This window comes from Schistocerca americana, unplaced genomic scaffold (genome assembly GCF_021461395.2).
Source record: "Schistocerca americana isolate TAMUIC-IGC-003095 unplaced genomic scaffold, iqSchAmer2.1 HiC_scaffold_29, whole genome shotgun sequence".
Classification (NCBI taxonomy): domain Eukaryota; kingdom Metazoa; phylum Arthropoda; class Insecta; order Orthoptera; family Acrididae; genus Schistocerca; species Schistocerca americana.
In genome coordinates, this window is record NW_025726005.1 from 1,628,583 (window position 1) to 1,772,761 (window position 144,179).

Genomic DNA, 144,179 nt, shown 5'->3' on the forward strand with positions numbered 1-144,179 from the left:
AGCTCCAAGGGATACAGTAAACCTGAAGTGGAGCATCGGAATCTAAAACTGGACTCACAGGAGAGGTTCAAATCAAAGAAATTTAGAGTGTCGGTCCTCTTGTACTTAAGTCAGCATTGTGCCTTTTGAATTTAATTCCGAAGCAATATGTGTGCTTCTTCGTCAATAAGAAGGTCCAAGGAATACCTTAAACCAGAAGTGAAGCATCCGAATCTAAAACTGGGCTCACAAAAGAGGTACAAATCATAGAAAGTTTGAGAGTAAGTCCTCTAGTACTTAAGTCGGCATTGTGCCTTTTGAATTTAATTCCAATGCAATTTCTGTGTTTCATCGTCAATTAGAAGGTCCAAGGTATACAGGAAACCTAAAGAGAAGCATCGGAATCTAAAACTGGACTCACTGGAGAGGTTAAAATCATAGAAAGTGAGAGTGTCAGTCCTCTTTTACTTAAGTCGGCATTGTGCCTTTTGAATTTAATTCTGATGCAATTTCTGTCTTTTATCGTCAATAAGAAGGTGCAAGTGATATAGTAGAAATGAAGTGAAGCATCGGAATATAAAACTTGACTCACAGGAGATGTTCAAATCATAGAAAGTGAGAGTGTCAGTCCTCTTGTACTTAAGTCGGCATTGTGCCTTTTGAATTTAATTACGATGCAATTTTATGTATTTCATCGTCAATAAGAAGGTCCAAGGTATACAATGAACCTGAAGTGAAGCATCGGAATGTAAAACTGGACTCACAGTGGAGGTTCAAATCATAGAAAGTTAGAGTGTCAGTTCTCTACTACATAAACGGCATTGTGCCTTTTGAATTTAATTCCGAAGCAATTTCTGTGTTTCATCGTCAATAAGAAGGTCCAAGGTGTACAGTAAACCTGAAGTGAAGCATCCGAATCTAAAACTAGACTCACAGGAGAGGTTCAAATCATAGAAAGTTAGAGTGTCAGTCCTCTTCTACTTAAGTCGGCATTGTGCCTTTTGAAATTAATTATGATGCAATTTCTGTGTTTCATCGTCAATAAGAAGGTCCAAGGTATACAGTGATCCTGAGGTGAAGCATTGGAATCTAAAACTGGACTCACAGGAGAAGTTCAAATCACAGAAAGTTAGAGAGTCCGTCCCTTTGTACTTAAGTCGTCATTGTGCCTTTTTTATTAAATTCGGATGCAATTTCGGTGTTTCATCGTCAATAAGAAGTTCCAAGGGATACAGTAAACCAGAAGTGAAGCATCGGAATCTAAATCTGGACTCACAGGAGAGGTTAAAATCAAAGAAATTTAGAGTGTCGGTCCTCTTGTACCTAAGTCGGTATTGTGCCTTTTGAATTTAATTCCGAAGCAATTTCTGTGCTTCTTCGTCAATAAGAAGGTCCAAGTTATACAGTAAACCTGAAGTGAAGCATCCGAATCTAAAACTGGGCTCACAAAAGAGGTACAAATCATAGAAAGTTAGAGAGTCGGTCCTCTAGTACTTAAGTCGGCATTGTGCCTTTTGAATTTAATTCCGATGCAATTTCTGTGTTTCATCGTCAATAAGAAGGTCCAAGGTATACAGGCAACCTGAAGTGAAGCATCGGAATCTAAAACTGGACTCACGGGAGATGTTCAAATCATAGAAAGTGAGAGTGTCCGTCCTCTTGTACATAAGTCGGCATTGTGCCTCTTGTATTAAATTCGGATGCAATTTCTGTGTTTCATCGTCAATATGAACGTCCAAGGAATACACGAAACCTGAAGTCAAGGATCGGAATCTAAAAGTGGACTAACAGGAGAGGTTCAAATCATAGAAAGTTAGAGAGTCAGTCCTCTTGTACTTAAGTCGGCATTGCGCTTTTTGAATTTAATTCGGATGCAATTTCCGTGTTTCATCGTCAATAAGATGGTCCAAGGTATACAGGAAACCTGAAGTGATGCATCGGAATCTAAAACTGGACTCACAGTGGAGGTTCAAATCATAGAAAGTTAGAGTGTCAGTTCTCTGCTACTTAAGTCGGCATTGTGCGTTTTGAATTTAATTCCGAAGCAATTTCTGTGCTTCATCGTCAATAAGAAGGTCCAAGGTGTACAGTAAACCTGAAGTGAAGCATCCGAATCTAAAACTAGAGACACAGGAGAGGTTCAAATCATTGAAAGTTAAAGTGTCAGTCCTCTTGTACTTAAGTCGGCATTGTGCCTTATGAATTTAATTCCGATGCAATTTCTGTGTTTCATCGTCAATAAGAAGGTCCAAGGTATACAGTGAACCTGAAGTGTAGCATCGGAATCTAAAACTGGACTCACAGGAGAGGTTCAAATCACAGAAAGTTAGCGTGTCAGTCCCTTTGTACTTAAGTCGGCATTTGTGCCTTTTGAATTTAATTCCGAAGCAATTACTGTGCTTCTCCGTCAATAAGAAGGTCCACGGTATACAGTAAACCCGAAGTGAAGCATCCGAAACTAAAACTGGGCTCAAAGGAGAGGTACAAATTATAGAAAGTTAGAGTGTTAGTCCTCTTGTACTTAAGTCGGCATTGTGCCTTTGAATTTAAATCCGATGCAATTTCTGTGTTACATCGTCAATAAGCAGGTCCAAGGTGTACAGTAAACCTGAAGTGAAGCATCGGAATCTAAAAGTGAACTCACAGGAGGGGTTCAAATCATTGAAAGTTAGAGTGTCTGTCCTCTTGTACTTAAGTCAGCATTGTGCCTTTTGTATTAAATTCGGATGCAATTTCTGTGCTTCGTCGTCAATAAGAAGGTGCAAGTGATATAGTAGACCTGAAGTGAAGCATCGGAATCTAAAACTTGACTCACAGGCGATGTTCAAATCATAGAAAGTGAGAGTGTCAGTCCTCTTGTACTTAAGTCGGCATTGTGCCTTTTGTATTAAATTCGGATGCAATTTCTGTGTTTCAACGTCTATAAGAACGTCCAAGGTATACACGAAACCTGAAGTCAAGCATCGGAATCTAAAACTGGACTCACATTAGAGGTTCAAATCGTAGAAAGTGAGAGTGTCAGTCCTCTTGTACTTAAGTCGGCATTGTGCTTTTGTATTAAATTCGGAAGCAATTTCTGTGTTTCATCGTCAATAAGAAAGTCCAAGAGATACAGTAAACCTGAAGTGAATCATCGGAATCTAAAACTGGACTCACAGAGGTGGTTCAAATCATAGAAAGTTAGAGAGTCAGTCCTCTTGTACTTAAGTCGGCATTGTGCCTTTTAAATTTAATTCCGATGCAATTTCTGTCTTTCATCGTCAATAAGAAGGTCCAAGGTATACAGGAAACTTGAAGAGAAGCATCGGAATCTAAAACTGGACTCACAGGAGAGGTTAAAATCATAGAAAGTGAGAGTGTCAGTCCTCATTTACTTAAATCGGCATTGTGCCTTTTGTATTAAATTCGGATGCAATTTCTGTGTTTCGTCGTCAATAAGAAGGTCCAACGTATACAGGAAACCTGTAGTGAAGCATCGGAATCTAAAACTGGTCTCACAGGAGAGGTTCAAATCATAGAAAGTTAGCGTGTCAGTCCCTTTGTACTTAAGTCGTCATTGTGCATTTTGGATTACATTCGGAGGCAATTTTTGTGTTTCATCGTCAATAAGAGAGTCCAAGGAATACAATAAACCTGAAGTGAAGCATCTGAATCTAAAACTGGTCTCACAGGAGCGGTACAAATCATAAAAATTTAGAGAGTCAGTCCTCTAGTACTTAAGTCGGCATTGTGCCTTTTGAATTTAATTCCGATGCAATTTCTGTGTTTCATCGTCAATAAGAAGGTTCAAGGGATACAGCAAACCTGAAGTGAAGCATCGGAATCTAAACCTGGACCCACAGGAGAGGTTCAAATCTTAGAAAGTGAGAGTGTCAGTCCTCTTGTACTTAAGTCGGCATTGTGCCTTTTGGATTAAATTCGGATGCAATTTTTGTGTTTCACCGTCAATAAGAGAGTCCAAGGAATACAGTAAACCTTAAGTGAAGCATCCGAATCTAAAACTGGGCTCACAGGAGAGGTACAAATAATAGGAAGTTAGAGAGTCAGTCCTCTATTACTTAAGTCGGCATTGTGCCTTTTGAATTTCATTCCGATGCAATTTCTGTGTTTCATCGTCAATAAGAAGGTCCAAGGTATACACTGAACCTGAAGTGAAGCATCGGAATCCAATACTGGACTCACGGGGGAGGCTCAAATCACAGAAAGTTAGCGTGTCAGTCCCTTTGTACTTAAGTCGTCATTGTGCATTTTGTATTAAATTCGGATGCAATTTTTGTGTTTCATCGTCAATAAGAGAGTCCAAGGAATACAGTAAACCTGAAGTGAAGCATCAGAATCCCAAACTGATCTCACAGGAGAGGTACAAATAATAGGAAGTTAGAGAATCAGTCCTCTAGTACTTAAGTCGGCATTGTGCCTTTTGAATTTAATTCCGATGCAATTTCCGTGTTTCATCGTCAGTAAGAAGGTCTAAGGTATACAGTGAACCTGAAGTGAAGCATCGGAATCTAAAACTGAACTCACAGGAGAGGTATAAATCATAGAAAGTTAGAGTGTCTGTCCTCTTGTACTTAAGTCAGCACTGTGCCTTTTGTATTAAATTCGGATGCAATTTCTGTGCTTCATCGTCAATAAGAAGGTGCAAGTGATATAGAAGACCTGAAGTGAAGAATCGGAATCTAAAACTTGACTCACAGAAGTTGTTCAAATCATAGAAAGTGAGAGTGTCAGTCCTCTTGTACTTAAGTCGGCTTTGTGCTTTTTGTATTAAATTCGGATGCAATTTCTGTGTTTCATCATCAATAAGAATGTCCAAGGGATACTGTAAACCTGAAATGAATCATTGGAATCTAAAACTGGACTATCAGGAGAGGTTCAAATCATAGAAAGTTAGAGAGTCAGTCCTCTTGTACTTAAGTCGGCATTGTGCCTTTTGAATTTAATTCGGATGCAATTTCTGTGTTTCATCGTCAATAAGAAGGTCCAAGGTATACAGGAAACCTGAAGTGAAGCATCGGAATCTAAAACTGGACTCACAGGAGAAGTTGAATTCATAGAAAGTGAGAGTGTCAGTCCTCTTGTGCTTAAGTCGGCATTGTGCCTTTTGTATTAAATTCGGATGCATGTTCTGTGTTTCATCATCAATAAGAAGGTCCAAGGGATACAGTGAACCTGAAGTGAAGCATCGGAATCTAAAACTGGGCTCACAGGAGAGGTTCAAATCATACAAAGTTAGAGTGTCAGTCCTCTTGTACTTAAGTCGGCATTGTGCCTTTTGAATTTAACTCGGATGAAATTTCTGTGTTTCATCGTCAATAAGAAGGTCCAAGGGATACAGTAAACCTGCAGTGAAGCATCGGAATCTAAAACTGGACTCACAGGAGATGTTCAAATCATAGAACGTGAGAGTGTCTCTCCTCTTGTACTTAAGTCGGCATTGTGTCCTTTGTACTAAATTCCGATGCAATTTCTGTGTTTCATCATCAATAAGAATGTCCAACCGATACTGTAAACCTGATATGAATCATCGGAATCTAAAACTGGAGTAACAGGAGAGGTTCAAATCATAGAAAGTTAGAGAGTCAGTCCTCTTGTACTTAAGTCGGCATTGTGCCTTTTTAATTTAATTCGGATGCAATTTCCGTGTTTCATCGTCAATAAGAAGTTCCAAGGGATACAGTAAACCAGAAGTGAAGCATCGGAATCTAAAACTGGACTCACAGGAGAAGTTAAAATCAAAGAAATTTAGAGTGTCGGTCCTCTTGTACCTAAGTCGGTATTGTGCCTTTTGAATTTAATTCCGAAGCAATTTCTGTGCTTCTTCGTCAATAAGAAGGTCCAAGTTATACAGTAAACCTGAAGTGAAGCATCCGAATCTAAAACTTGGCTCACAAAAGAGGTACAAATCATAGAAAGTTAGAGAGTCGGTCCTCTAGTACTTAAGTCGGTATTGTGCCTTTTGAATTTAATTCCGATGCAATTTCTGTGTTTCATCGTCAATAAGAAGGTCCAAGGTATACAGGCAACCTGAAGTGAAGCATCGGAATCTAAAACTGGACTCACGGGAGATGTTCAAATCATAGAAAGTGAGAGTGTCCGTCCTCTTGTACTTAAGTCGGCATTGTGCCTCTTGTATTAAGTTCGGATGCAATTTCTGTGTTTCATCGTCAATATGAACGTCCAAGGAATACACGAAACCTGAAGTCAAGGATCGGAATCTAAAAGTGGACTAACAGGAGAGGTTCAAATCATAGAAAGTTAGAGAGTCAGTCCTTTTGTACTTAAGTCGGCATTGCGCTTTTTGAATTTAATTCGGATGCAATTTCCGTGTTTCATCGTCAATAAGATGGTCCAAGGTATACAGGAAACCTGAAGTGATGCATCGGAATCTAAAACTGGACTCACAGTGGAGGTTCAAATCATAGAAAGTTAGAGTGTCAGTTCTCTGCTACTTAAGTCGGCATTGTGCGTTTTGAATTTAATTCCGAAGCAATTTCTGTGCTTCATCGTCAATAAGAAGGTCCAAGGTGTACAGTAAACCTGAAGTGAAGCATCCGAATCTAAAACTAGAGACACAGGAGAGGTTCAAATCATTGAAAGTTAAAGTGTCAGTCCTCTTGTACTTAAGTCGGCATTGTGCCTTATGAATTTAATTCCGATGCAATTTCTGTGTTTCATCGTCAATAAGAAGGTCCAAGGTATACAGTGAACCTGAAGTGTAGCATCGGAATCTAAAACTGGACTCACAGGAGAGGTTCAAATCACAGAAAGTTAGCGTGTCAGTCCCTTTGTACTTAAGTCGGCATTTGTGCCTTTTGAATTTAATTCCGAAGCAATTACTGTGCTTCTCCGTCAATAAGAAGGTCCACGGTATACAGTAAACCCGAAGTGAAGCATCCGAAACTAAAACTGGGCTCAAAGGAGAGGTACAAATTATAGAAAGTTAGAGTGTTAGTCCTCTTGTACTTAAGTCGGCATTGTGCCTTTGAATTTAAATCCGATGCAATTTCTGTGTTACATCGTCAATAAGCAGGTCCAAGGTGTACAGTAAACCTGAAGTGAAGCATCGGAATCTAAAAGTGAACTCACAGGAGGGGTTCAAATCATTGAAAGTTAGAGTGTCTGTCCTCTTGTACTTAAGTCAGCATTGTGCCTTTTGTATTAAATTCGGATGCAATTTCTGTGCTTCGTCGTCAATAAGAAGGTGCAAGTGATATAGTAGACCTGAAGTGAAGCATCGGAATCTAAAACTTGACTCACAGGCGATGTTCAAATCATAGAAAGTGAGAGTGTCAGTCCTCTTGTACTTAAGTCGGCATTGTGCCTTTTGTATTAAATTCGGATGCAATTTCTGTGTTTCAACGTCTATAAGAACGTCCAAGGTATACACGAAACCTGAAGTCAAGCATCGGAATCTAAAACTGGACTCACATTAGAGGTTCAAATCGTAGAAAGTGAGAGTGTCAGTCCTCTTGTACTTAAGTCGGCATTGTGCTTTTGTATTAAATTCGGAAGCAATTTCTGTGTTTCATCGTCAATAAGAAAGTCCAAGAGATACAGTAAACCTGAAGTGAATCATCGGAATCTAAAACTGGACTCACAGAAGTGGTTCAAATCATAGAAAGTTAGAGAGTCAGTCCTCTTGTACTTAAGTCGGCATTGTGCCTTTTAAATTTAATTCCGATGCAATTTCTGTCTTTCATCGTCAATAAGAAGGTCCAAGGTATACAGGAAACTTGAAGAGAAGCATCGGAATCTAAAACTGGACTCACAGGAGAGGTTAAAATCATAGAAAGTGAGAGTGTCAGTCCTCATTTACTTAAATCGGCATTGTGCCTTTTGTATTAAATTCGGATGCAATTTCTGTGTTTCGTCGTCAATAAGAAGGTCCAACGTATACAGGAAACCTGTAGTGAAGCATCGGAATCTAAAACTGGTCTCACAGGAGAGGTTCAAATCATAGAAAGTTAGCGTGTCAGTCCCTTTGTACTTAAGTCGTCATTGTGCATTTTGGATTACATTCGGAGGCAATTTTTGTGTTTCATCGTCAATAAGAGAGTCCAAGGAATACAATAAACCTGAAGTGAAGCATCTGAATCTAAAACTGGTCTCACAGGAGCGGTACAAATCATAAAAATTTAGAGAGTCAGTCCTCTAGTACTTAAGTCGGCATTGTGCCTTTTGAATTTAATTCCGATGCAATTTCTGTGTTTCATCGTCAATAAGAAGGTTCAAGGGATACAGCAAACCTGAAGTGAAGCATCGGAATCTAAACCTGGACCCACAGGAGAGGTTCAAATCTTAGAAAGTGAGAGTGTCAGTCCTCTTGTACTTAAGTCGGCATTGTGCCTTTTGGATTAAATTCGGATGCAATTTTTGTGTTTCATCGTCAATAAGAGAGTCCAAGGAATACAGTAAACCTTAAGTGAAGCATCCGAATCTAAAACTGGGCTCACAGGAGAGGTACAAATAATAGGAAGTTAGAGAGTCAGTCCTCTATTACTTAAGTCGGCATTGTGCCTTTTGAATTTCATTCCGATGCAATTTCTGTGTTTCATCGTCAATAAGAAGGTCCAAGGTATACACTGAACCTGAAGTGAAGCATCGGAATCCAATACTGGACTCACGGGGGAGGCTCAAATCACAGAAAGTTAGCGTGTCAGTCCCTTTGTACTTAAGTCGTCATTGTGCATTTTGTATTAAATTCGGATGCAATTTTTGTGTTTCATCGTCAATAAGAGAGTCCAAGGAATACAGTAAACCTGAAGTGAAGCATCAGAATCCAAAACTGGGCTCACAGGAGAGGTACAAATAATAGGAAGTTAGAGAATCAGTCCTCTAGTACTTAAGTCGGCATTGTGCCTTTTGAATTTAATTCCGATGCAATTTCTGTGTTTCATCGTCAGTAAGAAGGTCTAAGGTATACAGTGAACCTGAAGTGAAGCATCGGAATCTAAAACTGAACTCACAGGAGAGGTATAAATCATAGAAAGTTAGAGTGTCTGTCCTCTTGTACTTAAGTCAGCACTGTGCCTTTTGTATTAAATTCGGATGCAATTTCTGTGCTTCATCGTCAATAAGAAGGTGCAAGTGATATAGAAGACCTGAAGTGAAGAATCGGAATCTAAAACTTGACTCACAGAAGTTGTTCAAATCATAGAAAGTGAGAGTGTCAGTCCTCTTGTACTTAAGTCGGCTTTGTGCTTTTTGTATTAAATTCGGATGCAATTTCTGTGTTTCATCATCAATAAGAATGTCCAAGGGATACTGTAAACCTGAAATGAATCATTGGAATCTAAAACTGGACTATCAGGAGAGGTTCAAATCATAGAAAGTTAGAGAGTCAGTCCTCTTGTACTTAAGTCGGCATTGTGCCTTTTGAATTTAATTCGGATGCAATTTCTGTGTTTCATCGTCAATAAGAAGGTCCAAGGTATACAGGAAACCTGAAGTGAAGCATCGGAATCTAAAACTGGACTCACAGGAGAAGTTGAATTCATAGAAAGTGAGAGTGTCAGTCCTCTTGTGCTTAAGTCGGCATTGTGCCTTTTGTATTAAATTCGGATGCATGTTCTGTGTTTCATCATCAATAAGAAGGTCCAAGGGATACAGTGAACCTGAAGTGAAGCATCGGAATCTAAAACTGGGCTCACAGGAGAGGTTCAAATCATACAAAGTTAGAGTGTCAGTCCTCTTGTACTTAAGTCGGCATTGTGCCTTTTGAATTTAACTCGGATGAAATTTCTGTGTTTCATCGTCAATAAGAAGGTCCAAGGGATACAGTAAACCTGCAGTGAAGCATCGGAATCTAAAACTGGACTCACAGGAGATGTTCAAATCATAGAACGTGAGAGTGTCTCTCCTCTTGTACTTAAGTCGGCATTGTGTCCTTTGTACTAAATTCCGATGCAATTTCTGTGTTTCATCATCAACAAGAATGTCCAACCGATACTGTAAACCTGATATGAATCATCGGAATCTAAAACTGGAGTAACAGGAGAGGTTCAAATCATAGAAAGTTAGAGAGTCAGTCCTCTTGTACTTAAGTCGGCATTGTGCCTTTTTAATTTAATTCGGATGCAATTTCCGTGTTTCATCGTCAATAAGAAGTTCCAAGGGATACAGTAAACCAGAAGTGAAGCATCGGAATCTAAAACTGGACTCACTGGAGAAGTTAAAATCAAAGAAATTTAGAGTGTCGGTCCTCTTGTACCTAAGTCGGTATTGTGCCTTTTGAATTTAATTCCGAAGCAATTTCTGTGCTTCTTCGTCAATAAGAAGGTCCAAGTTATACAGTAAACCTGAAGTGAAGCATCCGAATCTAAAACTTGGCTCACAAAAGAGGTACAAATCATAGAAAGTTAGAGAGTCGGTCCTCTAGTACTTAAGTCGGTATTGTGCCTTTTGAATTTAATTCCGATGCAATTTCTGTGTTTCATCGTCAATAAGAAGGTCCAAGGTATACAGGCAACCTGAAGTGAAGCATCGGAATCTAAAACTGGACTCACAGGAGATGTTCAAATCATAGAAAGTGAGAGTGTCCGTCCTCTTGTACTTAAGTCGGCATTGTGCCTCTTGTATTAAATTCGGATGCAATTTCTGTGTTTCATCGTCAATATGAACGTCCAGGGAATACACGAAACCTGAAGTCAAGCATCGGAATCTAAAAGTGGACTAACAGGAGAGGTTCAAATCATAGAAAGTTAGAGAGTCAGTCCGCTTGTACTTAAGTCGGCATTGCGCTTTTTGAATTTAATTCGGATGCAATTTCCGTGTTTCATCGTCAATAAGAAGGTCCAAGGTATACAGGAAACCTGAAGTGATGCATCGGAATCTAAAACTGGACTCACAGTGGAGGTTCAAATCATAGAAAGTTCGAGTGTCAGTTCTCTGCTACTTAAGTCGGCATTGTGCGTTTTGAATTTAATTCCGAAGCAATTTCTGTGCTTCATCGTCAATAAGAAGGTCCAAGGTGTACAGTAAACCTGAAGTGAAGCATCCGAATCTAAAACTAGAGTCACAGAAGAGGTTCAAATCATAGAAAGTTAAAGTGTCAGTCCTCTTGTACTTAAGTCGGCATTGTGCCTTATGAATTTAATTCCGATGCAATTTCTGTGTTTCATCGTCAATAAGAAGGTCCAAGGTATACAGTGAACCTGAAGTGTAGCATCGGAATCTAAAACTGGACTCACAGGAGAGGTTCAAATCACAGAAAGTTAGCGTGTCAGTCCCTTTGTACTTAAGTCGGCATTTGTGCCTTTTGAATTTAATTCCGAAGCAATTACTGTGCTTCTCCGTCAATAAGAAGGTCCACGGTATACAGTAAACCCGAAGTGAAGCATCCGAAACTAAAACTGGGCTCAAAGGAGAGGTACAAATTATAGAAAGTTAGAGTGTTAGTCCTCTTGTACTTAAGTCGGCATTGTGCTTTTGAATTTAAATCCAATGCAATTTCTGTGTTTCATCGTCAATAAGCAGGTCCAAGGTGTACAGTAAACCTGAAGTGAAGCATCGGAATCTAAAAGTGAACTCACAGTAGAGGTTCAAATCATTGAATGTTAGAGTGTCTGTCCTCTTGTACTTAAGTCAGCATTGTGCCTTTTGTATTAAATTCGGATGCAATTTCTGTGCTTCGTCGTCAATAGGAAGGTGCAAGTGATATAGTAGACCTGAAGTGAAGCATCGGAATCTAAAACTTGACTCACAGGCGATGTTCAAATCATAGAAAGTGAGAGTGTCAGTCCTCTTGTACTTAAGTCGGCATTGTGCATTTTGTATTAAATTCGGATGCAATTTCTGTGTTTCATCGTCTATAAGAACGTCCAAGGTATACACGAAACCTGAAGTCAAGCATCGGAATCTAAAACTGGACTCACATTAGAGGTTCAAATCGTAGAAAGTGAGAGTGTCAGTCCTCTTGTACTTAAGTCGGCATTGTGCTTTTGTATTAAATTCGGAAGCAATTTCTGTGTTTCATCGTCAATAAGAAAGTCCTAGAGATACAGTAAACCTGAAGTGAATCATCGGAATCTAAAACTGGACTCACAGAAGTGGTTCAAATCATAGAAAGTTAGAGAGTCCGTCCTCTTGTACTTAAGTCGGCATTGTGCCTTTTAAATTTAATTCCGATGCAATTTCTGTCTTTCATCGTCAATAAGAAGGTCCAAGGTATACAGGAAACCTGAAGTGAAGCATCGGAATCTAAAACTGTACTCACAGGAGAGGTTCAAATCATAGAAAGTGAGAGTGTCAGTCCTCTTGTACTTAAGTCGGCATTGTGCCTTTTGTATTAAATTCGGTTGCAATTTCTGTGTTTCATCGTCAATAAGGAGGTCCAAACTATACAGTGAACCTGAAGTGAAGCATCGGAATCTAAAACTGGACTCACAGGAGAGGATAAAATCAAGGAAAGTTAGAGTGTTGGTCCTCTTGTACTTAAGTCGGCATTGTGCCTTTTGTATTAAATTCGGATGCAATTTCTGTGTTTCGTCGTCAATAAGAAGGTCCAACGTATACAGGAAACCTGAAGTGAAGCATCGGAATCTAAAACTGGTCTCACAGGAGAGGTTCAAATCATAGAATGTGAGAGTGTCAGTCCTCTTGTACTTAAGTCGGCATTGTGCCTTTTGTATTAAATTCGGTTGCAATTTCTGTGTTTCATCGTCAATAAGGAGGTCCAAACTATACAGTGAACCTGAAGTGAAGCATCGGAATCTAAAACTGGACTCACAGGAAAGGATAAAATCAAGGAAAGTTAGAGTGTTGGTCCTCTTGTACTTAAGTCGGCATTGTGCCTTTTGAATTTAATTCCGAAGCAATTTCTGTGCTTCTTCGTTAATAAGAAGGACCAAGGTATACAGTAAACCTGAAGTGAAGCATCCGAATCTAAAACTGGGTTCACAGGAGAGGTACAAATCATAGAAAGTGAGAGTGTCAGTCCTCTTGTACTTAAGTCGGCATTGTGCCTTTTGTATTAAATTCAGATGCAATTTCTGTGTTTCATCGTCAGTAAGAAGGTCCAAGGTATACACTGAACCTGAAGTGAAGCATCGGAATCTAATACTGGACTCACGGGAGAGGCTCAAATCACAGAAAGTTAGCGTGTCAGTCCCTTTGTACTTAAGTCGTCATTGTGCATTTTGGATTACATTCGGAGGCAATTTTTGTGTTTCATCGTCGATAAGAGAGTCCAAGGAATACAATAAACCTGAAGTGAAGCATCCGATTCTAAAACTGGGCTCGCAGGAGAGGTACAAATCATAGAAATTTAGAGAGTCAGTCCTCTAGTACTTAAGTCGGCATTGTGCCTTTTGAATTTAATTCCGATGCAATTTCTGTGTTTCATCGTCAGTAAGAAGGTCTAAGGTATACAGTGAACCTGAAGTGAAGCATCGGAATCTAAAACTGAACTCACAGGAGAGATTCAAATCATGGAAAGTTAGAGTGTCTGTCCTCTTGTACTTAAGTCAGCACTGTGCCTTTTGTATTAAATTCGGATGCAATTTCTGTGCTTCATCGTCAATAAGAAGGTGCAAGTGATATAGAAGACCTGAAGTGAAGAATCGGAATCTAAAACTTGACTCACAGGAGATGTTCAAATCATAGAAAATGAGAGTGTCAGTCCTCTTGTACTTAAGTCGGCTTTGTGCCTTTTGTATTTAATTCGGATGCAATTTCTGTGTTTCATCATCAATAAGAATGTCCAAGGGATACTGTAAACCTGAAATGAATCATTGGAATCTAAAACTGGACTATCAGGAGAGGTTCAAATCATAGAAAGTTAGAGAGTCAGTCCTCTTGTACTTAAGTCGGCATTGTGCCTTTTGAATTTAATTCGGATGCAATTTCTGTGTTTCATCGTCAATAAGAACGTCCAAGGTATACAGGACACCTGAAGTGATGCATCGGAATCTAAAACTGGACTCACAGGAGAGGTTGAATTCATAGAAAGTGAGTGTGTCAGTCCTCTTGTACTTAAGTCGGCATTGTGCCTTTTGTATTAAATTCGGATGCATGTTCTGTGTTTCATCATCAATAAGAAGGTCCAAGGGATACAGTGAACCTGAAGTGAAGCATCGGAATCTAAAACTGGGCTCACAGGAGAGGTTCAAATCATAGAAAGTTAGAGTGTCAGTCCTCTTGTACTTAAGTCGGCATTGTGCCTTTTGAATTTAACTCGGATGAAATTTCTGTGTTTCATCGTCAATAAGAAGGTCCAAGGGATACAGTAAACCTGAAGTGAAGCATCGGAATCTAAAACTGGACTCACAGTGGAGGTTCAAATCATAGAAAGTTAGAGCGTCAGTTCTCTCGTACTTAAGTCGGCATTGTGCCTTTTGAATTTAATTCGGATGCAATTTCTGTGTTTCATCGTCAATAAGAAGGTCCAAGGTATACAGGAAACCTGAAGTGATGCATCGGAATCTAAAACTGGACTCACAGGAGAGGTTGAATTCATAGAAAGTGAGAGTGTCAGTCCTCTTGTACTTAAGTCGGCATTGTGCCTTTTGTATTAAATTCGGATGCATGTTCTGTGTTTCATCATCAATAAGAAGGTCCAAGGGATACAGTGAACCTGAAGTGAAGCATCGGAATCTAAAACTGGGCTCACAGGAAAGGTTCAAATCATACAAAGTTAGAGTGTCAGTCCTCTTGTACTTAAGTCGGCATTGTGCCTTTTGAATTTAACTCGGATGAAATTTCTGAGTTTCGTCGTCAATAAGAAGGTCCAAGGGATACAGTCAACCTGCAGTGAAGCATCGGAATCTAAAACTGGACTCACAGGAGATGTTCAAATCATAGGAAGTGAGAGTGTCTCTCCTCTTGTACTTAAGTCGGCATTGTGTCCTTTGTATTAAATTCGGATGCAATTTCTGTGTTTCATCATCAATAAGAATGTCCAAGGGATACTGTAAACCTGATATGAATCATCGGAATCTAAAACTGGACTAACAGGAGAGGTTCAAATCATAGAAAGTTAGAGAGTCAGTCCTCTTGTTCTTAAGTCGGCATTGTGCCTTTTGAATTTAATTCGGATGCAATTTCCGTGTTTCATCGTCAATAACAAGGTCCAAGGTATACAGGAAACCTGAAGTGAAGCATCAGAATCTAAAACTGGAACCACAGGAGAGGTTGAATTCATAGAAAGTGAGAGTGTCAGTCCTCTTGTACTTAAGTCGGCATTGTGCATTTTGTATTAAATTCGGATGCAAGTTCTGTGTTTCATCATCAATAAGAAGGTCCAAGGGATACATTGAACCTGAAGTGAATCATCGGAATCTAAAACTGGGCTCACAGGATAGGTTCAAATCATTGAAAGTTAGAGTGTCAGTCTTCTTGTACTTAAGTCGGCATTGTGCTTTTTGAATTTAAATCAAATGAAATTACTGTGTTTCATCGTCAATAAGAAGGTCCAAGGGAAACAGTAAAGTCGAAGTGAAGCATCGGAATCTAAAACTGGACTCACAGTGGAGGTTCAAATCATAAAAAGTTAGAGTGTCAGTTCTCTTGTACCTAAGTCGGCATTGTGCCTTTTGAATTCAATTCCGATGCAATTTCTGTGTTTCATCGTCAATAAGAAGGTCCAAGGTATACAGTGAACCCGAAGTGAAGCATCGGAATCTAAAATTGAACTCACAGGAGAGGTTCAAATCATGGAAAGTAAGAGTGTCTGTCCTCTTGTACTTAAGTCAGCACTGTGCCTTTTGTATTAAATTCGGATGCAATTTCTGTGCTTCATCGTCAATAAGAAGGTGCAAGTGATATAGAAGACCTGAAGTGAAGAATCGGAATCTAAAACTTGACTCACAGGAGTTGTTCAAATCATAGAGAGTGAGAGTGTCAGTCCTCTTGTACTTAAGTAGGCATTGTGCTTTTTGTATTAAATTCGGATGCAAATTCTGTGTTTCATCATCAATAAGAATGTCCAAGGGATACTGTAAACCTGAAATGAATCATTGGAATCTAAAACTGGACTATCAGGAGAGGTTCAAATCATAGAAATTTAGAGAGACAGTCCTCTTGTACTTAAGTCGGCATTATGCCTTTTGTATTAAATTCGGATGCATGTTCTGTGTTTCATCATCAATAAGAAGGTACAAGGGATACTGTGAACCTGAAGTGCAACATCGGAATCTAATACTGGGCTCACAGGAGAGGTTCAAATCATAGAGAGTTAGAGTGTCAGTCCTCTTCTACTTAAGTCGGCATTGTGCCTTTTGAATTTAACTCGGATGAAATTTCTGTGTTTCATCGTCAATAAGAAGGTCCAAGGGATACAGTAAACCTGAAGTGAAGCATCGGAATCTAAAACTGGACTCACAGGAGATGTTCAAATCATAGAAAGTGAGAGTGTCAGTCCTCTTGTACTTAATTCGGCATTGTGCCTTTTGTATTAAATTCGGATGCAATTTCTGTGTTTCATCATCAATAAGAATGTCCAAGGGATACTGTAAACCTGATATGAATCATCGGAATCTAAAACAGGACTCACAGGAGAGGTTGAATTCATAGAAAGTGAGAGTGTCAGTCCTCTTGTACTTAAGCCGGCATTGTGCATTTTGTGTTAAATTCGGATGCAAGTTCTGTGTTTCATCATCAATAAGAAGGTCCAAGGGATACAGTGAACCTGAAGTGAAGCATCGGAATCTAAAACTGGGCACACAGGAGAGGTTCAAATCATTGAAAGTTAGAGTGTCAGTCCTATTGTACTTAAGTCGGCATTGTGCCTTTTGAATTTAATTCGGATGAAATTTCTGTGTTTCATCGTCAATAAGAAGGTCCAAGGGAAACAGTAAAGTCGAAGTGAAGCATCGGAATCTAATACTGGACTCACAGTGGAGGTTCAAATCATAGAAAGTTAGAGCGTCAGTTCTCTCGTACTTAAGTCGGCATTGTGCCTTTTGAATTTAATTCCGATGCAATTTCTGTGTTTCATCGTCAATAAGAAGGTCCAAGGTATACACTGAACCTGAAGTGAAGCATCGGAATCCAATACTGGACTCACGGGGGAGGCTCAAATCACAGAAAGTTAGCGTGTCAGTCCCTTTGTACTTAAGTCGTCATTGTGCATTTTGTATTAAATTCGGATGCAATTATTGTGTTTCATCGTCAATAAGAGAGTCCAAGGAATTCAGTAAACCTGAAGTGAAGCATCCGAATCTAAAACTGGGCTCACAGGAGAGGTACAAATAATAGGAAGTTAGAGGGTCAGTCCTCTAGTACTTAAGTCGGCATTGTGCCTTTTGAATTTAATTCCGATGCAATTTCTGTGTTTCATCGTCAGTAAGAAGGTCTAAGGTATACAGTGAACCTGAAGTGAAGCATCGGAATCTAAAACTCAACTCACAGGAGAGGTTCAAATCATAGAAAGTTAGAGTGTATGTCCTCTTGTACTTAAGTCAGCACTGTGCCTTTTGTATTAAATTTGGACGCAATTTCTGTGCTTCATCGTCAATAAGAAGGTGCAAGTGATATAGAAGACCTGAAGTGAAGAATCGGAATCTAAAACTTGACTCACAGGAGATGTTCAAATCATAGAAAGTGAGAGTGTCAGTCCTCTTGTACTTAAGTCGGCTTTGTGCATTTTGTATTATATTCGGATGCAATTTCTGTGTTTCATCATCAATAAGAATGTCCAAGGGATACTGTAAACCTGAAATGAATCATTGGAATCTAATACTGGACTATCAGGAGAGGTTCAAATCATAGAAAGTTAGAGAGTCAGTCCTCTTGTACTTAAGTCGGCATTGTGCCTTTTGAATTTAATTCGGATGCAATTTCTGTGTTTCATCGTCAATAAGAAGGTCCAAGGTATACAGGAAACCTGAAGTGAAGCATCGGAATCTAAAACTGGACTCACAGGAGAGGTTGAATTCATAGAAAGTGAGAGTGTCAGTCCTCTTCTACTTAAGTCGTCATTGTGCCTTTTGTATTAAATTCGGATGCATGTTCTGTGTTTCATCATCAATAAGAAGGTCCAAGGGATACAGTGAACCTGAAGTGAAGCATCGGAATCTAAAACTGGGCTCACAGGAGAGGTTCAAATCATACAAAGTTAGAGTGTCAGTCCTCCTGTACTTAAGTCGGCATTGTGCCTTTTGAATTTAACTCGGATGAAATTTCTGAGTTTCATCGTCAATAAGAAGGTCCAAGGGATACAGTAAACCTGCAGTGAAGCATCGGAATCTAAAACTAGACTCCCAGGAGATGTTCAAATCATAGAAAGTGAGAGTGTCTCTCCTCTTGTACTTAAGTCGGCATTGTGTCCTTTGTATTAAATTCGGATGCAATTTCTGTGTTTCATCATCAATAAGAATGTCCAAGGGATACTGTAAACCTGATATAAATCATCGGAATCTTAAACTGGACTAACAGGAGAGGTTCAAATCATAGAATGTTAGAGAGTCAGTCCTCTTGTACTAAAGTCGGCATTGTGCCTTTAGAATTTAATTCGGATGCAATTTCCGTGTTTCATCGTCAATAAGAAGTTCCAAGGTATACAGGAAACCTGAAGTGAAGCATCGGAATCTAAAACTGGAACCACAGGAGAGGTTGAATTCAAGAAAGTGAGAGTGTCAGTCCTCTTGTACTTAAGTCGGCATTGTGCCTTTTGTATTAAATTCGGATGCAAGTTCTGTGTTTCATCATCAATAAGAAGGTCCAAGGGATACAGTGAACCTGAAGTGAATCATCGTAATCTAAAACTGGGCTCACAGGATAGGTTCAAATCATTGAAAGTTAGAGTGTCAGTCTTCTTGTACTTAAGTCGGCATTGTGCATTTTGAATTTAATTCGGATGAAATTTCTGTGTTTCATCGTCAATAAGAAGGTCCAAGGGAAACAGTAAAGTCGAAGTGAAGCATCGGAATCTAAAACTGGACTCACAGTGGAGGTTCAAATCATAGAAAGTTAGAGTGACAGTTCTCTTGTACTTAAGTCGGCATTGTGCCTTTTGAATTTAATTCCGATGAAATTTCTGTGTTTCATCGTCAATAAGAAGGTCCAAGGTATACACTGAACCTGAAGTGAAGCATCGGAATCTAATACTGGACTCACGGGAGAGGCTCAAATCACAGAAAGTTAGCGTGTCAGTCCCTTTGTACTTAAGTCGTCATTGTGCCTTTTGTATTAAATTCGGATGCAATTTCTGTGTTTCATCGTCAATAAGAGAGTCCAAGGAATACCGTAAACCTGAAGTGAAGCATCCGAATCTAAAACTGGGCTCACAGGAGAGGTACAAATCATAGAGAGTTAGAGAGTCAGTCCTCTAGTACTTAAGTCGGCATTGTGCCTTTTGAATTTAATTCTGATGCAATTTCTGTGTTTCATCGTCAATAAGAAGGTCCAAGGTATACAGTGAACCCGAAGTGAAGCATCGGAATCTGAAATTGAACTCACAGGAGAGGTTCAAATCATAGAAAGTTAGAGTGTCTGTCCTCTTGTACTTAAGTCAGCACTGTGCCTTTTGTATTAAATTCGGATGCAATTTCTGTGCTTCATCGTCAATAAGAAGGTGCAAGTGATATAGAAGACCTGAAGTGAAGAATCGGAATCTAAAACTTGACTCACAGGAGTTGTTCAAATCATAGAGAGTGAGAGTGTCAGTCCTCTTGTACTTAAGTAGGCATTGTGCTTTTTGTATTAATTTCGGATGCAAATTCTGTGTTTCATCATCAATAAGAATGTCCAAGGGATACTGTAAACCTGAAATGAATCATTGGAATCTAAAACTGGACTATCAGGAGAGGTTCAAATCACAGAAATTTAGAGAGACAGTCCTCTTGTACTTAAGTCGGCATTATGCCTTTTGTATTAAATTCGGATGCATGTTCTGTGTTTCATCATCAATATGAAGGTCCAAGGGATACTGTGAACCTGAAGTGCAGCATCGGAATCTAAAACTGGGCTCACAGAAAAGGTTCAAATCATAGAGAGTTAGAGTGTCAGTCCTCTTCTACTTAAGTCGGCATTGTGCCTTTTGAATTTAACACGGATGAAATTTCTGTGTTTCATCGTCAATAAGAAGGTCCAAGGGATACAGTAAACCTGAAGTGAAGCATCGTAATCTAAAACTGGACTCACAGGAGATGTTCAAATCATAGAAAGTGAGAGTGTCAGTCCTCTTGTACTTAAGTCGGCATTGTGCCTTTTGAATTTAATTCGGATGCAATTTCCGTGTTTCATCGTCAATAAGAAGATCCAAGGTATACAGGAAACCTGAAGTGAAGCATCGGAATCTAAAACAGGACTCACAGGAGAGGTTGAATTCATAGAAAGTGAGAGTGTCAGTCCTCTTGTACTTAAGTCGGCATTGTGTTTTTTGAATTTAATTCGGATGAAATTTCTGTGTTTCATCGTCAATAAGAACGTCCAAGGGAAACAGTAAAGCTGAAGTGAAGAATCGGAATCTAAAACTGGACTCACAGTGGAGGTTCAAATCATAGAAAGTTAGAGTGTCAGTTCTCTGCTACTTAAGTCGGCATTGTGCCTTTTGAATTTAATTCCGAAGCAATTTCTGTGCTTCATCGTCAATAAGACGGTCAAGGTGTACAGTAAACCTGAAGTGAGGCATCCGAATCTAAAACTAGACTCACATGAGAGAATCAAATCATAGAAAGTTAGAGTGTCAGTTCTCTTGTACATAAGTAAGCATTGTGCCTTTTGAATTTAATTCCGATGCAATTTCTGTGTTTCATCGTCAATAAGAAGGTCCAAGTTATACAGTGAACCTGAAGTGAAGCATCGGAATCTAAAACTAGACTCACAGGAGAGGTTCAAATCATAGAAAGTTAGAGTGTCAGTCCCCTTGTACTTAAGTCAGCATTGTGCATTTTATATTAAATTCGGATGCAATTTCTGTGTTTCATCGTCAATAAGAAGGTCCAAGGGATACAGTAAACCTGAAGTGAAGCATCGGAATCTAAAACTGGACTCACAGTAGAGGTTGAAATCATAGAAAGTTAGAGTATCCGTTCTCTGCTACTTAAACGGCATTGTGCCTTTTGAATTTAATTCCGAAGCAATTTCTGTGCTTCATCGTCAATAAGAAGGTCCAAGGTGTACAGTAAGCCTGAAGTGAAGCATCCGAATCTAAAACTAGACTCACATGAGAGAATCAAATCATAGAAAGTTAGAGTGTCAGTTCTCTTGTACTTAAGTAAGCATTGTGCCTTTTGAATTTAATTCCGATGCAATTTCTGTGTTTCTTCGTCAATACGAAGGTCCAAGGTATTCAGTGAACCTGAAGTGAAGCATCGGAATCTAAAACTAGACTCACAGGAGAGGTTAAAATCATAGAAAGTTAGAGCGTCAGTCCTCTTGTACTTAAGTCGGCATTGTGCCTTTTGAATTTAATTCCGATGCAATTTCTGTGTTTCATCGTCAATAAGAAGGTCCAAGGTATACAGTGAACCTGAAGTGAAGCATTGGAATCGGACTCACAGGAGAGGTTCAAATCACAGAAAGTTAGAGTGTCAGTCCCTTTCAACTTATGTCGTCATTGTGCCGTTTGTATTAAATTCGGATGCAATTTCTGTGTTTCATCGTCAATAAGAAGTTCAAAGGGATACAGTAAACCTGAAGTGTAGCATCGGAATCTAAAACTGGACTCACAGGAGAGGTTCAAATCATAGAAAGTGAGAGTGTCAGTCCTCTTTTACTTAAGTCGGCATTGTGCCTTTTGTATTAAATTCGGTTGCAATTTCTGTGTTTCATCGTCAATCAGGAGGTCCAAGGTATACACGAAACCTGATGTCGTGCATCGGAATCTAAAACTGGACTCACAGGAGTGGTTCAAATCATAGAAAGTGAGAGTGTCGATCCTCTTGTACTTAAGTCGGCATTGTGACCTTTGTATTAAATTCGGATGCAATTTCTGTGTTTCATCGTCAATACGAAGGTCCAAGGGATACAGTAGACCTGAAGTGGGACATCGGAATCTAAAACTGGACTCACAGGAGAGGTTATAATCATAGAAAGTGAGAGTGTCAGTCCTCTTGTACTTAAGGCGCCATTGTGCCATTTGTATAAAATTCGAATGCAATTTCTGTGTTTCATCGTCAATAAGAAGTTCCAAGGTATACAGTGAACCTGAAGTGAAGCATCGGAATCTAAAACTGGACTCACTGGAGAGGTTTAAATCACGGAAAGTTAGAGTGTCAGTCCTTTTGTACGTAAGTCGTCATTGTGCCTTTTGTATTAAATTCGGATCTAATTTCTGTGTTTCATCGTCAATAAGAAGTTCCAAGGTATACAGTAAACCTGAAGTGAAGCATCGGAATCTAAAACTGGACTCACAGTAGAGGTTCAAATCATAGAGAGTTAGAGTGTCGGTCCTTTTGTACTTATGTCGGCATTGTGCCTTTTGAAATAAATTCCGAAGCAATATCTGTGCTTCTTCGTCAATAAGAAGGTCCAAGGTATACAGTAAACCTGAAGTGAAGCAACCGAATCTAAAACTGGGCTCACAGGAGAGGTACAAATCATAGAAAGTCAGATTGTCAGTCCTCTTGTACTTAAGTCGGCATTGTGCCTTTTGTATTAAAATCGGATGCAATTTCTGTGTTTCGTCGTCAATAAGAACGTCCAAGGTATACAGGAAACCTGAAGTGAAGCATCGGAATCTAAAACTGGACTCACAGGAGAGGTTCAAATCATAGAAAGTGAGAGTGTCAGTCCTCTTGTACTTAAGTCGGCATTGTGCATTTTGTATTAAATTCGGTTGCAATTTCTGAGTTTCATCGTCAATAAGGAGGTCCAAAGTATACACGAAACCTGAAGTCAAGCATCGGAATCTAAAACTGGACTCACAGGAGAGGTTCAAATCATAAAAAGTGAGAGTGTCAGTCCTCTTGTACTTAAGTCGGCATTGTGCCCTTTGTATTACATTCGGATGTAATTTCTGTGTTTCATCGTCAATAAGACGGTCCAAGGGATACAGTAGACCTGAAGTGAAGCATCGGAATCTAAAACTGGACTCACAGGAGAGGTTCAAATCATAGAATGTGAGAGTGTCAGTCCTCTTGTACTTAAGTCGGCATTGTGCCTTTTGAATTTAATTCCGATGCAATTTCTGTGTTTCATTGTCATTAAGAAGGTCCAAGGTATACAGTAAACCTGAAGTGAAGCATTCCAATCTAAAACTGGGCTCACGGGAGAGGTACAAATCATAGAAAGTTGGAGTGTCAGTCCTCTTGTACTTAGGTCGGCGTTGTGCCTTTTGAATTTAATTCCGATGCAATTTCTGTGTTTCATCGTCATTAAGAAGGTCCAAGGTATACAGTGAACCTGAAGTGAAGCATCGGAATCTAAAACTGGACTCACAGGAGAGGTTCAAATCATAGAAAGTTAGAGTGTCTGCCCTCTTGTACTTAAGTCAGCATTGTGCCTTTTGTATTAAATTCGGATGCAATTTCTGTGCTTCAACGTCAATAAGAAGGTGCAAGTGATACAGTGGACCTAAAGTGAAGCATCGGAATCTAAAACTTGTCTCACAGGAGTTGTTCAAATCATAGAAAGTGAGAGTGCCAGTCCTCTTGTACTTAAGTCAGCATTGTGCCTTTTGTATTAAACTCGGATGCAATTTCTGTGTTTCATCGTCAATAAGAACGTAAAACGTATACACGAAACCTGAAGTCAAGCATCGGAATCTAAAACTGGACTCACAGGAGAGCTTCAAATCATAGAAAGTGAGAGTGTCAGTCCTCTTGTACTTAAGTCTTCTTTGTGCCTTTTGTATTATATTCGAATGCAATTTCTGTGTTTCATCGACAATAAGAAAGTCCAAGGTATACAGTAAACCTGAAGTGAATAATCGGAATCTAAAACTGGACTCACAGAAGAGGTTCAAATCATAGAAAGTTAGAGAGTCAGTCCTCATGTACTTATGTCGGCATTGTGCCTTTTGAATTTAATTCGGATACAATTTCTGTGTTTCATCGTCAATAAGAAGGTGCAAGGTATACATGAAACCTGAAGTGAAGCATCGGAATCTAAAACTGGACTCACAGGAGAGGTTTAAATCATAGAAAGTGAGAGTGTCAGTCCTCTTTTCCTTATGTCGGCATTGTGCCTTTTGTATTAAATTCGGATGCAATTTCTGTGTTTCGTCGTCAATAAGAACGTCCAAGGTATACAGGAAACCTGAAGTGAAGCATCGGAATCTAAAACTGGACTCACAGCAGAGGTTCAAATCATAGAAAGTGAGAGTGTCAGTCCTCTTGTACTTAAGTCGGCATTGTGCCTTTTGTATTAAATTCGGTTGCAATTTCTGAGTTTCATCGTCAATAAGGAGGTCCAAAGTACACACGAAACCTGAAGTCAAGCAACGGAATCTAAAACTGGACAGACAGGAGAGGTTCAAATCATAGAAAGTGAGAGTGTCAGTCCTCTTGTACTTAAGTCGGCATTGTGCCTTTTGTATTACATTCGGATGCAATTTCTGTGTTTCATCGTCAATAAGACGGTCCAAGGGATACAGTAGACCTGAAGAGAAGCATCGGAATCTAAAACTGGACTCACAGGAGAGGTTCAAATCATAGAAAGTGAGAGTGTCAGTCCGCTTGTACTTATGTCGGCATTGTGCCTTTTGAATTTAATTCCGAAGCAATATCTGTGCTTTTTCGTCAATAAGAAGGTCCAAGGTATACAGTAAACCTGAAGTGAACCATTCGAATCTAAAACTGGGCTCACAGGGGAGGTACAAATCATAGAAAGTTAGAGTGTCAGTCCTCATGTACTCAAGTCGGCATTGTGCCTTTTGAATTTAATTCCGATGCAATTTCTGTGTTTCATCGTCATTAAGAAGGTCCAAGGTATACAGTGAACCTGAAGTGAAGCATCGGAATCTAAAACTGGACTTACAGGAGAGGTTCAAATCATAGAAAGTTAGAGTGTCTGCCCTCTTGTACTTAACTCAGCATTGTGCCTTTCGTATTAAATTCGGATGCAATTTCTGTGCTTCATCGTCAATAAGAAGGTGCAAGTGATACAGTAGACCTGAAGTGAAGCATCGGAATCTAAAACTTGACTCACAGGAGTTGTTCAAATCATAGAAACTGAGAGTTTCAGTCCTCTTGTACTTAAGTCAGCTTTGTGCCTTTTGTATTAAACTCGGATGCAATTTCTGTGTTTCATCGTCAATTAAAACGTCCAAGGTATACACGAAACCTGAAGTCAAGCATCGGAATCTAAAACTGGACTCACAGGAGAGGTTCAAATCATAGAAAGTGAGAGTGTCAGTCCTCTTGTGCTTAAGTCGGCCTTGTGCGTTTTGTATTAAATTCGGATGCAATTTCTGTGTGTCATCGACAATAAGAAAGTCCAACGGATACAGTAAACCTGAAGTGAAGCATCGGAATCTAAAACTGGACTCACAGGAGAGGTTCAAATCATAGAAAGTGAGAGTGTCAGTCCTCTTTTCCTTGTGTCGGCATTGTGCCTTTTGTATTAAATTCGGATGCTATTTCTGTGTTTCATCGTCAATAAAAACGTCCAAGGTATACACGAAACCTGAAGTCAAGCATCGGAATCTAAAACTGGACTCACAGGAGAGGTTCAAATCATAGAAAGTGAGAATGTCAGTCCTCTTGTACTTAAGTCGGCATTGTGCCTTTTGTATTACATTCGGATGCAATTTCTGTGTTTCATCGTCAATAAGAAGGTCCAAGGGATACAGTAGACCTGAAATGAAGCATCGGAATCTAAAACTGGACTCACAGGAGAGGTTCAAATCATAGAAAGTGAGAGTGTCAGTCCTCTTGTACTTAAGTCGCCATTGTGTCTTTTGTATAAAATTCGAATGCAATTTCTGTGTTTCATCGTCAATAAGAAGATCCACGGTATACAGTGAACCTGAAGTGAAGCATCGGAATCTAAAACTGGACTCACTGGAGAGGTTCAAGTCACAGAAAGTCAGAGTGTCAGTCCTTTTGTACTTAAGTCGTCATTGTGCCTTTTGTATTAAATTCGGATGCAATTTCTCTGTTTCATCGTCAATAAGATGTTGCAAGGGATACAGTAAACCTGAAGTGAAGCATCGGAATCTAAAACAGTACTCACAGGAGAGGTTCAAATCATAGAAAGTTAGAGTGTCGGTCCTCTTGTACTTATGTCGGCATTGTGATTTTTGAATTTAATTACGAAGCAATATCTGTGCTTCTTCGTCAATAAGAAGGTCCAAGGTATACAGTAAACCTGAAGTGAAGCATTCGAATCTATAACTGGGCTCACAGGAGAGGTTCAAATCATAGAAAGTTAGAGTGTCTGCACTCTTGTACTTAAGTCAGCATTGTGCCTTTCGTATTAAATTCGGATGCAATTTCGGTGCTTCATCGTCAATAAGAAGGTGCAAGTTATACAGTAGACCTGAAGTGAAGCATCGGAATCTAAAACTTGACTCACAGGAGTTGTTCAAATCATAGAAAGTGAGAGTGTCAGTCCTCTTGTACTTAAGTCAGCATTGTGCCTTTTGTATTAAACTCGGATGCAATTTCTGTGTTTCATCGTCAATAAGAACGTCCAAGGTATACCCGAAACCTGAAGTCAAGCATCGGAATCTAAAACTGGACTCACAAGAGGTTCAAATCATAGAATGTGAGTGTGTCAGTCCTCTTGTGCTTAAGTCGGCCTTGTGCGTTTTGTATTAAATTCGGATGCAATTTCTGTGTTTCATCGACAATAAGAAAGTCCAACGGATACAGTAAACCTGAAGTGAAATATCGGCATCTGAAACTGGACTCACAGAAGAGGTTCAAATCATAGAAAGTTAGAGAGTCAGTCCTCTTGTACTTTTGTCGGCATTGTGCCTTTTGAATTTAATTCGGATACAATTTCTTTGTTTCATCGTCAATAAGAAGGTGCAAGGTATACAGGAAACCTGAAGTGAAGCATCGGAATCTAAAACTGGACTCACAGGAGGGGTTCAAATCATAGAAAATGAGAGTGTCCGTCCTCTTGTACTTAAGTCGGCATTGTGCCTTTTGTATTAAATTCGGATGCAATTTCAGTGTTTCATCGTCAATAAGAAGGTACAAGGTATACAGGAAACCTGAAATGAAGCATCGGAATCTAAAACTGGACTCACAGGAGAGGTTCAAATCATAGAAAGTGAGAGTGTCAGTCCTCTTGTACTTAAGTCGGCGTTGTGCCTTTTGTATTAATTTCGGATGCAATTTCTGTGTTTCATCGTCAATAAGAAGGTCCAAAGCATATACGAAACCTGAAGTGAAGCATCGGAATCTAAAACTGGACTCACAGGAGAGGTTCAAATCATAGAAAGTGAGAGTGTCAGTCCTGTTGTACTTAAGTCGGCATTGTGCCTTTTGTATTACATTCGGATGCAATTTCTGTGTTTCATCGTCAATAAGACGGTCCAAGGGATACAGTAGACCTGAAGTGAAGCATCGGACTCTAAAACTGGACTCACAGGAGAGGTTCAAATCATAGAAAGTGAGAGTGTCAGTCCTCTTGTACTTATGTCGGCATTGTGCCTTTTGAATTTAATTCAGAAGCAATATCTGTGCTTCTTCGTCAATAAGAAGGTCCAAGGAATACAGTAAACCTGAAGTGAACCATTCGAATCTAAAACTGGGCTCACAGGAGAGGTACAAATCATAGAAAGTTAGAGTGTCAGTCCTCATGTACTTAAGTCGGCATTGTGCCTTTTGAATTTAATTCCGATGCAATTTCTGTGTTTCATCGTCATTAAGAAGGTCCAAGGTATACAGTGAACCTGAAGTGAAGCATCGGAATCTAAAACTGGACTTACAGGAGAGGTTCAAATCATAGAAAATTAGAGTGTCTGCCCTCTTGTACCTAAGTCAGCATTGTGCCTTTTGTATTAAACTCGGATGCAATTTCTGTGTTTCATCGTCAATAAGACAGTAAAACGTATACACGAAACCTGAAGTCAAGCATCGGAATCTAAAACTGGACTCACAGGAGAGGTTCAAATCATAGAAAGTGAGAGTGTCAGTCCTCTTTTCCTTATGTCGGCATTGTGCCGTTTGTATTAAATTCGGATGCAATTTCTGTGTTTTATCGTCAATAAAAACGTCCAAGGTATACACGAAACCTGAAGTCACGCATCGGAATCTAAAACTGGACTCACAGGAGAGGTTCAAATCATAGAAAGTGGGAATGTCAGTCCTCTTGTACTTAAGTCGGCGTTGTGCCTTTTGTATTAAATTCGGATGCAATTTCTGTGTTTCATCGTCAATAAGATGTCCAAAGTATACACGAAACCTGAAGTCAAGCATCGGAAACTAAAACTGGACTCACAGGAGAGGTTCAAATCATTGAAAGTGAGAGTGTCAGTCCTCTTGAACTTAAGTCGGCATTGTGCCTTTTGTATTAAATTCGGATGCAATTTCCGTGTTTCATCGTCAATAAGAAGGTTCAAGGGATACAGTAAACCTGAAGTGAAGCATCGGAATCTAAAACTGGTCTCACAGGAGGGGTTCAAATCATAGAAAATGAGAGTGTCCGTCCTCTTGTACTTAAGTCGGCATTGTGCCTTTTGTATTAAATTCGGATGCAATATCTGTGTTTCATCGTCAATAAGAAGGTCCAAGGGATACAGTAAACCTGAAGTGAAGCATCGGAATCTAAAACTGGACTCACAGGAGAGGTTCAAATCATTGAAAGTTAGAGTGTCAGTCCTCTTGTACTTAAGTTGGCATTGTTCCTTTTGATTTTAATTCCGTAGCAATTTCTGTGCTTCATCGTCAATAAGAAGGTCCAAGGTATACAGTAAACCTGAAGTGAAGCATCCGAATCTAAAACTGGACTCACAGGAGAGGTTCAAATCATAGAAAGTTAGAGTGTCAGTCCTCTTGAACTTAAGTCGGCATTGTGGCTTTTGAAATTAATTCTGATGCAATTTCTGTGTTTCATCGTCAGTAAGAAGGTCCAAGGGATACAGTAGACATGAAGAGAAGCATCGTAATCTAAGACTGGTCTTACAGGAGAGGTTCAAATCATAGAAAGTGAGAGTGTCAATCCTCTTGTACTTATGACGGCATTGTGCCTTTTGTATTAAATTCGGATGCAATTTCTGTGTTTCATCGTCAATGAGAAGGTCCAAGGGATGCAGTAAACCTGAAATGAGTCATCGGAACCTAAAACTGGACTAACAGGAGAGGTTCAAAACATAGAAAGTTAGAGAGTCGGTCCCCTTGTACTCAAGTCGGCATTGTGCCTTTTCAATTTAATTCGGATGCAATTTCTGTGTTTCATCGTCAATAAGAAGGTCCAAGGTATACAGGAAACCTGAAGTGAAGCATCGGAATCTAAAACTGGACTCACAGGAGAGGTTGAATTCATAGAAAGTGAGAGTGTCAGTCCTCTTGTACTTAAGTCGGCATTGTGCCTTTTGTATTAAATTTGGATGCAAGTTCTGTGTTTCATCATCAATAAGAAGGTCCAAGGGATGCAGTGAACCTGAAGTGAAGCATCGGAATCTAAACCTGGACTCACAGTGGAGGTTCAAATCATAGAAAGTTAGAGTGTCAGTTCTCTGCTACTTAAGTCGGCATTGTGCCTTTTGAATTTAATTCCGAAGCAATTTCTGTGCTTCATCGTCAATAAGAAGATCCAAGGTGTACAGTAAACCTGAAGTGAAGCACCCGAATCTAAAAGTAGACCTACAGGAGAGGTTCAAATCATAGAAAGTTTGAGTGTCAGTCCTCTTGTACTTAAGTCGGCAATGTGCCTTTTGAATTTAATTCCGAAGCAATATCTGTGCTTCTTCGTCAATAAGAAGGTCCAAGGATACAGTAAACCTAAAATGAAGCATCCGAATCTAAAACTGGGCTCACAAAAGTGGTACAAATCATAGAAAGTTAGAGAGTCAGTCCTCTAGTACTTAAGTCGGCATTGTGCCTTTTGAACTTAATTCCGATGCAATTTCTGTGTTTCATCGTCAATAAGAAGGTCCAAGGTATACAGGAAACCTGAATTGAAGCATCGGAATCTAAAACTGGACTCACAGGAGAGGTTCAAATCATAGAAAGTGAGAGTGTCAGTCCTCTTGTACTTAAGTCGGCATTGTGCCTTTTGTATTATATTCGGATGCAATTTCTGTGTTTCATCGTCAACATGAACGTCCAAGGTATACACGAAACCTGAAGGCAAGCATCAGAATCTAAAACTGGAGTCACAGGAGATGTTCAAATCATAGAAAGTGAGAGTCTCAGTCGTCTTCTACTTAAGTCAACATTGTGCTTTTGTATTAAATTCGGATGCAATTTCTGTGTATCATCGTCAATAAGAAAGTCCAAGGGATACAGTAAACCTGAAGTGAATCATCGGAATCTAAACCTGGACTCACAGAAGCGGTTCAAATCATAGAAAGCTAGAGAGTCAGTCCTCTTGTACTTAAGTCGGCATTGTGCTTTTTGAATTTAATTCCATTGCAATTTCTGTGTTTCATCGTCAATAAGAAGGTCCAAGGTATACAGTAAACCTGAAGTGAAGCATCCGAATCTAAAACTAGACTCACACTAGAGGTTCAAATCATAGAAAGTTAGAGTGTCAGTCCTCTTCTACTTAAGTCGGCATTGTGCCTTTTGTATTTAATTATGATGCAATTTCTGTGGTTCATCGTCAATAAGAAGGTCCAAGGTATACAGTGAACCTGAGGTGAAGCATCGGAATATAAAACTGGACTCACAGGAGAAGTTCAAATCACAGAAAGTTAGAGTGTCAGTCCCATTCCACTTAAGTCGTCATTTTGCCTTTTGTATTAAATTCGGATGCAATTTCGGTGTTTCATCGTCAATAAGAAGTTCCAAGGGATACAGTAAACCTGAAGTGAAGCATCGGAATCTAAAACTGGGCTCATAAAAGAGGACAAATCATAGAAAGTTAGAGAGTCGGTCCTCTAGTACTTAAGTCGGCATTGTGCCTTTTGAATTTAATTCCAAGGTATACAGGAAACCTGAAGTGAAGCATCGGAATCTAAAACTGGACTCACAGGAGAGGTTAAAATCATAGAAAGTGAGAGTGTCAGTCCTCTTTTACTTAAGTCGGCATTGTGCCTTCTGAATTTAATTCCGATGCAATTTCTGTGTTTCATCGTCAATAAGAAGGTGCAAGTGATATAGTAGACCTGAAGTGAAGCATCGGAATCTAAAACTTGACTCACAGGAGATGTTCAAATCGTAGAAAGTGAGAGTGTCCGTTCTCTTGTACTTAAATCGGCATTGTGCCTTTGGTATTAAATTCGGATGCAATTCCTGTGTTTCATCGTCAATATGAACGTCCAAAGAATACACGAAACCTGAAGTGAAGCATCGGAATGTAAAACTGGACTCACAGGAGAGGTTAAAATCATAGAAAGTGAGAGTGTCAGTCCTCTTGTACTTAAGTCGGCATTGTGCCTTTTGAATTTAATTCCATTGCAATTTCCGTGTTTCATCGCCACTAGAAGGTCCTAGGTATACAGTAAACCTGAAGTGAAGCATCGGAATCTAAAACTGGACTCACAGGAGAGGTTAAAATGATAGAAAGTGAGAGTGTCAGTCCTCTTTTACTTATGTCGGCATTGTGCCTTTTGAATTTAATTCCGATGTAATTTCTGTGTTTCATCGTCAATAAGAAGGTCCAAGGTATACAGCGAACTTGAAGTGAAGCATCGGAATCTGAAACTGGACTCACAGTGGAGGTTCAAATCTTAGAAAGTTAGAGTGTCAGTTCTCTGCTACTTAAACGGCATTGTGCCTTTTGAATGTAATTCTGAAGCAATTTCTGTGTTTCATCGTCAATAAGAAGGTCCAAGGTATACAGTAAACCTGTAGTGAAGCATCAGAATCTAAAACTGGACTCACAGGAGAGTTTCAAATCATAGATAGTTAGAGTGTCAGTCCTCTTGTACTTAAGTCGGAATTGTGCCTTTTGAATTTTCATTCCGATGCAATTACTGTGTTTCATCGTCAATAAGAAGGTCTTAGGTATACAGGAAACCTGAAGTGAAGCATCAGAATCTAAAACTGGACTCACAGGAGAGGTTCAAATCATATAAAGCGAGAGTGTCAGTCCTCTTGTACTTAAGTCGGCATTGTGCCTTTTGTATTAAATTCGGATGCAATTTCTGTGTTTCATCATCAATAAGACGGTACAAGGGATACAGTAAACATGAAGTGAAGCATGGCAATCTAAAACTGGACTCACCGGAGAGGTTCAAATCATAGAAAGTTAGAATGTCAGTCCTCTTGTACTGAAGTCAGCATTGTGCCTTTTGAATTTAATTCCGATGCAATTTCTGTGTTCCATCGTCAATAAGAAGGTCCTAGATTTACAGGAACCCTGAAGTGAAGCATCGGAATCCAAAACTGGACTCACAGGAGGGATTCAAATCATAGAAAGTTAGAGTGTCTGTCCTTTTGTACTTAAGTCGTCATTGTGCCTATTGTATTGAATTCGGATGCAATTTCTGTGTTTCATCGACAATAAGAAGGTCCAATGAATACTGTAAACCTGAAGTGAAGCATCGGAATCTAAAACTGGACTCACAGTGGAGGTTCAAATCATACAAAGTTAGAGTGTCAGTCCTCTGCTACATAAGTCGGCATTGTGCCTTTTGAATTTAATTTAGAAGCAATTTCTGTGCTTCATCGTCAATACGAAGGTCCAAGGTATACAGTAAACCTGAAGTGAAGCATCGGAATCTAAAACTGGACTCACAGGAGAGGTTCAAATCATAGAAAGTTAGAGTGTCAGTCCTCATGTACTTAAGTCAGCATTGTGCCTTTTGAATATAATTCCGATGGAATTTCTGTGTTTCATCGTCAATACGAAGGTAAAAGGGATACAGTAAACCTGAAGTGAAGCCACGGAATCTAAAACTGGACTCACAGGAGAGGTTCAAATCATAAAAAGTTAGAGTGTCAGTCCTCTTGTACTTAAGTCGGCATTGTGACTTTTGAATTTCATTCCGATGCAATTTCTGTGTTTCATCGTCAATAAGAAGGTCCATGGGATACAGTAAACCCGAAGTGAAGAATCGGAATCTAAAACTGGACTCACAGGAGAGGTTCAAATCATAGAAAGTTAGAGTGTCAGTCCTCTTGTACTTAAGTCGGAATTGTGCCTTTTGAATTATTATTCCGATGCAATTACTGTGTTTCATCGTCAATTAGAAGTTCCAAGGTATACAGTAAACCTGTAGTGAAGCATCGGAATCTAAAACTTAACTCACAGGAGAGTTTCTAATCATAGATAGTTAGAGTGTCAGTCCTCTTGTACTTAAGTCGGCATTGTGCCTTTTGTATTAAATTCGGATGCAATTTCTGTGTTTCATCATCAATAAGAAGGTCCAAGGGATACAGTAAACCTGAAGTGAAGCATCGGAATCTAAAACTGGACTCACAGGAGAGGTTCAAATCATTGAAAATTAGAGCGTCAGTCATCTTGTACTTATGTCGGCATTGTGAGTTTTATATTTCATTCCGATGCAATTTCTGTGCTTCGTCGTCAATAAGGAGGTCCATGATATACAGTAAACCTGAAGTGTAGCATCGGAATCTGAAACTGGACTCAAAGGAGAGGTTCGAATCATAGAAAGTTAGAGTGTCAGTCCTCTTGTACTGAAGTCAGCATTGTGCCTTTTGAATTTAATTCCGATGCAATTTCTGTGTTTCATCGTCAATAAGAAGGGCCTAGATATACAGGAAACCTGAAGTGAAGCATCGGAATCCAAAACTGGACTCACAGCAGGGATTCAAATCATAGAAAGTTGGAGTGTCTGTCCTTTTGTACTTAAGTCGTCATTGTGCCTATTGTATTGAATTCGGATGCAATTTCTGTGTTTCATCGACAATAAGAAGGTCCAATGAATACTGTAAACCTGAAGTGAAGCATCAGAATCTAAAACTGGATTCACAGTGGAGGTTCAAATCATACAAAGTTAGAGTGTCAGTCCTCTGCTACATTAGTCGGCATTGTGCCTTTTGAATTTAATTTAGGAGCAATTTCTGTGCTTCATCGTTAGTACGAAGGTCCAAGGTATACAATAAACCTGAAGTGAAGCATCGGAATCTAAAACTGGACTCACAGGAGAGGTTCAAATCATAGAAAGTTAGAGTGTCAGTCCTCATGTACTTAAGTCAGCATTGTGCCTTTTGAATATAATTCCGATGGAATTTCTGTGTTTCATCGTCAATACGAAGGTAAAAGGGATACAGAAAACCTGAAGTAAAGCTACGGAATCTAAAACTGGACTCACAGGAGAGGTTCAAATTATAGAAAGTTAGAGTGTCAGTCCTCTTGTACTTAAGTCGGCATTGTGACTTTTGAATTTAATTCCGATGCAATTTCTGTGTTTCATCGTCAATAAGAAAGTCCATGGGATACAGTAAACCCGAAGTGAAGAATCGGAATCTAAAACTGGACTCACAGGAGAGGTTCAAATCATAGAAAGTTGGAGTGTCAGTCCTCTTGCACTTAAGTCGGCATTGTGCCTTTTGAATTTACTTTGGATGCAATTTCTGTGTTTCATCGTCAATAAGATAGTCCTAGATATACAGGAAACCTGAAGTGAAGCATCGGAATCTAAAACTGGGCTCACAAGACAGGTTCAAATCATAGAAAGTGAGAGTGTCAATCCTCTTGTCCTTAAGTCGGCATTGTGACATTTGTATTAAGTTCGGATGCAATTTCTGTGTTTTCTCGTCAATAAGAAGGTCCAAGGGTTACAGTAAACCAGAAGTGAAGCATCGGAATCTAAAACTGGACTCACAGGAGAGGTTCAAATCATAGAAAATTAGAGTGCCAGTCCTCATGTACTTAAGTCAGCATTGTGCCTTTTGAATATAATTCCGATGGAATTTCTGTGTTTCATCGTCAATACGAAGGTAAAAGGGATACAGTAAACCTGAAGTAAAGCTACGGAATCTAAAACTGGACTCACAGGAGAGGTTCAAATTATAGAAAGTTAGAGTGTCAGTCCTCTTGTACTTAAGTCGTCATTGTGCCTTTTGTATTAAATTCGGATGCAAGTTCTGTGTTTCATCATCAATAAGAAGGTCCAAGGGATACAGTGAAGCTGAAGTGAAGCATCGGAATCTAAAACTGGGCTCACAAGAGAGGTTCAAATCATAGAAAGTTAGAGTGTCAGTCCTCATGTACTTAAGTCGGCATTATGGCTTTTGAATTTAATTCGGATGAAATTTCTGTGTTTCGTCGTCAATAAGAAGGTCCAAGGTATACAGGAAACCTGAAGTGAAGCATCGGAATCTAACACTGGACTCACAGGAGGGGTTCAAATCACAGAAAGTGAGAGTGTCAGTCCTCTTGTACTGATGTCGGCATTGTGCCTTTTGAATTAAATTCGGATGCAATTTCTGTGTTTCATCGTCAATTACAATTTCCAAGGTATACAGGAAACCGGAAGTGAGGCATTGGAATCTAAAACTGGACTCACAGGAGAGGTTCAAATCATAGAAAGTGAGAGTGACAGTCCTCTTGTACTTAAGTCGGCATTGTGCCTTTTGTATTAAATTCGGATGCAATTTCTGTGTTCCATCGTCAATAAGAGAGTCCGACGTATATTCGAAACCTGAAGTGAAGCATCTGAATCTAAAACTGGACTCACAGGAAAGGTTCAAATCATAGGAAGTGAGAGTGTCAGTCCTCTTGCACTTAAGTCGGCATTGTGCCTTTTGTATTAAATTCGGATGCAATTTATGTGTTTCACCATCAATAAGAAAGTCCAAGGGATACAGTACACCTAAAGTGAAGCTTCGGAATCTGAAACTGGACTCACAGGACAGGTTCGATTCACAGAAAGTAAGAGTGTCAGTCCTCTTGTACTTAAGTCGGCATTGTGCCTTTTGTATTGGATTCGGATGCAATTTCTGTGTTACATCGTCAATAAGAAGGTCCAAGGCATACGGTAATCCCGAAGTGAAGCATCGGAATCTAAAACTGGACTCACAGGAGAGATTCAAATCATAGAAAGTTAGGGTATCACTCCACTTGTACTTAAGTCGGCATTGTGCCTTTTGAATTTAATTCCGAGGCAAATTCTGTGTTTCATCGTCAATAAGAAGGTCCAAGGTATACAGTAAACTTGAAGTGAAGCATCGGAGTCTAAAAGTGGACTCACAGGAGAGATTCAAATCATAGAAAGTTAGAGTGTCAGTCCTTTTGTACTTAAGTCGTCATTGTGCCTTTTGTAATAAATTCGGATGCAATTTCTGTGTTTCATCGTCAATAAGAAGGTCCAAGTCAAACATTAAACCTGAAGTGAAGCATCGCAATCTAAAACTGGACTCACAGGAGAGATTCAAATCATAGAAAGTTAGAGTGTCAGTCCACTGCTACTTAAGTCCTCATTGTGCCTTTTGAATTTAATTCCGAAACAATTTCTGTGCTTCATCATCAATAAGATGGTCCAAGGTATACAGTGAACCTGAAGTGAAGCATCCGAATCTAAAACTGGACTCACAAGAGAGGTTCAAATCATAGACAGTTAGAGTGTCAGTCCGCTTGTACTTGAGTCGGCATTGTGCCTTTTGAATTTGATTCCGATGCAATTTCTGTGTTTCATCGTCAATAAGAAGGTCCAAGGTATACAGTGAACCTGAAGGGAGGCATCGGAATCCAAAACTGGACTCACAGGAAAGGTTCAAATCACAGAAAATTAGAGTGTCTGTCCTTTTGTACTTAAGTCGTCATTGTGCCTTTTGCATTAAATTCGGATGCAATATCTGTGTTTCATCGTCAATACGAAGGTCCAAGGGATACAGTAAACCTGAAGTGAAGCATCGGAATCTAAAACTGGACTCACAGGAGAGGTTCAAATCATTGAAAGTTAGAGTGTCAGTCCTCTTGTACTTAAGTTGGCATGGTTCCTTTTGATTTTAATTCCGTAGCTATTTCTGTGCTTCATCGTCAATAAGAAGGTCCAAGGTATACAGTAAACCTGAAGTGAAGCATCCGAATCTAAAACTGGACTCACAGGAGAGGTTCAAATCATAGAAAGTTAGAGTGTCAGTCCTCTTGAACTTAAGTCGGCATTGTGGCTTTTGAATTTAATTCCGATGCAATTTCTGTGTTTCATCGTCAATAAGAAGGCCCAAGGGATACAGTAGACCTGAAGTGAAGCATCGTAATCTAAGACTGGACTCACAGGAGAGGTTCAAATCATAGAAAGTGAGAGTGTCAGTCCTCTTGTACTTATGTCGGCATTGTGCCTCTTGTATTAAATTCGGATGCAATTCCTGTGTTTCATCGTCAATGAGAAGGTCCAAGGGATACAGTAAACCTGAAATGAATCATCGGAATCTAAAACTGGACTAACAGGAGAGGTTCAAAACATAGAAAATTGGAGAGTCAGTCCCCTTGTACTTAAGTCCGCATTGTGCCTTTTCAATTTAATTCGGATGCAATTTCTGTGTTTCATCGTCAATAAGAAGGTCCAAGGTATACAGGAAACCTGAAGTGAAGCATCGGAATCTAAAACTGGACTCACAGGAGAGGTTGCATTCATAGAAAGTGAGAGTGTCAGTCCTCTTGTACTTAAGTCGTTATTGTGCCTTTTGTATTAAATTTGGATGCAAGTTCTGTGTTTCATCATCAATAAGAAGGTCCAAGGGATGCAGTGAACCTGAAGTGAAGCATCGGAATCTAAAACTGGGCTTACAGGAGAGGTTCAAATCATAGAAAGTTAGAGTGTCAGTCCTCTTGTACTTATGTCGGCACTGTGCCTTTTGAATTTAATTCGGATGAAATTTCTGTGTTTCATCGTCAATAAGATGGTCCAAGGGATACAGTAAACCTGAAGTGAAGCATCGGAATGTAAACCTGGACTCACAGTGGAGGTTCAATTCATAGAAATTTAGAGTGTCAGTTCTCTGCTACTTAAGTCGGCATTGTGCCTTTTGAATTTAATTCCGAAGCAATTTCTGTGCTTCATCGTCAATAAGAAGATCCAAGGTGTACAGTAAACCTGAAGTGAAGCATCCGAATCTAAAAGTAGACTCACAGGAGAGGTTCAAATCATAGAAAGTTTGAGTGTCAGTCCTCTTGTACTTAAGTCGGCATTGTGCCTCATGAATTTATTTCCGAAGCAATATCTGTGCTTCTTCGTCAATAAGAAGGTCCAAGGATACAGTAAACCTACAATGAAGCATCCGAATCTAAAACTGGGCCCACAAAAGAGGTACAAATCATAGAAAGTTAAAGAGTCAGTCCTCTAGTACTTAAGTCGGCATTGTGCCTTTTGAACTTAATTCCGATGCAATTTCTGTGTTTCATCGTCAATAATAAGGTCCAAGGTATACAGGAAACCTGAAGTGAATCATCGGAATCTAAAACTGGACTCACAGGAGAGGTTCAAATCACAGACAGTGAGAGTGTCAGTCCTCTTTTACTTAAGTCGGCATTGTGCCTTCTGAATGTAATTCCGATGCAATTTCTGTGTTTCATCGTCAATAAGAAGGTGCAAGTGATATAGTAGACCTGAAGTGAAGCATCGGAATCTAAAACTTGACTCACAGGAGATGTTCAAATCATAGGAAGTGAGAGTGTCCGTTCACTTGTACTTAAGTCGGCATTGTGCCTTTTGTATTAAATTCGGATGCAATTTCTGTGTTTCATCGTCAATATGAACGTCCAAGGAACACGCAAAACCTGAAGTGAAGCATCGGAATGTAAAACTGGACTCACAGGAGAGGTTAAAATCATAGAAAGTGAGAGGGTCAGTCCTCTTGTACTTAAGTCGGCATTGTGCTTTTGAATTAAATTCGGATGCAATTTCTGTGTATCATCGTCAATAAGAAAGTCCAAGGGATACAGTAAACCTGTAGCGAATCATCGGAAACTAAAACTGGACTCACAGAAGAGGTTCAAATCATAGAAAGTTAGAGAGTCAGTCCTCTTGTACTTAAGTCGGCATTGTGCCTTTTGAATTTAATTCCATTGCAATTTCCGTGTTTCATCGCCACTAGAAGGTCCTAGGTATACAGGAAACCTGAAGTGAAGCATCGGAATCTAAAACTGGACTCACAGGAGAGGTTAAAATCATAGAAAGTGAGAGTGTCAGTCCTCTTTTACTTATGTCGGCATTGTGCCTTTTGAATTTAAATCCGATGCAATTTCTGTGTTTCATCGTGAATAAGAAGGTCCAAGGTATACAGCGAACCTGAAGTGAAGCATCGGAATCTAAAACTGGACTCACAGTGGAGGTTCAAATCATAGAAAGTTAGAGTGTCAGTTCTCTGCTACTTAAACGGCATTGTGCCTTGTGAATGTAATTCTGAAGCAATTTCTGTGTTTCATCATCAATAAGAAGGTCCAAGGTATACAGTAAACCTGAAGTGAAGCATCCGAATCTAAAACTAGACTCACAGGAGAGGTTCAAAACATAGAAAGTTAGAGTGTCAGTCCTCTTCTACTTAAGTCGGCATTGTGCCTTTTGAATTTAATTATGATGCAATTTCTGTGTTTCATCGTCAATAAGAAGGTCCAAGGTATACAGTGAACCTGAGGTGAAGCATCGGAATCAAAAACTGGACTCACAGGAGAAGTTCAAATCACAGAAAGTTAGAGTGTCAATCCCTTTGTACTTAAGTCGTCATTTTGCCTTTTGTATTAAATTCGGATGCAATTTCGGTGTTTCATCGTCAATAAGAAGTTCCAAGGGATACAGTAAACCTGAAGTGAAGCATCGGAATCTAAAACTGGACTCACAGGAGAGGTTAAAATCAAAGAAATTTAGAGTGTCGGTCCTCTTGTACCTAAGTCGGTATTGTGCCTTTTGAAATTAATTCCGAAGCAATTTCTGTGCTTCTTCGTCAATATGAAGGTCCAAGGTATACAGTAAACCTGAAATAAGGCATCCGAATCTAAAACTGGGCTCATAAAAGAGGACAAATCACCGAAAGTTAGAGAGTCGGTCCTCTAGTACTTAAGTCGGCATTGTGCCTTTTGAATTTAATTCCGATGCAATTTCTGTGTTTCGTCGTCAATAAGGAGGTCCAAGGTATACAGGAAACCTGATGTGAAGCATCGGAATCTAAAACTGGACTCACAGGAGAGGATAAAATCATAGAAAGTGAGAGTGTCAGTCCTCTTTTACTTAAGTCGGCATTGTGCCTTTTGAATTTAATTCCGATGCAATTTCTGTGTTTCATCGTCAATAAGAAGGTGCAAGTGATATAGTAGACCTGAAGTGAAGAATCGGAATCTAAAACTTGACTCACAGGAGATGTTCAAGTCATAGAAAGTGAGAGTGTCAGTACTCTTGTACTTAAGTCGGCATTGTGCCTTTTGTATTATATTCGGATGCAATTTCTGTGTTTCATCGTCAACATGAACGTCCAAGGTATACACGAAACCTGAAGGCAAGCATCAGAATCTAAAACTGGAGTCACAGGAGAGGTTCAAATCATAGAAAGTGAGAGTCTCAGTCCTCTTCTACTTAAGTCGACATTGTGCTTTTGTATTAAATTCGGATGCAATTTCTGTGTATCATCGTCAATAAGAAAGTCCAAGAGATACAGTAAACCTGAAGTGAATCATCGGAATCTAAACCTGGACTCACAGAAGAGGTTCAAATCATAGAAAGTTAGAGAGTGAGACCTCTTGTACTTAAGTCGGCATTGTGCTTATTGAATTTAATTCCATTGCAATTTCTGTGTTTCATCGCCACTAGAAGGTCCTAGGTATACAGGAAACCTGAAGTGAAGCATCGGAATCTAAAACTGGACTCACAGGAGAGGTTAAAGTCATAGAAAGTGAGAGTGTCAGTCCTCCTTTACTTATGTCGGCATTGTGCCTTTTGAATTTAATTCCGATGCAATTTCTGTGTTTCATCGTCAATAAGAAGGTCCAAGGTATACAGTGAACCTGAAGTGAAGCATCGGAATCTAAAACTGGACTCACAGTGGACATTCAAATCATAGAATGTTAGAGTGTCAGTTCTCTGCTACTTACACGGCATTGTGCCTTTTGAATTTAATTCCGAAGCAATTTCTGTGTTTCATCGTCAATAAGAAGGTCCAAGGTATACAGTAAACCTGAAGTGAAGCATCCGAATCTAAAACTAGACTCACAGGAGAGGTTCAAATCATAGAAAGTTAGAGTGTCAGTCCTCTTCTACTTAAGTCGGCATTGTGCCTTTTGAATTTAATTATGATGCAATTTCTGTGTTTCATCGTCAATAAGAAGGTCCAAGGTATACAGTGAACCTGAGGTGAAGCATCGGAATCTAAAACTGGACACACAGGAGAAGTTCAAATCACAGTAAGTTAGAGTGTCAGTCCCATTGTACTTAAGTCGTCATTTGGCCTTGTGTATTAAATTCGGATGCAATTTCGGTGTTTCATCGTCAATAAGAAGCTCCAAGGGATACAGTAAACCTGAAGTGAAGCATCGGAATCTAAAACTGGACTCACAGGAGAGGTTAAAATCAAAGAAATTTAGAGTGTCGGTCCTCTTGTACCTAAGTTGGTATTGTGCCTTTTGAATTTAATTCCGAAGCAATTTCTGTGCTTCTTCGTCAATATGAAGGTCCAAGGTATACAGTAAACCTGAAGTAAAGCATCCGAATCTAAAACTGGGCTCATAAAAGAGGACAAATCATAGAAAGTTAGAGAGTCGGTCCTCTAGTACTTAAGTCGGCATTGTGCCTTTTGAATTTAATTCCGATGCAATTTCTGTGTTTCATCGTCAATAAGAAGGTCCAAGGTATACAGGAAACCTGAAGTGAAGCATCGGATTCTAAAACTGGACTCACAGGAGAGGTTAAAATCATAGAAAGTGAGAGTGTCAGTCCTCTTTTACTTAAGTCGGCATTGTGCCTTCTGAATGTAATTCCGATGCAATTTCTGTGTTTCATCGTCAATAAGAAGGTGCAAGTGATATAGTAGACCTGAAGTGGAGCATCGGAATCTAAAACTTGACTCACAGGAGATGTTCAAATCATAGAAAGTGAGAGTGTCCGTTCTCTTGTACTTCAGTCGGCATTGTGCCTTTTGTATTAAATTCGGATGCAATTCCTGTGTTTCATCGTCAATATGAACGTCCAAGGAATACACGAAACCTGAAGTGAAGCATCGGAATGTAAAACTGGACTCACAGGAGGGGTTAAAATCATAGAAAGTGAGAGGGTCAGACCTCTTGTACTTAAGTCGGCATTGTGCTTTTGAATTAAATTCGGATGCAATTTCTGTTTATCATCGTCAATAAGAAAGTCCAAGGGATACAGTAAACCGGAAGTGATTCATCGGAATCTAAAACTGGACTCACAGAAGAGGTTCAAATCATAGAAGGTTAGAGAGTCAGTCCTCTTGTACTGAAGTCGGCATTGTGCCTTTTGAATTCAATTCCTTTGCAATTTCTGTGTTTCATCGCCACTAGAAGGTCCTAGGTATACAGGAAACCTGAAGTGAAGCATCGGAATCTAAAACTGGACTCACAGGAGAGGTTAAAATCATAGAAAGTGAGAGTGTCAGTCCTCTTTTACTTATGTCGGCATTGTGCCTTCTGAATTTAATTCCGATGCAATTTCTGTGTTTCATCGTCAACAAGAAGGTCCAAGGTATACAGTGAACCTGAAGTGAAGCATCGGAATCTAAAACTGGACTCACAGTGGAGATTCAAATCATAGAAAGTTAGAGTGTCAGGTCTCTGCTACTTAAACGGCATTGTGCCTTTTGAATGTAATTCCGAAGCAATTTCTGTGTTTCATCGTCAATAAGAAGGTCCAAGGTATACAGTAAACCTGAAGTGGAGCATCCGAATCTAAAACTAGACTCACAGGAGAGGTTCAAATCATAGAAAGTTAGAGTGTCAGTCCTCTTCTACTTAAGTCGGCATTGTGCCTTTTGAATGTAATTATGATGCAATTTCTGTGTTTCATCGTCAATAAGAAGGTCCAAGGTATACAGTGAACCTGAGGTGAAGCATCGGAATCTAAAACTTGACTCACAGGAGAAGTTCAAATCACAGAAAGTTAGAGTGTCAGTCCCCTTGTACTTAAGTCGTCATTTTGCCTCTTGTATTAAATTCGGATGCAATTTCGGTGTTTCATCGTCAATAAGAAGTTCCAAGGGATACAGTAAACCTGAAGTGAAGCATCGGAATCTAAAACTGGACTCACAGGTGAGGTTAAAATCAAAGAAATTTAGAGTGTCGGTCCTCTTGTACTTAAGTCGGCAATGTGCCTTATGAATTTAATTCCGAAGCAATTTTTGTGCTGCTTCGTCAATAAGAAGGTCCAAGGTATACAGTAAACCTGAAGTGAAGCATCCGAATCTAAAACTGGGTTCACAGGAGAAGTACAAATCATAGATAGTTAGAGTGTCTGTCCTCTTGTACCTAAGTCGGCATTGTGCCTTTTGTATTAAATTCGGATGCAATTTCTGTGCTTCATCGTCAATAAGAAGGTGCAAGTGATATAGTAGACCTGAAGTGAAGCATCGGAATCTAAAACTTGACTCACAGGAGATGTTCAAATCATAGAAAGTGAGTGTGTCAGTCCTCTTGCACTTAAGTCGGCATTGTGCCTTTTGGATTAAATTCGGACGCAATTTCTGTGTTTCAACATCAATAAGAATGTCCAAGTGATACTGTAAACCTAAAATGAATTATCGGAATCTAAAACTGGACTAACAGCAGAGGTTCAAATCATAGAAAGCTAGAGAGTCAGTCCTCTTGTACTTAAGTCGGACCTGCGCCTTATGAATTTAATTCGGTTGCAATTTCCGTGTTTCATCGTCAATAAGAATGTCCAAGGTATACAGGAAACCTGAAGGGATGCATCGGAATCTAAAACTGGACTCACAGTGGAGGTTCCAATCATAGAAAGTTAGAGTGTCAGTTCTCTGCTACTGAAGTCGGCATTGTGCATTTTGAATTTAATTCCGAAGCAATTTCTGTGCTACATCGTCAATAAGAAGGTCCAAGGTGTACAGTAAACCTGAAGTGAAGCATCCGAATCTAAAACTAGACTCACAGGAGAGGCTCATATCATAGAAAGTTAGAGTATCAGTCACCTTGTACTTAAGTCGGCATTGTGCCTTATGAATTTAATTCCGATGCAATTTCTGTGTTTCATCGTCAATAAGAAGGTCCAAGGTATACAGGAAACCTGAAGTGAAGCTTCGGAATCTAAAACTGGACTCACAGGAGAGGTTAATATCATAGAAAGTGAGAGTGTCAGTCCTCTTTTACTTAAGTCGGCATTGTGTCTTTTGAATTTAATTTCGATGCAATTTCTGTGTTTCATCGTCAATAAGAAGGTGCAAGTGATATAGTAGACCTGAAGTGAAGCATCGGAATCTAAAACTTGACTCACAGGAGATGTTCAAATCATAGAAAGTGAGAGTGTCAGTACTCTTGTACTTAAGTCTGCATTGTGCCTTTTGTATTAAATTCGGATGCAATTTCTGTGTTTCATCGTCTATAAGAACGTCCAAGGTATACACGAAACCTGAAGTCAAGCATCGGAACCTAAAACTGGACTCACAGGAGAGGTTCTAATCATAGAAAGTGAGAGTGCCAGTCCTCTTGTACTTAAGTCAACATTGTGCTTTTGTATTAAATTCGGAAGCAATTTCTGTGTTTCATCGTCAATAAGAGAGTCCAAGAGATACAGTAAACCTGAAGTGAATCATCGGAATCTAAAACTGGACTCACAGAAGAATTTCAAATCATAGAAAGTTAGAGAGTCAGTCCTCTTGTACTTAAGTCGGCATTGTGCCTTTTGAATTTAATTCCGATGCAATTTCTGTGTTTCATCGTCAATAAGAAGGTCCAAGGTATACAGGAAACCTGAAATGAAGCATCGGAATCTAAAACTGGACTCACAGGAGAGGTTCAAATCATAGAAAGTGAGAGTGTCAGTCCTCTTTTACTTAAGTCGGCATTGTGCCTTTTGTATTTAATTCGGATGCAATTTCTGTGTTTCGTCGTCAATTAGAAGGTCCAACGTATACAGGAAACCTCAAGTGAAGCATCGGAATCTAAAACTAGACTCACAGGAGAGGTTCAAATCATAGAAAGTAAGAGTGTCAGGCCTCTTGTACTTAAGTCGGCATTGTGACTTTTGTATTAAATTCGGTTGCAATTTCTGTGTTTCATCGTCAATAAGGAGGTCCAAAGTACACAGTGAATCTGAAGTGAAGCATCGGAATCTAAAACTGGGTTCACAGGAGAGGTACAAATCATAGAAAGTTAAAGTGTTAGTCCTCTTGTACTTACGTCGGCATTGTGCCTTTTGAATTTAATTCCGATGCAATTTCTGTGTTTCATCGTCAATAAGAAGGTCCAAGGTATACAGTGAACCTGAAGTGTAGCATCGGAATCTAAAACTGAACACACAGGAGAGGTTCAATTCATAGAAAGTTAGAGTGTCTGTCCTCTTGTACTTAAGTCAGCACTGTGCCTTTTGTATTAAATTTGGATGCAATTTCTGTGCTCCATCGTCAATAATAAGGTGCAAGTGATATAGAAGACCTGAAGTGAAGAATCGGAATCTAAAACTTGACTCACAGGAGATGTTCAAATCATAGAAAGTGAGAGTGTCAGTCCTCTTGTACTTAAGTCGGCATTGTGCCTTTTGTATTAAATTCGGATGCAATTTCTGTGTTTCATCATCAATAAGAATGTCCAAGGGATACTGTAAACTTGATATGAATCATCGGAATCTAAAACTGGACTAACAGGAGAGGTTCAAATCATAGAAAGTTAGAGAGTCAGTCCTCTTGTACTTAAGTCAGCATTGTGCCTTTTGAATTTAATTCGGATGCAATTTCCGTGTTTCATCGTCAATAAGAAGGTCCAAGGTATACATGAAACCTAAAGTGAAGCATCGGAATCTAAAACTGGACTCACAGGAGAGGTTGAATTCATAGAAAGTGAGAGTGTCAGTCCTCTTGTACTTAAATCGGCATTGTGCCTTTTGTATTAAATTCGGATGCAAGTTCTGTGTTTCATCATCAATAAGAAGGTCCAAGGGATACAGTGAACCTGAAGTGAAGCATCGGAATCTAAAACTGGGCTCACTGGAGAGGTTCAAATCATTGAAAGTTAGAGTGTCAGTCCTCTTGTACCTAAGTCGGCTGTGTGCTTTTGACTTTAATTCGGATGAAATTTCTGTGTATCATCGTCAATACGAAGGTCCAAGGGAAACCGTAATCCTGAAGTGAAGCATCGGAATCTAAAACTGGACTCACAGTGGAGGTTGAAATCAAAGAAAGTTAGAGTGTCAGTTCTCTGCTACTTAAGTCGGCATTGTGCCTTAGGAATTTAATTCCGAAGAAATTTCTGTGCTTCATCGTCAATAAGAAGGTCCAAGGTGTGCAGTATACCTGAAGTGAAGCATCCGAATCTAAAACTAGACTCACAGGAGAGGTTCAAATCATAGAAAGTTAGAGTGTCAGTTCTCTTGTACTTAAGTCGGCATTGTGCCTTTTGAATTTAATTTTGATGCAATTTCTGTGTGTCATCGTCAATAAGAAGGTCCAAGGTATACACTGAACCTGAAGTGAAGCATCGGAATCTAATACTGGACTCACGGGAGAGGCTCAAATCACAGAAAGTTAGCGTGTCAGTCCCTTTGTACTTAAGTCGTCATTCTGCCTTTTGTATTAAATTCGGATGCAATTTCTGTGTTTCATCGTCAATAAGAAAGTCCAAGGAATACAGTAAACCTGAAGTGAAGCATCCGAATCTAAAACTGGACTAGCTGGAGAGGATCAAATCATAGAAAGTTAGAGAGTCAGTCCTCTTGTACTTAAGTCGGCATTGTGCCTTTTGAATTTAATTCGGATGCAAATTCCGTGTTTCATCGTCAATAAGAAGGTCCAAGGTATACAGGAAACCTGAAGTGAAGCATCGGAATCTAAAACTGGACTGACAGGAGAGGTTGAATTCATAGAAAGTGAGAGTGTCAGTCCTCTTGTACTTAAGTCGGCATTGTGCCTTTTGTATTCAATTCGGATGCAAGTTCTGTGTTTCATCATCAATAAGAAGGTCCAAGGGATACAGTGAACCTGAAGTGAAGCATCGGAATCTAAAACTGGGCTCACAGGAGAGGTTCAAATCATTGAAAGTTAGAGTGTCAGTCTTCTTGTACTTAAGTCGGCATTGTGCCTTTTGAATTTAATTCCCAAGCAATTTCTGTGCTTCATCGTCAATAAGAAGTTCCAAGGTTACAGTAAACCTGAAGTGAAGCATCGGAATGTAAAACTGGACTCACAGGAGAGGTTAAAATCATAGAAATTGAGAGTGTCATTCCTCTTTTACTTAAGTCGGCATTGTGCATTTTGAATTTAATTCCGATGCAATTTCTGTGTTTAATCGACAATACGAATGTGCAAGTGATATAGTAGACCTGAAGTGAAGCATCGGAATCTAAAACTTGACTCACAGGAGATTTTCAAATCATAGGAAGTGAGAGTGTCAGTCCTCTTGTACTTAAGTCGGCATTGTGCCTTTTGTATTAAATTCGGATGCAATTTCTGTGTTTCATCGTCTATAAGAACGTCCAAGGTATACACGAAACCTGAAGTCAAGCATCGGAAACTAAAACTGGAATCACAGGAGAGGTTCAAATCATAGAAAGTGAGAGTGTCAGTCCTCTTGTACTTAAGTCGGCATTGTGCTTTTGTATTAAATTCGGATGCAATTACTGTGTTTCATCGTCAATATGAAAGTCCAAGGGATACAGTAAACCTGAAGTGAATCATCGGAATCTAAAACTGGACTCACAGGAGAGGTTAATATCACTGAAAGTGAGAGTGTCAGTCCTCTTTCACTTATGTCGGCATTGTGCCTTTTGAATTTAATTCCGATGCAATTTCTGTGTTTTATCGTCAATAAGAAGGTCCAGGGTATACAGTGAACCTGACGTGAAGCATCGGAATCAAAAACTAGACTCACAGGAGAGGTTCAAATCATTGAAAGTTAGAGTGTCAGTATGCTTGCACTTAAGTCAGCATTGTGCATTTTGTATTATATTCGGATGCAATTTCTGTGTTTCATCGTCAATAAGAAGGTCCAAGGTATACAGTAAACCTGAAGTGAAGCATCGGAATCTAAAACTGGACTCACAGTGGAGGTTGAAATCATAGAAAGTTAGAGTATCAGTTCTCTGCTACTTAAACGGCATTGTGCCATTTGATTTTAATTGCGAAGCAATTTCGGTGCTTCATCGTCAATAAGAAGGTCCAAGGTGTACAGTAAACCTGAAGTGAAGCATCCGAATATAAAACTAGATTCACAGGAGAGGTTCAAATCATAGTAAGTTAGAGTGTCAGTCCTCTTGTACTTAAGCCTGCATTGTGCCTTTTGAATTTAATTCCGATGCAATTTCTGTAACTCATCGTCAATAAGAAGGTCCAAGGTATACAGTGAACCTGAAGTGAAGCATCGGAATCTAAAACTGGACTCACAGGAGAGGTTCAAATCACAGTAAGTTAGAGTGTCAGTCCCTTTCTACTTAAGTCGTCATTTTGCCTTTTGTATTAAATTCGGATGAAATTTCTGTGTTTTATCGTCAATAAGAAGTTCCAAGGGATACAGTAAACCTGAAGTGAAGCATCGGAATCTAAAACTGTACTCACAGGAGAGGTTAAAATCAAAGAAAATTAGAGAGTCGGTCCTCTTGTACTTAAGTCGGCATTGTGCCTTTTGTATTAAATTCGGATGCAATTTCTGTGCTTCATCGTCAATAAGATGGTGCAAGTTATATAGTAGACCTGAAGTGAAGCATCGGAATCTAAAACTTGACTCACAGGAGATGTTCAAATCATAGAAAGTGAGAGTGTCAGACCTCTTGTACTTAAGTCGGCAATGTGCCTTTTGTATTAAATTCGGATGCAATTTTTGTGTTTCATCGTCTATAAGAACGTCCAAGGTATACACGAAACCTGAAGTCAAGCATCGGAATCTAAAACTGGACTCACAGGAGAGGTTCAAATCATAGAAAGTGAGAGTGTCAGTCCTCTTGTACTTAAGTCCGCATTGTGCTTTTGCATTAATTTCGGAAGCAATTTCTGTGTTTCATCGTCAATAAGAAAGTCCAAGAGATACAGTAAACCTGAAGTGAATCATCGGAATCTAAAACTGGACTCACAGAAGAGGTTCTAATCATAGAAAGTTAGAGAGTCAGTCCTCTTGTACTTAAGTCGGCATTGTGCCTTTTGAATTTAATTCCGATGCAATTTCTGTGTTTCATCGTCAATAAGAAGGTCCAAGGTATACAGGAAACCTGAAGTGAAGCATCGGAATCTAAAACTGGACTCACAGGAGAGGTTAAAATCATAGAAAGTGAGAGTGTCAGTCCTCATTTACTTAAGTCGGCATTGTGCCTTTTGTATTAAATTCGGATGCAATTTCTTTGTTTCGTCGTCAATTAGAAGGTCCAACGTATACAGGAAACCTGAAGTGAAGCATCGGAATCTTAAACTGGACTCACAGGAGAGGTTCAAATCATAGAAAGTGAGAGTGTCAGGCCTCTTGTACTTATGTCGGCATTGTGACTTTTGTATTAAATTCGGTTGCAATTTCTGTGTTTCATCGTCAATAAGGAGGTCGAAAGTATACAGTGAATCTGAAGTGAAGCATCGGAATCTAAAACTGGACTCACAGGAGAGGTTAAAATCAAAGAATGTTTGAGTGTTGGTCCTCTTGTACTTAAGTCGGCATTGTGCCTTTTGAATTTAATTCCGAAGCAAATTCTGTGCTTCTTCGTCAATAAGAAGGGCCAAGGTTTACAGTAAACCTGAAGTGAAGCATCCGAATCTAAAACTGGGTTCACAGGAGAGGTACAAATAATAGAAAGTTTGAGTGTTAGTCCTCTTGTATTTATGTCGCCATTGTGCCTTTTGAATTTAGTTCCGATGCAATTTCTGTGTTTCATCGTCAATAAGAAGGTCCAAGGTATACAGTGAACCTGAAGTGTTGCATTGGAATCTACAACTGGACTCACAGGAGAGGTTCAAATCATAGAAATTTGGAGAGTCAGTCCTCTTGTACTGAAGTCGGCATTGTGCCTTTTGAATTTAATTCGCATGCAATTTCTGTGTTTCATCGTCAATAAGAAGGTCCAAGGGATACAGTAAACCTGAAGTGAAGCATCGGAATCTAAAACTGGATTCACAGGAGATGTTCAAATCATAGAAAGTGAGAGTGTCAGTCCCCTTGTACTTAAGTCGGCATTGTGCCTTTTGTATTAAATTCGGATGCAATTTCTGTGTTTCATCATCAATAAGAATGTCCAAGGGATACTGTAAACCTGATATGAATCATCGGAATGTAAAACTGGACTAACAGGAGAGGTTCAAATCATAGAAAGTTAGACAGTCAGTCCTCTTGTACTTAAGTCGGCATTGTGCCTTTTGAATTTAATTCGGATGCAAATTCCGTGTTTCATCGTCAATAAGAAGGTCCAAGGTATACAGGAAACCTGAAGTGAAGCATCGGAATCTAAAACTAGACTCACAGGAGAGGTTGAATTCATAGAAAGTGAGAGTGTCAGTCCTCTTGTACTTAAGTCGGCAATGTGCCTTTTGTATTCAATTCGGATGCAAGTTCTGTGTTTCATCATCAATAAGAAGGTCCAAGGGATACAGTGAACCTGAATTGAAGCATCGGAATCTAAAACTGGGCTCACATTAGAGGTTAAAATCATTGAAAGTTAGAGTGTCAGTCCTCTTGTACTTAAGTCGGCATTGTGCCTTTTGAATTTAATTCGGATGAAATTTCTGTGTTTCATCGTCAATAAGAAGGTCCAAGGGAAACAGTAAAGCTGAAGTGAAGCATCGGAATCTAAAACTGGACTCACAGTGGAGGTTCAAATCATAGAAAGTTAGAGTGTCGGTTCTCTGCTACTTAAGTCGGCATTGTGTCTTTTGAATTTAATTCCCTAGCAATTTCTGTGCTTCATCGTCAATAAGAAGGTCCAAGGTGTACAGTAAACTTGAAGTGAAGCATCCGAATCTGAAACTAGACTCACAGGAGAGGTTCAAATCATAGAAAGTTAGAGTGTCAGTTCTCTTGTACTTAAGTAAGCATTGTGCCTTTTGAATTTAATTCCGATGCAATTTCTGTGTTTCATCGTCAATAAGAAGGTCCAAGGTATACACTGAACCTGAAGTGAAGCATCGGAATCTAAAACTGGACTCACGGGAGAGGCTCAAATCACAGAAAGTTAGCGTGTCAGTCCCTTTGTACTTAAGTCGTCATTGTGCCTTTTGTATTAAATTCGCATGCAATTTCTGTGTTTCATCGTCAATAAGAAAGTACAAGGAATACAGTAAACCTGAAGTGAAGCATCCGAATCTAAAACTGGGCTCACAGGAGAGGTACAAATCATAGAAAGTTAGAGAGTCAGTCCTCTAGTACTTAAGTCGGCATTGTGCCTTTTGAATTTAATTCCGATGCAATTTCTGTGTTTCATCGTCAATAAGAGGGTCCAAGGTATACAGGAAACCTGAAGTGAAGCATCGGAATCTAAAACTGGACACACAGGAGAGGTTAAAATCTTAGAAATTGAGAGTGTAAGTCCTCTTTTTCTTAAGTCGGCTTTGTGCCTTTTGAATTTATTCCGATGCAATTTCTGTGTTTAATCGACATTAAGAAGGTGCAAGTGATATAGTAGACCTGAAGTGAAGCATCGGAATCTAAAACTTGACTCACAGGAGATGTTCAAATCATAGAAAGTGAGAGTGTCAGTTCTCTTGTACTTAAGTCGGCATTGTGCCTTTTGTATTAAATTCGGATGCAATTTCTGTGTTTCATCGTCAATAAGAACGTCCAAGGTATACAAGAAACCTGAAGTCAAGCATCGGAAACTAAAACTGGAATCACAGGAGAGGTTCAAATCATATAGAGTGAGAGTGTCAGTCCTCTTGTACTTAAGTCGGCATTGTGCTTTTGTATTAAATTCGGATGCAATTACTGTGTTTCATCGTCAATATGAAAGTCCAAGGGATACAGTAAACCTGAAGTGAATCATCGGAATCTAAAACTGGACTCACAGGAGAGGTTAATATAATAGAAAGTGAGAGTGTCCGTCCTCTTTTACTTATGTCGGCATTGTGCCTTTTGAATTTAATTCCGAAGCAATTTCTGTGTTTTATCGTCAGTAAGAAGGTCCAGGGTATACAGTGAACCTGAAGTGAAGCATCAGAATCTAAAACTAGACTCGCAGGAGAGGTTCAAATCATAGAAAGTTAGAGTGTCAGTCCGCTTGTACTTATGTCAGCTTTGTGCATTTTGTATTAAATTCGGATGCAATTTCTGTGTTTCATCGTCAATAAGAGGGTCCAAGGGATACAGTAAACCTGAAGTGAAGCATCGGGATCTAAAACTGGACTCACAGTGGAGGTTGAAATCATAGAAAGTTAGAGTATCAGTTCTCTGATTCTTAAACGGCATTGTGCCATTTGATTTTAATTGCGAAGCAATTTCTGTGCTTCATCGTCAATAAGAAGGTCCAAGGTGTACAGTATACCTGAAGTGAAGCATCCGAATCTAAAACTAGACTCACAGGAGAGGTTCAAATCATAGTAAGTTAGAGTGTCAGTCCTCTTGTACTTAAGTCTGCATTGTGCCTTTTGAATTTAATTCCGATGCAATTTCTGTGTATCATCGTCAATAAGAAGGTCCAAGGTATACAGTGAACCTGAAGTGAAGCATTGGAATCTAAAACTGGACACACAGGACAGGTTCAAATCACAGTAAGTTAGAGTGTCAGTCCCTTCCTACTTAAGTCGTCATTTTGCCTTTTGTATTAAATTCGGATGCAATTTCTGTGTTTCATCGTCAATAAGAATTTCCAAGGGATAGAGTAAACCTGAAGTGAAGCATCGGAATCTAAAACTGGACTCACAGGAGAGGTTAAAATCAAAGAAAGTTAGAGAGTCGGTCCTCTTGTACTTAAGTCGGCATTGTGCTTTTTGAATTTAATTCCGAAGCAGTTTCTGTGCTTCTTCGTCAATAAGAAGGTCCAAGGTATACAGTAAACCCGAAGTGAGGCATCCGAAACTAAAACTGGGGTCACATGAGAGGTACATATTATAGAAAGTTAGAGCGTTAGTCCTCTTGTACTTAAGTCGGCATAGTGCCTTTTGAATTTAAATCCCATGCAATTTCTATGTTTCATCGTCAATAAGAAGGTCCAAGGTATACAGTGAACCTGAAGTGAAGCATCGGAATCTAAAACTGGACTCACAGGAGAGGTTAAAATCAAAGAAAGTTAGAGAGTCGTTCCTCTTGTACTTAAGTCGGCATTGTGCCTTTTGAATTTAATTCCGAAGCAGTTTCTGTGCTTCTTCGTCAATAAGAAGGTCCAAGGTATACAGTAAACTCGAAGTGAGGCATCCGAAACTAAAACTGGGGTCACAGGAGAGGTACATATTATAGAAAGTTAGAGCGTTAGTCCTCTTGTACTTAAGTCGGCATTGTGCCTTTTGAATTTTAATCCCATGCAATTTCTGTGTTTCAGCGTCAATAAGAAGGTCCAAGGTATACAGGAAACCTGAAGTGAAGCATGGGAATCTAAAACTGGACTCACAGTAGAGGTTGAATTCATAGAAAGTGAGAGTGTCAGTCCTCTTGTACTTAAGTCGGCATTGTGTTTTTTGTATTCAATTCGGATGTAAGTTCTGTGTTTCATCATCAATAAGAAGGTCCAAGGGATACAGTGAACCTGAATTGAAGCATCGGAATCTAAAACTGGGCTCACATTAGAGGTTAAAATCATTGAAAGTTAGAGTGTCAGTCCTCTTGTACTTAAGTCGGCATTGTGCCTTTTGAATTTAATTCGGATGAAATTTCTGTGTTTCATCGTCAATAAGAAGGTCCAAGGGAAACAGTAAAGCTGAAGTGAAGCATCGGAATCTAAAACTGGACTCACAGTGGAGGTTCAAATCATAGAAAGTTAGAGTGTCGGTTCTCTGCTACTTAAGTCGGCATTGTGTCTTTTGAATTTAATTCCCAAGCAATTTCTGTGCTTCATCGTCAATAAGAAGGTCCAAGGTGTACAGTAAACTTGAAGTGAAGCATCCGAATCTGAAACTAGACTCACAGGAGAGGTTCAAATCATAGAAAGTTAGAGTGTCAGTTCTCTTGTACTTAAGTAAGCATTGTGCCTTTTGAATTTAATTCCGATGCAATTTCTGTGTTTCATCGTCAATAAGAGGGTCCAAGGTATACACTGAACCTGAAGTGAAGCATCGGAATCTAAAACTGGACTCACGGGAGAGGCTCAAATCACAGAAAGTTAGCGTGTCAGTCCCTTTGTACTTAAGTCGTCATTGTGCCTTTTGTATTAAATTCGCATGCAATTTCTGTGTTTCATCGTCAATAAGAAAGTACAAGGAATACAGTAAACCTGAAGTGAAGCATCCGAATCTAAAACTGGGCTCACAGGAGAGGTACAAATCATAGAAAGTTAGAGAGTCAGTCCTCTAGTACTTAAGTCGGCATTGTGCCTTTTGAATTTAATTCCGATGCAATTTCTGTGTTTCATCGTCAATAAGAGGGTCCAAGGTATACAGGAAACCTGAAGTGAAGCATCGGAATCTAAAACTGGACTCACAGGAGAGGTTAAAATCATAGAAATTGAGAGTGTAAGTCCTCTTTTACTTAAGTCGGCTTTGTGCCTTTTGAATTTATTCCGATGCAATTTCTGTGTTTAATCGACATTAAGAAGGTGCAAGTGATATAGTAGACCTGAAGTGAAGCATCGGAATCTAAAACTTGACTCACAGGTGATGTTCAAATCATAGAAAGTGAGAGTGTCAGTTCTCTTGTACTTAAGTCGGCATTGTGCCTTTTGTATTAAATTCGGATGCAATTTCTGTGTTTCATCGTCAATAAGAACGTCCAAGGTATACAAGAAACCTGAAGTCAAGCTTCGGAAACTAAAACTGGAATCACAGGAGAGGTTCAAATCATAGAAAGTGAGAGTGTCAGTCCTCTTGTACTTAAGTCGGCATTGTGCTTTTGTATTAAATTCGGATGCAATTACTGTGTTTCATCGTCAATATGAAAGTCCAAGGGATACAGTAAACCTGAAGTGAATCATCGGAATCTAAAACTGGACTCACAGGAGAGGTTAATATAATAGAAAGTGAGAGTGTCCGTCCTCTTTTACTTATGTCGGCATTGTGCCTTTTGAATTTAATTCCGAAGCAATTTCTGTGTTTTATCGTCAGTAAGAAGGTCCAGGGTATACAGTGAACCTGAAGTGAAGCATCGGAATCTAAAACTAGACTCACAGGAGAGGTTCAAATCATAGAAAGTTCGAGTGTCAGTCCGCTTGTACTTATGTCAGCTTTGTGCATTTTGTATTAAATTCGGATGCAATTTCTGTGTTTCATCGTCAATAAGAGGGTCCAAGGGATACAGTAAACCTGAAGTGAAGCATCGGGATCTAAAACTGGACTCACAGTGGAGGTTGAAAACATAGAAAGTTAGAGTATCAGTTCTCTGATTCTTAAACGGCATTGTGCCATTTGATTTTAATTGCGAAGCAATTTCTGTGCTTCATCGTCAATAGGAAGGTCCAAGGGGTACAGTATACCTGAAGTGAAGCATCCGAATCTAAAACTAGACTCACAGGAGAGGTTCAAATCATAGTAAGTTAAAGTGTCAGTCCTCTTGTACTTAAGTCTGCATTGTGCCTTTTGAATTTAATTCCGATGCAATTTCTGTGTATCATCGTCAATAAGAAGGTCCAAGGTATACAGTGAACCTGAAGTGAAGCATCGGAATCTAAAACTGGACACACAGGACAGGTTCAAATCACAGTGAGTTAGAGTGTCAGTCCCTTTCTACTTAAGTCGTCATTTTGCCTTTTGTATTAAATTCGGATGCAATTTCTGTGTTTCATCGTCAATAAGAAGTTCCAAGGGATAGAGTAAACCTGAAGTGAAGCATCGGAATCTAAAACTGGACTCACAGGAGAGGTTAAAATCAAAGAAAGTTAGAGAGTCGGTCCTCTTGTACTTAAGTCGGCATTGTGCCTTTTGAATTTAATTCCGAAGCAGTTTCTGTGCTTCTTCGTCAATAAGAAGATCCAAGGTATACAGTAAACCCGAAGTGAGGCATCCGAAACTAAAACTGGGGTCACAGGAGAGGTACATATTATAGAAAGTTAGAGCGTTAGTCCTCTTGTACTTAAGTCGGCATTGTGCCTTTTGAATTTAAATCCCATGCAATTTCTGTGTTTCATCGTCAATAAGAAGGTCCAAGGTATACAGTGAACCTGAAGTGAAGCATCGGAATCTAAAACTGGACTGACAGGAGAGGTTAAAATCATAGAAAGTGAGAGTGTCAGTCCTCTTTTACTTAAGTCGGCATTGCGCCCTTTGTATTAAATTCGGATGCAATTTCTGTGCTTCATCGTCAATAAGAAGGTCCAAGGGATACAGCTGAACTGAAGTAAAGCATCGGAATCTAAAACTGGACTCACAGGAGAGGTTCAAATCATAGAAAGTGAGAGTGTCAGTCCACTTTTACTTAAGTCGGCATTGTTCTTTTTGTATTAAATTCGGTTGCAATTTCTGTGTTTCATCGTCAATCAGGAGGTCAAAAGTATACACGAAACCGAAGTCATGCATCGGAATCTAAAACTGGACTCACAGGAGTGGTTCAAATCATAGAAAGTGAGAGTGTCGGTCCTCTTGTACTTAAGTCGGCATTGTGCCCTTTGTATTAAATTCGGATGCAATTTCTGTGTTTCATCGTCAATAATAAGGTCCAAGGGATACAGTTGAACTGAAGTAAAGCATCGGAATCTAAAACTGGACTCACAGTAGAGGTTCAAATCATAGAAAGTTTGAGAGTCAGTCCTCTTGTACTTATATCGGCATTGTGCCTTTTGAATTTATTTCGGATGCAATTTCCGTGTTTCATCGTCAATAAGAAGGTCCAAGGTATACAGGAAACCCGAAGTGAAGCATCGGAATCTAAAGCTGGACTCACAGGAGAGGTTAAAATCATAGAAAGTGAGAGTGTCAGTCCTCTTTTACTTAAGTCAACATTGTACCTTTTGTATTAAATTCGGATGCAATTTCTGTGTTTCGTCGTCAATAAGAACGTCCAAGGTATACAGGAAACCTGAAGTGAAGCATCGGAATCTAAAAGTGGACTCACAGGAGAGGTTCAAATCATAGAAAGTGAGAGTGTCAGTCCTCTTGTACTTAAGTCGGCATTGTGCCTTTTGTACCAAATTCGGTTGCAATTTCTGCGTTTCATCGTCAATAAGGAGGTCCAAAGTATACACGAAACCTGAAGTCAAGCATCGGAATCTAAAACTGGACTCACAGGAGAGGGTCAAATCATAGAAAGTGGGAGTGTCAGTCCTCTTGTACTTAAGTCGGCATTGTGCCTTTTGTATTACATTAGGATGCAATTTCTGTGTTTCATCGTCAATAAGAAGGTCCAAAGGATACAGTAGACCTGAAGTGAAGCATCGGAATCTAAAACTGGACTCACAGGAGAGGTTCAAATCATAGAAGGTGAGAGTGTCAGTCCTCTTGTACTTAGCTCGCCATTGTGCCTTTTGTATAAAATTCGAATGCAATTTCTGTGTTTCATCGTCAATAGGAAGATCCAAGGTATACAGTGAACCTGAAGTGAAGCATCGGAATCTAAAACTGGACTCACTGGAGAGGTTTAAGTCACAGAAAGTTAGAGTGTCAGTCCTCTTGTACTTAAGTCGGCATTGTGCCTTTTGAATTTAATTCCGGTGCAATTTCTGTGTTTCATCGTCATTAAGAAGGTCCAAGGTATACAGTAAACCTGAAGTGAAGCATTCGAATCTAAAACTGGGCTCACAGGAGAGGTACAAATCATAGAAAGTTAGAGTGTCAGTCCTCTTGTACTTAAGTCGGCATTGTGCCTTTTGAATTTTATTCCGATGCAATTTCTGTGTTTCATCGTCATTAAGAAGGTGCAAGGTATACAGTGAACCTGAAGTGAAGCATCGGAATCTAAAACTGGACTCACAGGAGAGGTTCAAATCATAGAAAGTTAGAGTGTCTGCCCTCTTGTATTTACGTCAACAATGTGCCTTTTGTATTTAATTCGGATGCAATTTCTGTGCTTCATCGTCAATAAGAAGGTGCAAGTGATACAGTTGACCTGAAGTGAAGCATTGGAATCTAAAACTTGACTCACAAGAGTTGTTCAAATCATAGAAAGTGAAAGTGTCAGTCCTCTTGTACTTAAGTCAGCATTGTCAATTTTGTATTAAACTCGGATGCAATTCCTGTGTGTCATCGTCAATAAGAACGTAAAAGGTATACACGAAACCTGAAGTCAAGAATCGGAATCTAAAACTGGACTCACAGGAGAGCTTCAAATAATAGAAAGTGAGAGTGTCAGTCCTCTTGTACTTAAGTCGGCCTTGTGCCTTTTGTATTAAATTCGGATGCAATTTCTGTGTTTCATCGACAATAAGAAAGTCCAAGGTATCCTGTAAACCTGAAGTGAATCATCGGAATCTAAAACTGGACTCACAGAAGAGAATCAAATCATAGAAAGTGAGAGTGTCAGTCCTTTTGTACTTAAGTCGGCATTGTGCCTTTTGTATTAAATTCGGATACAATTTCTGTGTTTCGTCGTCATTAAGAAGGTCCAAGGGATACAGTAAACCTGAAGTGAAGCATTGGAATCTAAAACTGGACTCACAGGAGAGGTTCATATCATAGAAAGGGAGAGCGTCAGTCGTCTTGCACTTAAGTCGGCATTGTGCCTTTTTATTAAACTCGGATGCAATTTCTGTGTTTCATCGTCAATAAGAAGGTCCAAGGTATACAGTAAACCTGAAGTGAAGCATCGGAATCTAAAACTGGACTCACAGGAGAGGTTCAATTCATAGAAAGTGAAAGTGTCAGTCCTCTAGTACTTATGTCGGCATTGTGCCTTTTGTATTAAATTCGGATGCAATTGCTGTGTTTCATCGTCAATAAGAATGTACAAGGTATACAGGAAAGCAGAAGTGAAGCATCGGAATCTAAAACTGGGCTCACAGAAGAGGTTCAAATCAAAGAAAGTGAGAGTGTCTATCCTTTCGTACTAAAGTCGGCATTATGCCTTTTGTATTAAATTCGGATGCGATTTCTGTGTTTCATCGTCAATAAGAGGGTCCAAGGGATACAGTAAACCTGAAGTGAAACATCGGAAACTAAAACTGGACTCACAGGAGAGGTTCAAATCATAGAAAGATAGAGTGTCAGTCCTCTTGTACTTAAGTCGGCATTGTGCCTTTTGAATTTAATTCCGATGCAATTTCTGAGCTTCATCGTCAAATAGAAGGTCCAACGGATACAGTAAACCTGAAGTGAAAAATCGGAAACTAAAACTGGACTCACAGGAGAGGTTCAATTCATAGTAAGTGAGATTGTCAGTACTCTTGTACTTAAGTCCACATTATGCCTTTTGTACTACATTCGGATGCAATTTCTGTGGTTCATCGTCAATAAGAAGGTGCAAGTGATATGGTAGACCTTAAGTGAAGCATCGGAATCTAAAACTTGACTCACAGGAGTTGTTCAAATCATAGAAATTGAGAGTGTCAGTCCTCTTGTACTTAAGTCAGCATTGTGCCATTTTATTAAACTCGGATGCATTTTCTGTGTCTCATCGTCAATAAGAACGTCCAAGGCATACACGAAACCTGAAGTCAAGCATTGGAATCTAAAACTGGACTCACAGGAGAGGTTCAAATCATAGAAAGTGAGAGTGTCAGTCCTCTTGTACTTAAGTCGGCCTTGTGCCTTTTGTATTAAATTCGGATGCAATTTCTGTGTTTCATCAACAACAAGATAGTCCAAGGGATACAGTAAACCCGAAGTGAATCATCGGAATCTAAAACTGGACTCACAGGAGAGGTTCAAATCATAGATAGTGAGAGTGTCAGTCCTGTTGTACTTAAGTCAGCATTGTGCCTTTTGTATTAAACTCGGATGCAATTTCTGTGTTTCATCGTCAATAAGAACGTCCAAGGTATACAGGAAACCCGAAGTGAAGCATCGTAATCTAAAAGTGGACTCACAGGAGAGGTTCAAATCATAAAAAGTGAGAGTGTCAGTCCTCTTTTCCTTAAGTCGGCATTGTGCCTTTTGTATTAAATTCGGATGCAATTTCTGTGTTTCATCGACAATAAGAAAGTCCAACGGATAAAGTAAACCTGAAGTGAATCATCGGAATCTAAAACTGGACTCACTGGAGAGATTCAAATCATAGAAAGTGAAAGTGTCAGTCCTCTTGTACTTAAGTCGGCATTGTGCCTTTTGTATTACATTCGGATGCAATTTCTGTGTTTCATCGTCAATAAGAAGGTCCAAGGTATACAGTAAACCTGAAGTGAAGCATTGGAATCTGAAACTGGACTCACCGGGGAGGTTCAATTCATAGAAAGTGAAAGTGTCAGTCCTCTTGTACTTAAGTCGGCATTGTGCCTTTTGTCTTAAATTCGGATGCAATTGCTGTGTTTCATCGTCAATAAGAAGGTCCAAGGTATACAGGAAACCTGAAGTGAAGCATCGGAATCTAAAACTGGACTCACTGGAGAGGTTCAAATCATAGAAAGTGAGAGTGTCAGTCCTCCTGTACTTAAGTCGGCTTTGTGCCTTTTGTATTAAACTCGGATGCAATTTCTGTGTTTCATCGTCAATAAGAAGGTCCATGGTATACAGTAAACCTGAAGTGCAGCATCGGAATCTAAAACTGGACTCACAGGGGAGGTTCAATTCATAGAAAGTGAAAGTGTCAGTCCTCTTGTACTGAAGTCGGCATTGTGCCTTTTGTATTAAATTCGGATGCAATTGCTGTGTTTCATCGTCAATAAGAATGTCCAAGGTATACAGGAAACCAGAAGTCAAGCATCGGAATCTAAAACTGGGCTCACAGGAGAGGTTCAAATCATAGAAAGTGAGAGTGTCTATCCTTTCGTACTTATGTCGGCATTATGCCTTTTGTATTAAATTCGGATGCGATTTCTGTGTTTCATCGTCAATAAGAGGATCCAAGGGATACAGTTAACCTGAAGTGAAGCATTGGAAACTAAAACTGGACTCACAGGAGAGGTTCAAATCATAAAAAGATAAAGTGTTAGTCCTCTTGTACTTAAGTCGGCATTGTGCCTTTTGAATTTATTTCCGATGCAATTTCTGAGCTTCATCGTCAAAAAGAAGGTCCAACGGATACAGTAGACCTGAAGTGAAAGATCGGAAACTAAAGCTGGACTCACAGGAGAGGTTCAAATCATAGAAAGTGAGATTGTCAGTCCTCTTGTACTTAAGTCGGCATTATGCCTTTTGTATTACATTCGGTAGCAATTTCTGTAGTTCATCGTCAATAAGAAGGTGCAAGGTATACAGGAATCCTGAAGTGAAGCTTTGGAATCTAAAACTGGACTCACAGGAGAGGTTCAAATCATAGAAAGTGTGAGTGTCAGTCCTCTTTACCTTAAGTCGGCATTGTGCCTTTTGTATTAAATTCGGATGCAATTTTTGTGTTTCATCGCCAATAAGAAGGTCCAAGGTATACACGAAACCTGAGGTGAAGCATCGGAATCTAAAACTGGACTCACAGTAGAGGTTCAAATCATAGAAAGTGAGAGTGTCAGTCCTCTTGTACTTAAGTCGGCGTTGTGCCTTTTGTATTAAATTCGGATGCAATTTCTGTGATTCATCGTGAATAAGAAGGTTCAAAGTATACACGAAACCTGAAGTCGAGCTTCGGAAACTAAAACTAGACTCACAGGAGAGGTTCAAATCATTGAAATGAGAGTGTCAGTCCTCTTGAACATAAGTCGGCATTGTGTTTTGTATTAAATTCGGATGCAATTTCTGTGTTTCATCGTCAATAAGAAGGTCCAAGGGATACAGTAGACCTGAAGTGAAGCATCAGAATCTAAAACTGGACTCACAGGAGAGGTTCAAACCATAGAAAGTGAGAGTGTCAGTCCTCTTGTACTTAAGTCGGCATTGTGCCTTTTGTATGAAATTTGGATACAATATCTGTGATTCATCGTCAATAAGAAGGTCCAAGGGATACAGTAAACCTGAAGTGAAGCATCGGAATCTAAAACTGGACTCACAGGGGAGGTTCAATTCATAGGAAGTGATAGTGTCAGTCCTCCTGTACTTAAGTCCGCATTGTGCCTTTTGTATTAAATTCGGATGCAATTGCTGTGTTTCATCGTCAATAAGAAAGTCCAAAGGATACAGTAAACCTGAAGTGAATCATCGGAAACTAAAACTGGACTCACAGAAGAGGTTCAAATCATAGAAAGTTAGAGAGTCAGTCCTCTTGTACTTATGTCGGCATTGTGCCTTTTGAATTTAATTCGGATGAAATTTCGTGTTTTCATCGTCATTAGAAGGTCCAATGTATACAGGAACCTGAAGTGAAGCATCGGAATCTAAAACTGGACTCACAGGAGAGGTTCAATCATAGAAAGTGAGAGTGTCAGTCCTCTTTTATATAAGTCGGCATTGTGCCTTTTGTATTAAATTCGGATGCAATTTCTGTGTTTCATCGTCAATAAGAAGGTCCAAGGGATACAGTAGACCTGAAGTGATGCATCAGAATCTAAAACTGGACTCACAGGAGAGGTTCAATTCTTAGAAAGTGAGAGTGTCAGTCCTCTTGTACTTAAGTCGGCATTGTGCCTTTTGTATGAAATTTGGATACAATTTCTGTGATTCATCGTCAATAAGAAGGTCCATGGGATACAGTAAACCTGAAGTGAAGCATCGGAGTCTAAAACTGGACTCACAGGAGAGGTTCAAGTCATAGAAAGTGAGAGTGTCAGTCCTCTTGTACTTAAGTCGGAATTGTGCCTTTTGTATTACATTCGGATGCAATTTCTGTGTTTCATCGTCAATAAGATGGCCCAAGGTATACAGTAAACCTGAAGTGTAGCATCGGAATCTAAAACTGGACTCACAGGGGAGGTTCAATTCATAGAAAGTGAGAGTGTCAGTCCTCTTGTACTTAAGTCGGCATTGTGCCTTTTGTATTAAATTCGGATTAAATTGCTGTGTTTCATCGTCAATAAGAAAGTCCAAGGGATACAGTAAACCTGAAGTGAATCATCGGAATCTAAAACTGGACTCACAGAAGAGGATCAAAACATAGAAAGTTAGAGAGTCAGTCCTCTTGTACTTATGTCGGCATTGTGCCTTTTGAATTTAATTTGGATGCAATTTCGTATTTTTATCGTCAATAAGAAGGTCCAATGTATACAGGAAACCTGAAGTGAACCATCGGAATCTAAAACTGGACTCACAGGAGAGGTTCAATCATAGAAAGTGAGAGTGTCAGTCCTCTTTTCCATAAGTCGGCATTGTGCCTCTTGTATTAAATTCGGATGCAATTTCTGTGTTTCATCGTCAATAAGAAGGTCCAAGGGATACAGTAGACCTGAAGTGAAGCATCGGAATCTAAAACTGGACTCATAGGAGAGGTTCAAATCATAGAAAGTGAGATTGTCATTCCTCTTGTACTTAAGTCGGCATTGTGCCTTTTGTATTAAATTCGGATACAATTTCTGTGTTTCATCGTCAATAAGAAGTTCCAAGGGATACCGTAAACCTGAAGTGAAACATCGGAATCTAAAACTGGACTCACAGGTGAGGTTCAATTCATAGAAAGTGAAAGTGTCAGTCCACTTGTACTTAAGTCGGCATTGTGCCTTTTGTATTAAATTCGGATGCGATTTCTGTGTTTCATCGTCAATAAGAGGGTCCAAGGGATACAGTAAACCTGTAGTGAAGCATCGGAAACTAAAACTTGACTCACAGGAGAGCTTCAAATCATAGAAAGGTAGAGTGTCAGTCCTATTGTACTTAAGTCGGCATTGTGCCTTTTGAATTTAATTCCGATGCAATTTCTGAGCATCATCGTCAAAAAGAAGGTCCAACGGATACAGTAAACCTGAAGTGAAAATTCGGAAACTAAAACTTGACTCACAGGAGAGGTTCAAATCATAGAATGTGAGATTGTCAGTCCTCTTGTACTTAAGTCGGCATTATGCCTTTTGTATTATATTCGGATGCAATTTCTGTGGTTCATAGTCAATAAGAAGGTGCAAGTGATACAGTAGACCTGAAGTGAAGCATCGGAATCTAAAACTTGACTCACAGGAGTTGTTCAAATCATAGAAATTGAGAGTGTCAGTCCTCTTGTACTTAAGTCAGCATTGTGCCTTTTAATTAAACTCGGATGCAATTTCTCTGTCTCACCGTCAATAAGAACGTCCAAGGTATACACGAAACCTGAAGTCAAGCATCGGAATCTAAAACTGGACTCACAGGAGAGGTTCAAATCATAGAAAGTGAGAGTGTCTGTCCTCTTGTACTTAAGTCGGCATTGTGCCGTTTGTATTAAATTTGGATGCAATTTCTGTGTTTCATCGTCAATAAGAAGGACCAAGGTATACAGTAAACCTGAAGTGAAGCATCGGAATCTAAAACTGGACTCACAGGGGAGGTTCAATTCATAGAAAGTGAAAGTGTCAGTCCTCTTGTACTTAAGTCGGCATTGTGCCTTTTGTATTAAATTCGGATGCAATTGCTGTGTTTCATCGTCAATAAGAAAGTCCGAGGTATACAGTAAACCTGAGGTGAAGCATCGGAATCTAAAACTGGACTCACAGGGGAGGTTCATTTTATAGACAGTGAAAGTGTCAGTCCTCTTGTACTTAAGTCGGCATTGTGCCCCTTGTATTAAATTCGGATGCAATTGCTGTGTTTCATCGTCAATAAGAAGGTCCAAGGTATACAGAAAACCAGAAGTGAAGCATCAGAATCTAAAACTGGGCTCACAGGAGAGGTTCAATTCATAGAAAGTGATAGTGTCTATCCTCTCGTACTTATGTCGGCATTATGCCTATTGTATTAAATTCGGATGCGATTTCTGTGTTTCATCGTCAATAAGAGGGTCCAAGGGATACAGTAAACCTGAAGTGAAGCATCGGTATCTAAAACTGGACTCACAGGAGAGGTTCGAATCATAGAAAGTGAGAGTGTCAGTCCCCTATTTTCCTTATGTCGGCATTGTGCCTTTTGTATTAAATTCGGATGCAATTTCTGTGTTTCATCGTCAATAAGAAGGTCCAAGGTAGACAGGAAACCTGAAGTGAAGCATCGGAATCTAAAACTGGACTCACAGGAGAGGTTCAAATCATAGTATGTGAGAGTGTCAGTCCTCTTGTACATAAGTCGGCGTTGTGCCTTTTGTATTAAATTCGGATGCAATTTCTGTGTTTTATCGTAAATAAGAAGGTCCAAAGTATACACGAAACCTGAAGTCAAGCATCGGAAACTAAAACTAGACTCACAGGAGAGGTTCAAATCATTGAAATGAGAGTGTCAGTCCTCTTGAACTTAAGTCGGCATTGTGCCTTTTGTATTAAATTCGGATGCAATTGCTGTGTTTCATCGTCAATAAGATGGTCCAAGGTATACAGTAAACCTGAAGTGAAGCATCGGTATCTAAAACAGGACTCACAGGGGAGGTTCAATTCATAGAAAGTGAGAGTGTCAGTCCTCTTGTACTTAAGTCGGCATTGTGCCTTTTGTATTAAATTCGGATGCAATTGCTGTGTTTCATCGTCAATAAGAAAGTCCAAAGGATACAGTAAACCTGAAGTGAATCATCGGAAACTAAAACTGGACTCACAGAAGAGGTTCAAATCATAGAAAGTTAGAGAGTCAGTCCTCTTGTACTTATGTCGGCATTGTGCCTTTTGAATTTAATTCGAATGCAATTTCGTGTTTTCATCGTCATTAAGAAGGTCCAATGTATACAGGAACCTGAAGTGAAGCATCGGAATCTAAAACTGGACTCACAGGAGAGGTTCAATCATAGAAAGTGAGAGTGTCAGTCCTCTTTTCCATAAGTCGGCATTGTGCCTTTTGTATTAAATTCGGATGCAATTTCTGTGTTTCATCGTCAATAAGAAGGTCCAAGGGATACAGTAGACCTGAAGTGAAGCATCAGAATCTAAAACTGGACTCACAGGAGAGGTTCAAATCATAGAAAGTGAGAGTGTCAGTCCTCTTGTACTTAAGTCGGCATTGTGCCTTTTGTATTACATTCGGATGCAATTTCTGTGTTTCATCGTCAATAAGATGGCCCAAGGTATACAGTAAACCTGAAGTGTAGCATCGGAATCTAAAACTGGACTCACAGGGGAGGTTCAATTCATAGAAAGTGAGAGTGTCAGTCCTCTTGTACTTAAGTCGGCATTGTGCCTTTTGTATTAAATTCGGATGCAATTGCTGTGTTTCATCGTCAATAAGAAAGTCCAAGGGATACAGTAAACCTGAAGTGAATCATCGGAATCTAAAACTGGACTCACAGAAGAGGTTCAAATCATAGAAAGTTAGAGAGTCAGTCCTCTTGTACTTATGTCGGCATTGTGCATTTGAATTTAATTCGGATGCAATTTCGTGTTTTCATCGTCAATAAGAAGGTCGAATGTATACAGGAAACCTGAAGTGAAGCATCGGAATCTAAAACTGGACTCACAGGAGAGGTTCAATCATAGAAAGTGAGAGTGTCAGTCCTCTTTTCCATAAGTCGGCATTGTGCCTCTTGTATTAAATTCGGATGCTATTTCTGTGTTTCATCGTCAATAAGAAGGTCCAATGGATACAGTAGACCTGAAGTGATGCATCGGAATCTAAAACTGGACTCATAGGAGAGGTTCAAATCATAGAAAGTAAGATTGTCATTCCTCTTGTACTTAAGTCGGCATTGTGCCTTTTGTATTAAATTCGGATACAATTTCTGTGTTTCATCGTCAATAAGAAGTTCCAAGGGATACAGTAAACCTGAAGTGAAGCATCGGAATCTAAAACTGGACTCACAGGAGAGGTTCAAATCATAGAAAGTGAGAGTGTCATCCCTCTTGTACTTAAGTCGGCATTGTGCCATTCGTATTAAATTCGGATGCAATTTCTGTGTTTCATCGTCAATAAGAAGGTCCAAGGTATACAGCAAATCTGAAGAGAAGCATCGGAATCTAAAACTGGACTCACAGGTGAGGTTCAAATCATAGAAAGTGAAAGTCTCAGTCCACTTGTACTTAAGTCGGAATTGTGCCTTTTGTATTAAATTCGGATGCGATTTCTGTGTTTCATCGTCAATAAGAAGGTCCAAGGGATACAGTAAACCTGTAGTAAAGCATCGGAAACTAAAACTTGACTCACAGGAGAGCTTCAAATCATAGAAAGGTAGAGTGTCAGTCCTATTGTACTTAAGTCGGCATTGTGCCTTTTGAATTTAATTCCGATGCAATTTCTGAGCATCATCGTCAAAAAGAAGGACCAACGGATACAGTAAACCTGAAGTGATAATTCGGAAACTAAAACTTGACTCACAGGAGAGGTTCAAATCATAGAATGTGAGATTGTCAGTCCTCTTGTACGTAAGTCGGCATTATGCCTTTTGTATTATATTCGGATGCAATTTCTGTGGTTCATAGTCAATAAGAAGGTGCAAGTGATACAGTAGACCTGAAGTGAAGCATCGGAATCTAAAACTTGACTCACAGGAGTTGTTCAAATCATAGAAATTGAGAGTGTCAGTCCTCTTGTACTTAAGTCAGCATTGTGCCTTTTAATTAAACTCGGATGCAATTTCTCTGTCTCACCGTCAATAAGAACGTCCAAGGTATACACGAAACCTGAAGTCAAGCATCGGAATCTAAAACTGGACTCACAGGAGAGGTTCAAATCATAGAAAGTGAGAGTGTCTGTCCTCTTGTACTTAAGTCGGCATTGTGCCGTTTGTATTAAATTTGGATGCAATTTCTGTGTTTCATCGTCAATAAGAAGGACCAAGGTATACAGTAAACCTGAAGTGAAGCATCGGAATCTAAAACTGGACTCACAGGGGAGGTTCAATTCATAGAAAGTGAAAGTGTCAGTCCTCTTGTACTTAAGTCGGCATTGTGCCTTTTGTATTAAATTCGGATGCAATTGCTGTGTTTCATCGCCAATAAGAAAGTCCGAGGGATACAGTAAACCTGAGGTGAAGCATCGGAATCTAAAACTGGACTCACAGGGGAGGTTCATTTTATAGACAGTGAAAGTGTCAGTCCTCTTGTACTTAAGTCGGCATTGTGCCCCTTGTATTAAATTCGGATGCAATTGCTGTGTTTCATCGTCAATAAGAAGGTCCAAGGTATACAGAAAACCAGAAGTGAAGCATCAGAATCTAAAACTGGGCTCACAGGAGAGGTTCAATTCATAGAAAGTGATAGTGTCTATCCTCTCGTACTTAAGTCGGCATTATGCCTATTGTATTAAATTCGGATGCGATTTCTGTGTTTCATCGTCAATAAGAGGGTCCAAGGGATACAGTAAACCTGAAGTGAAGCATCGGTATCTAAAACTGGACTCACAGGAGAGGTTCGAATCATAGAAAGTGAGAGTGTCAGTCCCCTATTTTCCTTATGTCGGCATTGTGCCTTTTGTATTAAATTCGGATGCAATTTCTGTGTTTCATCGTCAATAAGAAGGTCCAAGGTAGACAGGAAACCTGAAGTGAAGCATCGGAATCTAAAACTGGACTCACAGGAGAGGTTCAAATCATAGTAAGTGAGAGTGTCAGTCCTCTTGTACATAAGTCGGCGTTGTGCCTTTTGTATTAAATTCGGATGCAATTTCTGTGTTTTATCGTAAATAAGAAGGTCCAAAGTATACACGAAACCTGAAGTCAAGCATCGGAAACTAAAACTAGACTCACAGGAGAGGTTCAAATCATTGAAATGAGAGTGTCAGTCCTCTTGAACTTAAGTCGGCATTGTGCCTTTTGTATTAAATTCGGATGCAATTGCTGTGTTTCATCGTCAATAAGATGGTCCAAGGTATACAGTAAACCTGAAGTGAAGCATCGGTATCTAAAACAGGACTCACAGGGGAGGTTCAATTCATAGAAAGTGAGAGTGTCAGTCCTCTTGTACTTAAGTCGGCATTGTGCCTTTTGTATTAAATTCGGATGCAATTGCTGTGTTTCATCGTCAATAAGAAAGTCCAAAGGATACAGTAAACCTGAAGTGAATCATCGGAAACTAAAACTGGACTCACAGAAGAGGTTCAAATCATAGAAAGTTAGAGAGTCAGTCCTCTTGTACTTATGTCGGCATTGTGCCTTTTGAATTTAATTCGGATGCAATTTCGTGTTTTCATCGTCATTAAGAAGGTCCAATGTATACAGGAACCTGAAGTGAAGCATCGGAATCTAAAACTGGACTCACAGGAGAGGTTCAATCATAGAAAGTGAGAGTGTCAGTCCTCTTTTCCATAAGTCGGCATTGTGCCTTTTGTATTAAATTCGGATGCAATTTCTGTGTTTCATCGTCAATAAGAAGGTCCAAGGGATACAGTAGACCTGAAGTGAAGCATCAGAATCTAAAACTGGACTCAAAGGAGAGGTTCAAATCATAGAAAGTGAGAGTGTCAGTCCTCTTGTACTTAAGTCGGCATTGTGCCTTTTGTATGAAATTTGGATACAATTTCTGTGATTCATCGTCAATAAGAAGGTCCAAGGGATACAGTAAACCTGAAGTGAAGCATCGGAATCTAAAACTGGACTCACAGGAGAGGTTCAAGTCATAGAAAGTGAGAGTGTCAGTCCTCTTGTACTTAAGTCGGCATTGTGCCTTTTGTATTACATTCGGATGCAATTTCTGTGTTTCATCGTCAATAAGATGGCCCAAGGTATACAGTAAACCTGAAGTGTAGCATCGGAATCTAAAACTGGACTCACAGGGGAGGTTCAATTCATAGAAAGTGGGAGTGTCAGTCCTCTTGTACTTAAGTCGGCATTGTGCCTTTTGTATTAAATTCGGATGCTATTTCTGTGTTTCATCGTCAATAAGAAGGTCCAATGGATACAGTAGACCTGAAGTGATGCATCGGAATCTAAAACTGGACTCATAGGAGAGGTTCAAATCATAGAAAGTAAGAGTGTCATTCCTCTTGTACTTAAGTCGGCATTGTGCCTTTTGTATTAAATTCGGATACAATTTCTGTGTTTCATCGTCAATAAGAAGTTCCAAGGGATACAGTAAACCTGAAGTGAAGCATCGGAATCTAAAACTGGACTCACAGGAGAGGTTCAAATCATAGAAAGTGAGAGTGTCATCCCTCTTGTACTTAAGTCGGCATTGTGCCATTCGTATTAAATTCGGATGCAATTTCTGTGTTTCATCGTCAATAAGAAGGTCCAAGGTATACAGCAAATCTGAAGAGAAGCATCGGAATCTAAAACTGGACTCACAGGTGAGGTTCAAATCATAGAAAGTGAAAGTCTCAGTCCACTTGTACTTAAGTCGGCATTGTGCCTTTTGTATTAAATTCGGATGCGATTTCTGTGTTTCATCGTCAATAAGAAGGTCCAAGGGATACAGTAAACCTGTAGTAAAGCATCGGAAACTAAAACTTGACTCACAGGAGAGCTTCAAATCATAGAAAGGTAGAGTGTCAGTCCTATTGTACTTAAGTCGGCATTGTGCCTTTTGAATTTAATTCCGATGCAATTTCTGAGCATCATCGTCAAAAAGAAGGTCCAACGGATACAGTAAACCTGAAGTGAAAATTCGGAAACTAAAACTTGACTCACAGGAGAGGTTCAAATCATAGAATGTGAGATTGTCAGTCCTCTTGTACTTAAGTCGGCTTTATGCCTTTTATATTACATTCGGATGCAATTTCTGTGGTTCATAGTCAATAAGAAGGTGCAAGTGATACAGTAGACCTGAAGTGAAGCATCGGAATCTAAAACTTGACTCACACGAGTTGTTCAAATCATAGAAATTGAGAGTGTCAGTCCTCTTGTACTTAAGTCAGCATTGTGCCTTTTAATTAAACTCGGATGCAATTTCTCTGTCTCACCGTCAATAAGAACGTCCAAGGTATACACAAAACCTGAAGTTAAGCATCGGAATCTAAAACTGGACTCACAGGAGAGGTTCAAATCATAGAAAGTTAAAGTGTCAGTCCTCTTGTACTTAAGTCGGCATTGTGCCGTTTGTATTAAATTCGGATGCAATTTCTGTGTTTCATCGTCTATAAGAAGGACCAAGGTATACAGTAAACCTGAAGTGAAGCATCGGAATCTAAAACTGGGCTCACAGGGGAGGTTCAATTCATAGAAAGTGAAAGTGTCAGTCCTCTTGTACTTAAGTCGGCATTGTGCCTTTTGTATTAAATTCGGATGCAATTGCTGTGTTTCATCGTCAATAAGAAAGTCCAAGGGATACAGTAAACCTGAGGTGAAGCATCGGAATCTAAAACTGGACTCACAGGGGAGGTTCAATTTATAGACAGTGAAAGTGTCAGTCCTCTTGTACTTAAGTCGGCATTGTGCCCCTTGTATTAAATTTGGATGCAATTGCTGTGTTTCATCGTCAATAAGAAGGTCCAAGGTATACAGAAAACCAGAAGTGAAGCATCAGAATCTAAAACTGGGCTCACAGGAGAGGTTCGATTCATAGAAAGTGATAGTGTCTATCCTCTCGTACTTAAGTCGGCATTATGCCTATTGTATTAAATTCGGATGCGATTTCTGTGTTTCATCGTCAATAAGAGGGTCCAAGGGATACAGTAAACCTGAAGTGAAGCATCGGTGTCTAAAACTGGACTCACAGGAGAGGTTCAAATCATAGTAAGTGAGAGTGTTAGTCCTCTTGTACATAAGTCGGCGTTGTGCCTTTTGTATTAAATTCGGATGCAATTTCTGTGTTTTATCGTAAATAAGAAGGTCCAAAGTATACACGAAACCTGAAGTCAAGCATCGGAAACTAAAACTAGACTCAGAGGAGAGGTTCAAATCATTGAAATGAGAGTGTCAGTCCTCTTGAACTTAAGTCGGCATTGTGCCTTTTGTATTAAATTCGGATGCAATTTCTGAGTTTCATCGTCAATAAGAAGGTCCAAGGGATACGGCAGACCTTAAGTGAAGCATCAGAATCTAAAACTGGACTCACAGGAGAGGTTCAAATCATAGAAAGTGAGAGTGTCAGTCCGCTTGACTTAAGTCGCCATTGTGCCTTTTGTATTAAATTTGGATACAATTTCTGTGATTCATCGTCAATAAGAATGTCCAAGGGATACAGTAAACCTGAAGTGAAGCATCGGAATCTAAAACTGGACTCACAGGAGAGGTTCAAATCATAGAAAGTGAGAGTGTCAGTCCTCTTGTACTTAAGTCGGCATTGTGCCTTTTGTATTAAATTCGGATGCAATTTCTGTGTTTCATCGTGATTAAGATGGTCCAAGGTATACAGTAAACCTGAAGTGAAGCATCGGAATCTAAAACTGGACTCACAGGGGAGGTTCAATTCATAGAAAGTGAGAGTGTCAGTCCTCTTGTACTTAAGTCGGCATTGTGCCTTTTGTATTAAATTCGGATGCAATTGCTGTGTTTCATCGTCAATAAGAAAGTCCAAGGGATACAGTAAACCTGAAGTGAATCATCGGAATCTAAAACTGGACTCACAGAAGAGGTTCAAATCATAGAAAGTTAGAGAGTCAGTCCTTTTGTACTTATGTAGGCATTGTGCCTTTTGAATTTAATTCGGATGCAATTTCTTGTTTTCATCGTCAATAAGAAGGTCCAATGTATACAAGAAACCTGAAGTGAAGCATCGTAATCTAAAACTGGACTCACAGGGGAGGTTCAAATCATAGAAAGTGAGAGTGTCAGTCCTCCTCTCCATAAGTCGGCATTGTGCCTTTTGTATTAAATTCGGATGCAATTTCTGTGTTTCATCGTCAATAAGAAGGTCCAAGGGATACAGTAGACCTGAAGTGAAGCATCGGAACCTAAAACTGGACTCATAGGAGAGGTTCAAATCATAGCAAGTGAGAGTGTCATTCCTCTTGTACTTATGTCGGCATTGTGAATTTTGTATTAAATTCACATATAATTTCTGTGTATCATCGTCAATAAGAAGGTCCAAGGGATACAGTAAACCTGAAGTGAAGCATCGCAATCTAAAACTGGACTCACAGGAGAGGTTCAAATCATAGAAAGCGAGAGTGTCAGTCCTCTTGCACTTAAGTCGGCATTGTGCCTTTTGTATTAAATTCGGATGCAATTTCTGTGTTTCAACGTCAATAAGAAGGTCCAAGGTGTACAGTAAACCTGAAGTGAAGCATCGGAATCTAAAACTGGACTCACAGGGGAGGTTCAATTCATAGACAGTGAAAGTGTCAGTCCTCTTGTACTTAAGTCCGCATTGTGAGTTTTGTATTAAATTCGGATGCAATTGCTGTGTTTCATCGACAATAAGAAGGTCCAAGGTATACAGAAAACCAGAAGTGAAGCATCAGAATCTAAAACTGGGCTCACAGGAGAGGTTCAATTCATAGAAAGTGAGAGTGTCTATCCTCTCGTACTTAAGTCGGCATTATGCCTTTTGTATTAAATTCGGATGCGATATCTGTGTTTCATCGTCAATAAGAGGGTCCAAGGGATACAGTAAACCTGAAGTGAAGCATCGGAATCTAAAACTGGACTCACAGGAGAGGTTCAAATCATAGAAAGTGAAAGTGTCAGTCCTCTTGTACTTAAGCCGGCATTGTGCCTTTTGAATTTAATTCCGATGCAATTTCTGAGCTTCATCGTCTAAAAGAAGTTCCAAAGGATACAGTAAACCTCAAGTAAAAAATCGGAATCTAAAACTGGACTCACAGGAGAGGTTCAAATCATAGAAAGTGAGAGTGTCAGTCCTCTTGTACTTAAGTAGGCATTATGCCTTTTGTATTAAATTCGGATGCAATATCTGTGTTTCATCGTCATTAAGAAGATCCAACGTATACAGTAAAGCTGAAGTGAAGCATCGGAATCTAAAACTGGACTCACAGGGGAGGTTAAATTCATAGAATGTGAAAGTGTCAGTCCTCTTGTACTTAAGTCGGCGTTGTGCCTTTTGTATTAAATTCGGATGCAATTTCTGTGTTTCATTGTCAATAAAAAGGTCCAAAGTATACACGAAACCTGAAGTCAAGCATCGGAAACTAAAACTAGACTCACAGGAGAGGTTCAAATCATTGAAATGAGAGTGTCAGTCCTCTTGAACTTAAGTCGGCATTGTGCCTTTTGGATTAAATTCGGATGCAATTTCTGTGTTTCATCGTCAATAAGAAGGTCCAAGGGATACAGTGGACCTGAAGTGAAGCATCAGAATTTAAAACTGGACTCACAGGAGAGGTTCTAATCATAGAAAGTGAGAGTGTGAGTCCTGTTGTTCTTAAGTTGGCATTGTGCCTTTTGTATTAAATTCGGATGCAATTTCTGTGTTTCATCGTCAATAAGAACGTCCTTGGTGTACACGAAACCTGAAGTCAAGCATCGGAATCTAAAACTGGGTTCACAGGAGAGGTTCAAATCATAGAAAGATAAAGTGTTAGTCCTCATGTACTTATGTCGGCATTGTGCCTTTTGAATTTAATTCCGATGCAATTTCTGAGCTTCATCGTCAAAAAGAAGGTCCAACGGATACAGTAGACCTGAAGTGAAAGATAGGAAACTAAAGCTGGACTCACAGGAGAGGTTCAAATAATAGAAAGTGAGATTGTCAGTCCTCTTGTACTTAAGTCGGCATTATGCCTTTTGTATTACATTCGGATGCAATTTCTGTGGTTCATCGTCAATACGAAGGTGCAAGGTATGCAGGAAACCTGAAGTGAATCATCGGAATCTAAAACTGGACTCACAGGAGAGGTTCAAATCATAGAAAGTGAGAGTGTCAGTCCTCCTGTACTTATGTCGGACTTGTGCCTTTTGTATTAAATTCGGATGCAATTTCTGTGATTCATCGTTAATAAGAAGGTCCAAAGTATACACGAAACCTGAAGTCGAGCTTCGGAAACTAAAACTAGACTCACAGGAGAGGTTCAAATCATTGAAATGAGAGTGTCAGTCCTCTTGAACATAAGTCGGCATTGTGCCTTTTGTATTAAATTCGGATGCAATTTCTGTGTTTCAACGTCAATAAGAAGGTCCAAGGGATACAGTAGACCTGAAGTGAAGCATCAGAATCTAAAACTGGACTCACACTAGAGGTTCAAACCATAGAAAGTGAGAGTGTCAGTCCTCTTGTACTTAAGTCGGCATTGTGCCCTTTGTATGAAATTTGGATACAATTTCTGTGATTCATCGTCAATAAGAAGGTCCAAGGGATACAGTAAACCTGAAGTGAAGCATCGGAATCTAAAACTGGACTCACAGGAGAGGTTCAAATCATAGAAAGTGTGAGTGTCAGTCCTCTTTTCCTTAAGTCGGCATTGTGCCTTATGTATTAAATTCGGATGCAATTTCTGTGTTTCATCGTCAATAAGAAGGTCCAAGGAATACAGGAAACCTGAGGTGAAGCATCGGAATCTAAAACTGGACTCACAGGAGAGGTTCAAATCATAGAAAGTGAGAGTGTCAGTCCTCCTGTACTTATGTCGGACTTGTGCCTTTTGTATTAAATTCGGATGCAATTTCTGTGATTCATCGTGAATAAGAAGGTCCAAAGTATACACGAAACCTGAAGTCGAGCTTCGGAAACTAAAACTAGACTCACAGGAGAGGTTCAAATCATTGAAATGAGAGTGTCAGTCCTCTTGAACATAAGTCGGCATTGTGCCTTTTGTATTAAATTCGGATGCAATTTCTGTGTTTCAACGTCAATAAGAAGGTCCAAGGGATACAGTAGACCTGAAGTGAAGCATCAGAATCTAAAACTGGACTCACAGGAGAGGTTCAAACCATAGAAAGTGAGAGTGTCAGTCCTCTTGTACTTAAGTCGGCATTGTGCCCTTTGTATGAAATTTGGATACAATTTCTGTGATTCATCGTCAATAAGAAGGTCCAAGGGATACAGTAAACCTGAAGTGAAGCATCGGAATCTAAAACTGGACTCACAGGAGAGGTTCAAGTCATAGAAAGTGAGAGTGTCAGTCCTCTTGTACTTAAGTCGGCATTGTGCCTTTTGTATTACATTCGGTTGCAATTTCTGTGTTTCATCGTCAATAAGTTGGTCCAAGGTATACAGTAAACCTGAAGTGAAGCATCGGAATCTAAAACTGGACTCACAGGGGAGGTTCAATTCATAGAAAGTGAGAGTGTCAGTCCTCTTGTACTTAAGTCGGCATTGTGCCTTTTGTATTAAATTCGGATGCAATTGCTGTGTTTCATCGTCAATAAGAAAGTCCAAAGGATACAGCAAACCTGAAGTGAATCATCGGAAACTAAAACTGGACTCACAGAAGAGGTTCAAATCATAGAAAGTTAGAGAGTCAGTCCTCTTGTACTTATGTCGGCATTGTGGTTTTTGAATTTAATTCGGATGCAATTTCGTGTTTTCATCGTCATTAAGAAGGTCCAATGTATACAGGAACCTGAAGTGAAGCATCGGAATCTAAAACTGGACTCACAGGAGAGGTTCAATCATAGAAAGTGAGAGTGTCAGTCCTGTTTTCCATAAGTCGGCATTGTGCCTTTTGTATTAAATTCGGATGCAATTTCTGTGTTTCATCGTCAATAAGAAGGTCCAAGGGATACAGTAGACCTGAAGTGAAGCATCAGAATCTAAAACTGGACTCACAGGAGAGGTTCAAATCATAGAAAGTGAGAGTGTCAGTCCACTTGTACTTAAGTCGGCATTGTGCCTTTTGTATGAAATTTGGATACAATTTCTGTGATTCATCGTCAATAAGAAGGTCCAAGGGATACAGTAAACCTGAAGTGAAGCATCGGAATATAAAACTGGTCTCACAGGAGAGGTTCAAGTCATAGAAAGTGAGAGTGTCAGTCCTCTTGTACTTAAGTTGGCATTGTGCCTTTTGTATTACATTCGGATGCAATTTCTGTGTTTCATCGTCAATAAGATGGCCCAAGGTATACAGTAAACCTGAAGTGTAGCATCGGAATCTAAAACTGGACTCACAGGGGAGGTTCAATTCATAGAAAGTGAGAGTGTCAGTCCTCTTGTACTTAAGTCGGCATTGTGCCTTTTGTATTAAATTCGGATGCAATTGCTGTGTTTCATCGTCAATAAGAAAGTCCAAGGGATACAGTAAACCTGAAGTGAATCATCGGAATCTAAAACTGGACTCACAGAAGAGGTTTAAATCATAGAAAGTTAGAGAGTCAGTCCTCTTGTACTTATGTCGGCATTGTGCCTTTTGAATTTAATTCGAATGCAATTTCGTGTTTTCATCGTCAATAAGAAGGTCCAATGTATACAGGAAACCTGAAGTGAAGCATCGGAATCTAAAACTGGACTCACAGGAGAGGTTCAATCATAGAAAGTGAGAGTGTCAGTCCTCTTTTCCATAAGTCGGCATTGTGCCTCTTGTATTCAATTCGGATGCAATTTCTGTGTTTCATCGTCAATAAGAAGGTCCAAGGGATACAGTAGACCTGAAGTGAAGCATCGGAATCTAAAACTGGACTCATAGGAGAGGTTCAAATCATAGAAAGTGAGATTGTCATTCCTCTTGTACTTAAGTCGGCATTGTGCCTTTTGTATTAAATTCGGATACAATTTCTGTGTTTCATCGTCAATAAGAAGTTCCGAGGGATACAGTAAACCTGAAGTGAAGCATCGGAATCTAAAACTGGACTCACAGGAGAGGTTCAAATCATAGAAAGTGAGAGTTTCAGCCCTCTTGTACTTAAGTCGGCATTGTGCCATTCGTATTAAATTCGGATGCAATTTCTGTGTTTCATCGTCAATAAGAAGGTCCAAGGTATACAGCAAATCTGAAGAGAAGCATCGGAATCTAAAACTGGACTCACAGGTGAGGTTCAATTCATAGAAAGTGAAAGTGTCAGTCCACTTGTACTTAAGTCAGCATTGTGCCTTTTGTATTAAATTCTGATGCGATTTCTGTGTTTCATCGTCAATAAGAGGGTCCAAGGGATACAGTAAACCTGTAGTGAAGCATCGGAAACTAAAACTTGACTCACAGGAGAGGTTCAAATCATAGAAAGGTAGAGTGTCAGTCCTATTGTACTTAAGTCGGCATTGTGCCTTTTGAATTTAATTCCGATGCAATTTCTGAGCATCATCGTCAAAAAGAAGGTCCAACGGATACAGTAAACCTGAAGTGAAAATTCGGAAACTAAAACTTGACTCACAGGAGAGGCTCGAATCATAGAATGTGAGATTGTCAGTCCTCTTGTACTTAAGTCGGCATTATGCCTTTTGTATTACATTCGGATGCAATTTCTGTGGTTCATAGTCAATAAGAAGGTGCAAGTGATACAGTAGACCTGAAGTGAAGCATCGGAATCTAAAACTTGACTCACAGGAGTTGTTCAAATCATAGAAATTGAGAGTGTCAGTCCTCTTGTACTTAAGTCAGCATTGTGCCTTTTAATTAAACTCGGATGCAATTTCTCTGTCTCACCGTCAATAAGAACGTCCAAGGTATACACGAAACCTGAAGTTAAGCATCGGAATCTAAAACTGGACTCACAGGAGAGGTTCAAATCATAGAAAATGAGAGTGTCAGTCCTCTTGTACTTAAGTCGGCATTTTGCCGTTTGTATTAAATTCGGATGCAATTTCTATGTTTCATCGTCAATAAGAAGGACCAAGGTATACAGTAAACCTGAAGTGCAGCATCGGAATCTAAAACTGGACTCACAGGGAAGGTTCAATTCATAGAAAGTGAAAGTGTCAGTCCTCTTGTACTTAAGTCGGCATTGTGCCTTTTGCATTAAATTCGGATGCAATTGCTGTGTTTCATCGTCAATAAGAAAGTCCAAGGGATACAGTAAACCTGAGGTGAAGCATCGGAATCTAAAACTGGACTCACAGGGGAGGTTCAATTTATAGACAGTGAAAGTGTCAGTCCTCTTGTATTTAAGTTGGCATTGTGCCCGTTGTATTAAATTCGGATGCAATTGCTGTGTTTCATCGCCAATAAGAAGGTCCAAGGTATACAGAAAACCAGAAGTGAAGCATCAGAATCTAAAACTGGGCTCACAGGGGAGGTTCAATTCATAGAAAGTGATAGTGTCTATCCTCTCGTACTTAAGTCGGCAGTATGCCTATTGTATTAAATTCGGATGCGATTTCTGTGTTTCATCGTCAATAAGAGGGTCCAAGGGACACAGTAAACCTGAAGTGACGCATCGGTATCTAAAACTGGACTCACAGGAGAGGTTCAAATCATAGAAAGTGAGAGTGTCAGTCCCCTATTTTCCTTATGTCGGCATTGTGCCTTTTGTATTAAATTCGGATGCAATTTCTGTGTTTCATCGTCAATAAGAAGGTCCAAGGTAGACAGGAAACCTGAAGTGAAGCATCGGAATCTAAAACTGGACTCACAGGAGAGGTTCAAATCATAGTAAGTGAGAGTGTCAGTCCTCTTGTACATAAGTCGGCGTTGTGCCTTTTGTATTAAATTCGGATGCAATTTCTGTGTTTTATCGTAAATAAGAAGGTCCAAAGTATACACGAAACTTGAAGTCAAGCATCGGAAACTAAAACTAGACTCACAGGAGAGGTTCAAATCATTGAAATGAGAGTGTCAGTCCTCTTGAACTTAAGTCGGCATTGTGCCTTTTGTATTAAATTCGGATGCAATTTCTGAGTTTCATCGTCAATAAGAAGGTCCAAGGGATACAGCAGACCTGAAGTGAAGCATGAGAATCTAAAACTGGACTCACAGGAGAGGTTCAAATCATAGGAAGTGAGAGTGTCAGTCCTCTTGTACTTAAGTCGGCATTGTGCCTTTTGTATTAAATTCGGATGCAATTGCTGTGTTTCATCGTCAATAAGAAAGTCCAAGGGATACAGTAAACCTGAAGTGAATCATCGGAATCTAAAAATGGACTCACAGAAGAGGTTCAAATCATAGAAAGTTAGAAAGTCAGTCCTCTTGCACTTATGTCGGCATTGTGCCTTTTGAATTTAATTCGGATGCAATTTCTTGTTTTCATCGTCAATAAGAAGGTCCAAGGGATACAGCAGACCTGAAGTGAAGCATCAGAATCTAAAACTGGACTCACAGGAGAGGTTCAAATCATAGAAAGTGAGAGTGTCAGTCCTCTTGTACCTAAGTCGGCATTGTGCCTTTTGTATTAAATTCGGATGCAATTTCTGTGTTTCATCGTCAGTAAGAAGGTCCAAGGTAGACAGGAAACCTGAAGTGAAGCATCGGAATCTAAAACTGGACTCACAGGAGAGGTTCAAATCATAGTAAGTGAGAGTGTCAGTCCTCTTGTACATAAGTCGGCGTTGTGCCTTTTGTATTAAATTCGGATGCAATTTCTGTGTTTTATCGTAAATAAGAAGGTCCAAAGTATACACGAAACCTGAAGTCAAGCATCGGAAACTAAAACTAGACTCACAGGAGAGGTTCAAATCATTGAAATGAGAGTGTCAGTCCTCTTGAACTTAAGTCGGAATTGTGCCTTTTGTATTAAATTCGGATGCAATTTCTGTGTTTCATCGACAATAAGAAGGTCCAAGATATACAGAAAACCAGAAGTGAAGCATCAGAATCTAAAACTGATCTCACAGGAGAGGTTCAATTCATAGAAAGTGATAGTGTCTATCCTCTCGTACTTAAGTCGGCATTATGCCTTTTGTATTAAATTCGGATGCGATATCTGTGTTTCATCGTCAATAAGAGGGTCCAAGGGATACAGTAAACCTGAAGTGAAGCATCGGAATCTAAAACTGGGCTCACGGGAGAGGTTCAAATCATTGAAATGAGAGTGTCAGTCCTCTTGAACTTAAGTCGGCATTGTGCCTTTTGTATTAAATTCGGATGCAATTTCTGTGTTTCATCGTCAATAAGAAGGTCCAAGGGATACAGTAGACCTGAAGTGAAGCATCAGAATTTAAAACTGGACTCACAGGAGAGGTTCAAATCATAGAAAGTGAGAGTGTCAGTCCTGTTGTACGTAAGTTGGCATTGTGCCTTTTGTATTAAATTCGGATGCAATTTCTGTGTTTCATCGTCAATAAGAACGTCCATGGTGTACACGAAACCTGAAGTCAAGCATCGGAATCTAAAACTGGGTTCACAGGAGAAGTTCAAATCATAGAAAGTGAGAGTGTCAGTCCTCTTGTACTTAAGTCGGCATTGTGCCTTTTGTATTAAATTCGAATGCAATTTCTGTGTTTCATCGTGAATAAGAAAGTCCAAGGGATACAGTAAACCTGAAGTGAATCATCGGAATCTATAACTGGACTCACAGAAGAGGTTTAAATCATAGAAAGTTAGAGAGTCAGTCCTCTTGTACTTATGTCGGCATTGTGCCTTTTGAATCTATTTCGGATGCAATTTCTGTGTTTCATCGCCAATAAGAAGGTCCAAGGTATACAGTAATCCTGAAGTGAGGCATCGGAATCTAAAACTGGACTCACAGGAGAGGTTCAAATCATAGAAAGTGAGAGTGTCAGTCCTTTTGTACTTCAGTCGGCATTGTGAATTTAGTATTAAATTCAGATACAATTTCTGTGTTTCATCGTCAATAAGAAGGTCCAAGGGATACAGTAAACCTGAAGTGAAGCATCGGAATCTAAAACTGGACTCACAGGAGAGGCTCAACTCATAGAAAGTGAGAGTGTCAGTCCTCTTGTACTTAAGTCGGCATTGTGCCTTTTGTATTAAATTCGGATGCAATTTCTGTGTTTCATCGTCAATAAGAAGATCCAAGGTATACAGTAAACCTGAAGTGAAGCATCGGAATCTAAAACTGGACTCACAGGAGAGGTTCAAATCATAGAAAGGTAGAGTGTCAGTCCTCTTGTACTTAAGCCGGCATTGTGCCTTTTGAATTTAATTCCGATGCAATTTCTGAGCTTCATCGTCAAAAAGAAGGTCCAACGGATACAGTACACCTGAAGTAAAAAATCGGAATCTAAAACTGGACTCACAGGAGAGGTTCAAATCATTAAGTCGGCATTATGCCTTCTGTATTAAATTCGGATGCAATTTCTGTGTTTCATCGTCATTAAGAAGGTCCAAGGTATACAGTAAACCTGAAGTGAAGCATCGGAATCTAAAACTGGACTCACAGGAGAGGTTCAAATCATAGAAAGTGAGAGTGTCAGTCCTCTTGTACTTAAGTCGGCATTGTGCCTTTTGTATTAAATACGGATGCAATTTCTGTGTTTCATCGTCAATAAGAAGATCCAAGGTATACAGTAAACCTGAAGTGAAGCATCGGAATCTAAAACTGGACTCACAGGAGAGGTTCAAATCATAGAAAGGTAGAGTGTCAGTCCTCTTGTACTTAAGTCGGCATTGTGCCTTTTGAATTTAATTCCGATGCAATTTCTGTGTTTCATCGTCAATAAGAACGTCCAAGGTATACACGAAACCTGAAGTCAAGCATCGGAATCTGAAACTGGACTCACAGGAGGTGTTCAAATCATAGAAAGTGAGAGTGTTAGTCCTGTTGTACTTAATTTGGCATTGTGCCTTTTGTATTAAATTCGGATGCAATTTCTGTGTTCCATCGTCAATAAGAACGTCCATGGTGTACACGAACCTGAAGTCAAGCATCGGAATCTAAAACTGGACTCACAGGAGTGGTTCAAATCATAGAAAGTGAGAGTGTCAGTCCTCTTGTACTTAAGTCGGCATTGTGCCATTTGTATTACATTCGGATGCAATTTCTGTGTTTCATCGTCAATAAGAAAGTCCAAGGGATACAGTAAACCTGAAGTGAAGCATCGGAATCTAAAACTGGACTCACAGGAGAGGTTCAAATCATAGAAAGTGAGAGTTTCAGCCCTCTTGTACTTAAGTCGGCATTGTGCCATTCGTATTAAATTCGGATGCAATTTCTGTGTTTCATCGTCAATAAGAAGGTCCAAGGTATACAGCAAGTCTGAAGAGAAGCATCGGAATCTAAAACTGGACTCACAGGTGAGGTTCAATTCATAGAAAGTGAAAGTGTCAGTCCACTTGTACTTAAGTCAGCATTGTGCCTTTTGTATTAAATTCTGATGCGATTTCTGTGTTTCATCGTCAATAAGAGGGTCCAAGGGATACAGTAAACCTGTAGTGAAGCATCGGAAACTAAAACTTGACTCACAGGAGAGCTTCAAATCATAGAAAGGTAGAGTGTCAGTCCTATTGTACTTAAGTCGGCATTGTGCCTTTTGAATTTAATTCCGATGCAATTTCTGAGCATCATCGTCAAAAAGAAGGTCCAACGGATACAGTAAACCTGAAGTGAAAATTCGGAAACTAAAACTTGACTCACAGGAGAGGCTCGAATCATAGAATGTGAGATTGTCAGTCCTCTTGTACTTAAGTCGGCATTATGCCTTTTGTATTACATTCGGATGCAATTTCTGTGGTTCATAGTCAATAAGAAGGTGCAAGTGATACAGTAGACCTGAAGTGAAGCATCGGAATCTAACACTTGACTCACAGGAGTTGTTCAAATCATAGAAATTGAGAGTGTCAGTCCTCTTGTACTTAAGTCAGCATTGTGCCTTTTAATTAAACTCGGATGCAATTTCTCTGTCTCACCGTCAATAAGAACGTCCAAGGTATACACGAAACCTGAAGTTAAGCATCGGAATCTAAAACTGGACTCACAGGAGAGGTTCAAATCATAGAAAATGAGAGTGTCAGTCCTCTTGTACTTAAGTCGGCATTTTGCCGTTTGTATTAAATTCGGATGCAATTTCTATGCTTCATCGTCAATAAGAAGGACCAAGGTATACAGTAAACCTGAAGTGCAGCATCGGAATCTAAAACTGGACTCACAGGGAAGGTTCAATTCATAGAAAGTGAAAGTGTCAGTCCTCTTGTACTTAAGTCGGCATTGTGCCTTTTGCATTAAATTCGGATGCAATTGCTGTGTTTCATCGTCAATAAGAAAGTCCAAGGGATACAGTAAACCTGAGGTGAAGCATCGGAATCTAAAACTGGACTCACAGGGGAGGTTCAATTTATAGACAGTGAAAGTGTCAGTCCTCTTGTATTTAAGTCGGCATTGTGCCCGTTGCATTAAATTCGGATGCAATTGCTGTGTTTCATCGCCAATAAGAAGGTCCAAGGTATACAGAAAACCAGAAGTGAAGCATCAGAATCTAAAACTGGGCTCACAGGGGAGGTTCAATTCATAGAAAGTGATAGTGTCTATCCTCTCGTACTTAAGTCGGCAGTATGCCTATTGTATTAAATTCGGATGCGATTTCTGTGTTTCATCGTCAATAAGAAGGTCCAAGGTAGACAGGAAACCTGAAGTGAAGCATCGGAATCTAAAACTGGACTCACAGGAGAGGTTCAAATCATAGTAAGTGAGAGTGTCAGTCCTCTTGTACATAAGTCGGCGTTGTGCCTTTTGTATTAAATTCGGATGCAATTTCTGTGTTTTATCGTAAATAAGAAGGTCCAAAGTATACACGAAACCTGAAGTCAAGCATCGGAAACTAAAACTAGACTCACAGGAGAGGTTCAAATCATTGAAATGAGAGTGTCAGTCCTCTTGAACTTAAGTCGGCATTATGCCTTTTGTATTAAATTCGGATGCAATTTCTGAGTTTCATCGTCAATAAGAAGGTCCAAGGGATACAGCAGACCTGAAGTGAAGCATCAGAATCTAAAACTGGACTCACAGGAGAGGTTCAAATCATAGAAAGTGAGAGTGTCAGTCCTCTTGTACTTAAGTCGGCATTGTGCCTTTTGTATTAAATTCGGATGCAATTTCTGTGTTTTATCGTAAATAAGAAGGTCCAAAGTATACACGAAACTTGAAGTCAAGCATCGGAAACTAAAACTAGACTCACAGGAGAGGTTCAAATCATTGAAATGAGAGTGTCAGTCCTCTTGAACTTAAGTCGGCATTGTGCCTTTTGTATTAAATTCGGATGCAATTTCTGAGTTTCATCGTCAATAAGAAGGTCCAAGGGATACAGCAGACCTGAAGTGAAGCATCAGAATCTAAAACTGGACTCACAGGAGAGGTTCAAATCATAGAAAGTGAGAGTGTCAGTCCTCTTGTACTTAAGTCGGCATTGTGCCTTTTGTATTAAATTCGGATGCAATTGCTGTGTTTCATCGTCAATACGAAAGTCCAAGGGATACAGTAAACCTGAAGTGAATCATCGGAATCTAAAACTGGACTCACAGAAGAGGTTCAAATCATAGAAAGTTAGAGAGTCAGTCCTCTTGCACTTACGTCGGCATTGTGCCTTTTGAATTTAATTCGGATGCAATTTCTTGTTTTCATCGTCAATAAGAAGGTCCAAGGGATACAGCAGACCTGAAGTGAAGCATCAGAATCTAAAACTGGACTCACAGGAGAGGTTCAAATCATAGAAAGTGAGAGTGTCAGTCCTCTTGTACTTAAGTCGGCATTGTGCCTTTTGTATTAAATTCGGATGCAATTTCTGTGTTTCATCGTCAATAAGAAGGTCCAAGGTAGACAGGAAACCTGAAGTGAAGCATCGGAATCTAAAACTGGACTCACAGGAGAGGTTCAAATCATAGTAAGTGAGAGTGTCAGTCCTCTTGTACATAAGTCGGCGTTGTGCCTTTTGTATTAAATTCGGATGCAATTTCTGTGTTTTATCGTAAATAAGAAGGTCCAAAGTATACACGAAACCTGAAGTCAAGCATCGGAAACTAAAACTAGACTCACAGGAGAGGTTCAAATCATTGAAATGAGAGTGTCAGTCCTCTTGAACTTAAGTCGGCATTGTGCCTTTTGTATTAAATTCGGATGCAATTTCTGAGTTTCATCGTCAATAAGAAGGTCCAAGGGATACAGCAGACCTGAAGTGAAGCATCAGAATCTAAAACTGGACTCACAGGAGAGGTTCAAATCATAGAAAGTGAGAGTGTCAGTCCTCTTGTACTTAAGTCGGCATTGTGCCTTTTGTATTAAATTCGGATGCAATTTCTGTGTTTTATCGTAAATAAGAAGGTCCAAAGTATACACGAAACCTGAAGTCAAGCATCGGAAACTAAAACTAGACTCACAGGAGAGGTTCAAATCATTGAAATGAGAGTGTCAGTCCTCTTGAACTTAAGTCGGAATTGTGCCTTTTGTATTAAATTCGGATGCAATTTCTGTGTTTCATCGACAATAAGAAGGTCCAAGGTATACAGAAAACCAGAAGTGAAGCATCAGAATCTAAAACTGGGCTCACAGGAGAGGTTCAATTCATAGAAAGTGATAGTGTCTATCCTCTCGTACTTAAGTCGGCATTATGCCTTTTGTATTAAATTCGGATGCGATATCTGTGTTTCATCGTCAATAAGAGGGTCCAAGGGATACAGTAAACCTGAAGTGAAGCATCGGAATCTAAAATTGGGCTCACAGGATAGGTTCAAATCATAGAAAGTGAGAGTGTCAGTCCTCTTGTACTTAAGTCGGCCTTGTGCGTTTTGTATTAAATTCGGATGCAATTTCTGTGTTTCATCGTCAATAAAAAGGTCCAAAGTATACACGACACCTGACGTCAAGCATCGGAAACTAAAACTAGACTCACAGGAGAGGTTCAAATCATTGAAATGAGAGTGTCAGTCCTCTTGAACTTAAGTCGGCATTGTGCCTTTTGTATTAAATTCGGATGCAATTTCTGTGTTTCATCGTCAATAAGAAGGTCCAAGGGATACAGTAGACCTGAAGTGAAGCATCAGAATTTAAAACTGGACTCACAGGAGAGGTTCAAATCATAGAAAGTGAGAGTGTCAGTCCTGTTGTACTTAAGTTGGCATTGTGCCTTTTGTATTAAATTCGGATGCAATTTCTGTGTTTCATCGTCAATAAGAACGTCCATGGTGTACACGAAACCTGAAGTCAAGCATCTGAAACTAAAACTGGGTTCACAGGAGAGGTTCAAATCTTAGAAAGTGAGAGTGTCAGTCCTCTTGTACTTAAGTCGGCATTGTGCCTTTTGTATTAAATTCGAATGCAATTTCTGTGTTTCATCGTGAATAAGAAAGTCCAAGGGATACAGTAAACCTGAAGTGAATCATCGCAATCTATAACTGGACTCACAGAAGAGGTTTAAATCATAGAAAGTTAGAGAGCCAGTCCTCTTGTACTTATGTCGGCATTGTGCCTTTTGAATCTATTTCGGATGCAATTTCTGTGTTTCATCGCCAATAAGAAGGTCCAAGGTATACAGTAATCCTGAAGTGAGGCATCGGAATCTAAAACTGGACTCACAGGAGAGGTTCAAATCATAGAAAGTGAGAGTGTCAGTCCTTTTGTACTTCAGTCGGCATTGTGAATTTTGTATTAAATTCAGATACAATTTCTGTGTTTCATCGTCAATAAGAAGGTCCAAGGGATACAGTAAACCTGAAGTGAAGCATCGGAATCTAAAACTGGACTCACAGGAGAGGCTCAACTCATAGAAAGTGAGAGTGTCAGTCCTCTTGTACTTAAGTCGGCATTGTGCCTTTTGTATTAAATTCGGATGCAATTTCTGTGTTTCATCGTCATTAAGAAGGTCCAAGGTATACAGTAAACCTGAAGTGAAGCATCGGAATCTAAAACTGTACTCACAGGAGAGATTCAAATCATAGAAAGTGAGAGTGTCAGTCCTCTTGTACTTAAGTCGGCATTGTGCCTTTTGTATTAAATACGGATGCAATTTCTGTGTTTCATCGTCAATAAGAAGATCCAAGGTATACAGTAAACCTGAAGTGAAGCATCGGAATCTAAAACTGGACTCACAGGAGAGGTTCAAATCATAGAAAGGTAGAGTGTCAGTCCTCTTGTACTTAAGTCGGCATTGTGCCTTTTGAATTTAATTCCGATGCAATTTCTGTGTTTCATCGTCAATAAGAACGTCCAAGGTATACACGAAACCTGAAGTCAAGCATCGGAATCTGAAACTGGACTCACAGGAGGTGTTCAAATTATAGAAAGTGAGAGTGTTAGTCCTGTTGTACTTAATTTGGCATTGTGCCTTTTGTATTAAATTCGGATGCAATTTCTGTGTTCCATCGTCAATAAGAACGTCCATGGTGTACACGAACCTGAAGTCAAGCATCGGAATCTAAAACTGGACTCACAGGAGTGGTTCAAATCATAGAAAGTGAGAGTGTCAGTCCTCTTGTACTTAAGTCGGCATTGTGCCATTTGTATTACATTCGGATGCAATTTCTGTGTTTCATCGTCAATAAGAAAGTCCAAGGGATACAGTAAACCTGAAGTGAATCATCGGAATCTAAAACTGGACTCACAGAAGAGGTTCAAATCATAGAAAGTTAGAGAGTCAGCCCTCTTGTACTTATGTCGGCACTGTGCCTTTCGAATTTAACTCGGATGCAATTTCTGTGTTTCATCGTCAATAAGAAGGTCCAAGGTATACAGTAAACCTGAAGTGAGGCATCGGAATCTAAAACTGGACTCACAGGAGAGGTTCAAATCGTAGAAAGTGAGAGTGTCAGTCCTCTTTTACTTAAGTCGGCATTGTGTATTTTGTATTAAATTCGGATACAATTTCTGTGTTTCATCGTCAATAAGAAGGTCCAAGGGATACGGTAAACCTGAATTGATGCATCGGAATCTAAAACTGGACTCACAGGAGAGGTTCAAATCATAGAAAGTGAGAGAGTCTGTCCTCTTGTACTTAAGTCGGCATTGTGCCCTTTGTATTAAATTCGAATGCAATTTCTGTGTTTCATCGTCAATAAGAGGGTCCAAGGGATACAGTAAACCTGAAGTGAAGCATCGGAATGTAAAACTGGACTCACAGGAGAGGTTCAATCATAGAAAGTGAGAGTGTCAGTCCTCTTTTCCTTAAGTCGGCATTGTGCCTTTTGTATTAAATTCGGATGCAATTTCTGTGTTTCATCGTCAATAAGAATGTCCAAGGTATACAGGAAACCTAAAGTGAAGCAACGGAATCTAAAACTGGACTCACACCAGAGGTTCAAATCATAGAAAGTGAGAGTGTCAGTCCTCTTGTACTTAAGTCGGCATTGTGACTTTTGTATTAAATTCGGATGCAATTGCTGTGTTTCATCGTCAATAAGAAAGTCCAATGTATACAGGAAACCTGAAGTGAAGCATCGGAATCTAAAACTGGACTCACAGGAGAGGTTCAAATCATAGAAAGTGAGAGTGTCAGTCCTCTTTTCCATAAGTCGACATTGTGCCTTTTGTATTAAATTCGGATGCAATTTCTGTGTTTCATCGTCAATAAGATGGTCCAAGGGATGCAGTAGACCTGAAGTGAAGCATCGGAATCTAAAACTGGACTCATAGGAGAGGATCAAATCATAGAAAGTGAGAGTGTCAGTCCTCTTGTACTTAAGACGGCATTGTGCCTTTTGTATTAAATTCGGATACAATTTCTGTGTTTCATCGTCAATAAGAAGGTCCAAGGTATACAGTAAAACTGAAGTGAAGCATCGGAATCTAAAACTGGACTCAAAGGAGATTTTCAAATCATTGAAAGTGAGAGTGTCATTCCTCTTGTACTTAAGTCGGCATTGTGCGTTTTGTATTAAATTCGGATGCAATTTCTGTGTTTCATCGGCAATAAGAAGGTCCAAGGTATACAGTAGACCTGAAGTGAAGCATTGGAATCTAAAACTGGACTCACAGAGGAGGTTCAATTCATAGAAAGTGAAAGTGTCAGTCCTCTTGTACTTAAGTCGGCATTGTGCCTTTTGAATTAAATTCGGTTGCAATTGCTGTGTTTCATCGTCAATAAGAGTGTCCAAGGTATACATTAAACCAGAAGTGAAGCATCGGAATCTAAAACTGGGCTCACAGGAGAGGTTCAAATCATAGAAAGTTAGAGTGTCTATCCTTTCGTACTTACGTCGGCATTATGCCTTTTGTATTAAATTCGGATGCGATTTCGGTGTTTCATCGTCAAGAAGAGGGTCCATGGGATACAGTAAACCTGAAGTGAAGCATCGGAAACTAAAACTGGACTCACAGGAGAGGTTCAAATCATAGAAAGATAGAGTGTCAGTCCTCTTGTACTTAAGTCGGCATTCTGCCTTTTGAATTTAATTCCGATGCAATTTCTGAGCTTCATCGTCAATAAGAAGGTCCAAGGGATACAGTAAACCTAAAGTGAAAAATCGGAAACTAGAACTGGACCCACAGGAGAGGTTCAAATCATAGAAAGTGAGATTGTCAGTCCTCCTGTACTTAAGTCTTCATTATGCCTTTTGTATTACATTCAGATGCAATTTCTGTGGTTCATCGTCAATAAGAAGGTGCACGTGATACAGTAGACCTGAAGTGAAGCATCGGAATCTAAAACTTGACTCACAGGAGTTGTTCAAATCATAGAAATTGAGAGTGTCAGCCCTCTTGTACTTAAGTCAGCATTGTGCCTTTTTATTAAACTTTGATGCAATTTCCGTGTCCCATCGTCAATAAGATCGTCCAAGGTATACACGAAACCTGAAGTCAAGCATCGGAATCTAAAACTGGACTCACAGGAGGGGTTCAAATCATAGAAAGTGAGAGTGTCAGTCCTCTTGTACTTAAGTCAGCATTGTGCCTTTTGTATCAAATTCGGATGCAATTTCTGTGTTTCATCGTCAATAAGAACGTCCAAGGTATACACGAAACCTGAAGTCAAGCATCGGAATCTAAAACTGCACTCACAGGAGAGGTTCAAATCATAGAAAGTGAGAGTGTCAGTCCTCTAGTACTTAAGTCGGCCTTGTGCATTTTGTATTAAATTCGGATGCAATTTCTGTGTTTCATCGACAATAAGAAAGTCCAACGGATGCAGTAAACCTGAAGTGAATCATCGGAATCTAAAACTGGACTCACAGAAGAGGTTCAAATCATAGAAAGTTAGAGAGTCAGTCCTCTTGTACTTATGTCGGCATTGTGCCTTTTGAATTTAATTCAGATACAATTTCTGTGTTTCATCGTCAATAAGAAGGTGCAAGGTATACAGGAAACCTGAAGTGAAGCGTCGGAATCTAAAACTGGACTCACAGGAGAGGTTAAAATCATAGAAAGTAAGAGTGTCAGTCCTCTTGTACTTAAGTCGGCGTTGTGCCTTTTGTATTAAATTCGGATGCAATTTCTGTGTTTCATCGTCAATAAGAAGGTCCAAAGTATACACGAAACCAGAAGTCAAGCATCGGAAACTAAAACTGGACTCACAGGGGAGGTTCAAATCATTGAAAGTGAGAGTGTCAGTCCTCTTGATCTTAAGTCGGCATTGTGCCCTTTGTATTAAATTCGGATGCAATTGCTGTGTTTCATCGTCAATAAGAAAGTCCAAGGGATACAGTAAACCTGAAGTGAAGCATCGGATTCTAAAACTGGACTCACAGGAGAGGTTCAAATCATAGAAAGTGAGAGTGTCAGTCCTCTTGTACTTAAGTCGGCATTGTGCTTTTTGTAATAAATTCGGATACAATTTCTGTGTTTCATCGTCAATAAGAAGGTCCAAGGGATACAGTAAAACTGAAGTGAAGCATCGGAATCTAAAACTGGACTCACAGGAGAGGTTCAATTCATAGAATGTGAGAGTGGTTATCCTTTCGTACTTAAGTTTGCATTATGCCTTTTGTATTAAATTCGGATGTGATTTCTGTGTTTCATCGTCAATAAGAGATTCCAAGGGATACAGTAAACCTGAAGTGAAGCATCGGAAATTAAAACTGGACTCACAGGAGAGGTTCAAATCATAGAAAGGTAGAGTGTCAGTCCTCTTGTACTTAAGTCGGCATTGTCCATTTTGAATTTAATTCCGATGCAATATCTGAGTTTCATCGTCAAAAAGAAGGTCCAACGGATACAGTAAACCTGAATTGAAAAATCGGAAATTAAAACTGGACTCACTGGAGACGTTCAAATCATAGAAAGGTAGAGTGTCAGTATTCTTGTACTTAATTCGGCATTGTGCCTTTTGAATTTAATTCCGATGCAATTTCTGTGTTACATCGTCAATAAGAGCGTCCAAGGTATACAGTAAACCTGAAGTGAAGCATCGGAATCTAAAGCTGGACTCACAGAAGAGGTTCAAGTCATAGAAAGTTAGAGAGTCAGTCCTCTGGTACTTATGTCGCCATTGTCCCTTTTGAATTTAATTCGGATGCAATTTCTTGTTTTCATTGTCAATAAGAAGGTCCAATGAATACAGGAAACCTGAAGTGAAGCATCGGAATCTAAAACTGGACTCACAGGAGAGGTTCAAATCATTGAAAGTGAGAGTGTCAGTCCTCTTTTCCATAAGTCGGCAATCTGCCTTTTGTATTAAATTCGGATCCAATTTCTGTGTTTCATCGTCAATAAGAAGGTCCAAGGGATACAGTAGACCTGAAGTGAAGCATCGGAATCTAAAACTGGACTCATAGGAGAGGTTCAAATCATAGAAAGTGAGAGTGTCAGTCCTCTTTTCCTTAAGTCGGCATTGTGCCTTTTGTATTAAATTCGGATGCAATTTCTGTGTTTCATCGTCAATAAGAAGGTGCAATTGATACAGTAGACCTGAAGTGAAGCATCGGAATCTAAATATTGACTCACAGGAGTTGTTCAAATCATAGAAATTGAAAGTGTCAGTCCTCTTGTACTTAAGTCAGCCTTGTGCCTTTTGTATTTAATTCGGATGCAATTTCTGTGTTTCATCGACAATAAGAAAGTCCAAGGGATACAGTAAACCTCAAGTGAATCATCGGAATCTAAAACTGGACTCACAGGAGAGGTTCAAATCATAGAAAGTGATAGTGTCAGTCCTCTTTTCCTTAAATCGGCATTGTGCCTTTTGTATTAAATTCGGATGCAATTTCTGTGTTTCATCGTCAATAAGAAGGTCCAAAGTATACAGGAAACCTGAAGTGAATCATCGGAATCTAAAACTGGACTCACAGGAGAGGTTCAAATCATAGAAAGTGTGAGTGTCAGTCCTCTTGTACTTAAGTGGGAATTGTGCCTTTTGTATTAAATTCGTATACAATTTCTGTGTTTCCTCGTCAATAAGAAGGTCCAAGGTATACAGTACACCTGAAGTGAAGCATCGGATCTAAAACTGGACTCAAAGGGCTGGTTCAATTCATAGAAAGTGAAAGTGTCAGTCCTCTTGTACTCAAGTCGGCATTGTGCCTTTTGTATTCAATTCGGATGCAATTGCTGTGTTTCATCGTCAATAAGAAAGTCCAAGGGATACAGTAAACCTAAAATGAATCATCGGAAACTAAAACTGGACTCACAGAAGAAGTTCAAATCATAGAAAGTTAGAGAGTCAGTCCTCTTATACTTATGTCGGCATTGTGCCTTTCGAATTTAATTCGGATGCAACTTCTGTGTTTCATTGTCAATAAGAAGGTCCAAGGTATACAGGAAACCTGAGGTGAAGCATCGGAATCTAAAACTGGTCTCACAGGAGAGGTTCAAATCATGGAAAGATAGAGGGTCAGGCCTCTTGTACTTAAGTCGACATTATGCCTTTTGTATTAAATTCGGATGCGATTTCTGTGTTTCATCGTCAATAAGAGGGTCCAAGGGATCAGTAAACCTGAAGTGAAGCATCGGAATCTAAAACTGGGCTCACAGGAGAGGTTCAAATCATAGAAAGTGAGAGTGTCTATCCTCTCGTACTTAAGTCGGCATTATGCCTTTTGTATTGAATTCGTATGCGATTTCTGTGTTTCATCGTCAATAAGAGGGTCCAAGGGATACAGTAAACCTGAAGTGAAGAATCGGAATCTAAAACTGGACTCACTGGAGACGTTCAAATCATAGAAAGGTAGAGTGTCAGTATTCTTGTACTTAATTCGGCATTGTGCCTTTTGAATTTAATTCCGATGCAATTTCTGTGTTACATCGTCAATAAGAACGTCCAAGGTATACAGTAAACCTGAAGTGAAGCATCGGAATCTAAAGCTGGACTCACAGAAGAGGTTCAAGTCATAGAAAGTTAGAGAGTCAGTCCTCTGGTACTTATGTCGCCATTGTCCCTTTTGAATTTAATTCGGATGCAATTTCTTGTTTTCATTGTCAATAAGAAGGTCCAATGAATACAGGAAACCTGAAGTGAAGCATCGGAATCTAAAACTGGACTCACAGGAGAGGTTCAAATCATAGAAAGTGAGAGTGTCAGTCCTCTTTTCCATAAGTCGGCAATCTGCCTTTTGTATTAAATTCGGATCCAATTTCTGTGTTTCATCGTCAATAAGAAGGTCCAACGGATACAGTAGACCTGAAGTGAAGTATCGGAATCTAAAACTGGACTCATAGGAGAGGTTCAAATCATAGAAAGTGAGAGTGTCAGTCCTCTTTTCCTTAAGTCGGCATTGTGCCTTTTGTATTAAATTCGGATGCAATTTCTGTGTTTCATCGTCAATAAGAAGGTGCAAGTGATACAGTAGACCTGAAGTGAAGCATCGGAATCTAAATATTGACTCACAGGAGTTGTTCAAATCATAGAAATTGAAAGTGTCAGTCCTCTTGTTCTTAAGTCAGCATTGTGCCTTTTGTATTAAATTCGGATGCAATTTCTGTGTTTCATCGACAATAAGAAAGTCCAAGGGATACAGTAAACCTGAAGTGAATCATCGGAATCTAAAACTGGACTCACAGGGGAGGTTCAAATCATAGAAAGTGTGAGTGGCAGTCCTTTTGTACTTAAGTCGGAATTGTGCCTTTTGTATTAAATTCGTATACAATTTCTGTGTTTCATCGTCAATAAGAAGGTCCAAGGGATACAGTAAACCTGAAGTGAAGCATCGTAATATAAAACTGGACTCACAGGAGAGGTTTAAATCATAGAAAGTGAGAGTGTCAGTCCTCTTGTACTTAAGTCGGCATTGTGCCGTTTGTATTAAATTCGGATGCAATTTCTGTGTTTCCTCGTCAATAAGAAGGTCCAAGGTATACAGTAAACCTGAAGTGAAGCATCGGATCTAAAACTGGACACAAAGGGCAGGTTCAATTCATAGAAAGTGAAAGTGTCAGTCCTCTTGTACTTAAGTCGGCATTGTGCCTTTTGTATTAAATTCGGATGCAATTGCTGTGTTTCATCGTCAATAAGAAAGTCCAGGGGATACAGTAAACCTGAAATGAATCATCGGAAACTAAAACTGGACTCACAGAAGAAGTTTAAATCATAGAAAGTTAGAGAGTCAGTCCTCTTGTACTTATGTCGGCATTGTGCCTTTCGAATTTAATTCGGATGCAATTTCTGTGTTTCATCGTCAATAAGAAGGTCCAAGGTATACAGGAAACCTGAGGTGAAGCATCGGAATCTAAAACTGGACTCACAGGAGAGGTTCAAATCATGGAAAGATAGAGTGTCAGTCCTCTTGTACTTAAGTCGGCATTATGCCTTTTGTATTAAATTCGGATGCGATTGCTGTGTTTCATCGTCAATAAGAGGGTCCAATGTATACAGTAAACCTGAAGTGAAGCATCGGAATCTAAAACTGGACTCACAGGAGAGGTTCAAATCATAGAAAGTGTGAGTGTCACTCCTCTTGTACTTAAGTCGGCATTGTGCCTTTTGTATTAAATTCGAATGCAATTTCTGTGTTTCATCGTCAATAATAACGTCCAAGGTGTACACGAAGCCTGAAGTGAAGCATCGGAATCTAAAACTGGACTCACAATAGAGGTTCAAATCATAGAAAGTGAGAGTGTCAGTCCCCTATTCCTTAAGTCGGCATTGTGCCTTTTGTATTATATTCGGATGCAATGTCTGTGTTTCATCGTCATTAAGAAGGTCCATGGTATACAGTAAACCTGAAGTGAAGCATCGGAATCTAAATCTGGACTCACAGGGGAGGTTCAATTCATAGAAAGTGAAAGTGTCAGTCCTCTTGTACTTAAGCCGGCATTGTGCCATTTGTATTAAATTCGGATGCAATTGCTGTGTTTCATAGTCAATAAGAAGGTCCAAGGTATACAGGAAACCAGAAGTGAAGCATCGAAATCTAAAACTGGGCTCACAGGAGAGGTTCAAATCAAAGAAAGTGAGAGTGTCTATCCTCTCGTACTTAAGTCGGCATTATGCCTTTTGTATTAAATTCGGATGCGATTTCTGTGTTTCATCGTCAATAAGAGGGTCCAAGGGATACAGTAAACCTGAAGTGAAGCATCGGAATCTAAAACTGGACTCACAGGATTGGTTCAAATCATAGAAAGTGAGAGTGTCAGTCCTCTTGTAGTTAAGTCGGCGTTGTGCCTTTTGTATTAAATTCGGATGCAATTTCTGTGTTTCATCGTCAATAAGAAGGTCCAAAGTATACACGAAACCTGAAGTCAAGGATCGGAAACTAAAACTAGACTCACAGGAGAGGTTCAAATCATTGAAATGAGAGTGTCAGTCCTCTTGAACTTAAGGCGGCACTGTGCCTTTTGTATTAAATTCGGAAGCAATTTCTGTGTTTCATCGTCAATAAGAAGGTCCAAGGGATACAGTAGACCTGAAGTGAAGCATCAGAATCTAAAACTGGACTCACAGGAGAGGTTCAATTCATAGAGAGTGAGAGTGTCAGTCCTCTTTTCCATAAGTCGGCATTGTGCCTTTTGTATTAAATTCGGATGCAATTTCTGTGTTTCATCGTCAATAAGAAGGTCCAAGGGATACAGTAAATCCGAAGTGAAGCATCGGAATCTAAAACGGGACTCACAGGTGAGGTTCAATTCATAGAAAGTGAAAGTGTCAGTCCTCTTGTACTTAAGTCGGCATTGTGCCTTTTGTATTAAATTCGGATGCAATTGCTGTGTTTCATCATCAATATGAATGGCCAAGGTATACAGGAAACCTGAAGTGAAGCATCGGAATCTAAAACTGGGCTCACAGGAGATGTTCAAATCATAGAAAGTGAGAGTGTCTATCCTTTCGTACTTAAGTCGGCATTATGCCTTTTGTATTAAATTCGGATGCGATTTCTGTGTTTCATCGTCAATAAGAGGGTCCAAGGGATACAGTAAACCTGAAGTGAAGCATCGGAAACTGAAACTGGATTCACAGGAGGGGTTCAAATCATAGAAAGGTAGAGTGTCAGTCCTATTGTACTTAAGTCGGCATTGTGCCTTTTGAATTTAATTCTGATGCAATTTCTGTGCTTCATCGTCAAAAAGAAGGTCCAACGGATACATTAAACCTGAAGTGAAAAATCGGAAACTAAAACTGGACTCACAGGGGAGGTTCAATTCATAGAAAGTGAAAGTGTCAGTCCTCTTGTACTTAAGTCGGCATTGTGCCTTTTGTAATTAATTCGGATGCAATTGCTGTGTTTCATCGTCAATAAGAAAGTCCAAGGGATACAGTAAACCTGAAGTGAATCATCGGAAACTAAAACTGGACTCACAGAAGAAGTTCAAATCATAGTAAGTTAGAGAGTCAGTCCTCTTGTACTTATGTCGGCATTGTGCCTTTCGAATTTAATTCGGATGCAATTTCTGTGTTTCATCGTCAATAAGAAGGTCCAAGGTATACAGGAAATCTGAAGTGAAGCATCGGAATCTAAAACTGGACTCACAGGAGAGGTTCAAATCATAGAAAGTGAGATTGTCAGTCCTCTTGTACTTAAGTCGGCATTATGCCTTTTGTATTGCATTCGGATGCAATTTCTGTGGTTCATCGTCAATAAGAAGGTAAAAGTGATACAGTAGACCTGAAGTGAAGCATCGGAATCTAAAACTTGACTCACAGGAGTTGTTCAAATCATAGAAATTGAGAGTGTCAGTCCTCTTGTACTTAAGTCAGCATTGTGCCTTTTTATTAAACTCGGATGCGATTTCTCTGTCTCACCGTCAATTAGAACGTCCAAGGTATACACGAAACCTGAAGTCAAGCATCGGAATCTAAAACTGGACTCACAGGAGAGGTTCAAATCATAGAAAGTGAGAGTGTCAGTCCTCTTGTACTTAAGTCGGCATTGTGCCGTTTGTATTAAATTTGGATGCAATTTCTGTGTTTCATCGTCAATAAGAAGGTCCAAGGTATACAGTAAACCTGAAGTGAAGCATCGGAATCTAAAACTGGACTCACAGGGGAGGTTCAATTCATAGAAAGTGAAAGTGTCAGTCCTCTTGTACTTAAGTCGGCTTTGTGCCTTTTGTATTAAATTCGGATGCAATTGCTGTGTTTCATCGTCAATAGGAAAGTCCAAGGGGTACAGTAAACCTGAAGTGAATCATCGGAAACTAAAACTGGACTCACAGAAGAAGTTCAAATCATAGTAAGTTAGAGAGTCAGTCCTCTTGTACTTATGTCGGCATTGTGCCTTTCGAATTTAATTCGGATGCAATTTCTGTGTTTCATCGTCAATAAGAAGGTCCAAGGTATACAGGAAATCTGAAGTGAAGCATCGGAATCTAAAACTGGACTCACAGGAGAGGTTCAAATCATAGAAAGGTAGAGTGTCAGTCCTCTTGTACTTAACTCGGCATTGTGCCTTTTGTATTAAATTCGGATGCAATTTCTGTGTTTCATCGTCATTAAGAAGGTCCAAGGTATACAGTAAACATGAAGTGAAGCATCGGAATCTAAAACTGGACTCACAGGGTAGGTTCAATTCATAGAAAGTGAAAGTGTCAGTCCTCTTGTTCTTAAGTCGGCATTGTGCATTTTGTATTAAATTCGGATGCAATTGCTGTGTTTCATCGTCAATAAGAAGGTCCATGGTATACAGGAAACCAGAAGTGAAGCATCGGAATCTAAAACTGGGCACACAGGAGAGGTTCAAATCATAGGAAGTGAGAGTGTCTATCCTCTCGTACTTAAGTCGGCATTATGTCTTTTGTATTAAATTCGGATGCGATTTCTGTGTTTCATCGTCAGTAAGAGGGTCCAAGGGATACAGTAAACCTGAAGTGAAGCATCGGAATCTAAAACTGGACTCACAGGAGATGTTCAAATCATAGAAAGGTAGAGTGTCAGTCCTCTTGTACTTAAGTCGGCATTGTGCATTTTGAATTTAATTGCGATGCAATTTCTGTGTTTCATCGTCAATAAGAACGTTCATGGTGTACACGAAACCTGAAGTCAAGCATCGGAATCTAAAACTGGACTCACAGGAGTGGTTCAAATCATAGAAAGTGAGAGTGTCAGTCCTCTTGTACTTAAGTCGGCATTGTGCCTTTTGTATTGAATTCGGATGCAATTTCTGTGTTTCATCGTCAATAAGAAAGTCCAAGGGATACAGTAAACCTGAAGTGAATCATCGGAATCTAAAACTGGACTCACAGAAGAGGTTCAAATCATAGAAAGTTAGAGAGTCAGCCCTCTTGTTCTTATGTCGGCATTGTGCATTTGAATTTAATTCGGATGCAATTTCTGTGTTGCATCGTCAATAAGAAGGTCCAAGGTTTACAGTAAACCTGAAGTGAGGCATCGGAATCTAAAACTGGACTCACAGGAGAGGTTCAAATCATAGAAGGTGAGAGTGTCAGTCCTCTTGTACTTAAGTCGGCATTGTGAATTTTGTGTTAAATTCTGATGCAATTTCTGTGTTTCATCGTTAATAAGAAGGTCCAAAGTATACACGAAACCTGAAGTCAAGCATCGGAAACTAAAACTGGACTCACAGGAGAGGTTCAAATCATAGAAAGTGAGAGTGACAGTCCTCTTGTACTTAAGTCGGCATTGTGCCTTTTGTATTAAATTCGGATGCAATTTCTGTGTTTCATCGTCAATAAGAAGGTCCAAGGTATACAGTAAACATGAAGTGAAGCATAGGAATCTAAAACTGGACTCACAGGGGAGGTTCAATTCATAGAAAGTGAAAGTGTCAGTCCTCTTGTACTTATGTCGGCATTATGCCTTTTGTATTAAATTCGAATGCGATATCTGTGTTTCATCGTCAATAAGAGAGTCCAAGGGATGCAGTAAACCTGAAGTGAAGCATCGGAAACTGAAACTGGACTCACAGGAGGGGTTCAAATCATAGAAAGGTAGAGTGTCAGTCCTATTGTACTTAAGTCGGCATTGTGCCTTTTGAATTTAATTCTGATGCAATTTCTGAGCTTCATCGTCAAAAAGAAGGTCCAACGGATACATTAAACCTGAAGTGAAAAATCGGAAACTAAAACTGGACTCACAGGGGAGGTTCAATTCATAGAAAGTGAAAGTGTCAGTCCTCTTGTACTTAAGTCGGCATTGTGCCTTTTGTAATAAATTCGGATGCAATTGCTGTGTTTCATCGTCAATAAGAAAGTCCAAGGGATACAGTAAACCTGAAGTGAATCATCGGAAACTAAAACTGGACTCACAGAAGAAGTTCAAATCATAGTAAGTTAGAGAGTCAGTCCTCTTGTACTTATGTCGGCATTGTGCCTTTCGAATTTAATTCGGATGCAATTTCTGTGTTTCATCGTCAATAAGAAGGTCCAAGGTATACAGGAAATCTGAAGTGAAGCATCGGAATCTAAAACTGGACTCACAGGAGAGGTTCAAATCATAGAAAGTGAGATTGTCAGTCCTCTTGTACTTAAGTCGGCATTATGCCTTTTGTATTACATTCGGATGCAATTTCTGTGGTTCATCGTCAATAAGAAGGTAAAAGTGATACAGTAGACCTGAAGTGAAGCATCGGAATCTAAAACTTGACTCACAGGAGTTGTTCAAATCATAGAAATTGAGAGTGTCAGTCCTCTTGTACTTAAGTCAGCATTGTGCCTTTTTATTAAACTCGGATGCGATTTCTCTGTCTCACCGTCAATAAGAACGTCCAAGGTATACACGAAACCTGAAGTCATGCATCGGAATCTAAAACTGGACTCACAGGAGAGGTTCAAATCATAGAAAGTGAGAGTGTCAGTCCTCTTGTACTTAAGTCGGCATTGTGCCGTTTGTATTAAATTCGGATGCAATTTCTGTGTTTCATCGTCAATAAGAAGGTCCAAGGTATACAGTAAACCTGAAGTGAAGCATCGGAATCTAAAACTGGACTCACAGGGGAGGTTCAATTCATAGAAAGTGAAAGTGTCAGTCCTCTTGTACTTAAGTCGGCATTGTGCCTTTTGTATTAAATTCGGATGCAATTGCTGTGTTTCATCGTCAATAGGAAAGTCCAAGGGGTACAGTAAACCTGAAGTGAATCATCGGAAACTAAAACTGGACTCACAGAAGAAGTTCAAATCATAGTAAGTTAGAGAGTCAGTCCTCTTGTACTTATGTCGGCATTGTGCCTTTCGAATTTAATTCGGATGCAATTTCTGTGTTTCATCGTCAATAAGAAGGTCCAAGGTATACAGGAAATCTGAAGTGAAGCATCGGAATCTAAAACTGGACTCACAGTAGAGGTTCAAATCATAGAAAGGTAGAGTGTCAGTCCTATTGTACTTAACTCGGCATTGTGCCTTTTGTATTAAATTCGGATGCAATTTCTGTGTTTCATCGTCATTAAGAAGGTCCAAGGTATACAGTAAACATGAAGTGAAGCATCGGAATCTAAAACTGGACTCACAGGGTAGGTTCAATTCATAGAAAGTGAAAGTGTCAGTCCTCTTGTCCTTAAGTCGGCATTGTGCATTTTGTATTAAATTCGGATGCAATTGCTGTGTTTCATCGTCAATAAGAAGGTCCATGGTATACAGGAAACCAGAAGTGAAGCATCGGAATCTAAAACTGGGCACACAGGAGAGGTTCAAATCATAGGAAGTGAGAGTGTCTATCCTCTCGTACTTAAGTCGGCATTATGTCTTTTGTATTAAATTCGGATGCGATTTCTGTGTTTCATCGTCAGTAAGAGGGTCCAAGGGATACAGTAAACCTGAAGTGAAGCATCGGAATCTAAAACTGGACTCACAGGAGATGTTCAAATCATAGAAAGGTAGAGTGTCAGTCCTCTTGTACTTAAGTCGGCATTGTGCCTTTTGAATTTAATTCCGACGCAATTTCTGTGTTTCATCGTCAATAAGAACGTCCATGGTGTACACGAAACCTGAAGTCAAGCATCGGAATCTAAAACTGGACTCACAGGAGTGGTTCAAATCATAGAAAGTGAGAGTGTCAGTCCTCTTGTACTTAAGTCGGCATTGTGCCTTTTGTATTAAATTCGGATGCAATTTCTGTGTTTCATCGTCAATAAGAAAGTCCAAGGGATACAGTAAACCTCAAGTGAATCATCGGAATCTAAAACTGGACTCACAGAAGAGGTTCAAATCATAGAAAGTTAGAGAGTCAGCCCTCTTGTACTTATGTCGGCATTGTGCATTTGAATTTAATTCGGATGCAATTTCTGTGTTTCATCGTCAATAAGAAGGTCCAAGGTTTACAGTAAACCTGAAGTGAGGCAACGGAATCTAAAACTGGACTCACAGGAGAGGTTCAAATCATAGAAGGTGAGAGTGTCAGTCCTCTTGTACTTAAGTCGGCATTGTGAATTTTGTATTATATTCTGATGCAATTTCTGTGTTTCATCGTCAATAAGAAGGTCCAAGGTATACAGGAAACCAGAAGTGAAGCATCGGAATCTGAAACTGGGCTCACAGGAGAGGTTCAAATCATAGAAAGTGAGAGTGTCTATCCTCTCGTACTTATGTCGGCATTATTCCTTTTGTATTAAATCCGGATGCGATTTCTGTGTTTCATCGTCAATATGAAGGTCCAAGGGATACAGTAAACCTGAAGTGAAGCATCGGAATCTAAAACTGGACTCACAGGAGAGGTTCAAATCATAGAAAGTGAGAGTGTCAGTCCTCTTGTACTTAAGTCGGCATTGAGCCCTTTGTATTAAATTCGAATGCAATTTCTGTGTTTAATCGTCAAAAAGGAGGTCCAAGGTATACAGTAAACCTGAAGTGAAGCATCGGAATCTAAAGCTGGACTCACAGGGGAGGTTCAATTCATAGAAAGTGAGAGTGTCAGTCCTCTTTTCCTTAAGTCGGCATTGTGCCTTTTGTATTAAATTCGGATGCAATTTCTGTGTTTCATCGTCAATAAGAAGGTCCAAGGGATACAGTTAACCTGAAGTGAAGCATCGGAATCTGAAACTGGACTCACAGGAGAGGTTCAAATCATAGAAAGTGAGAGTGTCAGTCCTCCTGTACTTAAGTCGGCATTGTGCCTTTTGTATTAAATTCGGATGCAATTTCTGTGTTTCATCGTCAATAAGATGGTCCAAGGTATACAGTAAACCTGAAGTGAAGCATCGGAATCTAAAACTGGACTCACAGGGGAGGTTCAATTCATAGAAAGTGAAAGTGTCAGTCCTCTTGTACTCAAGTCGGCGTTGTGGCTTTTGTATTAAATTCGGTTGCAATTGCTGTGTTTCATCGTCAATAGGAAAGTCCAAAGGGTACAGTAAACATGATGTGAATCATCGGAATCTAAAACTGGACTCACAGAAGAGGTTCAAATCATAGAAAGTTAGAGAGTCAGTCCTCTTGTACTTATGTCGGCATTGTGCCTTTTGAATTTAATTCGGATGCAATTTCTGTGTTTCATCGTCAATAAGAAGGACCAAGGTATACCCGAAACCTGAAGTCAAGCATCGAAATCTAAATCTGCACTCACAGGAGAGGTTCAAATAATAGAAAGTGAGAGTGTCAGTCCTCTTGTTCTTAAGTCGGACTTGTGCCTTTTGTATTAAATTCGGATGCAATTTTTGTGTTTCATCGACAATAAGAAAGTCCAACGCATACAGTAAACCTGAAGTGAATCATCGGAATCTAAAACTGGACTCACACGAGAGGTTCAAATCATAGAAAGTGAGAGTGTCAGTCCTCTTGTACTTAAGTCGGCGTTGTGCCTTTTGTATTAAATTCGGATGCAATAGCTGTGTTTCATCGTCAATAAGAAAGTCCAACGTATACAGGAAACCTGAAGTGAAGCATCGGAATCTAAAACTGGACTCACAGGAGAGGTTCAAATCATAGAAAGTGAGAGTGTCAGTCCTCTTTTCCATAAGTCGGCATTGTGCCTTTTGTATTAAATTCGGATGCAATTTCTGTGTTTCATCGTCAATAAGAAGGTCCAAGGGATACAGTTAACCTGAAGTGAAGCATCGGAATCTAAAACTGGACTCACAGGAGAGGTTCAAATCATAGAAAGTGAGAGTGTCAGTCCTCCTGTACTTAAGTCGGCATTGTGCCTTTTGTATTAAATTCGGATGCAATTTCTGTGTTTCATCGTCAATAAGATGGTCCAAGGTATACAGTAAACCTGAAGTGAAGCATCGGAATCTAAAACTGGACTCACAGGAGAGGTTCAAATCATAGAAAGTGAGTTTGTTAATCCTCTTGTACTTAAGTCGGCATTATGCCTTTTGTAATACATTCGGATGCAATTTCTGTGGTTCATCGTCAATAAGAAGGTGCAAGTGATACAGTAGACCTGAAGTGAAGCATCGGAATCTAAAACTTGACTCACAGGAGTTTTTCAAATCATAGAAATTGAGAGTGTCAGTCCTCTTGTACTTAAGTCAGCATTGTGCCTTTTTATTAAACTCGGATGCAATTTCTGTGTCTCATCGTCAATAAGAACGTCCAAGGTATACACGAAACCTGAAGTCAAGCAACGGAATCTAAAACTGCACTCACAGGAGAGGTTCAAATCATAGAAAGTGAGAGTGTCAGTCCTCTTGTACTTAAATCGGCCTTTTGCTTTTGTATTAAATTCGGATGCAATTTCTGTGTTTCATCGACAATAAGAAAGTCCAACGGATACAGTAAACCTGAAGTGAATCATCGGAATCTAAAACTGGACTCACAGAAGAGGTTCAAATCATAGAAAGTTAGAGAGTCAGTCCTCTTGTACTTATGTCGGCATTGTGCCTTTTGAATTTAATTCAGATACAATTTCTGTGTTTCATCGTCAATAAGAAGGTGCAAGGTATACAGAAAACTTGAAGTGAAGCTTTGGAATCTAAAACTGGACTCACAGGAGAGGTTCAAATCATAGAAAGTGAGAGTGTCAGTCCTCTTTTCCATAAGTCGGCACTGGGCCTTTTGTATTAAATTCGGATGCAATTTCTGTGTTTCATCGTCAATAAGAGGGTCCAAGGTATACAGTAGACCTAAAGTGAAGCATCGGAATCTAAAACTGGACTCACAGGAGAGGTTCAAATCATAGAAAGTGAGAGTGTCAGTCCTCATGTACTTAAGTCGGCATTGTGCCTTTTGTATTAAATTCGGATGCAATTTCTGTGTTTCATCTTCAATAAGAAGGTCGAAGGTATACAGTAAACCTGAAGTGAAGCATCGGATTCTATAACTGGACTCACAGGGGAGGTTCAATTCATAGAAAGTGAAAGTGTCAGTCCTCTTGTACTTAAGTCGGCATTGTGCCTTTTGTATTAAATTCGGATGCAATTGCTGTGTTTCATCGTCAATAAGAAAGTCCAAGGGATACAGTAAACCTGAAGTGAACCATCGGAATCTAAAACTGGACTCACAGAAGAGGTTCAAATATAGAAAGTTAGAGAGTCAGTCCTCTTGTACTTATGTCGGCATTGTGCCTTTTGAATTTAATTCGGATGCAATTTCTTGTTTTCATCGTCAATAAGAATGTCCAATGTATACAGGAAACCTGAAGTGAAGCTTCGGAATCTAAAACTGGACTCACAGGAGAGGTTCAAATCATAGAAAGTGAGAGTGTCAGTCCTCTTTTCCATAAGTCGGCAATGTGCCTTTTGTATTAAATTCGGATGCAATTTCTGTGTTTCATCGCCAATAAGAAGGTCCAAGGGATACAGTAGACCTGAAGTGAAGCATCGGAATCTAAAACTGGACTCATAGGAGAGGTTCAAATCATAGAAAGTGAGAGTGTCAGTCCTCTTGTACTTAAGTCGGCATTGTGCTTTTTGTATTAAATTCGGATACAATTTCTGTGTTTCATCGTCAATAAAAAGGTCCAAGGGATACAGAAAAAACCTGAAGTGAAGCATCGGAATCTAAAACTGGACTCACAGGAGAGGTTCAAATCATAGAAAGTGAGAGTGTCAGTCCTCTTGTACTTAAGTCGGCATTGTGCCTTTTGTATTAAATTCGGATGCAATTGCTGTGTTTCATCGTCAATAAGAATGTCTAAGGTATACAGGAAACCAGAAGTGAAGCATCGGAATCTAAAACTGGGCTCACAGGAGAGGTTCAAATCATAGAATGTGAGAGTGTCTATCCTTTCGTACTTAAGTTTGCATTATGCCTTTTGCATTAAATTCGGATGCGATTTCTGTGTTTCATCGTCAATAAGAGGGACCAAAGGATACAGTAAACCTGAAGTGAAGCATCGGAAATTAAAACTGGACTCACAGGAGAGGTTCAAATCATAGAAAGGTAGAGTGTCAGTCCTCTTGTACTTAAGTCGGCATTGTGCATTTTGAAATTAACTCCGATGCAATTGCTGAGCTTCATCGTCAAAAAGAAGGTCCAACGGATACAGTAAACCTGAATTGAAAAATCGGAAACTAAAACTGGACTCACAGGAGAGTTTTAAATCATAGAAAGTGAGATTGTCAGTCCTCTTGTACTTAAGTCGGCGTTATGCCTTTTGTATTACATTCGGATGCAATTTCTGTGGTTCATCGTCAATAAGAAGGTGCAAGTGATACAGTAGACCTGAAGTGAAGCATCGGAATCTAAATATTGACTCACAGGAGTTGTTCAAATCATAGAAATTGAAAGTGTCAGTCCTCTTGTACTTAAGTCAGCATTGTGCCTGTTTATTAAACTCGGATGCAATTTCTGTGTCTCATCGTCAATAAGAACGTCCAAGGTATACACGAAACCTGTAGTCAAGCATCGGAATCTAAAACAGGACTCACAGGAGACGATCAAATCATAAAAAGTGAGAGTGTCAGTCCTCTTGTACTTAAGTCAGCCTTGTGCCTTTTGTATTAAATTCGGATGCAATTTCTGTGTTTCATCGACAATAAGAAAGTCCAAGGGATACAGTAAACCTGAAGTGAATCATCGGAATCTAAAACTGGACTCACAGGAGAGGTTCAAATCATAGAAAGTGAGAGTGTCAGTCCCCTTTTCCTTAAGTCGGCATTGTGCCTTTTGTATTAAATTCGGATGCAATTTCTGTGTTTCATCGTCAATAAGAAGGTCCAAAGTATACAGGAAACCTGAAGTGAATCATCGGAATCTAAAACTGGACTCACAGGAGAGGTTCAAATCATAGAAAGTGAGAGTGTCAGTCCTCTTGTACTTAAGTCGGAATTGTGCCTTTTGTATTAAATTCGTATACAATTTCTGTGTTTCATCGTCAATAAGAAGGTCCAAGGGATACAGTAAACCTGAAGTGAAGCATCGGAATCTAAAACTGGACTCACAGGAGAGGTTTAAATCATAGAAAGTGAGAGTGTCAGTCCTCTTGTACTTAAGTCGGCATTCTGCCGTTTGTATTAAATTCGGATGCAATTTCTGTGTTTCCTCGTCAATAAGAAGTTCCAAGGTATACAGTAAACCTGAAGTGAAGCATCGGATCTAAAACTGGACTCAAAGGGCAGGTTCAATTCATAGAAAGTGAAAGTGTCAGTCCTCTTGTACTTAAGTCGGCATTGTGCCTTTTGTATTAAATTCGGATGCAATTGCTGTGTTTCATCGTCAATAAGAAAGTCCAAGGGATACAGTAAACATGAAATTAATCATCGGAAACTAAAACTGGACTCACAGAAGATGTTCAAATCATAGAAAGTTAGAGAGTCAGTCCTCTTGTACTTATGTCGGCATTGTGAGTTTCGAATTTAATTCGGATGCAACTTCTGTGTTTCATCGTCAATAAGAAGGTCCAAGGTATACAGGAAACCTGAGGTGAAGCATCGGAATCTAAAATTGGACTCACAGGAGAGGTTCAAATCATGGAAAGATAGAGTGTCAGTCCTCTTGTACTTAAGTCGGCATTATGCCTTTTGTATTAAATTCGGATGCGATTTCTGTGTTTCATCGTCAATAAGAGGGTCCAAGGGATACAGTAAACCTGAAGTGAAGCATCGGAATCTAAAACTGGACTCACAGGAGAGGTTTAAATCATAGAAAGTGAGAGTGTCAGTCCTCTTGTACTTAAGTCGGCATTGTGGCGTTTGTATTAAATTCGGATGCAATTTCTGTGTTTCCTCGTCAATAAGAAGGTCCAAGGTATACAGTAAACCTGAAGTGAAGCATCGGATCTAAAACTGGACTCAAAGGGCAGGTTCAATTCATAGAAAGTGAAAGTGTCAGTCCTCTTGTACTTACGTCGGCATTGTGCCCTTTGTATTAAATTCGGATGCAATTGCTGTGTTTCATCGTCAATAAGAAGGTCCAAGGTATACAGGAAAGGTGAGGTGAAGCATCGGAATCTAAAACTGGACTCACAGGAGAGGTTAAAATCATGGAAAGATAGAGTGTCAGTCCTCTTGTACTTAAGTCCCCATTATGCCTTTTGTATTAAATTCGGATGCGATTTCTGTGTTTCATCGTCAATAAGAGGGTCCAAGGGATACAGTAAACCTGAAGTGAAGCATCGGAATCTAAAACTGGACTCACAGGAGAGGTTCAAATCATAGAAAGGTAGGGTGTCTGTCCTCTTGTACTTAAGTCGGCATTGTGCCTTTTTAATTTAATTCTGATGCAATTTCTGAGCTTCAACGTCAAAAAGAAGGTCCAACGAATACAGTAAACCGGAAGTAAAAAATCGGAATCTAAAACTGGACTCACAGGAGAGGTTCAAATTATAGAAAGTGAGAGTGTCAGTCCTCTTGTACTTAAGTCGGCATTATTCATTTTGTATTGAATTTGAACGCAATTTCTGTGTTTCATCATCATTAAGAAGGTCCAAGGTATAAAGTAAACCTGAAGTGAAGCATCGGAATCTAAAACTGGGCTCACAGGAGAGGTTCAAATCATAAAAAGTGAGAGTGTCAGTCCTCTTGTACTTAAGTCGGCATTGTGAATTTTGTATTAAATTCGGATACAATTTCTGTGTTTCATCGTCAATAAGAAGGTCCAAGGAATACAGTAAACCTGAAGTGAAGCATCGGAATCTAAAACTGGACTCACAGGAGAGGTTCAAATCATAGAAAGTGAGAGTGTCAGTCCTCTTGTACTTAAGTCGGCATTGTGCCTTTTGTATTAAATTCGGGGGCAATTTCTGTGTTTCATCGTCAATAGGAATTTCCAAGGTATACAGTAAACCTGAAGTGAAGCATCGGAATCTAAAACTGGACTCACAGGAGAGGTTCAAATCATAGAAATGTAGAGTGTCAGTCCTCTTGTACTTAAGACGGCACTGTGCCGTTTGTATTAAATTGGAATGCAATTTCTGTGTTTCATCGTCAATAAGAACGTCCAAGGTGTACACGAAACCTGAAGTCAAGCATCGGAATCTAAAACTGGACTCACAGGAGAGATTCAAATCATAGAAAGTGAGAGTGTCAGTCCTCTTTTCCTTAAGTCGGCAATGTGCCTTTTGTATTAAATTCGGATGCAATGTCTTTGTTTCATGGTCAATAAGAAGGTCCAAGGGATACAGTAGACCTGAAGTGAAGCATCAGAATCTAAAACTGGACTCACAGGAGAGGTTCAAATCATAGAAAGTGAGAGTGTCAGTCCTCTTGTACTTAAGTCGGCATTGTGCCTTTTGTATTGAATTCGGATGCAATTTCTGTGTTTCATCGTCAATAAGAAGGTCCAAGGTATACAGTAAACCTGAAGTGAAGCATCGGATCTAAAACTGGACTCAAAGGGCAGGTTCAATTCATAGAAAGTGAAAGTGTCAGTCCTCTTGTACTTAAGTCGGCATTGTGCCTTTTGTATTAAATTCGGATGCAATTGCTGTGTTTCATCGTCAATAAGAAAGTCCAAGGGATACAGTAAACATGAAATTCATCATCGGAAACTAAAACTGGACTCACAGAAGATGTTCAAATCATAGAAAGTTAGAGAGTCAGTCCTCTTGTACTTATGTCGGCATTGTGCCTTTCGAATTTAATTCGGATGCAACTTCTGTGTTTCATCGTCAATAAGAAGGTCCAAGGTATACAGGAAACCTGAGGTGAAGCATCGGAATCTAAAATTGGACTCACAGGAGAGGTTCAAATCATGGAAAGATAGAGTGTCAGTCCTCTTGTACTTAAGTCGGCATTATGCCTTTTGTATTAAATTCGGATGCGATTTCTGTGTTTCATCGTCAATAAGAGGGTCCAAGGGATACAGTAAACCTGAAGTGAAGCATCGGAATCTAAAACTGGACTCACAGGAGAGGTTTAAATCATAGAAAGTGAGAGTGTCAGTCCTCTTGTACTTAAGTCGGCATTGTGGCGTTTGTATTAAATTCGGATGCAATTTCTGTGTTTCCTCGTCAATAAGAAGGTCCAAGGTATACAGTAAACCTGAAGTGAAGCATCGGATCTAAAACTGGACTCAAAGGGCAGGTTCAATTCATAGAAAGTGAAAGTGTCAGTCCTCTTGTACTTACGTCGGCATTGTGCCCTTTGTATTAAATTCGGATGCAATTGCTGTGTTTCATCGTCAATAAGAAGGTCCAAGGTATACAGGAAAGGTGAGGTGAAGCATCGGAATCTAAAACTGGACTCACAGGAGAGGTTAAAATCATGGAAAGATAGAGTGTCAGTCCTCTTGTACTTAAGTCCCCATTATGCCTTTTGTATTAAATTCGGATGCGATTTCTGTGTTTCATCGTCAATAAGAGGGTCAAAGGGATACAGTAAACCTGAAGTGAAGCATCGGAATCTAAAACTGGACTCACAGGAGAGGTTCAAATCATAGAAAGGTAGGGTGTCTGTCCTCTTGTACTTAAGTCGGCATTGTGCCTTTTTAATTTAATTCTGATGCAATTTCTGAGCTTCAACGTCAAAAAGAAGGTCCAACGAATACAGTAAACCGGAAGTAAAAAATCGGAATCTAAAACTGGACTCACAGGAGAGGTTCAAATTATAGAAAGTGAGAGTGTCAGTCCTCTTGTACTTAAGTCGGCATTATTCATTTTGTATTGAATTTGAACGCAATTTCTGTGTTTCATCATCATTAAGAAGGTCCAAGGTATAAAATAAACCTGAAGTGAAGCATCGGAATCTAAAACTGGGCTCACAGGAGAGGTTCAAATCATAAAAAGTGAGAGTGTCAGTCCTCTTGTACTTAAGTCGGCATTGTGAATTTTGTATTAAATTCGGATACAATTTCTGTGTTTCATCGTCAATAAGAAGGTCCAAGGAATACAGTAAACCTGAAGTGAAGCATCGGAATCTAAAACTGGACTCACAGGAGAGGTTCAAATCATAGAAAGTGAGAGTGTCAGTCCTCTTGTACTTAAGTCGGCATTGTGCCTTTTGTATTAAATTCGGGGGCAATTTCTGTGTTTCATCGTCAATAGGAATTTCCAAGGTATACAGTAAACCTGAAGTGAAGCATCGGAATCTAAAACTGGACTCACAGGAGAGGTTCAAATCATAGAAATGTAGAGTGTCAGTCCTCTTGTACTTAAGACGGCACTGTGCCGTTTGTATTAAATTGGAATGCAATTTCTGTGTTTCATCGTCAATAAGAACGTCCAAGGTGTACACGAAACCTGAAGTCAAGCATCGGAATCTAAAACTGGACTCACAGGAGAGATTCAAATCATAGAAAGTGAGAGTGTCAGTCCTCTTTTCCTTAAGTCGGCATTGTGCCTTTTGTATTAAATTCGGATGCAATGTCTTTGTTTCATGGTCAATAAGAAGGTCCAAGGGATACAGTAGACCTGAAGTGAAGCATCAGAATCTAAAACTGGGCTCACAGGAGAGGTTCAAATCATAGAAGGTGAGAGTGTCTAACCTCTCGTACTTAAGTCGGCTTTATGCCTTTTGTATTAAATTCGGATGCGATTTCTGTGTTTCATCGTCAATAAGAGCGTCCAAGGGATACAGTAAACCAGAAGTGAAGCATCGGAATCTAAAACTGGACTCACAGGAGACGTTCAAATCATAGAAAGGTAGAGTGTCAGTCCTCTTGTACATAAGTCGACATTGTGCATTTTGAATTTAATTTCGATGCAATTTCTGTGTTTCATCGTCAATAAGAACGTCCAAGGTATACACGAAACCTGAAGTCAAGCATCGGAATCTGAAACTGGACTCACAGGAGGTGTTCAAATCATAGAAAGTGAGAGTGTCAGTCCTCTTGTACTTAAGTCGACATTGTGCCTTTTGTACTAAATTCGAATGCAATTTCTCTGTTTCATCGTCAATGAGAACGTCCAAGGTGTACACGAAACCTGAAGTGAAGCATCGGAAGCTAAAACTGGACTCACAGGAGAGGTTCAAATCATAGAAAGTGAGAGTGTCAGTCCTCTTGTACTTAAGTGGGCATTGTGCCTTTTGTATTAAATTCGGATGCAATTTCTGTGTTTCACCGTCAATAAGAAGGTCCAAGGTATACAGTAAACCTGAAGTGAAGCATCGTAATCTATAACTGGACTAACAGGAGAGGTTCAAATCATAGAAAGTTAAATAGTCAGTCCTCTGGTACTTAAGTCGGCATTATGCATTTTGTATTAAATTCGGATGCAATTTCTGTGTTTCATCGTCATTAAGAAGGTCCAAGGTATACAGTAAACCTGAAGTGAAGCATCGGAATCTAAAACTGGACTCACAGGGGCGGTTCGATTCATAGAGAGTGAAAGTGTCAGTCCTCTTGTACTTAAGTCGGCATTGTGCCTTTTGTATTAAATTCGGATGCAAATGCTGTGTTTCATCATCAATAAGAAGGTCCAAGGTATACAGCAAACCAGATGTGAAGCATTGGAAATCAAAACTGGGCTCACAGGAGAGGTTAAAATAATAGAAAGTGAGAGTGTCTATCCTCTCGTACTTAAGTCGGCATTATGCTATTTGTATTAAATTAGGATGCGATTTCTGTGTTTCATCATCAATAAGAGGGTCCAAGGGATACAGTAAACCTGAAGTGAAGCATCGGAATCTAGAACTGGACTCACAGGAGGGGTTCAAATCATAGAAAGTAGAGTGTCAGTCCTCTTGTACTTAAGATGGCATTGTGCCTTTTGTATTAAATTCGGATGCAAATTCTGTGTTTCATCGAAAACAAGTGGGTTGAAGGGATATAGTAAACCTGAAGTGAGGCATCGGAATCTAAAACTGGACTCACAGGAGAGGTTCAAAACATAGAAAGGTAGAGTGTCAGTCCTATTGTACTTAAGTCGGCATTGTGCTTTTTGAATTTAATTCCGATGCAATTTCTGTGCTTCATCGTCAAAAAGAAGGTCCAACGGATACAGTAAACCTGAAGTGAAAAATCTGAATCTATGACTGGACTCACAGGAGAGGTTCAAACCATAGAATGTGAGAGTGTCAGTCCTCTTGTACTTAAGTCGGCATTGTGACTTTTGTATTAAATTCGGATGCAATTTCTTTGTTTCCTCGTCAATATGAAGGTCCAAGGGGTACAGTAAACCGGAAGTGAAGCATCGGAATCTAAAACTGGACTCACAGGAGAGGTTCAAATCATAGAAAGTTAGAGTGTCAGTCCACTTGTACTTAAGTCGGCATTGTGCCATTTAAATTTTTATTCCGATGCAATTACTGTGTTTCATCATCATTAAGAAGTTCGAAGGTATACAGTAAACCTGTAGTGAAGCATCGGAATCTAAAACTTGACCCACAGGAGAGTTTCAAATCATAGAATGTTAGAGTGACAGACCTCTTGTACTTAAGTCGGCATTGTGCCTTTTGTATTAAATTCCGATGCAATTTCTGTGTTTCATCGTCAATAAGAAGGTCCAAGGGATACAGTAATCCTGAAGTGACGCATCGGAAACTAAAACTGGACTCACTGGAGAGGTTCAAATCACAGAAAGTTAGAGCGTCAGTCCTCTTGTACTTAAGTCGGCATTTTGCCTTTTGTATTAATTTCGGATGCAATTTCTGTGTTTTATCAGCAATAAGAAGGTCCTAGGTATACAGGAAACCTGAAGTGTAGCATCGGAATCTGAAACTAGACTCACAGGAGTGCTTCAAATCATAGAAAGTGAGAGTGTCAGTCCTCTAGTACTTAAGTCGGCATTGTGCCTTTTGTATCAAATTCGGATGCAATATCTGTGTTTCAGGATCAATAAGAAGGTCCAAGGTATACAGTAAACCTGAAGTGAAGCATCGGAATCTAAAACTGGGCTCACAGGTGATGTTCAAATCATAGAATGTTAGAGTGTCAGTCCTCTTGTACTTAAGTCGGCATTGTGCCTTTTGAATTTATATCGGATGCAATTTCGTTGTTTCATCGTCAATAAGAAGGTCCGAGGTACACAGGAAACCTGAAGTGTAGCATCGGAATCTAAAACTGGACTCACAGGAGAGGTTCAAATCATTGAAAGTAAGAGTGTCAGTCCTCTTGTACTAAAGTCGGCATTGTGCCTTTTGAATTTAATTTCGATGCAATTTCTGAGCTTCATCGTCAAGAAGAAGGTCCAACGGATACAGTAAACCTGAAGTGAAAAATCGGAATCTAAAACTGGACTCACAGGAGAGGTTCAAATCATGGAAAGTGAGAGTGTCAGTCCTCTTGTACTTAAGTCGGCATTATGCATTTTGTATTAAATTAGGATGCAATTTCTGTGTTTCATCGTCATTAAGAAGGTCCAAGGCATACAGTAAACCTGAAGTGAAGCATCGGAATCTAGAACTGGACTCACAGGAGAGGTTCAAATCATAGAAAGGTAGAGTGTCAGTCCTCTTGTACTTAAGTTGGCAATGTGCCTTTTGTATTAAATTCGGAAGCAATTTCTGTGTTTCATCGATAACAAGAGGGTCCAAGGGATATAGTAAACCTGAAGTGAAGCATCGGAATCTAAAACTGGACTCACAGGAGAGGTACAAAACATAGAAAGGTAGAGTGTCAGTCCTATTGTACTTAAGTCGGCATTGTGGTTTTTGAATTTAATTCCGATGCAATTTCTGTGCTTCATCGTCAAAAAGAAGGTCCAACGGATACAGTAAACCTGAAGTGAAAAACCTGAATCTATGACTGGACTCACAGGAGAGGTTCAAACCATAGAAAGTAAGAGTGTCAGTCCTCTTGTACTTAAGTCGGCATTGTGACTTTTGTATTAAATACGGATGCAATTTCTGTGTTTCCTCGTCAATATGAAGGTCCAAGGGATACAGTAAACCGGAAGTGAAGCATCGGAATCTAAAACTGGACTCACAGGAGAGGTTCAAATCATAGAAAGTTAGAGTGTTAGTCTTCTCGCACTTAAGTCGGCATTGTGCATTTTGTATTAAATTCGGATGCAATTTCTGTTTTTCATCATCAATAAGAAGGTACAAGGGATACAGTAAACCTGAAGTGAAGCATCGGAATCTAAAACTGGACTCACCGGAGAGGTTCAAATCATAGAAAGTTAGAGTGTCAGTCCTCTTGTACTGAAGTCGACATTGTGCCTTTTGAATATAATTCCGATATAATTTCTGTGTTTCATCGTCAATACGAAGGTCCAAGGTATACAGTAAACTTGAAGTGAAGCATCGGAATCCAAAACTGGACTTACAGGAGAGATTAAAATCATAGAGAGTTAGAGTGTCAGTCCTCTTGTACTTAAGTCGGCATTGTGCCTTTTGTATTAAATTCGGATGCAATATCTGTGTTTCATCATCAATAAGAAGGTCCAAGGTATACAGTAAACTTGAAGTGAAGCATCGTAATCTAAAACTGGACTCGCAGGAGAGATTCAAATCATAGAAAGATAGAGTGTCAGTCCTGTAGTACTTAAGTCGCCATTGTGCCTTTTGTATAAAATTCGGATGCAATTTCTGTGTTTCATCATCAATAAGAAGGTCCAAGGGATACAGTAAACCTGACGTGAAGCATCGGAATCCAAAACTAGGCTCACAGGAGAGGTTCAAATCATAGAAAGTTAGAGTGTCAGTCCTCTTGTACTTAAGTCGGCATTGTGCCTTTTGAATTTTTATTCCGATGCAATTACTGTGTCTCATCGTCAATAAGAAGTTCCAAAATATACAGCAAACCGGTAGTGAAGCATCGGAATCTAAAACTGGATTTACAGGAGAGATTCAAATCATAGAAAGGTAGAGTGTCAGTCCTCTTGTACTTAAGTCGGCATTGTGCCTTTTGTATTAAATTCCGATGCAATTTCTGTGTTTCATCGTCAATAAGAAGGTCCAAGGGATACAGTAAACCTGAAGTGAAGCATCGGAATCTAAAACAGGACTCACAGGAGAGGTTCAAATCATAGAAAATTAGAGTGTCAGTCCTCTTGTACTTAAGTCGGCATTGTTCCTTTTGTACTAAACTCGGATGCAATTTCTGTGTTTCATCGTCAATAAGAAGGTCCAAGGTATACAGGAAACCTGAAGTGAAGCATCGGAATCTGAAACTGGACTCACAGGAGAGGTTCAAATCATAGAAACTGAGAGTGGCAGTCCTCTTGTACTTAAGTCGGCATTGTGCCTTTTGTATCAAATTCCGATGCAATTTCTGTGTTTCATCGTCAATAAGAAGGTTCAAGGGATACAGTAAACCTGAAGTGAAGCATTGGAATCTAAACCTGGACCCACAGGAGAGGTTCAAATCATAGAAAGTAAGAGTGTCAGTCCTCTAGTACTTAAGTCGGCATTGTGCCTTTTGAATTAAATTCGAATGCAATTTCTGTGCTTCATCGTCAATAAGAAGGTCCAAGGTATACAGGAAACCTGAAGTGAAGCATCGGAATCTGAAACTAGACTCACAGGAGTGCTTCAAATCATAGAAAGTGAGAGTGTCAGTCCTCTTGTACTTAAGTCGGCATTGTGCCTTTTGTATCAAATTCGGATGCAATATCTGTGTTTCAGGATCAATAAGAAGGTCCAAGGGATACAGTAAACCTGAAGTGAAGCATCGGAAACTAAAACTGGGCTCACAGGAGAGGTTCAAATCATAGAAAGTTAGAGTGTCAGTCCTCTTGTACATAAGTCGGCATTGTGCCATTTGAATTTATATCGGATGCAATTTCTTTGTTTCATCGTCATTAAGAAGGTCCAAGGTATACAGGAAACCGGAAGTGAAGCATCGGAATCTAAAACTGGACTCACAGGAGAGTTTCAAATCATAGAAAATGAGAGTGTCAGACCACTTGTACTTAAGTCGGCATTGTGCCTTTTGTATTAAATTCGGATGCAATTTCTGGGTTTCATCGTCAATAAGAAGGTCCAAGGGATACAGTAAACCCGAAGTGAGGCATCGGAATCTAAAACCGGACTCACAGGAGAGGTTCAAATCATAGAAAGTTGGAGTGTCAGTCTTCTCGTACTTAAGTCGGCATTGTGCGTTTTGTATTAAATTCGGATGCAATTTCTGTGTTTCATCGTCGATAAGAAGATCCAAGGGATACAGTGAACCAGAAGTGAATCATCGAATTCTAAAACTGGACTCACATAACGGGTTCCAATCATAGAAAATTAGAGCGTCAGTCATTTTGTACTAAAGTCGGCATTGTGATTTTTCAAATTCATTCCGATGCAATTTCTGTGCTTCATCGTCAATAAAAAGGTCCATGGTATACAGTAAACCTGAAGTGTAGAATCGGAATCTAAAACTGGACTCAAAGGAGAGGTTCAAATCATAGATAGTTAGAGTGTCAGTCCTTTTGTACTGAAGTCGGCATTGTGCCTTTTGAATTTAATTCCGATGCAATTTCTGTTTTTCATCGTCAATAAGAAGGTCCAAGGTATACAGTAAATTTGAAGTGAAGCATCGGAATCTAAAACTGGACTCACAGGAGAGATTCAAATCATAGAAAGTTAGAGTGTCAGTCCTTTTGTACTTAAGTCGTCATTGTTCCTTTTGTATTAAATTCGGATGCAATTTTTGTGTTTCCTCGTCAATAAGAAGGTCCAAGGGATACAGTATACCGGAAGTGAAGCGTCGGAATCTAAAACTGGACTCCCAGGAGAGGTTCAAATCATAGAAAGTTAGAGTGTCAGTCCTCATGTACTTAAGTCGGCGTTGTGCATTTTGAACTTTTATTCCGATGCAATTACTGTGTTTCATTGTCAATTAGAATTTCCAAGGTATACAGTAAACCTGTAGTGAAGCATCGGAATCTAAAACTGGACTCACAGGAGAGTTTCAAATTATAGAAAGTTAATGTGTCAGTCCTCTTGTACCTAAGTCGGCATTGTGCCGTTTGTATTACATTCGGATGCAATTTCTGTGTTTCATCATCAATAAGAAGGTCCAAGGGATACAGTAAACCTGAAGTGAAGCATCGGAATCTAAAACTGGGCAAACAGGAGAGATTCAAATCATAGAAAGTTAGAGTGTCAGTCCTCTTGTACTTAAGTCGGCATTGTGCCTTTTGTATTTAATTCGGATGCAATTTCTGTGTTTCATCGTCAATAAGAAGGTCCAAGGTATGCAGGAAACCTGAAGTGAAGCATCGGAATCTAAAACTGGACTCACAGGAGAGGTTCAAATCATAGAAAGTGAGAGTGTCAGTCCTCTTGTACTTAAGTCGGCATTGTGCCTTTTGTATTAAATTCGGATGCAGTTTCTGTGTTTCATCGTCAATAAGAAGGTCCAAGGTATACAGGAAACCGGAAGTGAAGCATCGGAATCTAAAACTGGACTCACTGGAGAGGTTAAAATCATAGAAAGTGAGAGTGTCAGTCCTCTTGTACTTAAGTCGGCATTGTGCTTTTTGTATTAAATTCGGATGCAATTTCTGTGTTTCATCGTCAATATGAAGGTCCAAGGGATATAGTAAACCTAAAGTGAAGCATCGGAATCTAAATCTGGACTCACAGGAGATTTTCAAATCATAGAAAGTTAGAGTGTCTGTCTTCTTGTACTTAAGTCGGCATTGTGCCCTTTGTATTAAATTCGGATGTAATTTCTGTGTTTCATCATCAATAAGAAGGTACAAGGGATACAGTAAACCTGAACTGGAGCATCGGAATCTAAAACTGGACTCACCGGGGAGGTTCAAATCATAGAAAGTTAGAGTGTCAGTCCTCCTTTACTTTAGTCGGCCTTGTTCCTTTTGAATTTAATTCCGATGCAATTTCTGTGTTTCATCGTCAATACGATGGTCCAAGGGATACAGAAAACCTGAGGTGAAGGATCGGATTCTAAAACTGGACTCACAGGAGAGGTTCAAATCATAGAAAGTTAGAGTGTCAGACCTCTTGTACTTAAGTCGGCATTGTGCCTTTTGTATTAAATTCGGATGCAGTTTCTGTGTTTCATCGTCAATAAGAAGGTCCAAGGGATACAGTAAACCTGAAGTGAATCATCGGATTCTAAATTTGGACTCACAGGACAGGTTCAAATCATAGAAAATTGGGGCTTCAGTCATCTTATACTTATGTCGGCATTGTGCCTTTTCAATTTCATTCCGATGCAATTTCTGTGCTTCGTCGTCAATAAGGAGGTCCATGATATACAGTAAACCTGAAGTGTAGCATCGGAATCTGAAACTGGACTCAAAGGAGAGGTTCAAATCACAGATAGTTAGAGTATCAGTCCTAATGTACTGAAGTCAGCATTGTGCCTTTTGAATTTAATTCCGATGCAATTTCTGTGTTTCATCGTCAACAAGAAGGTCCAAGGTATACAGTAATCTTGAAGTGAAGCATCGGAATACAAAACTGGACTCACTAGCGGGATTCAAATCATAGAAAGTTAGAGTGTCAGTCCTTTTGTACTTAAGTCGTCATTGTGCCTATTGTATTGAATTCGGATGCAATTTCTGTGTTTCATCGTCAATAAGAAGGTCCAATGGATACAGTAAACCTGAAGTGAAGCATCGGAATGTAAAACTTGACTCATAGTGGAGGTTTAAATCATACAAAGTTAGAGTGTCAGTCCTCTGCTACATATGTCGGCATTGTGCCTTTTGAATTTAATTTAGAAGCTATTTCTGCGCTTCATCGTCAATACGAAGGTCCAAGGTATACAGTAAACCTGAAGTGAAGCATCGGAATCTAAATCTGGACTCACAGGAGAGGTTGAAATCATAGAAAAATAGAGTGTCAGTCCTCATGTACTTAAGTCAGCATTGTGCCTTTTGAATATAATTCCGATGGAATTTCTGTGTTTTATCGTCAATACGAAGGTAAAAGGGATACAGTAAACCTGAACTGAAGCTTCGGAATCTAAAACTGGACTCACAGGAGAGGTTGAAATCATAGAAAGTGAGAGTGTCAGTCCTCTTGTACTTAAGTCGGCATTGTGCCTTTTGTATTAAATTCGGATGCAATTTCTGTGTTTCATCGTCAATAAGAGGGTCCAAGGGATACAATAAACCTGAAGTGAAGCATCGGAATCTAAAAGTGGGCTCACAGGAGAGGTTCAAATCGTAGAAAGTTAGAGTCTCAGTCCTCTTGTACTTAAGTCGGCATTGTGACTTTTGAATTTAATTTCGATGCAATATCTGTGTTTCACTGTCAATAAGAAGGTCCATGGGATACAGTAAACCAGAAGTAAAATCGGAATCTAAAACTGGACTCACAGGAGAGGTTCAAATCATAGAAAGTTAGAGTGTCAGTCCTCTTGTAGTTAAGTCGGCATTGTGCCTTTTTAAGTTAATTCCGATGCAATTTCTGTGTTTCATTGACAATAAGAAGGTCCAAGGGATACAGTAAACCTTAAGTGATGCATCGGAATCAAAAACTTGACTCACAGGAGAGGTTCAAATCATAGATAGTGAGAGTGTCAGTCCTCTTGTACTGAAGTCGGCATTGTGCCTTTTGTATTAAATTCGGATGCAATTTCTGTGTTTCATCGTCAATAAGAAGGTCCAAGGGTTACAGTAAACATGAAGGGAAGCATCGGAATCTATAACTGGACCCACAGGAGAGGTTCAAATCATAGAAAGTGAGAGTCTCAGTCCTCTAGTACTTAAGTCGGCATTGTGCCTTTTGTATTAAATTCGGATGCAATTTCTGTGTTTCATCGTCGATATGAAGGTCCAAGGGATACAGTAAACCTGAAGTGAAGCATCGGAATCTAAAACAGGACTCACAGGAGAGGTTCAAATCATAGAAAGTAAGAGTGTCAGTCCTCTTGTACTTAAGTCGGCATTGTGCCTTTTGTATTAAATTCGGATGCAATGTCGGTGTTTCATCGTCAATAAGAAGGTCCAAGGGATACAGTAAACCAGAAGTGAAGCATCGGAATCTAAAACTGGACTCACAGGAGGGGTTCAAATCATAGAAAGTTAAAGTGTCAGTCCTCTTGTACTTAAGTCGGAATGGTGCCTTTTGAATTATTATTCCGATTTAATTACTGTGTTTCATCGTCAATAAGAAGTTCCAAGGTATACAGAAAACCGGTAGTGAAGCATCGGAATCTAAAACTGGACTCACAGGAGAGTTTCAAATTATAGATAGTTAGAGTGTCAGTCCTCTTGTACTTAAGTCGGCATTGTGCCTTTTGTATTACATTCGGATGCAATTTCTGTGTTTCATTATCAATAAGAAGGTCCAAGGGATACAGTAAACCTGAAGTGAAGCATCGGAATCTAAAACTGGACTCACAGGAGAGGTTCAAATCATAGAAAGTTGGAGTGTCAGTTACCTTGCACTTAAGTCGGCATTGTGCCTTTTGAATTTACTTGGGATGCAATTTCTGTGTTTCATCGTCAATAAGAAGGTCCTAGATATACAGAAAACCTGAAGTGAAGCGTCGGAATCTAAAACTGGGCTCACAGGAGAGGTTCAAATCATAGAAAGTGAGAGTATCAGTCCTCTTGTACTTAAGTCGGCATTATGACTTTTGTATTAAATTCGGATGCAATTTCTGTGTTTTCTAGTCAATAGGAAGGTCCAAGGGATACAGTAAACCAGAAGTGAAGCATCGGAATCTGAAACTGGACTCACAGGTGAGGTTCAAATTATAGAAAGTTAGAGTGTCAGTCCTCTCGTACTTAAGTCGGAATTGTGCCTTTTGAATTTTTATTCCGATGCAATTACTGTGTTTCATCGTCAATAAGAAGTTCCAAGGTATACAGTAAACCTGTAGTGAAGCATCGGAATCTAAAACTGGACTCACAGGAGAGTTTCAAATCATAGATAGTTGGAGTGTCAGTCCTCTTGTACTTAAGTCACATTGTGCCTTTTGAATTTAATTCGGATGCAATTTCTGTGTTTCATTGTCAATAAGAAGGTCCTAGGTATACAGGAAACCCGACGTGAAGCATCAGAATCTAAAACTGGACACACAGGAGAGGTTCAAATCATATAAAGCGAGAGTGTCAGTCCTCTTGTACCTAAGTCGGCATTGTTCCGTTTGTATTAAATTCTGATGCAATTTCTGTGTTTCATCATCAATAAAAAGGTACAAGGGATACAGTAAACCTGAAGTGAAGCATCGGAAACTAAAACTGGGCTCACAGGAGAGGTTCAAATCATAGAAAGTTAGAGTGTCAGTCCTCTTGTACATAAGTCGGCATTGTGCCTTTTGAATTTATATCGGATGCAATTTCTGTGTTTCATCGTCATTAAGAAGGTCCAAGGTATACAGGAAACCGGAAGTGAAGCATCGGAATCTAAAACTGGACTCACAGGAGAGATTCAAATCATAGAAAGTTGGAGTGTCAGTCTTCTCGTACTTAAGTCGGCATTGTGCGTTTTGTATTAAATTCGGATGCAATTTCTGTGGTTCATCGTCGATAAGAAGATCCAAGGGATACAGTGAACCAGAAGTGAATCATCGAAGTCTAAAACTGGACTCACATAACAGGTTCCAATCATAGAAATTAGAGCGTCAGTCATTTTGTACTAAAGTCGGCATTGTGCCTTTTCAAATTCATTCCGATGCAATTTCTGTGCTTCATCGTCAATAAAAAGGTCCATGGTATACAGTAAACCTGAAGTGTAGAATCGGAATCTAAAACTGGGCTCAAAGGAGAGGTTCAAATCATAGAAAGTTAGAGTGTCAGTCCTTTTGTACTGAAGTCGGCATTGTGCCTTTTGAATTTAATTCCGATGCAATTTCTGTTTTTCATCGTCAATAAGAAGGTCCAAGGTATACAGAAAAATTTGAAGTGAAGCATCGGAATCTAAAACTGGACTCACAGGAGAGATTCAAATCATAGAAAGTTAGAGTGTCAGTCCTTTTGTACTTAAGTCGTCATTGTTCCTTTTGTATTAAATTCGGATGCAATTTTTGTGTTTCCTCGTCAATAAGAAGGTCCAAGGGATACAGTATACCGGAAGTGAAGCGTCGGAAACTAAAACTGGACTCCCAGGAGAGGTTCAAATCATAGAAAGTTAGAGTGTCAGTCCTCATGTACTTAAGTCGGCGTTGTGCATTTTGAACTTTTATTCCGATGCAATTACTGTGTTTCATTGTCAATTAGAATTTCCAAGGTATACAGTAAACCTGTAGTGAAGCATCGGAATCTAAAACTGGACTCACAGGAGAGTTTCAAATCATAGGAAGTTAGAGTGTCAGTCCTCTTGTACTTAAGTCGGCATTGTGCCGTTTGTATTAAATTCGAATGCAATTTCTGTGTTTTATAATCAATAAGAAGGTCCAAGGGATACAGTAAACCTGAAGTGAAGCATCGGAATCTAAAATTGGGCTAACAGGAGAGGTTCAAATCTTAGGAATTTAGAGTGTCAGTCCTCTTGTACTTAAGTCGGCATTGTGCCTTTTGAATATTATTCGGATGCAATTTCTGTGTTTCATCGTCAATAAGAAACTCCAAGAGATACAGTAAACCTGAAGTGAAGCATCGGAATCTAAAACTGGACTCACAGGACAGGTTCAAATCATAGAAAGTTAGGGTGTCAGTCCTCTTGTACCTAAGTCGGCATTGTGCCGTTTGTATTACTTTCGGATGCAATTTCTGTGTTTCATCATCAATAAGAAGGTCCAAGGGATACAGTAAACCTGAAGTGAAGCATCGGAATCTAAAACTGGGCAAACAGGAGAGATTCAAATCATAGAAAGTTAGAGTGTCAGTCCTCTTGTACTTAAGTCGGCATTGTGCCTTTTGTATTTAATTCGGATGCAATTTCTGTGTTTCATCGTCAATAAGAAGGTCCAAGGTATGCAGGAAACCTGAAGTGAAGCATCGGAATCTAAAACTGGACTCACACGAGAGGTTCAAATCATAGAAAGTGAGAGTGTCAGTCCTCTTGTACTTAAGTCGGCATTGTGCCTTTTGTATTAAATTCGGATGCAGTTTCTGTGTTTCATCGTCAATAAGAAGGTCCAAGGTATACAGGAAACCGGAAGTGAAGCATCGGAATCTAAAACTGGACTCACTGGAGAGGTTCAAATCATAGAAAGTGAGAGTGTCAGTCCTCTTGTACTTAAGTCGGCATTGTGCTTTTTGTATTACATTCGGATGCAATTTCTGTGTTTCATCGTCAATATGAAGGTCCAAGGGATACAGTAAACCTAAAGTGAAGCATCGGAATCTAAATCTGGACTCACAGCAGAGTTTCAAATCATAGAAAGTGAGAGTGTCTGTCTTCTTGTACTTAAGTCGGCATTGTGCCCTTTGTATTAAATTCGGATGTAATTTCTGTGTTTCATCATCAATAAGAAGGTACAAGGGATACAGTAAACCTGAACTGGAGCATCGGAATCTAAAACTGGACTCACCGGAGAGGTTCAAATCATAGAAAGTTAGAGTGTCAGTCCTCCTGTACTTTAGTCGGCCTTGTTCCTTTTGAATTTAATTCCGATGCAATTTCTGTGTTTCATCGTCAATACGATGGTCCAAGGGATGCAGAAAACCTGAGGTGAAGGATCGGATTCTAAAACTGGACTCACAGGAGAGGTTCAAATCATAGAAAGTTAGAGTGTCAGACCTCTTGTACTTAAGTCGGCATTGTGCCTTTTGTATTAAATTCGGATGCCGTTTCTGTGTTTCATCGTCAATAAGAAGGTCCAAGGGATACAGTAAACCTGAAGTGAATCGTCGGATTCTAAATTTGGACTCACAGGACAGGTTCAAATCATAGAAAATTGGGGCTTCAGTCATCTTATACTTATGTCGGCATTGTGCCTTTTCAATTTCATTCCGATGCAATTTCTGTGCTTCGTCGTCAATAAGGAGGTCCATGATATACAGTAAACCTGAAGTGTAGCATCGGAATCTGAAACTGGACTCAAAGGAGAGGTTCAAATCACAGATAGTTAGAGGATCAGTCCTAATGTACTGAAGTCAGCATTGTGCCTTTTGAATTTAATTCCGATGCAATTTCTGTGTTTCATCGTCAATAAGAAGGTCCAAGGTATACAGTAATCTTGAAGTGAAGCATCGGAATACAAAACTGGACTCACTAGCGGGATTCAAATCATAGAAAGTTAGAGTGTCAGTCCTTTTGTACTGAAGTCGTCATTGTGCCTATTGTATTGAATTCGGATGCAATTTCTGTGTTTCATCGTCAATAAGAAGGTCAAATGGATACAGTAAACCTGAAGTGAAGCATCGGAATGTAAAACTTGACTCATAGTGGAGGTTTAAATCATACAAAGTTAGAGTGTCAGTCCTCTGCTACATATGTCGGCATTGTGCCTTTTGAATTTAATTTAGAAGCTATTTCTGCGCTTCATCGTCAATACGAAGGTCCAAGGTATACAGTAAACCTGAAGTGAAGCATCGGAATCTAAATCTGGACTCACAGGAGAGGTTGAAATCATAGAAAAATAGAGTGTCGGTCCTCATGTACTTAAGTCAGCATTGTGCCTTTTGAATATAATTCCGATGGAATTTCTGTGTTTTATCGTCAATACGAAGGTAAAAGGGATACAGTAAACCTGAAGTGAAGCTTCGGAATCTAAAACTGGACTCACAGGAGAGGTTCAAATCATAGAAAGTGAGAGTGTCAGTCCTCTTGTACTTAAGTCGGCATTGTGCCTTTTGTATTAAATTCGGATGCAATTTCTGTGTTTCATCGTCAATAAGAGGGTCCAAGGGATACAATAAACCTGAAGTGAAGCATCGGAATCGAAAAGTGGGCCCACAGGAGAGGTTCAAATCGTAGAAAGTTAGAGTCTCAGTCCTCTTGTACTTAAGTCGGCATTGTGACTTTTGAATTTAATTTCGATGCAATATCTGTGTTTCATTGTCAATAAGAAGGTCCATGGGATACAGTAAACCAGAAGTAAAGCATCGGAATCTAAAACTGGACTCACAGGAGAGGTTCAAATCATAGAAAGTTAGAGTGTCAGTCCTCTTGTAGTTAAGTCACCATTGTGCCTTTTTAAGTTAATTCCAATGCAATTTCTGTGTTTCATTGACAATAAGAAGGTCCAAGGGATACAGTAAACCTTAAGTGATGCATCGGAATCAAAAACTTGACTCACAGGAGAGGTTCAAATCATAGATAGTGAGAGTGTCAGTCCTCTTGTACTGAAGTCGGCATTGTGCCTTTTGTATTAAATTCGGATGCAATTTCTGTGTTTCATCGTCAATAAGAAGGTCCAAGGGATACAGTAAACATGAAGTGAAGCATCGGAATCTATAACTGGACTCACAGGAGAGGTTCAAATCATAGAAAGTGAGAGTCTCAGTCCTCTAGTACTTAAGTCGGCATTGTGCCTTTTGTATTAAATTCGGATGCAATTTCTGTGTTTCATCTTCGATATGAAGGTCCAAGGGATACAGTAAACCTGAAGTGAAGCATCGGAATCTAAAACAGGACTCACAGGAGAGGTTCAAATCATAGAAAGTAAGAGTGTCAGTCCTCTTGTACTTAAGTCGGCATTGTGCCTTTTGTATTAAATTCGGATGCAATGTCGGTGTTTCATCGTCAATAAGAAGGTCCAAGGGATACAGTAAACCAGAAGTGAAGCATCGGAATCTAAAACTGGACTCACAGGAGGGGTTCAAATCATAGAAAGTTAAAGTGTCAGTCCTCTTGTACTTAAGTCGGAATGGTGCCTTTTGAATTATTATTCCGATTTTATTACTGTGTTTCATCGTCAATAAGAAGTTCCAAGGTATACAGTAAACCGGTAGTGAAGCATCGGAATCAAAAACTGGACTCACAGGAGAGTTTCAAATTATAGATAGTTAGAGTGTCAGTCCTCTTGTACTTAAGTCGGCATTGTGCCTTTTGTATTACATTCGGATGCAATTTCTGTGTTTCATCATCAATAAGAAGGTCCAAGGGATACAGTAAACCTGAAGTGAAGCATCGGAATCTAAAACTGGACTCACAGGAGAGGTTCAAATCATAGAAAGTTGGAGTGTCAGTTACCTTGCACTTAAGTCGGCATTGTGCATTTTGAATTTACTTGGGATGCAATTTCTGTGTTTCATCGTCAATAAGAAGGTCCTAGATATACAGAAAACCTGAAGTGAAGCGTCGGAATCTAAAACTGGGCTCACAGGAGAGGTTCAAATCATAGAAAGTGAGAGTATCAGTCCTCTTGTACTTAAGTCGGCATTATGACTTTTGTATTAAATTCGGATGCAATTTCTGTGTTTTCTAGTCAATAGGAAGGTCCAAGGGATACAGTAAACCAGAAGTGAAGCATCGGAATCTAAAACTGGACTCACAGGTGAGGTTCAAATCATAGAAAGTTAGAGTGTCAGTCCTCTCGTACTTAAGTCGGAATTGTGCCTTTTCAATTTTTATTCCGATGCAATTACTGTGTTTCATCGTCAATAAGAAGTTCCAAGGTATACAGTAAACCTGTGGTGAAGCATCGGAATCTAAAACTGGACTCACAGGAGAGTTTCAAATCATAGATAGTTGGAGTGTCAGTCCTCTTGTACTTAAGTCACATTGTGCCTTTTGAATTTAATTCGGATGCAATTTCTGTGTTTCATTGTCAATAAGAAGGTCCTAGGTATACAGGAAACCCGACGTGAAGCATCAGAATCGAAAACTGGACTCACAGGAGAGGTTCAAATCATATAAAGCGAGAGTGTCAGTCCTCTTGTACCTAAGTCGGCATTGTTCCGTTTGTATTAAATTCTGATGCAATTTCTGTGTTTCATCATCAATAAGAAGGTACAAGGGATACAGTAAACCAGAAGTGAAGCATCGGAATCTAAAACTGGACTCACCGTAGAGGTTCAAATCATAGAAAGTTAGAGTGTCAGTCGTCTTGTTCTTAAGTCGGCATTGTGCATTTTGAATTTACTTGGGATGCAATTTCTGTGCTTCATCGTCAATAAGAAGGTCTATGGTATACAGTAAACCTGAAGTGTAGCATCGTAATCTAAAACTGGACTCAAAGGAGAGGTTCAACTCATAGAAAATTAGAGTGTCAGTCCTCTTGTACTAAAGTCGGCATTGTGCCTTTTGAATTTAATTCCGATGCAATTTCTGTGTTTCATCGTCAATAAGAAGGTCCAAGGTATACAGTAAACTTGAAGTGAAGCATCGGAATCTAAAACTGGACTGACAGGAGAGATTCGAATCATTGAAAGTTAGAGTGTCAGTCCTTTTGTACTTAAGTCGTCATTGTGCCTTTTGTATTAAATTCGGAAGCAATTTCTGTGTTTCATCGTCAATAAGAAGGTCCATGGGATACAGTAAACCTGAAGTGAAGCATCGGAATCTAAATCTGGATTCACAGTGGAGGTTCAAATCATAGATAGTTAGAGTGTCATTCCTCTGCTACATAAGTCGGCATTGCGCCTTTTGAATTTAATTCCGAAGCAATATCTGTTCTTCATCGCAATAAGAATGTCCAAGGTATACAGTAAACTTGAAGTGAAGCATCCTGATCTAAAATTGGACTCACAGAGGAGGTTCAAATCATAGTAAGTTAGTGTCAGTCCTCTTGTACTTAATGCGGCATTGTGCCTTTTAATTTAGTTCCGATACAATTTCTGTGTATCATCGTCAATAAGAAGGTCCAAGGTATACAGTAAACCTGAAGTGAAGCATCGGAATCTAAAACTGGACTCAAAGGAGACGTTCAAATCATAGTAAGTGAAAGTGTCAGTCATCTTGTACTTAAGTCGGCATTGTGCTTTTTCAATTTCATTCCGATGCAATTTCTGTGCTTCATCGTCAATAAGAATTTCCATGGTATACAGTATACCTGAAGTGTAGCATTGGAATCTAAAACTGGACTCAAAGGAGACGTTCAAATCATAGAAAGTTAGAGTGTCAATCCCCTTGTACTGAAGTCGTCATTGTGCCTTTTGAATTTAATTCCGATGCAATTTCTGTGTTTCATCGTCAATATGAAGGTCCAAGGGATACAGTAAACTTGAAGTGAAGCATCGGAAATTAAAACTGGACTCACTGGAGAGGTTGAAATCATAGAAAATTAGAGTGTCAGTCCACTTGTAGTGAAGTCGGCATTGTGCCTTTTGAATGTAATTCCGATGCAATTACTGTGCTTCATCGTCAATAAGAAGGTCCCTGGGATACAGTAAACCTGAAGTGAAGCGTCAGAATCTAAAACTAGACTCACAGGAGACGTTCAAATCATAGAACGTTAGAGTGTCAGTCCACTTGTACTTAAGTCGGCATTGTGCCTTTTGAATTTAATTCCGATGCAATTTCTGTGCTTCATCGTCAACAAGAAGGTAAAAGGGATACAGTAAACGTGAAGTGAAGCATCGGAATCTAAAACTGGACTCACAGGAGTGGTTCAAATCATATAAAGTGTCAGTCCTCTTGTACTTAAGTAGGCATTGTGCCTTTTGAATTTAATTCCGATGCAATTTCTGTGCTTCATACGCAATAAGAAGGTCCAAGGGATACACTAAACCTGAAGTGAAGCATCGGAATCTAAAACTGGACTCACAGGAAAAGTTCAAATCATAGAAAGTTAGAGTGTCAGTCCTCTTGTATTTAAGTCGGCATTGTGCCTTTTGAATTAAATTCCGAAGCAATTACTGTGCTTCATCGTCAATAAGAAGGTCCAAGGCTTACAGTATACCTGAAGTGAAGCATCCGAATCTAAAACTGGACTCACAGGAGAGGTACAAATCATAGAAAAGTTAGTGTGTCAGTCCTCTTGTACTTATGTCGGCCATAAGCCTTTTGAATGTAATTCCGATGCAATTTCTGTGTTTCATCGTCAATAAGAAGATCTTAGGGATACAGTGAACCTGAAGTGAAGCATCGGAATCTAAAACTGAACTCACAGGAGAGGTTCAAATCATAGAAAGTTAGAGTGTCAGTCCTCTTGTACTTAAGTCGGCATTGTGCCTTTTGAATTTAATTCCGATGCAATTCCTGTGTTTCATCGTCAATAAGAAGGTCCAAGGGATACAGTAAACCTAAAGTGAAGCATCGGAATCTGAAACTGGACTGACAGCAAAGGTTCAAATCATAGAATGTAAGAGTGTCAGTCCTCCTGTACTTAAGTCGGCATTGTGCCTTTTGAATGTAATTCCGATTCAATTTCTGTGTTTCATCGTCAATAAGAACGTAGAAGGGATTCAGTAAACCTAAAGTGAAGCATCGGAATCTAAAACTGGACTGACAGCAGACGTTCAAATCATAGAAAGTTAGATTGTCAGTCCTTCTGTGCTTAAGGCGGCATTGTGCCTTTTGAATTTAATTCCGATGCAATTTCTGTGTTTCATCGTCAATAAGAACGTCCAAGGGATACAGTAAACCTGAGGTGGAGAAGCGGAATCTAAAACTGGACTCACAGGAGAGGTTCAAATCATTGAAAGTTTTAGTGTCTGTCCTCTTGTAATTAAGTCGGCAATGTGCCTTTTGAATTTATTTCCGATGCAATTTCTGTGCTTCATCGTCAATAAGAAGGTAAAAGGGATACAGTAAACCTGAAGTGAAGCATCGGAATCTAAAACTGGATTCACAGAAGAGGTTCAAATCATAGAAAGTTAGAGTGTGAGTCCTCTTGTAGTTAAGTCGTCATTGTGCCTTATGTATTAAATTCGGATGCAATTTTATGTGTTTAATCGTCAATATGAAGGTCCAAGGGATACAGTAAACCTGAAGTGAAGCATCGGAATCAAAACTGGACTCACAGGAGAGGCTCAAATCATAGAAAGTTAGAGTGTCGGTCCTTTTATACTGAAGTCGTTATTGTGCCTTGTGGATTATATTCAGATGCAATTTCTGTCTCTTATCGTCAATAAGAAGGTCCAAGGTATATGGTGAACCTGAAGTGAAGCATCGGATTCCAAAACTGGACTCACAGGAGAGGTTCAAATCATAGGAAGTTAGAGTGTCATTCCTCTTGTACTAAAGTCGGCATTGTGCCTTTTGAATTTAATTCCGATGCAATTTCTGTGTTTCATCGTCAATAAGAAGGTCGAAGGGATACAGTAAGCCTGAAGTGAAGCATCGGAATCTAAAACTGGACTCACAGAAGAGCATCAAATCATATAAAGTTAGAGTGTCAGTCCTCCTGTACTCAAGTCGGCGTTGTGCCATTTGAATTTAATTCCGATGCAATTTCTGTGCTTCATCGTCAATAAGAAGATAAAAGGAATACAGTAAAATTGAAGTGAAGCATCGGAATCTAAAACTGGACTCACAGGACAGGTTCAAATCATAGAAAGTTAGTGTCAGTCCTCTTGTACTTAAGTCGGCATTGTGCTTTTTGAATTTAATTCCGATGCAATATCTGTGCTTCATCGTCAATAAGAAGGTCCAAGGGATACACTAAACCTGAAGTGAAGCATCGGAATCTAAAACTGGACTCACAGGAGAGGTTCAAATGATAGAAAGTTAGAGTGTCAGTCCGCATGTAGATAAGTCAGCATTGTGCCATTTGTATTAAATTCGGATGCAATTTCTGTGCTTCATCGTCAATAAGAAGGTCCAAGGGATACAGTAGACCTGAAGTGAAGCATCGGGATCTAAAACTGTACTCACAGAAGAGGTTCAAATCATAGAAAGTGAGAGTGTCTGTGCTCTTGTACTTAAGTCGTTATTGTGCCTTTTGTATTAAATTCGGATGCAATTTCTGTGTTTCATCCTCAATAAGAAGGTCCAAGGGTTACAGTAAACCTGAAGTGAAGCATTGGAATCTGAAACGGGACTCAAAGGAGAGGTTCAAAGCATAGAAAGTTAGAGTGTCTGATCCCTTGTACTTAAGTCGTCATTGTGCCTTTTGAATTTAATTCCGATGCAAGTTCTGTGTTCCATCGTCATTACGAAAGTCCAAGGGATACAGTAAACCTGAAGTGAAGCTTCGGATTCTATAACTGGACTCAGAGGAGAGGTTCAAATCATAGAAAGTTAGAGTGTCAGTCCTCTTGTACTTAAGTCGTCATTGTGCCTTTTGTATTAAATTCGGATGCAATTTCTGTGTTTCATTGTCAATATGAAGGTCCAAGGGATACAGTAAACCTGAAGTGAAGCATCTGAATCTAAAACTGGACTCACAGGACAGGTTCAAATCATAGAAAGTTAGAGTGTAAGTCCTCTTGTACTTAAGTCGGCATTGTGCCTTTTGAATTTAATTCCGATGAATTTCTGTTTTTCATCTTCAGTAAGAATGTCATAGGGATACAGTAAACCTGTAGTGAAGCAACGGAATCTAAAACTGGACTCACAGGAGAGGTTCAAATCATAGAATGTTAGAGTGTAAGTCCTCTTGTAGTTAAGTCGGCATTGTGCCTTTTGAATTTAATTCCGATGGAATTTCTGTGCTTCATCGTCAATAAGAAGGTCCCTGAGATACAGTGAACCGGAAGTGAGGCATCGGAATCTAAAACTGGTCTCACAGGAGATGTTCAAATCATAGAAACTTAGAGTGTCAGTCCTCTTGTACTTAAGTCGGCATTGTTCCTTTTGAATTCAATTCCGATGCAATTTCTGTGCTTCATCGTCAATAAGAAGATAAAAGGAATACAGTAAACCTGAAGTGAAGCATCTGAATCTAAAACTGGTCTCACAGGAGAGGTTCAAATCATAGAAAGTTAGAGTGTCGGTTCTTTTGTACTTATGTCGTCAATATGCCTTTTGTATTAAATTCGGATGCAATTTCTGTGTTTCATCGTCAATAAGAAGGTCCAAGGTATATGGTGAACCTGAAGTGAATCATCGGATTCTAAAACTGGACTCGCAGGTAAGGTTCAAATGATAGAAAGTTAGAGTGTCAGTCCGCATGTAGATAAGTCAGTATTGGGCCATTTGTATTAAATTCGGATGCAATTTCTGTGCTTCATCGTCAATAAGAAGGTCCAAGGGATACAGTAGACCTGAAGTGAAGCATCGGGATCTAAAACTGTACTCACAGAAGAGGTTCAAATCATAGAAAGTGAGAGTGTCTGTGCTCTTGTACTTAAGTCGTTATTGTGCGTTTTGTATTAAATTCGGAGGCAATTTCTGTGTTTCATCCTCAATAAGAAGGTCCAAGGGATACAGTAAACCTGAAGTGAAGCATCGGAATCTAAAACGGGACTCAAAGGAGAGGTTCAAAACATAGAAAGTTGGAGTGTCTGATCCCTTGTACTTAAGTCGTCATTGTACCTTTTGAATTTAATTCCGATGCAATTTCTGTGTTCCGTCGTCATTACGAAAGTCCAAGGGATACAGTAAACCTGAAGTGAAGCTTCGGATTCTATAACTGGACTCACAGGAGAGGTTCAAATCATAGAAAGTTAGAGTGTCAGTCCTCTTGTACTTAAGTCGTCATTGTGCCTTTTGTAATAAATTCGGATGCAATTTCTGTGTTTCATTGTCAATATGAAGGTCCAAGGGATACAGTAAACCTGAAGTGAAGCATCTGAATCTAAAACTGGACTCACAGGAGAGGTTCAAATCACAGAAAGTTAGAGTGTAAGTCCTCTTGTACTTAAGTCGGCATTGTGCCTTTTGAATTTAATTCCGATGAAACTCTGTGTTTCATCTTCAATAAGAAGGTCATAGGGATACAGTAAACCTGTAGTGAAGCATCGGAATCTAATACTGGACTCACAGGAGAGGTTCAAATCATAGAAAGTTAGAGTGTAAGTCCTCTTGTAGTTAAGTCGGCATTGTGCCTTTTGAATTTAATTCTGATGCAATTTCTGTGCTTCATCGTCAATAAGAAGGTCCCTGAGATACAGTAAACCGGAAGTGAGGCATCGGAATCTAAAACTGGTCTCACAGGAGATGTTCAAATCATAGAAAATTAGAGTGTCAGTCATCTTGTACTTAAGTCGGCATTGTGCCTTTTGAATTCAATTCCGATGCAATTTCTGTGCTTCATCGTCAATAAGAAGGTCCAAGGGATACAGTAAACCTGAAGTGAAGCATCGGAATCTAAAACTGGACTCAAAGGAGAGGTTCAAAACATAGAAAATTAGAGTGTCTGTTCCCTTGTACTTAAGTCCTCATTGTGCCTTTTGAATTTAATTCCGATGCAATTTCTGTGTGCCATCGTCATTACGAAAGTCCAAGGGATACAGTAAACCCGAAGTGAAGCTTCGGATTCTATAACTGGACTCACAGGAGCGGTTCAAATCATAGAAAGTTAGAGTGTCAGTCCTCTTGTACTTAAGTCGTCATTGTGCCTTTTGAATTAAATTCGGATGCAATTTCTGTGTTTCATTGTCAATATGAAGGTCCAAGGGATACAGTAAACGTGAAGTGAAGCATCTGAATCTAAAACTGGACTCACAGGAGAGGTTCATATCGTAGAAAGTTAGAGTGTCAGTCCTCTTGTACTTAAGTCGGCATTGTGCCTTTTGAATTTAATTCCGATGAATTTCTGTGTTTCATCGTCAATAAGAAGGTCATAGGGATACAGTAAACCTGTATAGAAGCATCGGAATCTAAAACTGGACTCACAGGAGAGGTTCAAATCATAGAAAGTTAGTGTCAGTCCTCTTGTACTTAAGTCGGCATTGTGCTTTTTGAATTTAATTCCGATGCAATTTCTGTGCTTCATCGTCAATAAGAAGGTCCAAGGGATACACTAAACCCATAGTGAAGCATCGGAATCTAAAACAGGACTCACAGGAGAGGTTCAAATCATAGAAAGTTAGAGTTTCGGTTCTTTTGTACTTATGTCGTCAATGTGCCTTTTGTATTAAATTCGGATGCAATTCTGTGTTTCATCGTCAATAAGAAGGTCCAAGGTATATGGTGAACCTGAAGTGAATCATCGGATTCTAAAACTGGACTCACATGAGAGGTTCAAATCACAGAAATTTAGAGTGTCAGTCCTCTTGTACTTAAGTCGGCATTGTGCCATTTGAGTTTAATTCCGATGCAATTTCTATGCTTCATCGTCAATAAGAAGGTCCAAGGTATACAGTAAACCTGAAGTGAATCATCCGAAACTAAAACTGGAATCACAGGAGTGGTTCAAATCATAGAAAGTTAGAGTGTCAGTCCTCTTGTACTTAAGTCGGCATTGTGCCTTTTAAATTTCATTCCGATGCAATTTCTGTGTTTCATCGTCAATAAGGAGGTCCAAGGTATACAGTGAACCTGAAAAGAAGCATCGCAATCTAAAACTGGACTCACAGGAGAGGTTCTAATGATAGAAAGTTAGAGTGTCAGTCCGCATGTAGATAAGTCAGCATTGTGCCATCTGTATTAATTCGGATGCAATTTCTGTGCTTCAGCGTCAATAAGAAGGTCCAAGGGATACAGTAGACCTGAAGTGAAGCATCGGGATCTAAAACTGTACTCACAGAAGAGGTTCAAATCATAGAAAGTGAGAGTGTCCGTGCTCTTGTATTTAAGTCGTTATTGTGCCTTTTGTATTAAATTCGGAGGCAATTTCTGTGTTTCATCCTCAATAAGAACTTCCAAGGGATACAGTAAACCTGAAGTGAAGCATCGGAATCTTAAACAGGACTCAAAGGAGAGGTTCAAAACACAGAAAGTTAGAGTGTCTGTTCCCTTGTACTTAAGTCGTCATTGTCCCTTTTGAATTTAATTCCGATGCAATTTCTGTGTTCCATAGTCATTACGAAAGTCCAAGGGATACAGTAAACCCAAAGTGAAGCTTCGGATTCTATAACTGGACTCACAGGAGTGGTTCAAATTATAGAAAGTTAGAGTGTCAGTCCTCTTGTACTTACGTCGTCATTGTGCCTTTTCTATTAAATTCGGATGCAATTTCTGTGTTTCATTGTCAATTTGAAGGTCCAAGGGATACAGTAAACCTGAAGTGAAGCATCTGAATCTAAAACTGGACTCACAGGAGAGGTTCAAATCATAGAAAGTTAGAGTGTCAGTCCTCTTGTACTTAAGTCGGCATTGTGCCTTTTGAATTCAATTCTGATGCAATTTCTGTGTTTGATCGTCAATAAGAAGGTCCAAGGGATACAGTAAACCTGACGTGAAGCATCGGAATCGAAATCTGGACTCACAGGAGAGGTTCAAATCATAGAAAGTTACAGTGTAAGTCCTCTTGTACTTAAGTCGGCATTGTGCCTTTTGAATTTAATTCCGATGAATTTCTGTGTTTCATCGTCAATAAGAAGGTCATAGGGATACAGTAAACCTGTAGTGAAGCATCGGAATCTAAAACTGGACTCACAGGAGAGGTTCAAATCATAGAAAGTTAGAGTGTAAGTCCTCTTGTACTTTAGTCGGCATTGAGCCTTTTGAATTTAATTCCGATGCAATTTCTGTGTTTCATCGTCAATAAGAAGGTCCAAGGGATACAGTAAACCTGAAGTGAAGCATCGGAATCTAATACTGGACTCACAGGAGAGGTTCAAATCATAGGAAGTTAGAGTGTCAGTCCTCTTGTACTTAAGTCGGCATTGTGCCTTTTGAATTTAATTCCGATGCAATTTCTGTGTTTCATCGTCAATAAGATGGTCTAAGGGATACAGTAAACCTGAAGTGAAGCATCGGAATCGAAGACTGGACTCACAGGAGAGGTTCAAATCATAGGATGTTAAAGTGTCAGTCCTTTTGTACTTAAGTCGTCATTGTGCCTTTTGTATTATATTCGGATGTAATTTCTGTGTTTCATCTTCAATAAGAAGGTCCAAGAGATACAGTAAACCTGAAGTGAAGCATCGGAATCTAAAAATGGAATCACAGGAGAGGTTCAAATCATAGACAGTTAGAGTGTCAGTCCTCTTGTACTTAAGTCGGAATTGTGCCTTTTGAGTTTAATTCTGATGCAATTTCTGTGGTTCATCGTCAATAAGAAGGTCCAAGGTATACAGTGAACCTGAAGTGAAGCATCGGAATCTAAAACTCGTCTCACAGGAGAGGTTCAAATCACATAAAGTTAGAGTGTCTTTCCTCTTGTACTTAAGTCAGCATGTTGCCTTTTGTAGTGAATTCGGATGCAATTTCTGTGCTTCATCGTCAATAAGAAGGTCCAAGAGATAGAGTAAACCTGAAGTGAAGCATCGGAATCTAAAACTGGAATCACTGGAGAGGTTCAAATCATAGACAGTTAGATTGCCAGTCCTCTTGTACTTAAATCGGCATTGTGCCTTTTGAATTTAATTGCGATGCAATTTTAGTGTCTCATCGTCAATAAGAAGGTCCAAGGTATCCAGTGAACCTGAAGTGAAGCAACGGAATCCAAAACTTGGCTCACAGGAGAGGTTCAAATCATAGAACGTTAGAGTGTCTGTCCTCTTGTACTTAAGTCGGCACTGTGCCTTTTGAATTTAATTCCGATGCAATTTCTGTGTTTCATCGTCAATAAGAAGGTCCAAGGGGTACAGTAAACCTGAAGTGAAGCATCGGAATCTACAATTGGACTTACAGGAGATGTTCAAATCATAGGAAGTTAGAGTGTCAGTCCTCTTGTACTTAAGTCGGCATTGTGCCTTTTGAATTTAATTCCGAAGCAATTTCTGTGCTTCATCGTCAATAAGAAGGTCAAAGGTATACAGTAAACCTGAAGTGAAGCATTCGAATCTAAAACTGGACTCACAGGAGAGGTTCAAATCGTAGAATGTTGGAGTGTCAGTCCTCTTGTACTTAAGTCGGCATTGTGCCATTTGAATTTAATTCCGATGCAATTTCTGTGTTTCATCCTCATTAAGAAAGTCCAAGGTATACAGTGAACCTGAAGGGAAGCATCGGAATATAAATCACGACTCACAGGAGAGGTTCAAATCATAGAAAGTTAGAGTGTCAGACCTCTTGTACTTAAGTCAGCATTGTGCCCTTTGTATTAAATTCGGATGCAATGTCAGTGCTTCATCGTCAAAAGGAAGGTCCAAGGGATATAATAAACCTGAAGTGAAGCATCGGAATCTAAAACTGGACTCACAGGAGAGGTTCAAATCATAGAAAGTTAGAGTGTCAGTCCTCTTGTACTTTAGTCGGCATTGTGCCTTTTGAATTTAATTCCGATGCAACTTCTGTGTTTCATCGTCAATAAGAAGGTCCAAGGGATGCAGTAAACCTGAAGTGAAGCATCGGAATCTAATACTGGACTCACAGGAGAGGTGCAAATCATAGAAAGTTAGAGTGTCAGTCCTCTTGTACTTAAGTCGGCATTGTGCCTTTTGAATTTAATTCCGATGCAATTTCTGTGTTTCATCGTCAATAAGATGGTCCAAGGGATACAGTAAACCTGAAGTTAAGCATCGGAATCGAAGACTGGACTCACAGGAGTGGTTCAAATCATAGGATGTTAGACTGTCAGTCCTTTTGTACTTAAGTCGTCATTGTGCCTTTTGTATTATATTCGGATGTAATTTCTGCGTTTCATCTGCAATAAGAAGGTCCAAGAGATGCAGTAAACCTGAAGTGAAGCATCGGAATCTAAAACTGGAATAACAGGAGAGGTTCAAATCATAGAAAGTTAGAGTATCAGTCCTCTTGTACTTAAGTCGGCATTGTGCCTTTTGAGTTTAATTCTGATGCAATTTCTGTGTTTCATCGTCAATAAGAAGGTCCAAGGTATACAGTGAACCTGAAGTGAAGCATCGGAATCTAAAACTGGACTCAGAGGAGAGGTTCAAATCACATAAAGTTAGAGTGTCTTTCCTCTTGTACTTAAGTCAGCATGTTGCCTTTTGTAGTGAATTCGGATGCAATTTCTGTGCTTCACCGTCAATATGAAGGCCCAAGAGATACAGTAAACCTGAAGTGAAGCATCGGAATCTAAAACTGGAATCACTGGAGAGGTTCAAATCATTGAAACTTAGAGTGTCAGTCTTCTTGTACTTAAGCCGGCATTGTGCCTTTTCCATTAAATTCGGATGCAATATCTGTATTTCATCGTCAATAAGAAGGTCCCAGGTATACAGTGAACCTGAAGTGAAGCATCGGAATATAAAACTGGTCTCACAGGGAGGTTCAAATCATAGAAAGTTAGAGTGTCAGTCCTCTAGTACTTAAGTCAGCATTGTGCCTTTTGTATTAAATTCGGATGCAATTTCTGTGTTTAATCGTCAATATGAAGGTCCAAGGGATACAGTAAACCTGAAGTGAAGCATCGGAATCAAAACTGGACTCACAGGAGAGGCTCAAATCATAGAAAGTTAGAGTGTCAATCTTCTCCTACTTAAGTCGGCATTGTGCCTTTTCTATTAAATTCGGATGCATTTTCTGTGCTTCATCGGCAATAAGAAGGTCATAGCGATACAGTAAACCTGAAGTGAAGCATCGGAATCTAAAACTCGACTCACAGGAGAGGTTCAAATCATAGAAAGTTAGAGTGTCGGTCCTCTTTTACTTAAGTTGGCATTGTGGTTTTAAATTTAAGTCCGATGCAATTTCTATGCTTCATCGTCAAAAAGAGGGCCAAGGGATACAGTAGACCTGAAGTGAAGCATTGGAATCTAAAACTGGACTCACAGGAGAGGTTCAATTCATAGAAAGTGAGAGTGTCAGTCCTCTTGTACCTAAGTCGGAATTGTGCCTTTTGTATTAATTCGGATGCAATTTCTGTGTTTCATCGTCAATAAGAAGGTCCAAGGGATGCAGTAAAGCTGAAGTGAAGCATCGGGATCTAAAACTGGACTCACAGGAGAGGTTCAAATTATAGAAAGTTAGAGTGTCAGTCCTCTTGTACTTAAGTCGGCATTGAGCCTTTTGTATTAAATTCGGATGCAATTTCTGTGTTTCATCGTCAGTTAGAAGGTCCAAGGTATATAGTGAACCTGAAGTGAAGCATCAGATTCTAAAACTGGACTCAAAGGAGTGGTTCAAATTACAGAAAGTTAGTGTGTCAGTCCTCTTGTACATATGTCGTCATTGCACCTTTTGAATTTCATTCCGATGCAGATTCTGTGTTTCATCGTCAATACGAAGGTCCCAGGTATACAGTAAACCTGAAGTGAATCATCCGTAACTAAAACTGGAATCACAGGAGCGGTTCAAATCATAGAAAGTTAGAGTGTCAGTCCTCTTGTACTTAAGTCGTCATTGTGCCTTTTGTATTAAATTCGGATGCAATTTCTGTGTTTCATTGTCAATATGAAGGTCCAAGGGATACAGTAAACCTGAAGTGAAGCATCTGAATCTAAAACTGGACTCACAGGACAGGTTCAAATCATAGAAAGTTAGAGTGTAAGTCCTCTTGTACTTAAGTCGGCATTGTGCCTTTTGAATTTAATTCCGATGAATTTCTGTTTTTCATCTTCAGTAAGAATGTCATAGGGATACAGTAAACCTGTAGTGAAGCAACGGAATCTAAAACTGGACTCACAGGAGAGGTTCAAATCATAGAATGTTAGAGTGTAAGTCCTCTTGTAGTTAAGTCGGCATTGTGCCTTTTGAATTTAATTCCGATGGAATTTCTGTGCTTCATCGTCAATAAGAAGGTCCCTGAGATACAGTGAACCGGAAGTGAGGCATCGGAATCTAAAACTGGTCTCACAGGAGATGTTCAAATCATAGAAACTTAGAGTGTCAGTCCTCTTGTACTTAAGTCGGCATTGTTCCTTTTGAATTCAATTCCGATGCAATTTCTGTGCTTCATCGTCAATAAGAAGATAAAAGGAATACAGTAAACCTGAAGTGAAGCATCTGAATCTAAAACTGGTCTCACAGGAGAGGTTCAAATCATAGAAAGTTAGAGTGTCGGTTCTTTTGTACTTATGTCGTCAATATGCCTTTTGTATTAAATTCGGATGCAATTTCTGTGTTTCATCGTCAATAAGAAGGTCCAAGGTATATGGTGAACCTGAAGTGAATCATCGGATTCTAAAACTGGACTCGCAGGTAAGGTTCAAATGATAGAAAGTTAGAGTGTCAGTCCGCATGTAGATAAGTCAGTATTGGGCCATTTGTATTAAATTCGGATGCAATTTCTGTGCTTCATCGTCAATAAGAAGGTCCAAGGGATACAGTAGACCTGAAGTGAAGCATCGGGATCTAAAACTGTACTCACAGAAGAGGTTCAAATCATAGAAAGTGAGAGTGTCTGTGCTCTTGTACTTAAGTCGTTATTGTGCGTTTTGTATTAAATTCGGAGGCAATTTCTGTGTTTCATCCTCAATAAGAAGGTCCAAGGGATACAGTAAACCTGAAGTGAAGCATCGGAATCTAAAACGGGACTCAAAGGAGAGGTTCAAAACATAGAAAGTTGGAGTGTCTGATCCCTTGTACTTAAGTCGTCATTGTACCTTTTGAATTTAATTCCGATGCAATTTCTGTGTTCCGTCGTCATTACGAAAGTCCAAGGGATACAGTAAACCTGAAGTGAAGCTTCGGATTCTATAACTGGACTCACAGGAGAGGTTCAAATCATAGAAAGTTAGAGTGTCAGTCCTCTTGTACTTAAGTCGTCATTGTGCCTTTTGTAATAAATTCGGATGCAATTTCTGTGTTTCATTGTCAATATGAAGGTCCAAGGGATACAGTAAACCTGAAGTGAAGCATCTGAATCTAAAACTGGACTCACAGGAGAGGTTCAAATCACAGAAAGTTAGAGTGTAAGTCCTCTTGTACTTAAGTCGGCATTGTGCCTTTTGAATTTAATTCCGATGAAACTCTGTGTTTCATCTTCAATAAGAAGGTCATAGGGATACAGTAAACCTGTAGTGAAGCATCGGAATCTAATACTGGACTCACAGGAGAGGTTCAAATCATAGAAAGTTAGAGTGTAAGTCCTCTTGTAGTTAAGTCGGCATTGTGCCTTTTGAATTTAATTCTGATGCAATTTCTGTGCTTCATCGTCAATAAGAAGGTCCCTGAGATACAGTAAACCGGAAGTGAGGCATCGGAATCTAAAACTGGTCTCACAGGAGATGTTCAAATCATAGAAAATTAGAGTGTCAGTCATCTTGTACTTAAGTCGGCATTGTGCCTTTTGAATTCAATTCCGATGCAATTTCTGTGCTTCATCGTCAATAAGAAGGTCCAAGGGATACAGTAAACCTGAAGTGAAGCATCGGAATCTAAAACTGGACTCAAAGGAGAGGTTCAAAACATAGAAAATTAGAGTGTCTGTTCCCTTGTACTTAAGTCCTCATTGTGCCTTTTGAATTTAATTCCGATGCAATTTCTGTGTGCCATCGTCATTACGAAAGTCCAAGGGATACAGTAAACCCGAAGTGAAGCTTCGGATTCTATAACTGGACTCACAGGAGCGGTTCAAATCATAGAAAGTTAGAGTGTCAGTCCTCTTGTACTTAAGTCGTCATTGTGCCTTTTGAATTAAATTCGGATGCAATTTCTGTGTTTCATTGTCAATATGAAGGTCCAAGGGATACAGTAAACGTGAAGTGAAGCATCTGAATCTAAAACTGGACTCACAGGAGAGGTTCATATCGTAGAAAGTTAGAGTGTCAGTCCTCTTGTACTTAAGTCGGCATTGTGCCTTTTGAATTTAATTCCGATGAATTTCTGTGTTTCATCGTCAATAAGAAGGTCATAGGGATACAGTAAACCTGTATAGAAGCATCGGAATCTAAAACTGGACTCACAGGAGAGGTTCAAATCATAGAAAGTTAGTGTCAGTCCTCTTGTACTTAAGTCGGCATTGTGCTTTTTGAATTTAATTCCGATGCAATTTCTGTGCTTCATCGTCAATAAGAAGGTCCAAGGGATACACTAAACCCATAGTGAAGCATCGGAATCTAAAACAGGACTCACAGGAGAGGTTCAAATCATAGAAAGTTAGAGTTTCGGTTCTTTTGTACTTATGTCGTCAATGTGCCTTTTGTATTAAATTCGGATGCAATTCTGTGTTTCATCGTCAATAAGAAGGTCCAAGGTATATGGTGAACCTGAAGTGAATCATCGGATTCTAAAACTGGACTCACATGAGAGGTTCAAATCACAGAAATTTAGAGTGTCAGTCCTCTTGTACTTAAGTCGGCATTGTGCCATTTGAGTTTAATTCCGATGCAATTTCTATGCTTCATCGTCAATAAGAAGGTCCAAGGTATACAGTAAACCTGAAGTGAATCATCCGAAACTAAAACTGGAATCACAGGAGTGGTTCAAATCATAGAAAGTTAGAGTGTCAGTCCTCTTGTACTTAAGTCGGCATTGTGCCTTTTAAATTTCATTCCGATGCAATTTCTGTGTTTCATCGTCAATAAGGAGGTCCAAGGTATACAGTGAACCTGAAAAGAAGCATCGCAATCTAAAACTGGACTCACAGGAGAGGTTCTAATGATAGAAAGTTAGAGTGTCAGTCCGCATGTAGATAAGTCAGCATTGTGCCATCTGTATTAATTCGGATGCAATTTCTGTGCTTCAGCGTCAATAAGAAGGTCCAAGGGATACAGTAGACCTGAAGTGAAGCATCGGGATCTAAAACTGTACTCACAGAAGAGGTTCAAATCATAGAAAGTGAGAGTGTCCGTGCTCTTGTATTTAAGTCGTTATTGTGCCTTTTGTATTAAATTCGGAGGCAATTTCTGTGTTTCATCCTCAATAAGAACTTCCAAGGGATACAGTAAACCTGAAGTGAAGCATCGGAATCTTAAACAGGACTCAAAGGAGAGGTTCAAAACACAGAAAGTTAGAGTGTCTGTTCCCTTGTACTTAAGTCGTCATTGTCCCTTTTGAATTTAATTCCGATGCAATTTCTGTGTTCCATAGTCATTACGAAAGTCCAAGGGATACAGTAAACCCAAAGTGAAGCTTCGGATTCTATAACTGGACTCACAGGAGTGGTTCAAATTATAGAAAGTTAGAGTGTCAGTCCTCTTGTACTTACGTCGTCATTGTGCCTTTTCTATTAAATTCGGATGCAATTTCTGTGTTTCATTGTCAATTTGAAGGTCCAAGGGATACAGTAAACCTGAAGTGAAGCATCTGAATCTAAAACTGGACTCACAGGAGAGGTTCAAATCATAGAAAGTTAGAGTGTCAGTCCTCTTGTACTTAAGTCGGCATTGTGCCTTTTGAATTCAATTCTGATGCAATTTCTGTGTTTGATCGTCAATAAGAAGGTCCAAGGGATACAGTAAACCTGACGTGAAGCATCGGAATCGAAATCTGGACTCACAGGAGAGGTTCAAATCATAGAAAGTTACAGTGTAAGTCCTCTTGTACTTAAGTCGGCATTGTGCCTTTTGAATTTAATTCCGATGAATTTCTGTGTTTCATCGTCAATAAGAAGGTCATAGGGATACAGTAAACCTGTAGTGAAGCATCGGAATCTAA